Here is a 110,828-nt window from a genome sequence, read left to right on the forward strand (position 1 = left end):
ATCGGTTCAGCCGTTCTCGAGTTTTGCGCTTACCAACACTAAGCGATTCATTTTTATTATATAGAATGAAATAAGGTAGACAAGATCGCAATCCAAATTACTATGTATATTGTATATCCATATCCATTCTCTTTTCTATAAATTTGTTGATATCAATAGTCAATACACAATCAATTTTCTTTTTTGTATGATAAGATATAAGCAATAATAGGATATAATATATGGGAAAGACTATTATTATAAATAACATAGAATAATAAAATAAACCAAAACATATTTCAAATAATAAGGCTTTATTTCTTAAAATAGGAAGTACACAGCCACAATTGACATTGTAATTTGGACCTTAATTATATAGACGTACAGCATAAATACGCATTAATCCATATTAAAATTAAATCTATAATATTCTCAATACGCATAACGTTATATAATTGAACTACCTATAAAATTATTGAATAACATAACCATTTCACAAACCGCACAGAACCAAGTCCTGATAAAATGAAAACATTTTGTACTCACAGTACAATAACATTTAAATGCTCAAGCAATAAAAAACTGGCAGTTACAAATACTTTTATAAAAATATTCAATATTTTGCTCGTTTATTAATTATATTCTATTATTAGTTACAACAACAATACATTGTGATGTTTTATCATTGAACTAATATTTCTCTAGAATTTTCTAGACTACTGAAAAACTACATCACAAATTTACGAGTATCATTAACTAGTATTTGTACGAATTATTTATTTTACATATATTTTAACAACTCTATAATAAAACCTTTGTATAAAAATATGCTATCATCGAAATATATAATTATAAAACTATATAGCATTTCCATTTATGAAATTATTCTCAAAAACGTTAACTTATTATACTTAGAGGTTTCAATTGTTCAGAGCAATTAACTTAATTACAACTATATTAACAATAATACAAAATAAATACTAGCAATCACCCACAGCTTCTTTCGACCAAATCCTCTATCACGTTATATTTCAATTTTCCTTATATTATTATATCATAAATTTTGAAATAAAAATCATGCATTACTATTTTTTAATATAACAGATAAAGAGTATGATACTGAAAATATCAAAACATTTCAGGAAAATTAATTTATATTGGCCAAATGCCATCTTAATAAAAATATACTTATTAATTTTGTCTCTTTCCAACACCCAAAATTGTTCTTTGCTAGAGCGAGAAAGCCTATTTAAAGTCATCCCCGCTCGAGCAAAAAATCTCTTCAAAAAATAATGAAGTATAAATTATATATTTAAAATCTAGAATAATTTTTACGTCACTATCCAATCATTCACTATTTCTTTGAGATAGAGAGAGATGGCAATATTAATTAATGGTATTCCTTGGTTATACAAAATCAAAAAACCAAATGTTTTGAACATCTACAATTACAGTATTACTATGACATATCTTTGCTACTATTATTTAGTACGCAGTAGTATTAGAGCTGTGTAACAGAGATAGAACATTTTTTATATCTCCTTCTCTGTCACATAACCTTAAAACACATATTTATTCATATTTGAAAAATAACTGAATTACTTCAATATCCAGGTACAAAATCTTTCATCACAATTCACACACAAAAATTAAAGTTTCATTCATAATGAAATAATTTGTTTTTAAACTATTGTATGGTTTGTACCAAAAGAGAGTCAATGAGTTCCTGGAAGCTGGTAACGTACCAGGGCGATCTCTTCTTAACTTCCTCTCTTACTACGTTGCCGCCGAAACCTGGAAATTGATAAAACAATAAAGAATAATATTATTTACGGTAAGCCAGACTTTAATTCACCACATGTGTGGAACTTTATTTCTATAAATTTATAAAGAATAGATAAAATTCGATCACGAGGCGGGACTCGAACTCAGCCACTCGTGACTCGCCAGAGCAATCGAATTTATTCTATTCTTTCAGTTTTATGTATCTATTGAGATGATTAACAACCATCTCAACCAATATGAAACACTTTTCAGTGAATACAATATTGTGACGATGGAACACGTCCTTTTTTGTTCAGGGCCTTTTTTGGGCGGATGCCTGACCAACTCGGCCACCCGGGTTCGAGTCCCGCCTCGTGATCGAATTTTTTCTATTCTTTATTTTATAACTTTATTTCTGTTAAATCAGTTAACAAGTACCTATAACCTCCTACCTATAATTTAAAGGTGAAAATACCTTAACACTTTTAATGAATAGAAATGATCTTTGTTTTTCTGTAGGTAGGATTGGATTAATATAGTGTTCAATGTGTGAACTTGAGCTCAGTATAGTTTAAGAGCACTCTTTAAGTCAATACGGTTAAAAATTTGTGCATCGCCAGATCACTTTTTGAATAACCACTAGCATCAAACCTAGAATCTCTCACTTACTCGATACTCATTGTATAAAATAAACTATAATAATTATACCAACTCAATTCAACTTTTTTTATGTAAGAATAGGCAAACGAGCATGTGTCTCACCAGGTGGTAAATGATTCCACAGCCCATAGGCATTTATACAGATATTTCAGAAGACGTCTTGCATAGATTACGTCAAATCTATAAGAAAAGCCTATTATATATTACTTAAATGCAATTTTAATTATTAACTATAACTTACCAATAAAAGCATCAGCAGGCGGGCAAGCCTCCGCATCAGTTGCCCCATCACCAATCATCACCAGTCGCTGATAACCGTGCTGTTCCTTCAGTCTTCTGATCACCAGTGGCTTACCACCCGACCGGGAGGTGGGCTCGTTCTCGTCGAAACCTGCGTATTCACCTGGAAAGATGAAATTAATTTAATAAAAGCCATGACAGGAATTACATAAATCGTATTTAGGGGGAAAAACCTAAGATACTTTTCTTTTTGAAGTTAAATTCAAGTTTTTTCTTTTAAGATAATAAACTAAATATCTTGAATTACATAATTGTGTTTAATTCAACATATACCATCCATAACAACTACATATTATTTTTTGTTAATATTATATTTTCGACACTAGTCGAATCCTGTTTTATACTACTTGAAACAGTTGAATTAGTGTTCAGTATCTACCCACCAATTTTATGAAAATAATGCCCTTATTATTAATCTACCTACATGTTTACATAATTTCTACCCTCATAGTTGACATAGAAACTGATTTATTAATAGGAACCATACCATGTTTATTGATACCACTTTCCTTATCATGATGACGTCACAAACAACACTTGCGGTGTGACCGATTTATTACAATATATGTGTATCTAGACTATTTGTGATCAATTGAAGTACTTGAAAACTATTGATGTTCAGTTGTTCGTGATATAATTTAAGACCTAGTACAGTCGAGGTCAAAATAACAATGGCAAAGTATTATTATTTTCCGATTAGTTCTTGATTGTTCTGATATGGAAATAATGACTTGAGAACGTTTAAAAATATGTAGTTCAAAGTTGCTCTTGTCTCTTAGAAAGTAAAGATTGTTTAAATAGAAGAGTCCTCTTATTTTTACTTACAATAAAAACACTGCAAATATAAAACTCAAGAAGGCTTACAATCTGAACTATATACAATTCTAATCCATACTAATATTATAAATGCGAAAGTAACTCTGTCTGTCTGTCTGTTACTCAATCACGCCTAAACTACTGAACCAATTTGCATGGGTATGGAGATATGTATTTTGTTACCCGAGAAAGGACATGGCGAAAGGCGAAGCCGGGGCGGACCTCTAGTATATTATAATAAATATTCTAATTCTTTATCATGTGTTTTATCTAATCATAAACATATTTCTGACTAATACGATTACCTAAGAATTATTATTACCTTATAGATTACATTAATTTGCAAAATAGCAAATAACATGGCATGATATTTATGTTATTCAACTGATACCCTATCCATACAAGGTTTTATTATTGCTCCTTTACATAAAAACTACTGAACCTATTCTTCTGAAAACTAGTATACAGATAGATGAACACCACCTGAATCTGTCCTTAATATTATTGTCCTAGCTTTCGCATAACTAAGCAAGTATATATTAACCGAAAACGAAAGTACCTAATAAAGGAAGAATAAGATCATTCCAAAACTTCTAACTAAATCTGGAAGTCACTGGATATTAATATAATAATACCAGAGAAATACGTCAGCACATGCGATAATAGCAGAAAACGCCCCCTACCCCACGCGTCCGTCACGTGCAAAACAAAACAATTATATTGTATTGAAACAATTGCTACTCATGCCTAAAACAGTCCAATTTCTACTTTATGGGTAAGAGAATAAGGTTCAAATATGATAATAAACGTAAAGTAGGCACTTTCGGGAACTAATGTATATGCATAAGTGTGCTATGAGTAGAAACACTACCATATAAATTAAAGAATAAGGTTCAAATTTGATTATCAACTTTAATTACTTTCAGGAACTAAACCTAAAATGTAGATGCAGTATTTGTAAAAATGTATCTGTGACTTTACTTGTCACAAAGTTATGTAAAAAAATAATAATAAATCGTATTTCAATGCTATTTTAAACCTTAATGTATATTAGATAATAACATTCCGTCGTAGGATAATTTTGATATAATTTACATCATGCAATGTCAACACGCCCAGTGGGGGTCTGACGATATTTAATCATTAAATAATATGCCAATGATAAGCAGTTGTTTGTTTTTACTATAATTAACAAGTATTTACTATTTATAGTTATATACTTTCGTGGGGTGTTTGTTTCTGTTACGTTCATATGAGTAATAATGAGCTTGCCTATAGCGTACAAAATTTCTTACATCGACAATTCAAAAACCTTTCCGCAATAATTTGTGCAATAATTTAATTAATAAACGAAATGGGATTTAAGAGGAAAATATTATTATTTAATGCAAAATTAAAGGTAAAGTACCTTATATTTACTGAATATTTTCCTTATAAATTGTAGGAAAGCAGATGTTTTCCTCAAGAGGGACTTTTTCACAAAGTAACTAAGATATTAAACGTGTAAAGTTATTTAATACGAAGTGTGTTTTCCCCTAATATCTACCTACATAAACCTTATTTACTTTGCCTCCTAATTCTACAAAGATATTTGACATTATAACTAAACAGCCTTTTAAATCAGTGTATTGGCTTTATAAATGCCAATACACTGATTTTGCATCATAAAAAACTGAACACTGGACACATCTCAGGAGCTACTTAACTGATTTTAAACCCAACCGTAGAAAGAAAAGAAAGCTACATAACTGCTTAGTCTAATAGGCATTATTTTTTAGCTATATCCTCCGCACAGATAAGCCTATTCAGAAAAGAATCTAGACTATAGAATATTGCATTATAAGACATATTATTGCAGCTATAATACCCACCGTTTAAACAAGGCCACAGACAAAATAATTCAGAAAATCACCTAGAGTTTTGTGTTTTTGGATATATTATTCCATCTATAACACGGCCAAATTCCGAGAACTACCCATCCCAGGTCATTTTTTCACGATAACGGTGCATCACAAGTAGGGCATGCACCCGGGTTTACCCGGTTCCGAAAAACCCGGGTAAACCCGGGTTTTTTGATGATCTTGAGAACCGGGTCTGAATAGTATGAAACCCGGTTCTCCCGGTTCCGACCAAAATATTAAAATATAAAGTATTATTTATATTTTGCTGCATTATTTTAACAAATTTATTGTATCTGGCAACGTCAGACGTGGCTCCGATTGGTTGTCTAACCTTAGATGCTATAAGTTTCCTACGGTTGTATTACCAAAAAAAAATTAGGCTTCAAAAATGACAAAAATTAGGCTACAGATATATTTTTATAAGATTTCTCGTGAATTTGAAAAGCTGTTAATTTTACTGATTCATATTTAATGATCCAGTCATGTTTTTGTTTTTGGTATCAAGCTGAAATTTATATCGAATACTCAAGTCTTCGGTCCCTTTTATGTGAAAAAGTCGAACTCACAAGCCAACGCATCAAAAGATACAGCCGTAAATGCTGAAAATTTTCGAAAATTTCGACATTCGCATGGGACTCAAAACCTACAGCTGGGTACTTTTCATGTTTTTATGTGATATTATGATAACAAGAGCGCCGAGACAACCGTCAAAACGCTAAGGGATAGAATACGCTATCGATACAAATTGACATAAGCGTATGATGTTTTGCCTAAGGATTCGGTCACACTACCAACGACGACGACGACCACGAACAAAATTTTCATCCAGTCGAAATTAAATAAATTGTACAAAACACAATTAAAAAAATTTTTTCGAGAGCAATGGATAAAAAAATAGGTTTTTCGTAGAAACGGTAGCTCCTAGAAAAAAATGTATTTAACCTTTTTTATAGATAATTTTATGATGTACAATTTTGGTTCCAGGTGATTGTATGATAAACTTACCGTCTCGGCGAAAATCGCAAAAAAACTATTTATTTATTAATTGACCTCGAATTAATTTTTTTCCGAGTACCGTAATGACGGGAGATTTAAATATTTTATTTTGAATAAATTTTGGCAAGATTTGAATTTTGGTCGTGGTCGTCATCGTCGTTGGTAGTGTGACCGAACCATTACCAAAATATCATGAGCTTAATGCTTATGTCAATAATTAGCGTTAGCAATTTCTATTCCTCGGCGATACTGACGTTTGACTAAGGGCCAAGGTAACTTTTATAAGACTGATAAATAAAGAGAAGTATTGAAATTTTGTTTCTTTATTAATTTAATAAAATAAGACACAAGCCGCGTAAAATAAAGGCCTATCAGGTACTTTTACAGTTACTTTTGTTTAATTTCGTATTTTTTCCGAAGTATTATAAAAGAACCGGGTAACCCGGTTCTACCCGGTTCTGAGCTCGATTTGGAACCGGGTTTCAAAAACTTGGAACCGGATCCGGTTCTGCATGCCCTAATCACAAGTCCCCAGAGTTATCAGTGACCCAGCGTGGTTCAACACACGCTGATATATTATGATATTTATCCGTTTCGATATGTTAGTGTGTCGGGTTAAAGTGTATTTTATATGATGTGTACATCCTTTGCTCCAAATCTTTATTTTTGGCAAATTCACCCATTTGGAAAAAGAATTTTGCAAGACGATCTACGAGATCGAATATCTACGAAGTGTTAGTCTTATATTAAAGGTTTATTTGTCACTTCTCAGCTATATTAAATATTAATAGGCCCAGTTTTATTACTTGCCTGATAGCCCTTTTGACAATAAAATGGTACAATCCAGACCAATGGACTTGTTTAAAGAGCAACTAAAGTATCGTTAAAAAAATTCCTACATGCTCATTACTTAATTAGCTGCTAAAGCAGACTCAAAACCTAACTAAAAACTAGTCTTAAACAAAACAATAACGCAATTATCTTTAACACTTTTATATCTCTATCAGAATACAATTATCACCTTCACCATTATAAATATCAATTCTTTCACTATCTTAATCAAAGACAAGAAAACAATAACAAATCTATAAGGTTGAGGTTATTACACAATAAGGTCAAATAACTCACCATTGAAGAAAAACTTCAATCTATTAGCATATACATTGCTCCTTGGTATAGAGAGTTTGTCAGCAACTGGTTCTATTAGACTTCTGAAACCTCCGGACACGAGGTAGACCACCACACCTCTTTCTTGTAATAACTTTACTAATTCTCTGCAAAAAAAAAATCTTGTTTATAATAAGTAAGAAATTTGGAGGGTATAAAGGTGAAAGTTAATGATTGGAATTAAAAGAAGACGAGGTATATTGCGGGACATTCACCACTCAAATTGTACCGATTATAAATTCTTCTTTAGATGTTTGTTTTCTTTACATTAGAACAATTCTGGTACATTATAACTTATTGTGTGAATGTATCGCTTATTAAACCAACTCAGTGTTGTAGATATTCGGAATTACTTCACAGGATTCTTAACAACTGGGCTTCTTGCTTTTTGTCTTATTACCGAAATTTTCGCATATTTTTATCAAGCTAGGCCGGGCGAATTTTTTATTTCGTAGTGATTTTGGCAGGAATGGTAAAGGAAACTCATTAAATACTTTTCACGCGCACACAGATTATTAAATAATTCATTATTTTGCTTGCTAAGAAAGGGGATTTCTTCTTGTATAACCTTGAAACTGAGCAGTCGAGTAATTTAAAATTAATACCATATTTATTATCAACATGTATCTCTATGCCACGTTATCTATAATTCTATTTATAAATATTACAACATGAATGAAAGGCTTTCCTATGTTAAATTAATCGTCTTTACTCAATGAAAAGCTATGAAATCGTATGGAAATGTATGTTATAATTTAAGATATCATTGTTTTCGTTATTAATGGAGAAATTTGGCAATCAATGCTGTAATGAATTAAATATTTACACTATTGAGTCAGACGGGGTCGGGTCGCGGTGATAAAGTCACCTAAAGTGGTAATAACTGGATAGTTTCATGTGTCATGTATTTATGTAATGTATCAGTCAGTTTGTATTATGTCTCAATTCGTTATTTTAATGGGTATTTTATCATGAAACCACACATGTATGTTGAATTGTAGACGCACGTGCAAGTAATGCTCTTTCTTTTGAAGTGTTTTTCAGAATACATATATATTTTACACAATTTATGTGGATTTGTTAGTAGTTAACTAGTTAGTACTATTTTAAGAATGTAATATGTAGATTATTATGTTTATTATAATATACCTATGAGGTGCTTTTATATTGTATTCTTCTTTCTATACTGGTGTTTTCAAAACATTATTGCCACCTGTAAATTAAATAGGAAGGAAATGTAAAATATCCAAAAAACTTACGTGATCCCTGGTGTTAGTCGAATAGGGAATTCTTCTAGGTATTGTCTAATTTGACTGACAGTAGGTCTGATAATGTCTAGCCTCTTCTTAAGTGCCTCCTGGAAGGTCATGTTACCGCCCATGGCTTCAGCAGTTCTGTAAAAATAAAGAATACATTTTAGCACGGATAAGAACTCTATATAAAAGTATGTACTTTTATTTTTGGACTTCAAATTACGTTGTTAGGCCCTGCGCAGACGACAGACTATCCGTGACGCACTTTTTAGTCTGTGAAAATAGAACCTATGAAATTATATGCAGTAACGCACACGACGCGCAAAAAGTCCGGCGCACAAAAAATCCGTGTAATTCGGGCAGACCGCACCGCGCCGCGGCGCGCCGCTCCGCACAAAAAGTGTGTGAAAAGAATTGAACGTTTGCTTCAACGCGCGCTAACGCAGACGGCGCACACTTTAGTCGGCAATTTGGTCGGCAATCTGCATTTGCTAGGGGTGGACGTAACGCACGCGATCTATTATCATGGCGCCAGAGGTATAGGTAGAATGTAGTAACAATCATTTTATAAAATTTGAAAAAATTTGCCGGATGTTGTTTCAGAATTGAATGTTTATTATGGAACTGTCCCTTCAGTAATCTTTCCGAAAGTATAGGATGTACCCAAAATTCTCTATTTCTTTTTCTTTTTCTGTACTTCATGTACAAAATAATACTTCGCGATCTCTGCACGATTTCCATAGCGTCTACGTCCCTACAGCTCTGCCGACAAAATGATCGAAGATGTGCGTCGTGTGCGTTGAGTCTGTGAAAAATCCGCGACCGACTTTTTGCGCGCCATGCAGACTTTTTGTGCGCCGCAGACTCGATCGCACAAAAAGTGTGCCGTCTGCGCAGGGCCTTATATTGATTACAAAGGTTGCTATGTTTGTTATGATAAGATAGTTTTTGATTTTGTAATTCAACTGAAACATTTGTCGAATGCTATTACTATTAACAATGAACGTTATCGGATATAGGTAAGTAATAAAGAAGCAGTACAAGAAGCTATAAAACAAAATATAAAACTAAATTTATTCTATAGGGTTTTTGCAAAATTGCATATTAGGTACTATTAGGGCAGGTGATTATTGCGGTCAATCAAATCGATATTTATTTTACATTCTGGTATCGAAAACGCTTTCCTAAATAAGTCTGCCAGTTTCTTGTCCCTTCACAAGTCACCTTCAGGATGGTCAGGACCAGATTTTTGCCGAATTTAAGCCGGTTGTTTAAGGGCGATGACTTTTAAATTATTGGGTCTACTAAAAAACAAGTCTGCGGATATTTTAACCATATTTGCTTTGAGGCAGTTCAAGGTGATCGTGTGTAAATTATAAACAATTTATTAGATATTATCATATTATTTATTAAAATCAATACAATCTGTGACACGAGTGCGTAAAAGTGTTTATGCGATATATTGAAATGTTATGAAAACAATTACAATGGGCAACTGATTTAAAAACATGAACCCAAAACATATTTTATCATAAATAAATAATAACCATAACTTCAAGACAGGCTCAATGCTTGTTGTTTTCCTTGTATTCGGATAGTACCTACTACCACAGATTTTTGAATAATTACTACTACCATTGACTACTACCTACTATGTACTTTTAAAAATACACACGTCTCCAACTTTTTAATTGAACCGGATAATAATTGATATTTGCATCATTCCTGATGTGGCTGTTGACCGAGCTTGTTGACGTATCAAATAAAAATAACTTTTAATTAATCGGGCGGAATTTACCAAAGGCTTGTTTTGAAAGATATCACACAGCCTCGATAAAATTATGCGCATTACAAACGGAAAAACAAGTCAGGATTTCGTCCTTATCAATCTTATAGATTATTATTTTATTACCAAGATTATATTTAGAAATTGTATCTATCATCTTTTATTTTGTTACTAAGCAAATTACTATCTATTCACAAAATATATTACATAATATTCTGCTATTTGTAATCAATCTACCTATTATAGAGAGGATTTTTTGTAAAAATTTTACTCAAAAACTACTGTCGACTAAAAAATATTTTACTATTAAGTAGAAAGCCAAAAAAATTTTTACCGAGTTAAACGAAAGTCAAAAAGTGAATGATGATGAAATATTTTACTTATGAACTCATTCAAATCAAAAATCCAAATTCAATGAATAGGTAGGTACCTACTACCTACCTAGTTGTTAATATAGTTGTTAATATAGCTTTATTAAAAAGCCAGTCTGGATCTAATTATACTAATTTCATTATAATAAATCTTTAGACACTTCAACTTCAAGCTTTTATTTTCATTGAATTACTGCCATACCTTTTATTATTAGAATTTATAACATTTTTCGTATCATGTTTACTTTCGATTTTTATTTGAATTTTTATTGTATAGTATCGTGCTCGTTCCTACTTTATGGTACCTATGCAATGTATTTTTTATATCTAACTAAATTATTTAATATTTGAACAGCACTCAACAATTTCTGCTTCATAAAATCAACAAGAATGACACACCTTAAACTATAAACGGCGTGTTCAATAATCGGACATAAAATCAACAACAACGACACACCCTAAAATAGGTATACTATACAGGCTGTTCAATAATCGTATGTACTTACAGCCTTTTCACCTCGTCTCCTTTGCCGCAGAAATTTGCAAGCTCATCGATCCCCTCGTCCCGTATAACCGTGGAGTCCACATCGAAGCAGACACAGTCAGCTGTCCTGAACACCTCTTGAACACTCTGTTGAGGCGACATGACGCTTATGGAAACCAACGATAGCGTCTTTAGAGTCGCGAATTGGAGATTGTTTTTTAAACTGTAGAAAAAATAAATAAATAAATTGTTAGTTTACGTAGAGTCGCGTATTGCACATTTCTTTGAAATGTAAGTATATCAAAAAAAATATACATAGACTAGCTGTGATTAAACTAAGTAACTACTTAATTATTCTTTAAACGATGAATTAAGTTGTTTAATTATTTAAATTACAAGCTAGGTTAAATTTACCGGTATTAAATAGACTGAATTGGCATTAAAACAAACTGCTAACAACACTATTGTTATAATGAGGAATTAAACTAAATGTCTATTGTACTTATAATAGTTTTATGAAGCATGCGGTTAAATGGTCGTGGTTAAATATTTTTAAATTTTACGTTGACGTAGTTAATACAAAGGTTTCTATTCAAGTTTCCATTTTCCTTAACTAGGTAGTACCTTTTTCAATAACATGCTGTACTACGCAAATTGCAAGTAAGGAAATCAAGTAAATAAATGTTGTTTGCCCATGAACTAAATTACTTCATACATATTTACTGATAACAGTCATGACCGATATTCCATAATAATTAAAAATACACTTGAATCTCGATCATACTCCCGATTATTAGCAAGCTTCCCCTACCACGGTACTTTTTGGACAAAAAGTTTTTCGGGCGCTATAAGTAGTTACCTCTCTTCATTGTTTACAATTTTTAATATTTTAAAGAATGTTATTAAAAGTTTATAAGTATTAAACATGCATAAGTAGGTACGTGCAAAAATTTGTTTTCATCAAAAAATACCTGGTCAAAGCCATTTTCACTGTCTTCTTATAATCACAAAAGAAAATTCAATATAACCGCACGATTTGCGTGAACTTTCAATACTAATAAACTAATAAATGGAACCCACTTGACCGGAAACTGTCACGAACACGCCTCCGTCGAGTGTGATATCATATAGTACAGTGTCCTCCGTGCGCGTTATCGCCTTTTATTTACCAACCCCTACAAGATAACGCGATGATGCGAGCTACAACACTTTTCTCTGAGAGCTACGTACTATGAATGACGTCACGCGTCATCTGGCCCACAAGACGTGTGTAGACCGCTGTGATTACTGAAGTAGGGGCGACGATTCGACAGTCGTCTCGCTCACTCGCGATAGAAGAATATGGAATGTTTGTTGAAACGCTCATTTTGCCATTTGCGTCGGTCGAAAATCGCCTTATCTTACGACGTTAACGGGACTGATAATAACTTGTTTTGTAAAAACAAACCCATTTTTTAATTACATTAAAATTTCATAAGCAGGTATAGGCATAACTTACACTTTTTGCATGAAAAATGTGCAAAAAATATAGTAGGTACTTAAATAAAGACATTAAACGGTTGGAATACCAATGTTATTTACAGAAGATATTAATCAAAATTTTGAAATGGACATGTAGTTATCATGCCTAAAAATACTATTTTATAAAAAATTATATTCCAATCCATTAAAAAAAAATACACCATGTATCATAGAAATTTGATAATAATCAAATAATTTCCAAAAATAGCTGTTAATTTAATTTGTACCTACACCATTACCAGTATGTAGTATATCTATTATAAGATAATGAGCTTCTATACTAATAAACTAAAATATTTGAACCAAAGTTTACTAGGTCATGCTATAGTTTGCAGCTGCATAAATTTTGTGTTTTGTTCACAGATCACAAATTTTGTTATCTTTAATGTTACTTCATAACTATTATTGATTAAAATGTTGATTTTCATGATAACATTGTTAACAGGCAAACAGTACAATATTTTTTCTGAACACTTCAATTATATTTATTATCATTTTATAAGGTTATCATTTAGAGGTGATCATGCTACTGCTACCCCCCCACTTTTCCAAGCCCCCCCCACTTTTCCAAGCCTTGTCGCGGCGGGGGGGCTCAGTACCTGGGTTGCAAGCCAGCATCTTGGGGAAGCTAATATGGAATACACACGTGCCGCTCCCGATTCGTTTTTCATAAAACTATACGGGATGCGGCCTTGGAGTAGGCTCAGCCAGCAGGCAGGTGGTGGTGAACCACTGTTTCCGCTTGTCTGTATGAATGCGCCCGAACAAGATCACGGGTTGACGGAATGCCTATGGGCATTATTGAAGAGGGTCCTTAGAGACCAGCGGCTGAAATACAGCGATGGATGGCGGTTGGTGAACCGCGGCGCGGCGGGCCTAGCGGGAAGATGGCTCTTGCTGGGCATTGGGGCTTTTGCCCTCCGCCGGGCAAACTGTTACCTCTAACGTGTGACGTTGTCATGTCTAGCGGCACGTTAGAGACCAGGGGGCTTGCCTTAATCGGCTGGCCCAAGAGGAAGGTGACCTCAGAAAAAACCCCTCCAATTCGGCGTTGGGGCGCCCCACGGGGCCTAAGCACGGCGCCGAATTCCTGCCTCCCTGGGTGGCAGGTGGCTTGGCGAGTGGATCAAGTCGAAGTGGCCAACCCCCGGATACCGCCCGCCCTCCGGGGTGTAATAGGGTTACTCGGGAACAGGGGGCACCTCCCGGGTGGACCGCATATATCCCCCATGCTCGTGGGACTTTTACCTAGTACACTATGAAACCCCAACCCCAAAAATTAGAAGGAGGATTAGAATTAGAAGGAGGAACGCTGAGAGAATCGGCAGATAGAAGATGTAGTTCTGTGTTGGAACGCGCGATAGGCACTACTCCTACACCTACTACAGTTACTAATGTAACAGAAGCGGCCGCAGAGTCGGACTCTTCCAACTCTGTGGCAAGCATGAATTCTCGGGCTACTATGAGTCCCCTGGTCCGCCGGGAGGCTCTGTGCACTCCGAACAAGGAGACACGTTTTTGGCGGTGCCGAAAACGCTCACGGTTAGACGATGGAAGTTCGAGTGATACTTCTATCCCTTCGGAAAGGAAACCAAGAACTGGCTACCGCAAGGCGCATAGGGTAGAGAAGAATACCGAAGCACAAGTTGAACCAAGTTCACCAACTTCGGTGGATCCGGAGCCAAAATCTGCGCTCACACGCTCGACAGCTGCCATGCCTACCAATAGCATGAACACATCGACTGAAGATGTACGGAGGAGGATTGAGACACACCTGGCAACGGTTGAAAAGATCGCCAAAGTGTCCAATCACTTAAAGACCACCTTTGTGGCGGACCTGAGAAATGCCGCTAAGGCTATCAGGGAGGATACCGATTCCCTTGCGTTGAGAACGCTTACGGATGAAACGAGGGCGCTCCGTGCAGAAAATGAGAGGTTGCGCATACGACTGGATATTCTTCAAAACGATATGAGAGAAATGCGACTTCTCCTGCATCGGGGCCCGGCTGCCGCTGCAGAGACACCGCAGCTGTCAGAGGACTTCGAGGCCAGGATGGTACGTCAACTGGGAGAACTAATCGATGCACGGCTCCGAAACTTAGAGACTCGACCGAGTTCTCTGCAGCGACCGCGCCCCTCTATTGCAGTGGATGGGATAGGAAGCCGGGTTACTGCCATCAGACAGCAAAGTTGCTCCGAGGCCTCAGAGGATACGGGACCAAGGCCAAGAAAAACAAAGACCCTCTCCAAACAGACTCGGGACGTGACAGAAACCAAAGAAGGGAACGAGAAAAAGAAAGGACAGAAGAAGCAGAAGAAGAAAAAAGGAGCAGTAAATGAAGGGCAGGTGGTGGAACCTGCCCTTCATGTACCTCCTGAGGCGGCGGTTTCTTCGCATCCTGACGCGGAGTCTCCTGCGGTACCCACACCCATCTCTTCTGGCGAGGTCTGGTCAGTTGTGGGAAAGAAGGGTAGGGTGAATAAGGTTCAACAGACTGAGCGCAGTAAGCACACGACAGAACCGCAGAGGGTGTCTAAACCACCTAAGCCAACACAATCTAGGCTAAAGGCTCCGCGATCTGCAGCAGTGGTATTGACGATCCCTACAGAGGCCCGGGATAGCGGTGTAACCTACGCTGCGGTTATAAAGGAGGCAAGATCGAAAATAAACTTAAAAGATACGGGAATTGAATGCGTCAAATTCCGTCAGGCGGTCACGGGAGCCACTATAATCCAGGTCTCTGGACCCGGTAGTGGCGACAAAGCCGATCTGTTGTCAGCCCGGCTGATGACCCTATTCAAAGACAGAGGCGTAAAAGTATCCAGGCCCGTTAAAATGGCGGACTTACGCGTGTCAGGTCTGGACGCCTCTATCACAGAGAACGACCTGAAGGAAGCCGTAGCTGCAAAGGGAGAATGCGCAGCGGAACAAATAAGGGTGAGCCGAATGCAGCAGGACAGAACCGGATTGTTCGCAGCTTGGGTGAACTGCCCTGTAACAGCGGCCAAAAAGATCACTGAGGCACGCTTTCTCGTCGGATGGGTTGCAGCGAGGGTGACGATTCAAAAACCACGGGAGTTACGTTGCTTCCGCTGCCTCGAGGTTGGTCATGTTGCTAACCGTTGCACCGCGGAGTGTGACCGCAGCCAGCTCTGCTACCGCTGCGGGCAGCCTGACCACAAAGCTGCCAACTGCACTGCTAAGCCAAACTGCACTATCTGCACGGCTGCAGGCCGGAAAGCAGACCATCGCCTGGGTGGCAGTGGCTGTTCAGCCGACAAAGCGCCAAAAGGAAAGCCCAATAAACACGCGGGCCCCCAGGCAGGGGGAGCAGATATGGAGATAGCAGAAACCGCCAAAGTGTAAATGGAATTACGCTTTTTGCAATCAAACCTCAACCACTGTGCCAGGGCTCAGGATCTGCTGATCCAGAGCCTGGCACAGTGGTCGATCCATATCGCAATTTTATCCGAACCTTATGTTGTTCCCCATGGGCGAGAGAACTGGATCGGAGACCTCGACGAGCTCGCTGCTATAGTGGTTACGCAAGCGGAAGGATCACCTCCAATTCGTGCACAGGCAAAGGGACACGGCTGCGTAGCTGCTAGGTTCGAAGACACGGTTGTAATCGGAGTATACTTCTCACCGAATAAAACGCTTCCTGAGTTCGAAGCGTTTCTGGGAGAAGTATGCTCCTTGATTCAATGGGGCCACCCTCACCAAATCATCATTGCGGGAGACCTTAACGCAAAATCTGCAGCGTGGGGTTCTTCAGCATCAAATGCTCGTGGAGACGTCCTCTTAGAATGGCTCGCAGCCCAGAATTTGGTTCCACTCAACCTAGGCACCGAACACACATGCGTGCGCATGCAGGGGGGCTCGGTGGTGGACGTGACATTTGCGAGCCCCACTCTCGCCGGTCGGGTCCGAAACTGGCGGGTCCTGTCGGAGGTTGAGACCTTATCTGATCATAAGTATATCAGTTTCGAGGTTCATCCGATGACAGGACCTGCGAGGAATATATGCCTTGCACCTATGGAAAGATGCCCAAGATGGTCCCTAAAGAGCCTGGATAGCCACCTCTTAGAATTGGCGTCCCTAATCAAATCTTGGTGCCCGAAACCTGACGCCATAAACGTGGATGCCGAGGCGGAATGGTTTGGCGAGACAATGGCCGAAATATCAAATACCGCAATGACGAGGGTAAAAAGATCTCTCCCACGGAATAGGGTATACTGGTGGTCAGCGGATCTTGCGCGGCTCCGATCAGCCTGCGTTATTGCTAGACGCCAATACACCAAATACAGACGAAGAAGGAGGCGTGCAGACTACTCCATCGTGGAAGAGGCTGAACGCTACATCCTGTATCAGAATGCCAAAAAAGCTCTAAGAGACGCTATCGCAGCCGCAAAAGAAAGAGCCTGGGCTGAATTACTCAACACACTTAACCTGGATCCCTGGGGGCGCCCTTACATGCTCGTTATGAACAAGCTGCGTCCTTGGGCCCCTCCGATTACAGCAAGATTAGAGCCAGCACTGCTCAAAAAAGTAGTAACTACTTTATTTCCGAGCCGTAATACAACCAATTCTGTGGACCGACTTGGGCGTGACGATCAGGAGGAAATAGCCTGCGAGGAAACGATCCCGGACGTGACCTTAGCGGAACTGAAGGTGGCGGTAGACCGCCTGAAAAGGAAAACCACTTCCCCGGGCCCCGATGGCGTGCATGGCCGAGTGTGGTCCCTTGCCCTCTCATATGGACTTGACCAGCGATTCTGTGAGCTACTAACCGAATGCTTCAAGAGCGGGAGGTTCCCAGATCGCTGGAAGGTGGGACGCCTCGTACTATTAAGAAAGAGTGGCAAACCGGCCGACTCGCCATCAGCGTATAGGCCGATCGTCCTACTCGATGAAGCTGGTAAGCTGTTTGAACGTGTTATCTCCAGCCGCATACAAAATCATCTAGCACGGATAGGACCAGATCTCGACGATGCCCAGTATGGTTTTAGGCGAGGACGTTCAACGGTTGATGCCATAGCTCGCCTGCGTGACATTTCGGAAGGATGCGTTTCCCAAGGTGGGGTAGCACTGGCAATATCCTTGGATATTTCCAATGCATTTAACACCCTTCCTTGGGACAAAATCTTAGATGGCCTGACCCGACACCGTGTGCCGGAGTACCTTCACCGTATCATCTCTTCGTATCTTCGAGAGCGTCAAATTATCTTCCCAAAACAAGACGGCTTGACGGGTAGGCATAGGGTTGCGCGCGGTGTTCCACAGGGTTCTGTTCTGGGGCCTCTTCTGTGGAACATCGGGTACAATCACGTGCTGCAAGGACGGCTGCCGCAAGGAGTAAGCGCCATCTGCTACGCCGATGACACTCTAGTGGTGTCCACGGGCCGTGACTTTAGAGAGGCGCGACTCCGAGCCACGGCTGGAGTGGCACAGGTGGTTAACAGAATTAAGAACCTCGGGCTTAAAGTAGCCCTCGACAAATCGGAGGCTATATGCTTTCACGGCCATCGCAGAGCACCACCAACAGAAGAAGCAATCGTGGTTAGTGGAGTGCCCATCCGAATCGGGTCCAGACTGAAATACCTCGGTCTGGTGCTCGATCCGCGATGGACATTCCAAGCCCACTTCTCGACACTGGCTGTGAAGCTTACCACCACGGCAGCAGCTCTTAGCCGTATCATGCCGAACATTGGAGGACCAAGCGGGGCATGTCGTAAACTCTTTGCCAATGTTGTGCGCTCACAGGCGCTGTATGGATGCCCTATATGGGCCGACAAGCTATTAACGCGCAACACGATTGTGCTAAGGCGGTCGCAGCGGGTTATAGCTATCAGGGTCGCAAGGGCGTATCGCACCGTATCTTACGATGCGGTTTGCGTCATAGCGGGTACTGCACCCTGGCACCTCGAAGCGGCCGCCCTGGCGGAAGTCTATTGGCGCAGAGCGGAAGCAAGAGAGAGGGAGGAAGAGCTGCCTACCGAAACGCTCGAAGGTTGGAAGCGAGAGGCTCGCGACGTAGTGTTCCACAAATGGCGCCAGGAACTCGATTCATCTTGCGTAGGGGCCTGGACTCTCAGCGCGCTCAGCCCTGTGCTGAGAGAGTGGGCAGAGAGAAGGTGGGGGTCGCTAAGCTACCGGCTTGTGCAGGTCCTGTCGGGCCACGGATGCTTTGGCAGCTACCTGCACAGGATAGGTCGGGAACCGGCCCCCTCCTGCCATCACTGCGGCGACCAGCTGGACACGGCACAACACACACTGGCCGAGTGCCCGGCCTGGACGGTGGAGCGAAGGCCTCTTGAAGCCTTGCTGCGAGAGGAAGAGCTGACCCTGCAGGGTCTCGCAAAAATAATGGTCAGTGGGGACACTCATTGGAAGTCGGTCGTGGCCTTTTGCGAGGCTGTGATGAAAGCAAAGGAGGTTGCAGAGAGGGCCCGGGAGAATGACCCATCGGCGGATCCTCTGCGCCGACGCAGACCTGGCAGACGCAGGCGTCTTTATGCCCAGCATCAGCCCTAAAATACCATTGGACGAACTAGCGCAGGGGGAGGTTTACGTAGAAACGAGCATATTGTAGCTATGCTCGCTGTAAGTAAACCGGTCCCCCCTGCGACAGGAGGTGGATAGCCCGGCAATAGGGCGGCGCTATTTTATGATACCGACGTCTATTGCCACCTTATGGGCGCGGGCGAGTCGCCAAGCTGCGGCATTCATCACGTAGGCGGTGGGGGTACAAGGCCTGGCTGTTAACCCCTGCCGCCGAAGGTGATCGGTGGCCACCGTTGGGTTTTAGTGGGTATGGCTTTCGCGAGTCCCACATACCCCCTCACGCAGGAAAACCGCAGAGGGGGATGCGTAAATGCATTTCCCAACGTTAAAAAAAAAAAAAAAAAAAAAAAAAGAGGTGATCATGCTAATGATGCATGGACTAGTATATTTGCATTTTCATCATACTGTTAATCATATCACTGTCTTAAAATAAATATAGTAGACATGACTGGAAATTTTGGGTTTATTGTTATTAAATAATAGAAGTTGCCGCTTATGATCAGGCTCTAAATATAAAGCATAATTAATGATAGAATGTGTTCATATTTGGCATGTCTGTAGTTTTGCCTGTAAACTGCTTTCTATTGATAATGTACATATTATTATATTTATTTTATGCTTAATCGATAAACAGAAAGAAATATATACAGTTGCCGTCTGCTAGTTTTGCAAGGTTTTAGTACATACTTAACAACATTTAAAATTTATAACATTTTACCACCAGTTAAAAATACTGCAATAATTTTTAATAATAGTTAATATGATTTATTATTGTTCAGGTGCTAAATATTTCAACCAGGTTCTACTGGGACAAAAGTCTACTTTGTCATCCACATTATAAACATATTGATTTTAATAAGGAAGAAAATTTTACTTCATATGCACAATTACTTCACAAAATATCTCATTTAGTACTCTGTTAGTAGTTCATCACAAAACAGCAGTAATCAATAGGCTGGTTATCAAACAGCCAACATTCATTCCTTCCAGTTTGAACCAGACTGAGGCTGATAAATTTCTATAGTACTTTATTGTTAATAAAGATATTTTGTGGATGAATACGCTAATATAATAATTGTATAGTAACAAGTAACATGTCAGTAGTGTGGAATAACTTTATATGTAGTAACAATTTTCAATGTCAAAATATTTTGTTAAACTGTTAAATATAATTAAAATGTATTAAATAATTAACTGAAAGTAACATATTTGTAAATGATATAATAACTTACTTGCAAAATATGCAATCCCAGTATTAGAACAACTTTTTTTATTAAACAGAAAGTTGACGCGAGTACTATTAGCGGGATGTTTTATAACAGTTAATAAGTTGCCAACAATTGTGAAACACTATTTAACTATTGCTGATTCATGACAAATAGAAATTGGAATTAATTAAATTGTCTGTTCCAGTTAACCTTGCTAACGAATTGTACAAAACAACTTACCTGTAAACCGAATAAGAAAATCTCTTACATTAACGGCACCATGCTCTTGAGTCTTTACTTTTGTGGAGAAGGATAACTGTATATGTGTTTTCTGTTAAATTAAATTTGAATAGAATTGATTTTAGTAATATTATTATAAACAAACAAAACAACAATCAGCTGTAATTTTTATCAATGGATCAAAATGTCACTCTCAGTCTCAACTCTCAAGTCTCAAAATGCCTGTTAGAAAATTCGTCTAAAAACAGTATATTCTATGATAGCACTTTTTTTAAAAGATTTATTCAGCATAATTTTTTTTGTTTTATGGGTAATTCCAAGAATTACTAAGGTTAGATACAGATTTTCTGGTTACGAGTTACATATAAATTATAAATGTATAATTTTGGCGCAATACAGTACTCCTGTTATTCCAGATTCCAGAACGTAGTCACCAATGACGCGGGAAATATTTGAATTTTATTAGTAATAAATGAAATAGAATTTAGAACTTTTATTTAAAAAGTTTAATCGAACTTCTCGTAGTCAGGTGATTTCGAGAAACGATTTATAAGTTGTTGGAAATTGGACAATGAATGTTGTGAAAAGAGGCACCCTTAGTACTAGCTTTAAGCGCAAAGGAAAAAATGAGTTCGTTTTGAGAGATGATACAATGGGTAAGATTAGAAAATAAGAATCAAGTGAAATTATATCAAACTAATGTACCTCACCGTGCCTCACCTTGAAATTTGTATATTTTTGCAAGGCATTCGCGGGGCTATAACAAAATTACCCATTATGTCTGCTTCGTTACAAACATCAAGATCTTGTGCAAAAGGTCCTAGATATCAATTTAGTAAAAACAATGAAATAGAAAGAAAACGAAAATTATCCATGGGACCACCCGCAGGACTACCTCCAACGGTGAAAAGAAAGTAAGCATTAATAACTAGGTAAAAAATGTTGTTCGTGTAACGGTGTATACCTAATCATTAAAGTCCTATAGATGTAGGTACTATTGTATAATTTATTTAAATACACAATTAACGAACACAGACTAATAACATCAAGTTCTAAATTGGATTCGTCGTCAAGTTCTCGTATACCGCCCCGCGTTTTAGCGAGTGACTCTGCAGTTTTGGATTCATCTTTTTGCACGCCAAAGAACCGACCAGCTGCTATACGATATATTAGTAGCAGTAGCAGGGGTATGATGTATAATATTATAATTGATTTAGTGATTTGAATAACATTCATATCTAAGTTAATAACTTAGAGATAACTTTCAGGACCACACAGCGGAAATCGATCAGCACGATCGACAAACACAAGCTTTGTCGAAGCTAGTGTAATTTTAGGTAAGTACTTAAATACTTACTTTTTACTATATAATATCAAAGACAATGTTATCAATAAAAAATACTCTTCATAACTCATGAAAGTTTTGTATTCATTTCATCATTGTCTCAAAGATATCATTCGGTAATCTTTATTTATGCTTCTCACTAACATCATCATCAGCCCATATACGTTCCCACTGCTGGGACACGGGCCTCCTATGAGGGTACAGGCCATAATCCACGACGCTGGCCAAGTGCGTGTTGGCGGATGACACATGTCATCGAACTTTTTAATTCTTCGACATGTCGGTTTCCTCACGATGTTTTCCTTCACCGTTCGAGCAGTGGTGATGTTACAACATGCGCAGATAAATTGAAAAATCAATTTATTTCCTGCGCGCTCGCCTGGTCTCGAACCCCGGACTTATCGATTCGAAGTCCGAGTTCTCACCACTGAGCCACCACAGCTTACTAACATATTATACAAATACTTCTCACTAACATATTATACAAATAGTCCTTAGGTACCTAACTACTTTTCAGAACAAAAAACACTTAAATATAGTACCTAATATTTTAACAAGTTCCTACCTTCAGCTATTTCAGAAGGTCGCGGTATGGCCCGCGGAGAAATAGGAATGGCTGCTATAGACCTTCGGCATCCAAATTTAATCCTTTGCCAATTTAGCGACACGTTGCTATACACTCACACTATGACGAAGATAAACTTTTTCAACCCTGTTGAGGTGACTTTCAGCAAAATATAATCTTTAAATCATTGATAACCTTCCTTAATGGTATCTGTTTTGTAAGTGATAAAAATTTAAAAAGTATCTGTGACTTAATAATCTTTATATCTATTTTTATATAATCTAAGCAAAATGTTTGTGTTTGTGTTTGATTTCAAAATAACTGTTTTCTCAATAGGTAGTGCTTACTACAAACTATGTAACGTCGTTCTCTTTAAATTATAAGTGAAAAATAGAGGAGATGGCCATCATTTTCCTCTTGGTCATTATATTATAATAAGACGAGAGTGAAGTTATTAAAAGAAGACAAGTTATTAAATATATTTAATTGTCCGATGCACCGCCCTTTTTACCGGTTCCTACGCGAACGAAGTAGCAGGCTATGCTAGTCAAGTGGCATTTATCATTTCATTTGTAAATATAGACACGTGCAACAGTGCAGGATAAGATTATTCTGATTAAATAGATAATGGCTGGCATATCCTTAAAAATTCATGCGATATTTTTAGATAATTGTCCCGCATACATTCTGTGAAGGAATACAGCCCAGCCAATTGTACCAATTGATCAAAGATCAATATCCTCTGATCAATTTAACAGCTGTGCAAAGACGACATTTTAATGATGCGACTGGAAGACAGCAAATACAATCACTTTGTGCGCCACAATATAGCGCAGTCTACCTTCAAGTATTGCATAAGTAAATCGTCATATTCATCATCAATATACTAGTTACCTACTTATAGATTATTATCAATAATAGATATACCTATAATTCTTCGTGGTATTTAATTTAAATTTTTTAATTCATTCATATAACATTATCATACCTTTATCGCCTTTATCAATTTACTAGCTGTTCCGCGCGGTTTCAGGTCCGCATTGCTCCGCTCCTGTTGCTCTTAGCGTGATTATATTTATAGCCTATAGCCTTCCTCGATAAATGGGCTATCCAACACCCGAACAATTTTTTTAATTCGGACCAGTATTTCCTGAGATTAGCGCGTTCAAACAAACAAACAAACTCTTCAGCTTTATAATATTAGTATTATATTATAGACACGTATAGATTTCATTTATTGCGGTATTAAATTCGTTGCTATAGCAAACTCAAACTCAAACTCAAACATGACCATGTTTCAGATTTTACGCACTCACAGCTGCTGCAGCGGTGCTCAAATATGTTGAGTACATACAATGCATAGTTTTTGCCAGAGAATCTATTAAAATCGAATATCATTCATCTGAGAATACAATGATTATTGGTACCTAAAATCGATGTAACTTTTTCTACAGTTCTGAATTTAATGCACCCAATAAAAATGTCGTTTATTTACTCGTAGATGTAGGTACAGCAACACAATTAGAGCTTGTTCAGCCTTTAGTACCATCAGCAGGGCCAACTTGTTGTTTACTCGGTGTTCTTGGTCCAACTTACACTGTAGGTGGTATAAGAGCATTGAGAGCTGCGATACTCCAACCTTCTTGTAAAAAGGAATTTATAGAAGCTCGATTGGATGCAGTGCAAGAACTGATTGAAAATGATTCTGGGATTATGTCTGGGTTACAAGTATCAATGCGTTTTTATTCCTCAAATTCGTTTTTTTTTTCAAAGAAAACTTTGTTATTTCAATGGTTGATTGTGTCCTTCTACAAAAAGCTTCTATTTTTCTTAATCTAGGACACTATAAAGAAATTATCTGAAATAGACAAAATTCTCTTACTCTGCATAGAGACAAACCAACAAATGGATAAACATGGAGAAGCGCAGCTGAATCAAACACTTCTCTTGAAAACTACTATGGATATGGTCCCAAATTTGGTAGACGCTCTGAAACCAGCTGAGAGTGGTCGTCTTAGGAAAATTAAGATGGTACCGTTGCAAATCCTTGCGCGTTTCTGTTTTCCTTTCCCAATAAATTAGGAATATTTAATGAAATCTTATGTTATTAGGATTTTGAAAACCCACATTACAATGAAATAGCAGAACGTATACGGGGTGTTTTGTTGGATGATGCCCACCTAGAGAAAGGTGCTATGGGAAGTCTTCAGAGATGCTTTGCTGTGAAACCAGAAATCAATGGCCTTCTAGATGTAGCTAGAAGAACGTATTCTGAACTCATTGAAGATATCCAAAAGATCGTTGAACAACTTAGCGAGACTTATGATTTACCCATTCGATTGAATCAAAATGTTATGAAAGGATTTCATATTGTTTTACCTGTTGCTCCTAAAAACAGGAGAGATTTCAATGTTAACGATTTACCTGCAATTTTTATACAGGTTGATAATATATTGATCTACTTGCTCTATTAAAAATTATTTTGTCATCTATTTCAAGTAAATTAAGTATTTTGTAGGTACATTTTAATGGATCGTCTGTGACAATGACAACAGAAGAGCTAGTTGTACTTGACCACCAAGCGAAAGAAGCTCTTAATGAAATTCAGAAAATGAGTAATATGTATGGAAAATTGTTTTATTATAGTACCTTCTCAAAAAGACCTACATATCGAACATAAAATACCATGTCTTCATTTTCCCTTTTTAGTGTTATTTCTGCCCTACTGAAGGACTTGAGACCTTTTATGCCAAGTCTTTACAAGCTTTGTGAAAATGTCGCAGAGTTGGATATTCTGATAGCTTTAGCGCAAGTAATATTATTTGATTGTCTCTTAATTTTTTAACATTTGAAATTGTAAACGTCCAATTAATTTGTGTGTGTATTTTTTTTAAGATTAGTACAGTTGGCTCATACATTCGTCCAGACTTTAACGACTATATGGATATTAGGAATTCTGTGCATCCTCTTTTAGACTATAATAGTCAAGTTATGCCTATTCCTAATGATGTGGTAACAGTTTTTATTTCAAATTAAATATCTGTAGACATATTTCATTTTATTGATTTTATATTAATAGTGGTTGAAATGTTTCAGTTTGCAAGTCCTGAATATAATTTTACAATAATTACGGGGCCAAATATGGGAGGAAAGAGTATTTACATCAAGCAAATAGCTATCATGCAAGTTATGGCTCAGGTAAGCTTACTATTTGATCATTATTTCAATTACTTTAATAATTATTAGCTTTAATAAATTAACTTTTTTCCTTTCAGTTAGGTTGTTTCATTCCAGCCACAAATGCTGTTCTGCGACTTTGCGACCGTATTTTTTCCAGGATAGGTTTTAATGATAGCGTCGAGTTAAACGCTTCCACATACGTAATTGAGGTCTAAAAATTCTTAATTTTTTGTAATAAAACTGTATCCTAAAAATTTATGAGGATTATTTATCGTCATTTTCATTGTAGATGAAAGAAATCCAACACATATTGAAAGGGCTTACTCGATGTAGCTTGGTTATTATAGATGAGTTGTGTAGGTAAGACCATCATAAAATGCGTACCAAAATAAAATGTCTGATATGTAAGTATGTAAGTACAGGGTGTCTCATAAGTACCCAACGATTTCATGATGCAAAAAATTAAACTAATTATTGGTTTTAAAATATAATATTGACAAATTTAATAGAAAACAAAAGGAATTTTTATTTTTTGAAGATTACATCGTTGAGATGGCGTCCATTACGATGCCGACATTCTTCGAGTCTTTGGTGAAAGTTTCTGAAAACTTTCTGAAGAAGAGGTCTATCTACGGACGCAATTTTTTCTCTGATGTTGGTCTTCAAGTCGTTCAAAGTTTGCGAAGAATTATCATACACATTTGACTTAAGATACCCCCATAAAAAAAATCGGGTGGCGTCAAATCCGGGCTTCTGGGGGGCCATTCAATGTCACCCCTTCTTGAAATGACTTTTTCGGGAAACAATTGGTGTAGGGCTTCAGTTGAGTGGTTAGTTGTATAGGATGTGGCTACATCCTGTTGGAACCATGTCCTGAAATTATAATGCTCACATTCTTGAAGCTCTGGCTCGAAATAGTTGCGTAGCATGGCCACATAATTCTTATTTGAGGTTGACGTCGCACCGAACTTGCCACCAACTCAATGTTTTCATCCGTTCTTACACTTCTTGGGCGCCCAGATTTCTTGCTTCCTGTTGTTTTTCCGGTAGTGTTGAAACACCGAATCCATGAGAGTATGGTAGAGTTGCTGGGCGTTTCATCAATATGCCTCAATCGATAATTGAGACGATACGAATAAGCGATTTATTGTTTTGAAAATAGGCGCGAACGCAAAAACCGCGTTGCTCTCCCGTGAACGACATGGCGGCAACTAAAAATCCTTGGAACGCGCTAGCTAATGCCGCACTCACCGCTCCCATCTGTTGCGCCGGCTAGTCTAGACACGCTTTTGAAATCGTTGGGTACTTATGAGACACCCTGTATAAGGAAATGTTAAAAATTAACAAATAATATTCTAGAGGCACATCAGTCGAAGAAGGTACGACCATTGCATGGGCAATATGCGAAGAGCTAATAGCAAGCGAAGCATTCACATTTTTTACAACACATTTCATGTATCTTACTAGACTGGAAGACCTGTATTTCAACGTTGTTAAGTAAATGATGCTTAAAAACGCTTTTATTAAGTTTCATCGACATCGTATTGAATGAAACCTCGATAAAAACAAAAATTACATAAATTTTCAGCCGACATACAGCTGTTGCAGAAGAAGACACGGAAAACTCAGAAAAAAGGCTCATTTATCAACACAAAATCGAATCAGGAATATCCAAAATTGACAATTACGGCTTAGCCTTAGCGGCTAAAACTAATTTGCCTGAAGAAACCGTGAACCTGGCTAAGGAACTGGCTCAATTAATTGCAACAAGAAAAAAGGTTTGTTTAAAAATTTAACACAAATCCTCAGGTATAGTTAATTACAATCTATAATAGTACCTATATGATGTTAATGTATTGTTTCAGCCCCAACATTACCTAACAGACAATAGATGTGATGATCGTACTGTATATGGAATCAATGCTAAAATTGCACAAGAAAAAAGGCAGAATCCCAATATTAATCTGGAAAGTGCAGTTAAAAAATTCGCGTCAGAAAATACAGAATTAGTAGAAAAGCTAAGGATGCAAAGCAGCAATGATAAAACAATTTTAAACACGAAAAATACAACAGAAGGGTCGAGTGTTATTAATTCTGATAGTAATTCTGGCAATAATGAAGAAAGAGCGAAATATGATAAAAACGTGATGAATAGTAGTATAAGTAATAACAAGGAGGAAATTGTAATCGATAAAAACATGAATCCAACATCAGTAAAATTTTCAACAGAATTACTCAATACTTTTCTGAATACTACGGATACTCTTGATGCTAAAAACGATGATAGCTGTAAATCGCCGGTATGTAGAATAGATGAAAATGTAAGAAATCCAGGAGCTGAACTTGAATTACACTATTCCAATGAGTTAAGAGTGAGTAATAAAAGTATGAATTTTGATGATGACGATAAAATTTCCGGTAATCAGCAAGATTCGTCTAATAGAATAGACAACAGTAACAATTTGAACGTAAACGATGATATACTAGAATCACAATCAAATATGAATAATTACATAGAGTGTTATAATAAAGAATCTGAAATTGATTCAGATTTGGCTGAAGCTTTAACCCAAAGGATAGAAGAATGTAGTTCAAACTCAAAACAAAGCAGTGAAATTTTATCAAGCGATGAAGAACTGATGGAAGAAACCATTAATGAAATAATACATGAAATACACTTTGAAAATCTTGTGCTCACTCCACCACCTGCTTTTCGGGATATTATGTAGATTATAGTTAATTTTAATACAATATTTTAACAGCTATATACTATTTTCTTTTTTAACCGACTTCAAAAAAAAGGAGGAGGTTATCAATTCGGCCGGTATTTTTTTTATGTATTTACACCGATTACTCCGAGGTTTCTGAACCGATTTACGTGATTCTTTTTTTTCGATGCGGGATGGTGTCGAATTGGTCCCATAAAAATTGTATTCAGATAGGACCAGTAGTTTTTATTTTATGAGCATTTTTGTCTGTACTCGATGACTTAATTGAAATGTAGCAAGTAACTTTGATTCACTTCCCGGTATCCGATTGAGCTGAAATTTTGTATACGTATGTAAATTATTGGATAGCGATGAAACATTATCATGACATAGAGCTGATTTGATGATGAAATCGGAAGGTGGCCATAGGAACTCAGTAATATATTGACTCAACTCTATCGAGTTTGGGCTCGTTTGATTCGTGTTGAAAAATACACTAAAAATTATTAAAAAATAACTGCCTTAAAAACAACCGACTTCAACAACGGAAAAGTAAAAAATAAAAAAGATTTTATGTTATTAATTACTACATATTATTTAGATGTGCTATTTATTAAATAGGTTTGAAGAAGGTTTGAAGTCGGTGCCAAACACTGATGTCGGTTGTTTTTAACGCAGTTATTTTTAAGTATTTCCATTTTTTTTACTACCGTAGTCCACTATGGTATAAAAAATATCTCGATGCATAAAAATGATATAATGTAGAAATTACAAGCCATGAAATTTTCTGTGCATATCGAGTAGGTCTGAAATAGGAAAATACTATATTTTTATCCGCCTAAATGATAAGAGTAAGGCAGAATGAGATGCAACTTTACAAATACGTCGAATCACGAGTGGTAGGGATAAGAAAAATATGGCGCGTAAGAGCGTTTTCACATTATCCGATCCGATATCGGATATCGGACGCCGATAGCCGATATCCGATATCGGATACAATTTGCCCTTTCACATTGTCCGATAAAATCGTTCCGATATCATCATGAGTGATGCCAGAAATTTTTAGAGAAAACTAAACTAAATTGCCAGTTGATAAAAAAGGTATAATAAAAAAAATCAAATGTTATAAATCATAGTTGTAAATGTACATTAAAAATAACTACGATAAAGAAAAACAACTTCAAAAAAGAAAAGTAAAATGTAAAAAAATATTTGATATCACAAATATTATTTAGATGTGCTATTTACTAAATAGTTTTGATATCGGTCATTTGTATAACATAATACACTTTATATGTAATATAAAAATAAAATCGGTGTGAAATCTCCTCCTTTTTTTGAAGTCGGTTAAAAACAAAGCACTCAATGACAACAATACAATAAACAGCACAACCAACATCCGAGTAGGAGGAGGAGCGAGGCAGAATGAGATAAAATAAAGATGATAGACACTAATGTTTTCGAAGATAGATATTTGAATTTAAGAACGCAATATATTTTTGTTTACTTCAGTTCAGCCAATTGCCGTATATTTTAATACGGCAAATAAAAATACCTGCCGTATAAATCGTATTTTAAATGCCTATAAATACTTAAATGTGTGTTGTCTTAATAAAAAAAGGTTTCTTTTAATAGAAAGGGTTTTAGGTTAAAAGCAAAGAATTTTTTCAAAGATTGAGCGCCCTATAAGACTGAAAATACACAAACTCTAGTGCTTTTTTGCTGTTGGTATACTTGCCTTTTCGAAAATTGAGTTGGCAACACTGAAAATTATCGTCCGATAGCCACTGGGAATATCGGTATCGGCTCCGATATCCGATATCGGACCGGACAATGTGAAAGACAGGCACATATTTCATACATTTTACTTCCCTCCGATATCGGATATCGGCTATCGGCTTCCGATATCCGATATCGGATCGGATAATGTGAAAACGCTCTAACGGTTAACGGAAAAATGTCACGCGTAACTAAAAAATGTTGCACTAAATTTTCCAACCCCGATAAAAAAGTTTCACTTCAATAAATTTATTAATTTTAATATAAATTGTGCTAAACATTCAAAATGAATCATAGAAACAATAAAGAAAACCACAGAAAGTGAAGAAGAAGTTTAGAAATACCACAGAAATGAAACAGAAATACATACTTATTTTCTCTATGACTATCGATAAAATGGTAACCCTGGGAAAAACAAAGACAAAATGTTTTTTTTATGTCCATGCCAAAAATGCAAATGGCTGCGTTAAGCGTTTGTCGTTTGGCTTTTTGCGTTGAATTTTACCAGTGAAAACATGTGAAATTTACTTAATACAGTTTATTCAATGTTATTTATAACGATTGTTCAATAAACTTTATAAACTGTAGAGTAAAAGGCAAAGTGAGTTAACAAGTTTTATTTGTTGGTTGCCGGTCGTTGTATGAGGGATGAGCGTATAGTGTACCACGCGTTTTTGTTTATAGAAAGGTAGCAGCCATGTCGCTGCCGCCGTATTTGCTGGGTCCCAACCCCTGGGCCACAATGATGGCCCAGCAGCAGTTGGCGGCGGCTCAGCAAGCAGCATTGCAGGCGCATGCAGCCGCCGCTGCAGCTGCACCGCCAGTGCCCCCAAGTCAACCACCGAAGCCTCATCATATACCCGAGGAAAAGATAAAAGAAAAGAGTGAGCACCTTTCTTTCTATTTAAGCTAAGCTTGTTGAACTTTTTAGGTTATATATTTATGTTTGTATCGAAAAAAATAACACTTGTTTATCGTTCTGATTCTCTGCTAGTTTATAAAATGAATGATTATGTTAATGCTTATAAAATGAATGATTGTTTATACTAAAATCTTAAATGATCAATTTGTTATTTTTCTTATTTATTGAATTAGTTACGGATCACAAATACGCAAACTAGGTCATGCTAGGTTCTATGTGTTCACTATAAGCTGAATAACATTATAAAATTTATGTAGAATAGGTAACAGTCCTCTCAACTACTTTTTAATTAACATTGTACATTCATCTCCCTGCGAGTAAACAGGGAACAACATGGTGATTATAATTATCATGCAACTTTGAACTTTTATACATTCATACATATTAATATGTAGAATTTATCAAACACTAGACACCCTACTAAATATAAGCAATTATTAATTTGAAATTTCAATCACTACATATATATTAAAGTACAAAGCAAAGTCGCTATTTCCGTCCCTATGTCCCTTTGTATGCTTAAATCTTTAAAAGTATGCAACAGATTTGCGGGCTTTTTTGATAGATAGAGTGATTCAAGAGGAAGGTTTTAGTATATAATTTATTAGGTTTTATACAAAGCAGGCGAAGCCGCGGGCGGTAAGCTAGTATAGTATAAAGCAAATTCACTACCTGCTGTCTGTTTGTTGCATTTCTTCATTTCCACAATACATGAGGGTTTTTATTCGTGCAAAAGTTGTGTGTAAATTTTTCATTTAATGAACATTTTCTGTCTCTGAGCATCATAGACAGGGCAGTTAACAAGTTTGTAATCATCTTTCATAATCATATATCAATTTAATCTAAACACCCTTATAATAAAAGGGATTGAAAACAAACATAACAAATTTGCTAGTTATTAGTTATTATTTGCTTATTATTTCTTATTCCCATTTAAGGCACTAAGGTTTCTCAATTAAAGATTGTTGTTGAAACTATTTCCTGTGGGGTAAATTATTTGCAATGGATATTAGTTTTCCATTCTAGTATCAGTGGAAAGTGCTGTTGTTGCAAACATTTATTTTAATACTATTTAATTTATAAGTTTGTGTCACAGCCTGCCAGCTTAAGTTGTAAAAAAATTGGTTCTAATCAGTAAATTTTGGGACTACTGCACTACTTTTTTGAAGAATTTGTTTGTTTTAGTAATTGATATAGGAAGTTCATTTTATTTTCCTTCAACAGCTACGAAATGGCTCCAACTGCAGTCAAAACGTTTCGCCGAAAAGCGAAAGTTCGGTTTCGTCGACGCACAGAAGGAAGATATGCCACCTGAACACATTCGTAAAATTATTCGTGACCATGGTGACATGACTAGCCGAAAATACAGACATGACAAGCGTGTGTATCTTGGTGCGCTGAAATACATGCCACATGCTGTGATGAAGCTTCTTGAAAATATGCCCATGCCCTGGGAGCAAATCAGAGATGTTAAAGTTCTTTATCACATTACGGGAGCCATTACCTTTGTTAATGAAATTCCATGGGTCATAGAACCAGTGTATATAGCACAATGGGGTACAATGTGGATCATGATGCGTCGCGAGAAGCGAGATCGTAGACACTTCAAGAGAATGAGATTCCCCCCATTTGATGATGAGGAACCTCCACTGGACTATGCTGACAATATTTTAGATGTGGAACCTCTAGAGCCAATTCAAATAGAATTGGACCCGGATGAAGACGGCGCTGTTGCTTCATGGTTTTACGATCACAAACCACTACTGGGAACAGTTCATGTCAATGGTTCTACATACAGGAAATGGAATTTGACATTGCCGCAAATGGCGACATTGTATCGACTTGCAAATCAGTTGCTAACAGATTTAGTGGACGATAATTATTTCTATCTGTTTGATTCCAAGAGTTTCTTCACTGCAAAGGCTCTGAATATGGCTATACCTGGAGGACCTAAATTTGAACCTCTGGTAAAAGACAATTCTGCTGGAGATGAAGATTGGAATGAATTTAATGACATAAACAAGATCATCATTCGGCAACCAATTAGAACTGAATACAGAATTGCATTCCCATATTTGTATAATAATTTGCCACATTTTGTACAATTGTCATGGTGAGTATTTGTTTTACATATCATACAATCTTGGTCAAATTATAATTGAAAACTAGCATAACCTTTCTTTCTGTTACAGTGTTATAAATAAACTTCTTGTTAAACATTTCATCTCTTTGCAGGTATCATACACCAAATGTGGTATACATCAAAACAGAGGATCCAGATTTACCAGCTTTCTACTTTGATCCTCTTATCAATCCAATTTCGCACAGACACACTGTCAAATCCCTTGATCCTGTGCCTGATGAGGAAGAATTTGTTTTGCCAGAAGAAGTGACTCCCTTCTTGCAAGAGACTGCATTGTATACAGATAATACAGCAAATGGCATTGCTTTGTTATGGGCACCAAGGCCATTCAATATGAGATCAGGTAAGATACAATATCAAAATTTAAGTGAACATAACTACAAATTTCAATGTTTTGTTCATGTCCATTTCCAATAGTTTAAATACTTTGTAAACTGATTTAATTTCACATAGTGCACAATATGCCCGTTTTATTTTGTAGATTCTTCTTATACCAATTGATATTATTTTTTAACATAGGTCGTTGTCGCCGTGCTATCGATGTACCGCTTGTAAAGACCTGGTACAAGGAACACTGTCCACCAGGGCAACCTGTAAAAGTGCGAGTTTCGTATCAGAAATTACTGAAATATTACGTACTTAATGCGCTCAAACATCGCCCACCAAAGCCGCAGAAGAAGCGGTAAGTCTCTAGTTTTTATGTAAACATAATTTTTGGTAACCTATTAAAAACTCGAATTTCTATTACCCGAATCTTAAAACCCCGAAAACGGTTGTTAGAACTTTTAAAAGACAGATGTAATGAATGACAAATTTTTAAAATTCCTTTTTTAATTGCCCAGATGAATCAATTTCCAGATGCACCAAAACCAGATTTTTAAAAAGTTTTTTTTTTGTTTCCCGTATTCTCATAATCCAGATCTCAATATACCAGATTCTCAGAATACTTTTTTTTGTTTCCCATCGTACCATTTTCCAAATAAACTATTGCCAAATTTTCATAATCTTTTTATTTGGTTCCCATATAATCGTATAACAGATAAACTATTGCCAGATTTTCATAATCTTTTTATTTGATTTCCATACAATCGTGATTATACTATTACTATCGACTGAAAATAAACATTGTCAGTAAGTAAATTTATTGTTTTACTTGTCCATTACAGACCGGTTTTAGTGTCAAAGTCGACTCAGTAGGTTAGGTTTGAACTACGACCCCCACGCCAGAACCGACTCGCTATTGTTTTACTTGCCCATTACAGAAAGGTTTAAGTATCAAATTCGACTCAGTAGGTTAGGTTAGGTTTGAACTGTGACCCCCCATGCCAGAACCGACTCGCTATTGTTTTACTTGCCCATTACAGAAAGGTTAAAGTGTTAAAATCTATTCAGAAGGTTAGGTTAGGTTCGTGCTGCGTCCCACTGGAAGGATTACGTTTTGCTGGATATCGTTTATTGGAATTTCAAAAATCTGGACATTGTTTGTCTGGATATCAATTAACTGTATTTCAAAAATTTGTGTTTTAAAAATCTGGCTTTCGTGCATATGGATTACGGTCATCTGGATTATGTGCATTTAGATTTCGTATGTCTGTAATTCATTCGTCTGGATTGTAAAACGTCGTACAAATAAAGAAATGGGCAAATGAAATTCGGAGTTGCGATTATATGGCAAACAAAACTTCGAAATTTTAAAATTCGGGGTTATGAAAAAATGTCCAAACGTTTTCTGGATTATGATATTCGGAATATTAAAATTCGAGATTAAGATAGGTACTTAACCATAATTTTTTCATATGAAAATGACCCAAAATGGTAAATTAATATTTTTTTCTTTAACAGATACTTATTCCGCTCGTTCAAATCAACAAAATTCTTCCAAACGACAACACTGGACTGGGTGGAGGCTGGTCTCCAAGTGTGCAGACAAGGCTATAATATGCTGAACCTGCTCATTCACAGAAAGAACCTTAATTATCTCCATCTTGATTATAACTTCAACTTGAAGCCTGTCAAAACGCTCACTACTAAAGAGAGAAAGAAATCGCGGTTCGGAAATGGTAAGCTATAATATTATTGTCGATTATAAATTTTGCCTTTAAGATACACATATTTAGAATATTAAATGCTCCTTACTTTTGCTATTTTTCACAAAAATATGCTCTTGTTCTTATGAAAAGTTAAAAATTTTTTCAAATAAACTGTCAAATTGTCATAAATCATATAATTGTCTTTCAGCATTCCACTTGTGTCGTGAAATACTCCGACTTACGAAACTTATAGTGGACTCTCATGTACAATACCGACTTAACAATGTGGACTCATTCCAACTGGCCGATGGTCTGCAATACATATTTGCCCACGTCGGCCAGCTTACCGGCATGTATCGGTATAAATACAAGCTCATGAGACAGATCAGGATGTGCAAGGATTTGAAACATCTCATCTATTACAGATTCAATACTGTGAGTCTAAGTTTAATCTTTTTATAATTTTTAAATGCTCATGAATGATTTGAATGAATTTATTGATGCCTTAAATGCCAAACAGTCACAATTTAATTTTATAAATATTTTTTTAAATGCATTTATAACTTTAACAAACTTACGTCTTGTAATTTTGTTTATTGCGGCTATCTATTTTTAGACAGTATTTTTGTTTGTAAAGTACATACAATAATCTAAGATGTTGACTACAATATTGAAAATATTTATAGTATGTTAAATTTTCAATTAAATTCTTACTAGGGCCCAGTGTCGAAAGGTCCTGGATGTGGTTTCTGGGCGCCCGGTTGGCGAGTGTGGCTATTCTTTATGAGAGGCATTACGCCGCTATTGGAGAGATGGCTTGGCAACTTGCTATCGAGGCAGTTTGAGGGACGACACTCGAAAGGTAAGACTTGTAAAGTAAGCCTAAGATGATAATTATGAATAATTCTTTTTATGAAAACTATTGTTTGAATAATTTTTTTATCCGTTAAGGGCCGATTTTTTAATCCATGGTTAAAACTTATCCGCCTAATAAAGTATTACACTATTAAAATGTCACAAACTGTCCAAGATGGGCAAAGAATACATTTTTGAAATGGTAGGTTAAATAAAAGTATTGAAAATTATTTCTTCGTAATATTCTTTACCTCATATGTTTTTTTTACACAGGTGTCGCTAAAACGGTGACCAAGCAGCGCGTCGAGTCCCACTTCGACCTCGAGTTGCGCGCGTCCGTCATGCACGACATTGTGGACATGATGCCGGAAGGTATCAAGCAGAATAAGGCGAGGACTATCCTGCAGCATCTGTCTGAAGCCTGGAGGTGTTGGAAGGCGAATATTCCTTGGAAGGTTTGTAACTAAATATATATTATAATGATAGGAAAGGTATTTTCTGTCTAATGATGGAATGTTTGATTTTTTTTTCGGCCATGTAGCATGTTTACTAGCAAGCATGAAATATACAATGAAAACAGTTTAAATTTCATACGAAATCACTATTTGAAGTAGCTATTTTATTAGAAAATATCTGAAAAAAGTCTATTGAAAATAAGAAATAGAAGGAGCATATAAAAATTAAACAAAAATTCATATTAACCCATTGAGCCCCGAACGGCCAGATCCGACCGCGACACAATAGATTTTCTATTGTGTCTGTGATTCCGGGCCTGATGGATTAAACTTTGTGTTCATTGGCTGCCTGACTTCTATTTCTAACTCAATACATGATTTATTCCATATAAGTATGATGTATCCTAAAGTAAATTTCAAACACCCAGGTACCCGGCCTACCAACGCCCATAGAGAACATGATCCTCCGCTACGTCAAAATGAAGGCAGATTGGTGGACGAACACAGCGCATTACAACCGCGAGAGAATACGACGAGGTGCGACGGTAGATAAGACTGTGTGTAAGAAGAACCTCGGTAGACTGACACGGTTGTACTTGAAGGCTGAACAGGAGCGACAACATAACTATCTAAAGGTTTGTTATATACAATTTTGATGATAGGAAAAATTTACGTTATTTTCAGGATTATTTGACATCTCTTATGTTTGAAAGAAAAGACAAGGAAATATTATTTCAAATTATAAGAATTCAGCAATTATGCAATGAAATTATAACTCTATTCATTCATTTCATTGTGAAATATTTATGAGTACTTATTTTGCACTTTTTACAAGGATAAGCTGTTACTTATTTTTCTTATTGTTCAGGATGGTCCCTACATCTCGCCAGAGGAGGCCGTAGCTATCTACACAACAACAGTCCACTGGTTGGAGTCTCGCCGTTTCGCGCCCATACCGTTCCCCCCACTCTCATACAAACACGATACAAAATTACTTATTCTGGCGCTTGAGAGATTGAAAGAAGCTTACAGTGTGAAGTCGCGGCTTAACCAGAGTCAAAGGGAGGAGCTGGGGCTGATTGAACAGGCGTACGATAATCCGCACGAAGCATTGTCGAGAATTAAGCGTCACTTGCTCACGCAGAGAACTTTTAGAGAGGTAGGGTCATTCCCATAAGCTATATCTTACATCGAAATTTTCTTGTGAAACATAATCCATATAATATTCTTGCAGAGTATCACGTTTATAATATAAGTAGTATAACTATTTATTATTGTGTTGAATAATTTTATGGTGAGAGAATGTGAAAGTTACACACTCAGTAAATAATAGTTAAAGTGCATATTGTATAAATAATAATAATATTATTAAAATAGATTTGTCATTATCCATACTAATATTATAAATGCGAAAGTAACTCTGTCTGTCTGTCTGTTACTCAATCACGACTAAACTACTGAACCAATTTGCATGAAATTTGGTATGGAGATATTTTGATACCCGAGAAAGGACATAGGCTACCTTTTATTGCGAAATATGTACCACGGGCGAAGCTGGGGTGGACCTCTAGTAAAATATAAAATTATCATGCTCCTATCAGCATTGTTACATTCCATATCTAATTAGCACACAATTCACAGGTGGGCATAGAATTCATGGACCTCTACTCGCACCTGGTCCCCGTGTACGACGTGGAGCCGCTCGAGAAGATAACGGACGCGTATCTGGACCAGTATCTCTGGTACGAGGCTGATAAGCGTCGCCTGTTGCCGCCCTGGGTGAAACCCGCGGACACTGAGCCCTCGCCGCTGCTCGTGTATAAGTGGTGTCAAGGTATGTGTATTGTTATTTTGAAGTGAAAACTTCTTTAGCGGCGTTGGGTATAAAATCTTAAACTCGCGTCAGGACACGTGGCCTGATCTAAAAAGCGTAAGACAGATGTTTTCTTTTTTTTAGCCCTTATATTCCATGCGTAAGACGGATACCATTCCAAAATATCAAATATGCTGAACGTTAATAATCAAGTTTTCACTTCTGCCGGCACTCCCGGAGTGCAACCCGTCTTTTTTTAATAATGTGTTTGACATTGTCTGTTACCTCCACGAGGAATACGGACATGAAGTATGACTAGAAACAGGTTTTGTGGTGTATATTGTTGTTTATTTTTTAAAAAAGGGGTAGATGTGTATGCTACATGCTAGTATCGTAGTTTATAGAAAATGTTAAGTGTGTCATGGGTGAAGCCGGCGACCACAGAGCCCTCGCTGTTTATAATTTTGTTATCATGGAATTAATGGTCGCTTTCACAACATTTTTACACGCTTTATATTAGCTTCACCTGTATGTTTGTTTGTTTGTAACCGACTTCTTTGGGCGCGATTTTGACCCACTTTAAACGGCCAGATTTCGTTCAAACTTTGTAGATTTATTGAGGACCGATGACAATACACTAATTTGATAAAATTTTCTATTTTTTAGTTCGGTTTTCTATAAAAAGCGTGTTTTTTAGTTTTTTTTAACTATTATTATTTATAATGATTTTGCAAAATATGAAGATGTTAGAACAAGAAGAAAGAAGAAACCAATGTGATTGCCCATTGTGTGCGTTGTGGCATGGAGATTCGTGTAGAAATATCATCCCCTTGTTACAAACCTCACCTTGGTTGATCACCTGCACTTGGCTTTATGTTAATACAATGTTTGTGTCACAGCTATATTGTATGTTTTTATGACGTATTTTTTTATTTTTCGCAATTTTTCCTCTACCTGTGCTATAATAGCGCATCTACACATGCTGGCTTTACCGGCGGCTGCCACTCTCATCCACAAATGCGTCGGCAACCAAAAGCCGCATGTGTGGATGCGCCATAAAACTTTATTTCGTTCCAAATTTCAAGATTCTGTGTTCTCTTGAAGCACTCTGTAGTTTTTGATTCACTTGCGAATGTCGAAAATTTATAAGATGAAAACCAAATACAATACTACCTACAATCTTATTCCTACCAGATTGTCCACACCATCCTAAAGAAACAGTTTTGATATAAATTAGTACCAAACGGCAAACAATACTAATTTTAATCCATATTATGTTCATTATACAGGTATAAACAACCTGCAAGATGTATGGGAGGTCGGTGAAGGCGAATGCAATGTGCTACTAGAGTCGCGCTTCGAGAAGTTATACGAGAAGATAGATCTTACGCTGCTCAATAGATTGCTTAGATTGATTGTCGATCATAACATCGCTGATTATATGACCGCTAAGAACAACGTCGTAATCAATTATAAGGTATGTACTTATTATATTTTTCTGTGTTAAAATATAGTAAAGTTATGTTCAAAATTAACTTCTAATTTTCAAAATCTTACTATGCCGCAAACTATTTTTGCAATTTCTTTTTAATTATTATTTTACTGTATCATTTTAGTAGACAGTTGTTATTGAAATACTAAAATCTTCCTCGAGAATCACACTATTAAGAAAAACAGCATCAAATTCCGTTGCGTATTTTTAAAGATTTACTTTTACGATTTAAGGGACAGTAAAAGCGACTTTGTTTTATGCTATGTAGTAAAGTTGCTTCGCCCGAGTTAAGCAGAGATATAAAGAGAAAAAAAAGCAAGACTCACCATTATTAAGTATATTACTGTCGATAAATGTAACTTGCAAAACGAATGAAGTGATGAACCGCGTAGGGGTCCTGAAACCAGAGAGTCCCTGTGCTCTGGGGGCGGGTGTCGCCCGCGGCCGCGCTGATCGCATCGAGCCAACGGGGCACTCGTCTGATAATACGCTATCTGATCAGTCCAAAACAAGTCATATATTGCTAGTTCATACTTAATAATAATAACATGACTGCTAATTATCATAGTAACTTACACAGATTAAACAAAAATTTGCTTCTTTTTCAGTTTGTGGTTGAATTTTGTTTAATCATGCAATTAATATGGATTATATCCAACACTTGTGTGTAAAGAACACAAATTTTTTTCATCATTGCCTTTAATACAAACAGATTTAATTGAATAAAACACACTAAGTGGAGTTAACTAAAGCGATCTATTGAAGGGCCGGATTAGTGTGAATATGTTGTATTTATATAAAAAAATTACAAATCTCTACTCTTTTTACCAACAGGACATGAACCACACAAACTCGTACGGCATCATCCGTGGTCTACAATTCGCGTCCTTCATAGTCCAGTACTACGGCTTAGTACTCGACCTGCTAGTGCTCGGTCTGCAACGGGCCAGTGAGATGGCCGGCCCGCCGCAGTTGCCGAACGACTTCCTCGCGTACCAAGATAGAAACGTGGAGACTGCGCATCCCATACGATTGTATTGCAGATATGTGGACCGGATTCATATATTCTTTAGGTGAGTACTAACAGGACACGAACCATACAAGTTCTAGACTTGTTAGCGCTAGTTTGCCGTTCGAGTGTAAAACTGTAGGTATTCATTCGCAGATATGATCAACTGTATAACAACTTTACCAAAAAAGCTGTTGAATGCATTGAGATAGATCTCTATTAGAATAGTAATTTTTTTTTGTGTGGTGTCTCTCAATGTTAGCCAGAAGGGCTTTTACATTTTAACGCGGACGCGGGGGTGAACTGAAGGTTCACCCTGGTAGCGACATGCGCAAGGGCGTCCCCCCACCACGGGGATCGGGACTAGTAAATTTATAAAATACTTCATTGATTTTATTTGCCTTGCAAATTAATAGTAGTGAGTGATAACTTTGGGAGCAAAGGGATTTTCATATTGGTTATTTCACATTTCAAAATTGAAATCTCTAGTTCTCTCTAAATAAATAATTTTTATATATTATGGAGTTAAAAATATATTATTGTCACTACAGATTCACGGCAGAAGAGGCGCGTGATCTAATCCAACGCTACCTCACAGAGCACCCGGATCCCAACAACGAGAACATTGTCGGCTACAACAATAAGAAGTGCTGGCCGCGTGACGCTAGGATGCGACTTATGAAACATGACGTTAATTTGTGAGTATTTTGTGATTGAAAATAATGTTATATGTTAGGAGATAATAGGTATTGAATAAAAAAAAACAACTACATAATTTAGAAATTGCATAATTGGAATATTAAAATTTTGACAAAATATTTTTTTCCTGTTAATCAATCAAAATGTGGTAAAGCAAGCTCAGTAGTTAATATGTTGTTTAACATTGTTTAACTTGAGTACGACTTCTCAATTTAAACAATTTAAATTTTATTAATTAATCTTATTTAATTTTTTTTTAATATGAAGATTATGCGAAATATATTTACAACTATGCTATCTTCAAGACAAAAGTAAAAATGTTTCACTATATTTAGGGGTCGAGCAGTATTCTGGGATATAAAGAACCGTCTGCCGCGCTCTGTGACCACAATACAGTGGGAGAATAGCTTTGTCTCTGTTTACTCCAAGGACAATCCCAATTTGCTCTTCAATATGGCCGGATTTGAGTGCAGGATTCTACCTAAGGTATGTCACCTAATTTAAAATAATTTTAATTGAAGCTAGAGTAATAAATAACAAAGGATACTTGTGTCAAACTTATTTTTATGCATATACCTATATTTGCGAGATTTAAAAGAGAAATTTAAATAATAAATACACAGAAGTACGCAATTTCGAAAGACATTTGTGACGATTGTTTTAACATTGACTTGTTCACAGTGTCGCAGTCAAAACGAAGAACTATCCCACCGTGACGGTGTATGGAACTTACAAAACGAAGTGACAAAGGAAAGAACAGCACAATGCTATCTGCGAGTAGATGATGAGTCGCTAGCGAGATTCCATAACCGCGTGCGGCAGATTCTCATGGCGTCCGGTTCTACTACATTCACCAAGATTGTTAATAAGTGGAATACCGCGCTTATAGGTAGGTCCAAGAAGCTTATATCTAATACACTGGAGATTTCAGTATGAACATTAACTTGTAACAGTCTCAAAAAATCAAATCAATCTTGGGTAGGTCCTATAAGTGTTGACTTTAGATTACATATTGATTACAGCAGTCTGTACTTACCGCCTCCTTGGTACAGTGGTTGACGCGTGAGTGTAGCACCGACTGGTCCTGGGTTCGATTACCGGTGGAGACGAAGAAAAAAAATGTCTCGGTCTGGTAGGACACAGAAGGCTGATCACCTACTTGTCCCTAAAGAAAATCGATCAGTGAAACAGATGTATAATGCATCTGCCCCTTACCCCACTAGGGGACAAGGGTCTTCACTTTTTAGTCTGTACTTATATTAAAAAAAATTCATTGGTTGCAAACCCGATTTTTACCCATAGTAAATGAAAATATTGTTAGACCTAGACGACATAGGGCAGGTACCTATTTGACCTATTTTTCTATAAGCTCACTCAGTGAATGCATAAGTATTTATGAGCAGTTTCATATTCAAAGGTATTTTAGGCTTTTTGTCTTGAATTCAAAATGTTTGCAGGCCTGATGACATACTTCCGTGAAGCGGTCGTCAACACGCAAGAGCTACTAGACCTGCTCGTAAAGTGCGAGAACAAGATACAGACTCGTATCAAGATCGGTCTCAACTCCAAAATGCCCTCGCGTTTCCCGCCCGTGGTGTTCTACACGCCCAAAGAGTTGGGCGGCTTGGGAATGTTGTCTATGGGACATGTGCTCATTCCACAGGTAATTTTAATACATATGAAATGTCAATATACAAGTCTGTATAATTGTCATGAAAATAATTTTACACATTGGGTAACTGAAATATTATAAAAATAATGGAAAGTAAATATAGAACTTAAATATTAAAATAAAGTACTGGTTAATTATTTTGTTGTAATAATTCGTTTATTGGTTTAACAACCATTGTCTAGCATGTTTGTTATCCAAAAAGAGCATTTTCAGTATAATAATATAATAGATAACATCTAAGCTGTATAATTTAAAATGAAAACAAATCGGTAATTCTGTTCAAGTATATCAATTATAATCTTATTTTTTCTAGTCGGACTTGCGCTGGTCTAAACAAACGGACGTCGGCATCACTCATTTCCGTTCAGGAATGTCGCACGACGAAGATCAGCTCATTCCCAACTTGTACCGCTATATTCAACCATGGGAGGCTGAATTTGTGGACTCTCAGAGAGTGTGGGCGGAATATGCGCTTAAGAGGCAGGAGGCTAATGCACAGAACAGGTATTGTTTGATTTATTGTTTTGGAAATTTCATAATTTTGCAGTGCTTATGGACAAACTCATACCCGTAATTACCTGATCCGTTAACCAGTTCAGTAACAGCATAAAACTATCTAATGAAGTTTTTAATTAATACAAGAAAATGCATAGTTGCATTTGTTATTTGTTCATGAATTGCATTTCCATTTTTTCTTGCAAAAAAATCAAATGCAATCACCAAAACATTATATGTATTTTTATGAATATATTTTTGTAGAATTAGTATTCTAAACATGATGAATCGCGTAGGGGTCCTGAAACCAGAGAATCCCTGTGCTCTGGGGATGGTCGTGTGCTACAAAATTGTCGATCGCAATGTTTGTAGGCACGTCTGTCTGAAACTACGCTATCTGATTATAAGAATAATAAATACTATATTTATTATAATTTAAAGTGTACAAATATTGATAAATATTGTGTTTTGTAGGCGTTTAACACTTGAAGACTTGGAAGATTCGTGGGATAGAGGTATTCCAAGAATAAACACGCTCTTCCAAAAGGACAGACACACGCTTGCCTACGATAAGGGATGGAGGATTCGTACTGAATTCAAACAGTATCAGGTAAAATATTATATGTAAAATTTTAATTTTTTAATGTTCATGTTGGCATTGTTGGCATAAAATAATTTACGTGGACAGGAATCCCATATTTCATACCTCTATGTTCAAATAGATATTTATAATACTAATTGACATTTCTATATGTCTTATTTACTTTATATCATATTTCAATTCTTATTTCATATTTCAATTACACAATACCGAAGAAATACACACATATATCATTGTCTAGCAAATATTACAATTATAATTATAATATATTTAAAATCCTACATTTCTCCTAACATAACTATTTCTTCCAGGTCCTAAAACAAAACCCGTTCTGGTGGACGCACCAGCGCCACGACGGCAAGTTGTGGAACTTGAACAACTACAGGACGGACATGATACAAGCGCTCGGCGGTGTTGAGGGCATTCTGGAACATACGCTCTTTAAGGGCACGTACTTCCCCACGTGGGAGGGTCTGTTCTGGTGAGTTTTGCGTTCTGATCCGTGTGTTTTGGTCTGGCGTAAAAGTGAGATGTGACACTGTTATGATTTTGTTTGAAGAATGAAATTCGATGCTTTTTTATGCCCTTTTGAATTGCCCTGCAAATACATGATGAAAAATAATTTTCATTTTATGAAGGACATGGTAGTAACTAATAAGATGAAATAAAGACAAAAAGGTGCACTATTTTCATGCGCAAAACCAATTTGAAAGAATATAGTAGAAAATGTTTTAAAAGAGATTTTAGAATAATGAATAATGTTTGCATTCATATAATTTTTTTAAATAATAATGTATCAGCTTAACAAAAACAAAGTCATAATATTGATGAAATTTATTGGCATCATCACTTAGAATGACCATGTTTCACTTATATTTACTAAAACTTCAACACACAGGGAGAAAGCGTCAGGTTTCGAAGAGTCGATGAAGTACAAGAAGCTGACGAACGCTCAGCGATCCGGTTTGAACCAGATCCCCAACCGACGGTTCACACTATGGTGGTCGCCCACTATCAACAGAGCCAATGTATATGTTGGTTTCCAGGTAAGATAAATTATTTTTTTACTAGCTTTCCGCCCGCGGCTTCGCCCGCTTTGTCTAAAACCTCATAAATTATATACTTAAACCTTCCTCTTGAATCACTCAATCTATTAAAAAATTGCATCAAAATCCTTTGCGTAGTTTTAAAGCGACTTTGCTTTATACTATGTAGTGATAAATTGTTCAATTTTAAATTAAATTTTGCTTTGTACAATAATTCTGACAAAAAAAATGTCTCGTTAGGAAGATTATACAGTATACACGCTTCATCATGTTCAAAAGCACCTGTAAAAGCTCCCTAACGTGTTAAAGCACCTGTAAAAGCTCCCTGACGTGTTAAAGCACCTGTAAAAGCTCCCGGACCGGTTAAATCTCCCGGACCGGTTAAATTACCTGTTACAGCTCTCTGACTTGTTAAAGCAATTGTAAAAGCTCCCTGACCTGATTAAACACCTGTAAAAGCTCCCTGACCTGTTTAAGCACCTGTTAAAGCTCCCGGCCCTGTTAAAGCACCTGTAAAAGCTCCCTGACCTGTTTAAGCACCTGTTAAAGCTCAAGGCCCTGTTAAAGCACCTGTAAAAGCTCCCTGACCTGTTTAAGCACCTGTTAAAGCTCCCTGGCCTGTTAAAACATCTGTTACAGCTCCCTGACCTGTTTAAGCAAGTGTAAAAGCTCCCTGACGTGTTAAAGCAGCTGTTTAAGCTCCCGGACCTGTTAAAGCACTTGTAAAAGCTCCCTGACGTGTTAAAGCACGTGTAAAAGCTCCCTGACCTGTTTAAGCACCTGTTAAAGCTCCCTGACCTGTTAAAGCACCTTTAAAAGCTCCCGGACCTGTTAAAACATCTGTTACAGCTTCCTGACCTGTTAAAGCACGTGTAAAAGCTCCCTGACCTTTTTAAGCACCTGTTAAAGCTCCCTGGCCTGTTAAAACATCTGTTACAGCTCCCTGACCTGTTAAAGCACTTTTAAAAGCTCCCTGACCTGTTTAAGCACCTGTTAAAGCTCCCGAACCTGTTTAAGCACGTGTAAAAGCTCCCTGATGTGTTAAAGCACCTGTAAAAGCTCCTGGACCTGTTAAAGCACTTGTAAAAGCTCCCTGACCTGTTTAAGCACGTGTAAAAGCTCCCTGACGTGAAAGCAGCTGTTAAAGCTCCCGGACCTGTTAAAGCATTTGTAAAAGCTCCCTGACCTGTTTAAGCACGTGTAAAAGCTCCCTGATGTGTTAAAGCACCTGTAAAAGCTCCCTGACCGGTTTAAGCACTTGTTAAAGCTCCCTGACCTGTTAAAACATCTGTTACAGCTCCCTGGCGTGTAAAAGCTCCCTGACCTGTTACAGCTCCCGGACCTGTTAAAGCACCGGTAAAAGCTCCCTGACATGTTAAAGCACCACTTACAGCTCTTTGACCTGTTAAAGCATCTGCTATAGCTCCCTGACCTGTTAAAACACCTGTAAAAGCTCCCTGACGTGTTAAAGCACCTCTTAAATCTCCCTGACCTGTTTAAGCACCTGTTTCAGCTCCCGGACCTGTCAAAGCATCTGTAAAAGCTCCCGGACCTGTTAAAGTTCCATGACCTGATTAAGCACCTGTAAAAGCTCCCTGACCTGTAAAAGCTCCCTGACCTGTAAAGCTCCCGGACCTGTTAAAGCACCTGTAAAAGCTCCCTGACCTGTAAAAGCTCCCGGACCTGATTAAGCACCTTTTAAAGCTCCTTGACCTGTTAAAGCACCTGTAAAAGCTCCCTGACCTGTAAAAGCTCCCTGACCTGTAAAAGCTTCTTGACCTGTTAAAGTACCTGTAAAAGCTCCCTGACCTGTAAAAGCTCCCGGACCTGTAAAAGCTCCCGGACCTGTTAAAGCACCTGTAAAAGCTCCCTGACCTGTAAAAGCTCCCGGAACTGTTAAAGCTCCCGGACCTGTTAAAGCACCTGTAAAAGCTCCCTGAACTGTAAAAGCTCCCTGACCTGTAAAAGCTCCCGGACCTGTTAAAGCACCTGTAAAAGCTCCCTGACCTGTAAAAGCTCCCGGACCTGTTAAAGCACCTGTAAAAGCTCCCTGACCTGTAAAAGCCCCCGGACCTGTTAAAGCACCTGTAAAAGCTCCCTGACCTGAAAAAGTGACTAAATAGTGTGTGTCATGTGCAGAAAACAATACTAAATATTGTATTGGATATTAGAATAATTTATGTGTCATTACTCATTACTAACTAAATTATTAGAATTATCTTGTGTGTGCGTGAAGTACAGGTATCTAGAATCTAAATCATTATAATAATATTCTTAGGGATTTTAAATTCAACCAATAAAGTTTTATTCCTTACAAAATGATTTTATATGTCTACCTTCAACAATAAAATAATGATCGACTCAAAATAATAATTAACACAACTAAACACAACCAAAACGACCGTAACGTCCGAGAGCCAAACACAAATTGTGTTAAATCCGCTGTTCAACTCATTTTTATAACCTCCCACTCTGTTCGGGTTGCCAGTTGGGGATTTATATCTAACAATATCTATCTATATTGAATTTGATAGTTTGGTTTTATGGCATTCAAAAGCATTATAAACATAATTTTTACAGAAGCGAAAATATTCTATTACGAAACGGGATTTCAACCCGCGTCTCTACGCCAAGATCTATGTTTCTATTTATTAACCGACTTCAAAAAAAACGAGGAGGTTATCAATTCGGCCGGTATATTTTTTTTTTATGTATGTACACCGATTACTCCTAGGTTTCTTAACCGATTTACGTGATTATTTTTTTGTTCGATGCGGAATGGTGTCGAATTGGTCCCATAAAAATTTTATTTGGATAGGCCCAGTAGTTTTTATTTTATGAGCATTTTTGTCTGTACTCGATGACTTAATTGAAATGTAGCAAGTAACTTTGATTCACTTCCCGGTAACCGATTGAGCTGAAATTTTGTATAAGTATGTAAATTGGATAGCGATGAAACATTATCATGACATAGAGCTGATTTGATGATGGAATCGGAAGGTGGCCATAGGAACTCAGTAATATATTAAATCAATTTTATCGAGATTAGGCTCGTTTGCTTCGTGTTGAAAAATACACTAAAAAGTATTAAATAAAAATAACTGCGTTAAAAACAACCGACTTCACAAACAGAAAATTAAAAAATAAAAAAGATTTGATATTATTAATTACTAGCGACCCGCCCCGGCTTCGCACGGGTGCAATGGCGGCCGACCGATACCGCTGCAAACGCTACGTCCCGCAATTTTAAATCTCTAATATCTTCGAAAATATTCACTTAAATCATACGGTGTAAAGGGCCATATAGATCTATATTAAATGAACAATGTATTCAAGGTACATATTTAATTCGTTAAGGATTAATGCTGTATTGGTTAAAATCGCTTCGAAAATTAACCATTATTTGTCGTAAAAAGTAAATGACAAAAAAAGTTATTGTGGGTTATCCATAAGAGATAGACATATACCATCGCGGACTTTTCTGTAGACCTTTTCAATGTGTACAATACTTACTACATTATTTTGATAAAACTCGTAGGGCAGCCTGCGTTTGCAATGTAAGCGGAAAAAATGTAATTATTTACGACATCACATTAGAAACCTCAAAAATAACAGTACTTCTCCACTATTTAATGGATGTTATTATACATATAAACCTTCCTCTTGAATTACTCTATCTATTAAAAAAAACCGCATCAAAATCCGTTGCGTAGTTTCAAAGATTTAAGCGTACAAAGGGACATAGGGACAGAGAAAGCGACTTTGTTTTATACTATGTAGTGATAACTAGGTTTTACCCGCTTGCCGATTGCTCCGCTCCTGTTGTTCTTAGCGTCCTTCTCGATAAGTGGGTTATCTAACACCAAAAGAATTTTTCAAATCGGACCAGTAGTTCATGAGATTAGCGCGTTTAAACAAACAAACTCCTCAGCTTTATAATATTCAAAAAGTATAGATAGTAAAAAAAATTGCCTTGATGTTCGTAAAATATTATTTGGTAAGATTACTCAAAGGGGTGGTGGTAAATGGTAGGTTAAAAATGATATATGTAAAAAAAATAGGGTGTCTGTAACAATAAAAAAAAAAAAAACAGATTGACAATTATTGACCAATGAAGAAAACAAGAAATGTAAAGATAATAATATGAGAAAATGTGTCCCTCTCAAAATTTCACTAAGTACATGTGAATTCAGTTTTTAAGTGTATCTTTTCTTTTCTTCTAGGTACAATTAGATTTGACGGGCATTTTCATGCACGGCAAGATTCCAACACTGAAGATTTCGCTCATCCAAATATTCAGAGCTCACTTGTGGCAGAAGGTCCACGAGTCTATTGTTATGGACTTGTGTCAAGTAAGTTTTATTTGAAATATATTATTAGCACTTTTGTATTATTTTGTAAAAATAAAGTAAGTATAGTTGTGAATGATTTTTTAATTTACCACAAAATCTTAAAAACTGCCTGAATTTCTATGTCTCATAAAACTCAACATAATTAAATTAAATATTTCAAAATAACAAGGAATCTTTATATATTTTTTTTACAATACACAAGTGAAAAGCATAATTTGTCAATATTTATCTAATTTCGATACTTGGATAACATCAAATAAAATGAGTTATTTATTTGTTTCAAATAGGTGTTTGACCAAGAGCTAGACGCGCTAGAGATCGAAACGGTACAAAAAGAAACCATTCACCCGCGTAAGTCGTACAAAATGAACTCGTCGTGCGCCGATATTCTGCTGTTCTCTGCCTACAAGTGGAATGTGTCTCGGCCTTCACTGCTGGCCGATACAAAGTGAGTATTTTATAGTAAATATTGTATGTTTAGATTGTGAAAATGATAAATTAAAAATGGAAACAGCATTGTAATCTGATGCATCAAACTATTTTTTTTTTTGCTTATTCCCGCTTCTGATTACATAATGATTTCTGTTTAATTATTATTGAGAAATAAAGTATAGTTTTAAGTTGAAACCAAGTCTATTCTATCTGTAATTTTTACGAAATAAGAAGTCTATACTAGTATTGATCAAACAAACAAATTCTCTTCTTAGACCGGGAGATACTGACACAAAATTTCGAGTCATTTGTAACAGGATGGCGGTTCTACAGGGGTCTTAGTACGGAATGACAAAAAGAAAAATGATGGTGTGAACGCTGGTACCGGTGGGTTAGTCGCGTGGGCGTTAGTCGAACTCGTCGGAAAAATAGCGAAAGTCAAACGATTTGTAACACAAAAATTTTAGAATTTACCGATAGCCCATAAAAAAGAAGTAGGCGGTAGTGTCATGCCATACTTTTCCGGTATGACTTACAGCCCGCCATACCGACGCGAATGTGTTGATTTAAAAAAAACAATTATTCAACCATTTGTACCAAGCTAACTTTTGCACAGGTAACCATCGTCGTGCAGCCATTTACGAAAATCGCCATGCCATACTTTTCGGATGATTCCAAATGGTCGCCATACCGCCGAAAATCTGCAATTTTTTTTTATTTCGCCTATCTTTTTGTACCAGTATTGCATTTGGCTTTTTGGAGAGTATTTGATAAAATGTGACCATTATTATATTTGCCATACTTCTAGTAGGGGGAAAAAGTGCTGTCATACTTGAAAAATAAATTTATTATTAATTTATATTAGTGAAGATTTCCAACACCTAGATCTTTGAAATTTTGTATTTATATTCGTTGATCCTCAAACTTACAGGAAAAATAAGTGCCATACTGTTACAAATCGTTTGACTTTCGCTATTTTCCGACGAGTTCGACTAACGCCCACGCGACTAAGCCGCCAGTACCAGCGTTCACACCATCATTTTTCTTTTTGTCATTGCGTACTAAGAACCCTGTAGAACCGCCATCCTGTTACAAATGACTCGAAATTTTGTGTCAGTATCTCCCGGTCTATCTTATGTATCCACTCATTCTTGAATTAATCCTTGCTTTAAAAAAAAATCTTAAATAAATTAACAATTATTTACTCGCCAGAGACACAATGGACAACACAACCACACAGAAGTACTGGCTCGACATCCAATTACGTTGGGGAGACTACGACTCGCACGACATTGAACGATACGCGAGGGCCAAGTTCCTGGACTATACGACGGATAACATGTCGATATACCCCTCGCCCACGGGACTGCTCATTGCTATCGATTTGGCGTATAACTTGCACAGGTAAAGTTATTTGTTTTTGGTATGAACACAGAAGTACTGGCTCGATATACAACTGTAGTGGGGAGACTACTAGTTACGACTCGCACGAAATCATCGGTCATACATACCTACGCGTATACGTCTGTTTATTAATAATTAAAACTTTTTATCTTTTTTATCCATTTACTTTCTTTTTATTTTAATGAGATAACTATGAAAAAACATCCATGCGCTACTCACTTATACAAAAGAAATATAATAAAATATTACAATAATAAAAGATTTACAACTAACTTTTTCTGTTTATCGTTTTATATATACATAGATAGATGTATAATTAAAACGATATATATCTATATCAACAGTGCATACGGCAACTGGTTCCCCGGTTGCAAGCCGCTCATCCAGCAAGCGATGGCCAAGATAATGAAGGCGAACCCAGCTCTATATGTGCTTCGAGAGAGAATACGTAAAGCGCTGCAATTGTACTCGTCAGAACCGACTGAACCTTACCTGTCCAGTCAGAACTATGGGGAGCTGTTCTCTAATCAGATTATTTGGTAAGTGACGTATTTATATATTGGATAAATTATTTTTGCTTATTAATATCAAATGATAATGTTCAAAGAATAATTACAACAAACTGTGTGCTGTTGTCATTGTTCTTGCTAAATAAAAGTGCGTTTCGGACTCGCGACACATAGGGTTCCGTAAAAAGAAGCTATAGAGCAATTGCAAATAAATAAATTGAAGTCTTAGTAATAAGGTTCTTGGATATTATGGTACCCTGAGTAAATCTTTTGTTTCACGCGCAGGACTGTGGTGAAATTTCTCTTTCACTTTCGAGTCGGTTACATAGAAACAACGTGTTAAAAAAAGGAAGAAAGATAGAAAGAGATAAATGATACCTTTATAAAGGAATATTATTGACTTTTCCACTTATATCACCATAAAATATGTAAATTCATTCAATTCTTTTTTTTTTCCACACAGGTTCGTAGACGACACTAACGTGTACCGTGTGACAATCCACAAAACGTTTGAGGGCAATCTAACAACGAAGCCGATTAACGGCGCCATCTTTATATTCAACCCGCGCACGGGACAACTGTTCTTGAAGATTATTCATACGAGCGTGTGGGCCGGACAGAAACGTTTGGGACAGGTAATATAAAGAAAAAAGAACGTGTATACCGAACACACGTGTCTGAAGTGAAACTTTTTTGGCAAGATTCAAAGATACCAAAGCTAAAGAAGTTTCGCTTCAAAAAAGCACTGTAAATTTGCATATACTTCAATTATTAGCATGAAATTGTTGATGAATGAAATGAATCATAATATCCGAAGTATAATTTACGGGTAAAGTCCGGTTTTAACTTTTAAGATTGCTTTACGAACTTCTTTCGAGATCGATTTTGTATTAGCTTGTGTAAATGACAACTTTTAAACCTATGTTTGTATTTATTTATGAACTGACTCAAAAAAATAGTAGAAACTGCATATAATGCTTTCTAACTAAATTTATTTTCTACGGATATAATAGCTTGCAAAATGGAAAACGGCTGAAGAAGTGGCGGCGTTGATTCGATCGCTACCAGTGGAAGAACAGCCCAAACAGATTATTGTCACTAGAAAGGGAATGTTGGATCCACTTGAGGTAAAATATTTTCATTTCCAAACAAAATAAGGACACTAAACCATAAGAAAGTTACAGAATCAATAGTAAAATAGTCCGCTTTGTTAGATTATTTTTTGTTGGTGTAAAAATCAATTGATGGTCAATTTGGTATAATCAAATTATTCTGCAATCTAGACACATTATCATAAATAATGTAGCTTTCTGATTAAAATTGTTAGATTTTGTTTAACGTCCTTTTTGTACCTAATTAATTTAACGTTTACAAATTGAAATCTTGTATATTAATCGTAACTATTATATCCCAGGTGCATCTACTCGACTTCCCGAACATCGTGATCAAGGGTTCAGAATTACAACTGCCGTTCCAAGCGTGCCTCAAAGTGGAGAAATTTGGTGACCTCATCCTGAAGGCGACGGAACCACAGATGGTGCTGTTCAATTTGTATGACGATTGGTTGAAGACTATTTCGTCGTATACTGTAAGTGTTATCGTTAAACATAATAGTTATGTATGTATAAGTTAAATATTAGCCCTGTAGAAGTAGTTACAGGTAATTAAAAAGTACGATATTAAGCTCTGAATTTATCCTCACTCAAATTTAAAATGCATCTAAACAAAGTTTAGTACAATTAATAAATGTTTGAGTAAATTAAAATTTAAAAGTTATTATTCATCACGGATTTGAAGAAAGTTTTTATTTGAAGACTTTGTACCTCCCTAAGCGCACTGTGCGGTTTGCGGTAGCCGCATCGCAGTGCGCATAGAAATGAATATTACGTACATAATTGTGCTTGCGGTCAGCCGGACGGCTACCCGCAATGCGGCTACCCGCATAGTGCGTATACGCTCTAAAAGGCCAACAACTATATAAATATGATTATTTTGGGCGACGCCAATTTTATCGCATATAGTCCGGTGACGCGCCAGCTCGTGTGCTTGTGGTCTAAGATCCGGGATAAGAGAAATATACCCTCATCTGTTATTTAGATGAAACAATTGCAGCAGGCTTATAATGAAAGAGGTTGTTTTTATAAGTTCATGATATTGAAATCAGCTTATAAAAAATTGTTTCATTTAAATAACAGATGAGGTTATATTTATCTATTCCCGGATCTTAGACTATTGCTGTTACATTAAAACACAGGGTCGTATTTCCAAATCCAACAACTAATTTTTTATATTTTCTACGAATACAGGCGTTCAGTCGTCTAATCCTAATACTCCGCGCGTTACACGTGAACACGGAGCGCACCAAAGTGCTGCTGAAGCCGGACAAGACGACGCTCACAGAGCCGCACCACATCTGGCCGACGCTCACCGACGACGACTGGATCAAGGTGGAGGTGCAGCTCAAGGATTTGATACTTGCCGACTATGGCAAGAAGAACAAGTGAGTGTTTTGTTCGGTTTTAGGTTTGGTGGTTCGATGGAGACAGATCCATTGAAAGAAAGAAAGAAAGAAAAGACACATTGCACGTATTGTCATACCTTGAAAGAACACTTAAATGCGTACAAGTAGACAAACATGTTTAGATAAACAGTTGATAGATTGAAATATTTGCATAACTTGTTAAGCTTTGAAAATATATAATTTTCCGCACTGAGAACACAAAGTGCTGTGAATAATCTCTTTAAGCATTAACTACTCAATATTTCAATAACTACAATCTATAAAACCATATATTTATAACTATTATTTCTTATCCAGCGTCAACGTGGCCTCTCTCACGCAATCGGAAATCCGTGACATCATCCTCGGTATGGAGATATCCGCACCGTCAGCGCAAAGACAGCAAATCGCAGAAATAGAGAAACAGAGCAAAGAGCAGAGTCAGTTGACAGCGACCACCACCCGCACGGTCAACAAGCATGGTGACGAGATTATCACGTCAACTACGAGTAACTACGAGTCGCAGACTTTCAGGTTAGTTTCCTAATATTACTATTGGTGTAAAGATATTATCAGCATAAAGAAAGCAGATAGCGAAAATAGAGAAACAGAGCAAAGAGTAGAGTCAACTGACGAGATTATCACCTCCACCATTAGTAAACTTATTTCGAAAGAATAGTAAGAAATGTAATGAAATTCATATATTAAATCTTTTTCTCGTTGTATCATTACAGTTCCAAAACGGAATGGCGAGTGCGTGCTATATCCGCGACGAATCTGCATCTGCGTACAAACCACATATACGTCAGCTCGGATGACATCAAGGAGAGTGGATACACATACATTTTACCGAAGAATCTACTCAAGAAGTTCGTTACAATCTCCGATTTGAGAGCACAGGTAATTTCATTTTGCAACTATTTGAAATGATGGATGTGGTACAAAATATTTTCCTGTATTTTCCTGTTTCGTTTCTTCCTATGTGAAGATGTGTTCGTTTGTTCGTCTTTTCGAAAATCGCAAAGCAGCAATTTTATGATATGATCTTTTGTGTCCAGTAAGGCGGCTAGATGGTGACATAGGATACATCTGATTTTTTTTAACTGTACGATAGGGAAGCGCTTGATTACGTAGCCAAAACCGCCAATACATAATAATTAATATCTTGGCCCAATTATTTGTCTCCATTATGTTGATATGTCATCTTAGAGCTAGCGCGCAAGAGCAACTTTTCTCTCCGCAACTATTTTGTCTCTCCCATTAATTGTATGGGGAGTTGCGTCGCTACGTGCGCGCACTTTCTTACTAGCCCATAGGTGGGAGAGACAAAATAGTTGCGGAGACAAAATAGTTTCGGAAACAAAGTTGGTCGTGCGCGCTAGCTCTAAAAGTAGTACTTTTGTATGTATACAGATCGCGTGCTACCTGTACGGCACGTCGCCGGCGGACAACCCGCAGGTGCGCGAGGTGCACTGCGCCGTGCTGCCGCCGCAGTGGGGCACGCACCAGAGCGTGCACCTGCCGCGCCACCTGCCCAAGCACCCCGCGCTCGCGCACCTGCAGCCGCTCGGCTGGATGCACACGCAGCCCAACGAGCTGCCGCAGCTCTCGCCGCAGGTGCGTACACTGACACGTGCTGGAACACACGCACCAGAGCGTGCACCTGCCGCGCCACCTGCCCAAGCACCCCGCGCTCGCGCACCTGCAGCCGCTCGGCTGGATGCACACGCAGCCCAACGAGCTGCCGCAGCTCTCGCCGCAGGTGCGTACACTGACACGTGCTGGAACACACGCACCAGAGCGTGCACCTGCCGCGCCACCTGCCCAAGCACCCCGCGCTCGCGCACCTGCAGCCGCTCGGCTGGATGCACACGCAGCCCAACGAGCTGCCGCAGCTCTCGCCGCAGGTGCGTACACTGACACGTGCTGGAACACACGCACCAGAGCGTGCACCTGCCGCGCCACCTGCCCAAGCACCCCGCGCTCGCGCACCTGCAGCCGCTCGGCTGGATGCACACGCAGCCCAACGAGCTGCCGCAGCTCTCGCCGCAGGTGCGTACACTGACACGTGCTGGAACACACGCACCAGAGCGTGCACCTGCCGCGGCACCTGCCCAAGCACCCCGCGCTCGCGCACCTGCAGCCGCTCGGCTGGATGCACACGCAGCCCAACGAGCTGCCGCAGCTCTCGCCGCAGGTGCGTACACTGACACGTGCTGGAACACACGCACCAGAGCGTGCACCTGCCGCGGCACCTGCCCAAGCACCCCGCGCTCGCGCACCTGCAGCCGCTCGGCTGGATGCACACGCAGCCCAACGAGCTGCCGCAGCTCTCGCCGCAGGTGCGGACACTGACACGTGCTGACACACACGCGCGCAATACTGACACGTGCTAACACAAACGCACGCAATACCTACACGTGCTAACGCACGCACGCAATACTGACACGCGCTAACACGCACCCACTACGTACACGTATACAAGCTCGAGACTACACGCAGGCGTTTTCGTGTGCTCGCATGCACACATACACACAAAAGAAGCCGTAGAGGCACACACGCCTGCAAGTGAAACTAATCATTGATATTTTCAACTATTTATACATATTTTTTTCGTAGTTTTCAATTCTAATGAGACCATTGGTTTTGTTCAGACATATTTTTGACTTTTTATTCTCACTTGTTAGCATGATATAGATTATTTTATAGAGAAAATTGTATTTGATTCTAAAAAATGCGAAATAAAGCATATTTTTTTCTATTTCTACACAGGACATTACAGCACACGCGAAGATAATGGCCGACAACCCGTCCTGGGACGGAGAGAAGACAATCATAATCACTTGTTCCTTCACGCCCGGTTCCTGCTCGCTCACGGCGTACAAACTCACCCCCAGTGGTTACGAGTGGGGGGTTAAGAATACCGACAGGGGAAACAACCCCAAGGGTTATTTACCCAGTCATTATGAGAAGGTCCAAATGTTGCTGTCAGATCGATTCCTTGGCTACTTCATGGTGCCGTCGCAGGGCAGTTGGAATTACAACTTTATGGGTACGTATAAAAAATAAGAAGTCTTTTTGTTTTGAGATATGCCTTCTTTTGTCATTTATAATGTTTGAGCTCAATGTAATATAACTTGTAATTTTCTATTATAGTCTCTCAAAATAGTAAATCATACATACATACTACTAGTTTAGTTAATTAATTCAATTTCGCAAGTGTCAACATAGAAATTGAAAGCTATTTTCATATATTAAAGTTTTCATAAAAGTAATCGATTGGATTTTAATAAAAAATTTATTTCCCAGGTGTCCGGCACGACCCGAACATGAAGTACGGCGTGCAACTGGGCAACCCGCGCGAGTTCTACCACGAGGTGCATAGACCGGCGCATTTCATGAACTTTGCGGCTATGGAGGACGCTACAACACCTGCTATAGCGGCTGATAGAGAGGATGTGTATGCTTAGGAGTAGGGTCATCTGTTAAAATGGTCGATGACAAGAAGCTTACATCTAATACACTGGAGATTGCACTATGACCATTAACTTGTAACAAGAAAATATGACGTTGAATGACGCCTGTATGTTTTTTTATTACCCTAACCAAACTTGGCAAGTTGGTGTGAAAGGGATAAAAAAACATACAGGCGTCATTCAACGTCATATTTTCTTGTTACAAGTTAATGGTCATAGTGCAATCTCCAGTGTATTAGATATAAGCTTCCTGGTCGATAAGAAAGAAAGATAGGACAATATCACTTTCTAAGGGTGCTTTTACATCAGAGACGTGCGAGGATGCGTTGCGAGGGATATATTTTTAAAGGACCAATAGTATCGCTTCTAGTAGAGCTGTGCTGACCGAGGCGAGGTAAATAAAGCGACAGGATTGGCTCTGTAATAACTCAGGCCCCGGAATCACAGACACAATAGAAAATCTAATGTGTCGTGGACCGATCGGGCCGTTCGGGACTCAATGGGTTAAAAAGACATCCCTCGTTACGGATCCTCACGCATCTTTGGTGGAAACGCAGCCTTATGCTGATATAGAGGATAACTACCAAGATTGTCAGTCGACTATTGTTCTGTCTTTTCTTCCGGCGGATAGAGGACGGATGTGGAGGAGTACTAATAGGGTTGTCAGTTTTCCGTTTTGTTTAGGGTCGTTAAACGAAGATATGGTATACGCGTAGATACATGTTCAAAACCTCGTATAATAGTTAAGGCTACAGTGTCTAATATACATTTGTGATAGAATTAAAAGTTACAGAAATTGTAAGTTCACATTAATTGTGTTATTGTTAATAAATAGTAACACAGCATCTCTACAAATCTAGTAATAGCATTAAATCACAAGAGTAAATAAATAGTACAGAGACGAAGGTTCTTACAACCACAACCTGTTAATTTACCATAAAATACTGGAACAAATTTGATATCAAGGCAGGTTATAAATAAAAATATTTACCAAAACTTTTGGTTAATTTGTGACATCCCTACCAAAATAGGTATGAAATTTGCATGTTCCTATGAAGCTTTGTCTCTGTTTAATTTATCTACTCATCTGGTAAAAATACAGGGCTTTGAAGATTATTATAGCCCTTTGTTCAATAGCTAGATTGGTAAGAAAATATTGTATCTTCTTTTGACGACAACTATGATTGTTTGATATAATTTGAATTGAAAACTGTATATAATATAAGAATAAATAAACTTTCATATATTGTGCTTTTGTCTTTTATTTACCATCAATATTATTACTGGAATTTCCATTAATAGACATAATATCTCTTTACTCCAAATGCTTATAGCCTTAAGCGCGGCAAACCATCGAACATAGGCGCGCGCGGCGGCCGCGCACTATTTAGACGGGATTGCCGCGCGCGGCGACCCGAACATTGCCGCGCTCGAACGTGCCGCGGGGCGATCCGCTCACTGTCGGTTTTTGAGACCGCATCAAAGGAACTTCAGGCGTTCGCTCGCGCGCCGTGTGGACGGTTTGTAGTTTTGGTGATTCGGCTCGCGCGGCGTATACGTAAAAATGGACAACGAAAAGTGCCGTTTACTAATACAATTGTATGGCGCTAATGAATTTTTATAGAACAGCAAATCCTCCCAATACCACAATAAATCGCTGAGGTATGATGCGTGGGTAGAAATCAGTAAGAAAATGGATATACCTATTCCTGACTTGAAAAAGAAAATTCTACACTTTTGGCATCCTACAGAAGAGATGTTCGTGATGGATCGCCTGCCGCGCGCGGCAACTACGTTCAACTTAAAATATATCTACATATTGGCTCGCGCAGCAAATGAACGTCAACTCTGGTCGAACATTGGCTCGCGCGGCTGCCGCGCTTAATTTATACGCACCTTTAGATTACAAGCTTATAGTTATTAAACATAATGCTAAACTGTAAATTTGTTTGTCTGTCTGTTTGTGCAGACATGACCGAAGTGCCTGAAGCTTTTTAAAAATTTATGGAATTTCACTTGTATCTATACAAGGTATAGGACCACTAGGACAAAATTCACAAACGAATTCGAGGGCACCACACGCTGTAAAGTGTTCGATTTTCGAGTTAAAATAATATCCTACTACATATAAGAAAATAAATGCGAGTTTGTGAGGATGGATAGATATTTGCTTAGGATATTTGTTACTTTTTTATGCAAATACTACTGTACCGTTTACAGTGACATTTGATGTGTGGGTAGATGAAGACCCAGACTAATACCTGTGCTAATAGGCTATTGATTGTGTATTTGTTTCCACATGAACGAATGTAAATGCTCGCGTAAAAGTAAAAAATAATAAAAAGACGGGTTGCACTCCGGGAGTGCCGGCAAAAGTGAAAACTTGATTATTAACATTCAGCATGTTTGATATTTTGGAATGGTATCCGTCTTACGCATGGAATATAAGGGCAAAAAAAAAAAAATCCGTCTTACGGTTTTTCGATCAGGCCACGTGTCCTGACGCGAGTTTAAGATTATATACCCAACGCCGCTAAAGAAGTTTTCACTTCAAAATTAATATAATATAGCAACATGTAGTATTATTATTAGTCTGTGGCCACATCATTATAAAATACTCAGAGCAATAAACCTAGGTTTATTGCTCTGAGATAAAATAGTAATATATTCTGTGACGAAAAGTGACATTTGGTGACATCTGACACTTCAATATTTCATTGACATTCGATTGAAATCGAATTGAATGCCGGTATTTGAATTTCAACGCAAATAAAACAGCCGATATATTTTGTGCAAAACTATTCAGTTTTTGTGTTCTCTTATTTATTTTTGATATTAACAATGGATCACGATGATTTTGAGGACAGTGAATTCCCCGACAACGACGAGTATGTACCGTATGTGAGAACCACAACACTTGATTCTAAGTCAAAAGGCGCGAAAGTTAGCTTGTGGGGAAAAGTTACAAAGGTATCTGCAAATGATGGATTCTATGTGAAAACTGGTAATGACCAAGAGATCTTAATAAAATTGAGCAAGCCGTTGAGTGAACCGCTTGAAGGTTGGTACGAAATTAATGGTGTTTATCAAGGGAACTGTATCTTGTGCGACGAATACATACACTTTTCTGAAGAAATGACCAAAAATATCGATGTTGAGGGTTATACGAATTTGGCTTCTCTATTGATGGCTCTTGATGATCCATGGAACTTAGGGGAAGGAGGAATGGATGGTGTAAAACCAATGGAATAAACAAGTGCCTTTTTTATATAGTATTAAATTAAATAAAACGTATTTTTCTGTTCTTTAGTTCATTTTATTTATTATTATATTATAAGTTACAAGTATACAAACATATACTCTTATATTATTATTCCTAATCATCCAATTAGATTTATTACAGTATAAAATAGTATCAAAATTAAATTATAAATAGTTAGTTACATTTTGCTGGTACAGATTTTATAATATTTTACCAACAATTCACACGAGGGTATGATCGCACAACTCCAATTTCTTTATTTCTTTTCTTCTCTAATTGTAGCTGCTTCTCGTGTATAACTGCATTTGATAATGCTCCTTCAATACATGTTACTGGACGGTTTCTGTAAAAAATTGTGCAATTTAATAATATTATATAAATACAAACAATATAAGACTAAGTATATATCAATAAACATATATCAGCTATAATTAGTGATGCCTTTTTTACATTAATGCATAATATGAAGTTTTAGATGTATAACTAGTGGAGCGTCTCGCTTTGTTTTACTGTTATGTGTGTCAATTCACGAAGTAACATCTTGTTCCAAGAGTATAATAATAGTTATCTCAAATCACTTATACTTGACATACCTACCTAATTTTTTATTGAATATGAATTTGATAAACTATGGATTATATTATTAAATCATAAATTTAATTCATTTAATTAAAAAAAAAAACATATTAAATTGTTGTATCAAAATACTTACATTTTTGGCACAAATTCATTTGTTTCTGAGGGTAGTTTGGTGGTATGTGGCCTCATCTTTCCATCATTTAGGGCTAAGTCTGTGAGATATTTCTTGATGTACTGCTTTAATTGAATATTTTCCTTGGCAAGTTTGTTTTTTTCAGTTCTGAGACAAATAGTCTGGACTCTGGCTCTATTTACTTTCAACAGGAACTTATCCATTTTACTGTACTCCTTGCATTCATTCTAGAAAGTGATGGAATTAAAGGCATATGTATTGATATTAGATGATGATGTTGTTTATTCAGGTTTAACCAAATTTACTAAATTTATCCAAATCAGTTCATCTGTTTTTCAGTGACTGAAGAACAAACTTGTTCTTAGAAATGTGATGCCCTATTAAAAGGATTGTAATCATCAAATTACATTATTTTTACATACTTTATAGATGACCACTTGAACTATAAACTATGTTAATGAAAATAGGGAGGAAAATAAATTTTTTGAAATAAAAATAATGAGTGACCATCATTTTATCATCAGGCAACTTAAAAAAATATAGGTATTTTAAATTTTAGAGAAGTAACGGCATTTTCGAGGTAGGTATCTTACGATCATAGCAGCGTCAAGGTTTTCGAAGTCTTGTGGAAGTTCATCATCCTCCATTTCTTTCAGTATTTTATCATTATCATGTTCGTATTTGCTACATATTTGAGCCATCTGATTTATCTTTTGCAATTTCGTAAGCATATTTTCTAGATACTGAAATAAATAACATTATTTTTGCATTAATTAATATTAAAATGACTAGATCATAATCTATACTAATATTATAAAGCTGAAGAGTTTGTTTGTTTGTTTATTTGAAAAATTCTTTCGGTGTTAGATAGCCCATTTATCGAGGAAGGTTATCATTACGCTAATACCAACAGGAGCGCCGGAGCCACGCGAGTGAAACCGTGAAGCGCAGCTATTTATAGATAAGGCCTAAGAAAGTCCACTAAGCAGTAAAATCTTGGTTTTCACATGTAAAAAGCACCACACCTTTTTAGCGCCTTGACTAGCGTCAACCATTACAGCTAAGTCCTCATCTTCTCTTCGTCTATTCGACTTACTGTCTTTCTTCATTTGCCAGTATCTCTTAGCTAAGTCTTCTTTGTGACTGTTCATACGTTTTATTTTATAGTTCATCAGATTTGTCATCTTCATCCATTCCTTTTGTAATGTTATTAACATTTCCTGTTAATTTAAATAAATAGTAAAACGAAATCAACTGGTTTTAGAATGTAAACTAAAAATATAGATATTATCATTGAGCTGGGACTTTGTTGTTCAACTTTTGAATTAACTGAGTTGTTGTGTTGATCAAATTAGCCGTCGTTCAATAGTTGGCGCATGAGAGCAAAACCTAGAGGTCATTAATTGTTTGATTCTTATTAGAAAGCAATAAGATGCATAGCATTTTGCTAGTATACCTACCTACTTAGATATATTTTTTCAGTTTAGGAACATGGCCAAATAATCAGTATTGCGTAGTTTACAAATTTTACATTTAATTACCGAAGCCTGTTGTATTTGCATGTCATTTCTCGCGATATCTCGCTGATAGAAGTCATCTTTTTCCTGCAGAGACTGATAGTGGCTCATTATAGGATTGTGCTGTTCCAAATAATTGTTGTACACGTCACGAAGTTTTCCCCAATACATATCTATCTCAAGTTGTTGTGGCCGACAGAGTTGGCGCATTTCATCTTCATGCTAGAAGAAAATGCCTTTTTTAGTCACCTAACTAAGTAATAATATCATTTAGAAAAGTAGGTATCCCAGTTTCCATAAAGCTTGGTGAAAAAAAACTTCATTCCTGAATAAAATATGTAGTTACCTATCTAGTTACTTATATATTTTATCCCATCATATTATAACATGCTTTTTATACAGAGCCCGCCTTTAAACGTTATAGCAACGATTATAAAATATGTTATAGCAAAGAAAGACCCAATTAACTATATACCTATTTATATATGAGATACAGGTATTACAAATACGATGTAAGTACATAGGATTGTGACCCAAAACAGGTAGATACCAAATGTATCCATTTTCAATTAGTTTCACGTAAAACTTCCTGTGATTAGTGCGTCAGAAGTTTCCGCCGCATCAGCTATCTGACAGCTATCGTATTCAGACCATGTTTAACATAAGTATATGCCTAGTATTCTTTCGATTGTTAGCTATTGATAAATGTGATTAAAGTTAATTTGAGAGAAAAAGAAAAATCATTGAAAAATTGAAAATGGTTGTCATTTTTGTTTTGGACCTATCCTTTATGAGACCAATCCAAATGCAGTTATAATTTCCTACTGTACCATGAGTATTTGCTTGATTGAGATCTTGTCTTACATATCCAAACATGATAACTACAGGGTGTCACACTTTCGGTATACCTACTAAGCGCAAAGGGACTTGTAGTTTTGCATACGCTGAGTACGTAAAAAATACTTATAAAATTCCAGACGCATTTTTTTTTTCAAATAGAGGAGTTCTTAAAATTCCATGTGTACACCCCTAAAAAGCAACCCGCCCAACTTGGCCACCCGCACGTGAGCTATCGTTTAAGATTATGTTTTCATAGACAAAATGCTCATATTAGCAAAGCGATATATGCCGGCTGCGCGAAGCTAGAGAAGAATACATGGATTTTAAGGAAAAATTTGGCGAAAAATTTTTCACGTAATTTTGTTATTTGAGTATTTTTTACGTGATCAGTGTATGCAAAACTACAAGTCCCTTCGCGCTTAGTATACCGAAAGTGTGACACCCTGTATAACTACTTATGTTAGGTAACATGTTTGGTGTTATAAAAATGGAATTAAGTGTAAATATACTTCTTCCATCACTCTTGTAGTTAGTCTATTATCGTCCTAATATTCTAAAATAATTATAGGCCTTAATTTATTAAAATGGTTCTCCATTTATAATCAGACTAGCTTTCCGCCCGCGGCTTCGCCCGCGTTTTCAAAGAAAAACCTGTTCCCGTAGGATTTCCGGGATAAAACCTATCCTATATCCTTTCTCGGGTATCAAAATATCTCTATACCAAATTTCATGCAAATTGGTTCAGTAGTTAAGGCGTGATTGAGTAACAGACAGACAGACAGAGTTACTTTCGCATTTATAATATTAGTATGGACATGGACTAATAGAATGGTATGGATTACATTACCTAATCATAATCAATTTAATTTTTGGTTAAAATCAAGGCATAACGAATAGCGTTTAAATAGACGTCCATCCCGGGGTATTGAAGCATGAACTTCATACATATGCCTATCATATAAATAGGATAGTCCTCGTTTGCCCTTGTCATTAGATTTGTTTCCATTGAAGCAACAATATGTTTTCGAAAAAAATAATTTTATTCATAAGTTTGATCATCCTGGAATCTCATGTGAGTAGCATTTCGATATTTTTAAAATTACTATTAAAAACAATTAATTAATTTGACTTAAATAAATAGGCGCTAAACTGCCGATCAGAAGGCAGCTTAAAAAGCGACGAACTAAAGAAAATCTATAACAACTGCTTAAACCAACATGATAATAGGAACTCCAGCAATTCCAAAAGAATTTCTTCTGGATTCGACTGGAGAGACCAAGAAGATCGAACTTATTCAGGGAACGATTGGTCAGACTCCGATACTAATAGAATGGGGAATAGAAAAAATAAAAAAGATAGAGATGAGGAAAGAAATTGGATGAATGGAAGAGTAGATAGAATGGAATATGAACAAAGTGACCATGACCAAATGGATAGGCGTAAATCAATGAATGATGGACGAAACCAATACAGTGAATACGACAGACATGACGGGAACGGGAGAATGAGCGAACGGGATCAAGGAATAAGGAACCGTAATAGAAATAACAATGGTAAAAGTTATCAGAATGACCATTCTGATGAACGGAGCGGTTATTACCCAAATGACGATTACGGTGGACATGTAAGATTTTGAATTATCCATTATTTTAATAGTTTAAGAATCACGTTTTACATTCAATTTTAGGTAATGACACAATGGTGTGTATTGAACATAATGCTCTGTACGTACAAGTGTTTATGGACGGTGGTGACCACTAAGCATGCCCCTTTGGTTGCTCTGGCGTATTATTTATATAAAGTCGACTCTAAACTCTAGTTACATAACTAGGTCTCTAGTTCGTACTGGCGAGACGAGGAAATAATAAATAATAAATAAATAAACTTCTTTTAAATTTAACATCTTCGTTACCTTCGTAAGAATAATAAATGTTAATGTCTGTTTAGGAATCCCAAACACAAAGCATGTACCCAAATTCAAATAGACGGTATAAACGAGAGCGTTCTAAGAACTCCGGCCAGAGAAGCCAATACAATCCCAACATGCAGCGATCTTCAGATAACCATAATGATAATAGGAATTCAAGTGACAACAGGGAAAGTGGAAAAGCGTGTGCTATGCATTGCTTTCTAGAGAACTTACAGATGGTTAGTAATAATTTTAAATAAATTCAGTTGCTATTTTTAACTGTACGCATTTCACCCCTTATCCATAAACCTAATTTAAGATATGTATTGTAATTGTTTTTTTTATATAGACAGGAGACAATGGAATGCCAGATCGGTATTACGTTACCAACGTGCTTACAAAAGATGTAAAAAATGAGGACTTGAGGGACTTCCTGCAAGAATCAATTGAAGAATGTTTTCAAATTCTTGATAATGGTGGGTTTTGATTAATTCTTCCTCCGGATTATATTCTTTCTAAGTAGGTATTACTAGTTATACAGGTATTCCTACTACAAACAAAAATGCGTTCATGATGATTTCAGCGTTTTTTTTGTATTAATAATTAATATATTTGCCGAACTTGAAAATTATCAAATTATGTCTTTTTTATTCCAGAAAACACGGAAGATAAGTGCGAATTTTCAAAAAACTTATTGTTTTGTTTATCAGAAAAGGGACGTTCGAACTGTGACGACTGGAGGGATGATATACAATTTACATAGAAATAATGATACGGTTTTCTGATGATATTTTTGTTTGTTTTGTATTTATTAAATTAAGCGCAGTATTTAAATTCGGTAAATAAAGAAATTCTTCGGGATGATACCAAATTTAAAAAATTGTTTTATTTCCTTAAAATCATTAGTAAATTTAAATTTATCAAATTTCATCAAAACTATTATTAATTTAGGTACCTACCTCTAGCCTTGCGTCATTTTTGTTTGTAGCTCTTTGATTTTCAATTTGTTTTTTATATAATTTAAAGTCTCGATCTTGTATAAATGTAATAAGGGTTAGTTTGAACTCGGCTCTATCCTGATTATCGGATATGTCCATCTCCTCTTTATCCCAAGTCTCGAGAAAACAATTCTTTTGGTGTTCGTATAAAGATTGTAGCTTGTCTAGACGCTGTGATCCTATTCCTGAAAATAAACAAAATTTTATGAAACAGAAGAATAATAAAAAAGAAGTAAATATTATGGTCTGAAATAAAACATACTTTTGCTAAATTTGTAACACCAAGAAGAAAAATTTAATGGGCTTCGTTTTTATTCGGTTATCATTCAATCAATGTGTGTTAGACATCTATATGGAATGTTATGAAAAATATGAAGATTTTCTGATTTTCGTAGTTTTTAAATATTATAAATAAGTTCTATGTTATTTTATTATTATAATGTAGAGACTCATTTTTGTTTCTTACTCAAGAAATAGCTCAAATTCTCCGTATGTGCTTGAAAAGCTCGTCGATGCTGTTCGTCTGAATCTTCCACAGCCCTCGTCAACGAAGCAATCAGACGATTCTTCCTCTCCATCAGAAAGTTGAAACTCAACATCATACCCTGAATTTATATTGTTGTAGATAAACTGAACATAATCTATAAACTATAAGTAGTCCATAACCTTCCCTTAACCTTCTACCATTTTAATTACCTATTAACGAGAAAGTTTGTGGAGCTGGATGTTTCTACTCTTAAGTGTGAAAGAGTTTTTGGTTATTATGAACAGTTGTCTTCATGCATATTTTTTCAAGACTAGGGAAGACACTAAAAAATTGAACAGGAGATATTGGGAAGATGTTTTTACCTGAATCTCCAAGTCCATCTGCTGACATTTTATTCTTCGTAAAATGTACCGCCATTCTTGATTTATTTTCGCTGTATTTATTTTGCTGAAAGCTTCTTCTTTGTCTAGTTTATTCTGCAAAAAAATTAAGTTTTAGCTTAGATTCCTTTTTTTGACTGACCGGATGGCTTGGTTGGTAGTGACCCTGCAAGCCAGTGGTCGTGGGTTCGATTCCCACCCAGGGCAAAGATTTGTGTGATGAAAATAGATGTTTGCTCTGTGTCTGGGTGTTAATTATCTATCTTTAATATATATACATCTCGTGTCACAATGTTTGTCCTCAATGGACTCCTAAACCACTTAACCGATTATAATAAAATTCGTACACCATGTGTAGTTCGATCCAACTTGAGAGATAGGATAGTTTAAACATGTAGGTACCACGGGCGAAGCCGGGGCGGACCGCTAGTATAAGTATATATTTAAAATTATATTAGGTATATATATTTATGTTTATTAGCCATCTGGTTTCCATAACACAAGCGAAAGCTTAGTATTGGATCAGATCGTGCTGTGTGTGAAAATTGTCCTAGAATATTTATTTATTTATTCTAAGTAACATCAAAACGTAGTTTATGAAGCACATAGAGTTCGTAGATTGAAAAATTATGTGTGAGAACTGACTTCTCTCAGTCGCTGGATATCGAAATGGATAGCTGTTTATTTTTTTTGGTAAAAGTGATCAATTCAAAAAGACAGATTTAAAGACAGTTCAGCTTAAAAAAATGTATTATAATAAACAAGAGCAGTATTTTCAGACCTACACTTTTATCTTTTAAATAAATTAATATACCTTGATAAATCTGGCCACTAGCTCCCGCTTTCTTCTCCTTGCTTCTTCCTCCACATCTGCGCGGTGTTGCAAGTACCTGGCTCGTTCCTCATCTGACATACGAGCCAGTTTGTTTACTTTACTTTTCTTTGGCATTTTGTTTCCTTAATTTTATCGTGAGAGTTTTGTAAAATAGTGTAGTGCTTGCTAAACTTTGGTTTGTATCGAACAAACATACGAAGTTTTGGTTACATAGCAACTATTGCTTATCGTTATGGTTTTGTACGAATTGGTAATTGATGTTGAACTTACTTTCATGTTTTGAAGTAATGAATATTTCTTTATATAATTTAAAGATTACCTATGTAATATAATATGTACCTAGGTATCTACATATTAAGAGAATGAAAAAATAATAATACATTCCATCCATTGAATCAATTAGGCATATCTCCTTTATCCAATCCTACTTATCCAATAATTGATCAAGATTGCATATATTAATATACCTAACATACAATACTATTACTTACTAGCTGAAATGTAGTTTATCAATAAATTATTACCTACCGAAAATGGAAAATAAAACTTAGCGCGTTCCAGCCTTACCTATGACCATAATGCATAATATTTACTAGTGATTGGTTCACGACTGATTCATATATGTATTTACCAAAATATATGAGTTTAATTAAAGTAGGTACCTTATAGCACCTTATAGTTAGTTAGGAGCACAGTTAGGAGGAAGTGTAGGTATTTTTTTTGTTTTTAATAATTTCAATTCTATTTTAATCTTAATCAGTAACCATAGCAACTGAATTGTTAATAAGTCAAAGGACGATAAACACGAGAACACAAACAGAGAACTGTAATTTATTTTCCGTTATTTAATAATAAGTTATGGACACCCTATCATCTGGGACTCTACAATCGTCCACATTCTCTGAGAGCTCCAGAACTGGCAGTAGTAGGTCTCAAAGGAGTGCGAAAGATGAACCAGATTTTACTAAAGATAATGGTGTGTTTTGATCTATACAACTTCTGTCGTACGGGTACAAATGTAGCAGGTAGAGCAAGGATAGAGCATTCTTAAAAATATTGGCTACTTGCCTATATTTGCTTCTATTTAGCTACATATACTAGTATTTTTATCTAATGTAGAGTCTTTTAATTATTCAGTTCATACTTACTTCGTCAGTTCATACTTTGAATCTAAGCACCCATAAAATTTAGACTTGAGAGGAAATAAAACCTGCACTATTTATCAGGCAGGACGTAGAATAGATGTAAAATACATCTGCCTAATACCAAACATTTCTTTTCTATTTAATTTCGAACTAATGATAATAATCTTTTATCAGCCGCATCGCCAATCGATCTGGAATGCCACATCCAAGCGGAACGAATCACGAAGATTCTGGACGAAGCAATCTATAAAACCAAGCTTGCTATTTGCCTTCCTAACCTGGTGCAGGAATATCGCACCCTCAATTCAATATTATCATCTCAGCATATGGAAGATTTGATTTTCATATTTGAACAGTATGATAATCCCTTGTTTTCCACTAGTCTCTTAAATATGGCGGCTATGGAAGATATTAAAGCGGTAAGTAAATCATAATGAGTAGGTAGAGGTAGAGGTACTTGTATTTTTTGCATGATTTAATTCGAAAAATCGGGAATATTTACTAGCAAATTAGCTTTTCTCATGTTCATGTTCATGTTATTTTTCTCCTAAGTGTCTTTTTGTCAGAGGTACATGTATAAATTCTTTGTAATTTTTGTAACCACTTTAGAAATAATTTTATTTCATAGCGAAATAAATGGCAAACAATATTTCTATGTTTTCAGGGCGATGTCTCATTGAAAAACAGATTGAATCCGGAACTAGGACACCTCATGTACATTTTAAATAGTTACCCACAACTGCGACCAAAAGTGATTGAAATGGTTGAAGAGGTTGATAAAATTAATTATTAATATAATTTAAACTTTAACTACCTACTTACCTATAACTATTAATTAGATGGCATTTTTATTCTATGATTTTGATTACAGATGAAACAAGAATATGCGGAATATGTGGAAGTAAGATATTACACAGTTTTTATTTATTAATAGTCTTAATTTTTGTAAAACGGAAGGAATAGAATTATTTCGACCCAGAATTTTTATCATACAATTTTAATTAGTAGGTACTTAAGTTTGAATGATTAAAATTTCTTCGTTTAATAAATTTTATAGACGCGGCGAAGAGTGCCAGGTTTAGAATATTTACTGACCTTTGAGAAGTTTCGCGACTTGATGGTACAACAGATGGAAACAACCGCGGCAGAGGAACTTGCTGCAAAATTGAATACAAGGAAGTTGGAAGGCTCCAACCAGAAGCTTATTGAAAAAATTAATGGTTTGTAATTTTGTAGGTATATAATTATAATACTTCAGAATTGTACATTCTGAAGTACAATCAGAATTAATATTCTTGGATACTGTATGAACTCTCGTCCCAAACTAAAAAGAGAGCGTTGAGACAGTTGTATTGTAAGTCTTCATTTTATTTTTCACACCAATGTTATATTATTTTGTCAAATGCTAGGTATTTTCATACTTATTGTTATTGCTGTTGCTGTAAGTTTATAATTCATTTTAATTAAATTGATGTTGTTTAGAATACACGCAGTCATTGAAAGAAGAAAACGATAGTTTTGTGGAAACGATGAAGCTAAAATCGGAGATTATTGCCAAGTTGGAACATGAGCTCGCTATTCTTAACCGAGATGCTGATCTGAAGCTGAAGAAAAAAATGTAATTTAGAGATCCTTTTTAATATTTTATTGCGTTCATAATTCAGCTCATTTCATCATAAGATTTTCTTTATAGACAAGGTGTAAAAATTTTGATGTTTATGATATATTTTATAACCTACTAGAGGTCCGCCCCGGCTTCGCCCGTGGTACATATTTCGCAATAAAAGGTAGCCTATGTCCTTTCTCGGGTATCAAAATATCTCCATACCAAATTTCATGCAAATTGGTTCAGTAGTTTAGGCGTGATTGAGTAACAGACAGACAGACAGAGTTACTTTCGCATTTATAATACATATTAGTATGGATTAGTACCTAATTAGTCTGTAAACGACTAATTATTTATCTTATTCCTTTGTTTAGTATCTTCTAGTGTAGAAGCTATTGTATTATCTGTGGTAACTACTAACAAGGTAAAAAATTTAACTACCCTAAACCTTACGGCTTACACTAATACTTATGAAAAATATCCTTAATAGTTTAGATTCAGACCGCCAGATGGTGCTAGCGACACGGGCGCACCTGGTCAAAAACGAAATGCTCAAGGAGGAGGAGGCAGAGTCCCGGGAGCTTTATGAGAATGTTCTCAGGAAGAACCTCATTGATGAGAAGAACCAGAGGGCTCGACGGTAAAATATCATCACACTGTCTATTTGGACCTTATATTTGGACAGTGACCGGCCGCGTTGTACTGTGGGACTTGGGAGCTATCTGAATAGAGGTCGATTGATATTACTGGAAACATAACAGAGAGTTAATTCAAAGTTAATAGTCTTAATTATTAGAATAGGACCATTTTATCAAGATGTCTTCTTCACTTGATCAAAATATTTTAAGGAAGGAACTTAAAATCTTTTCCTAACCTTCAAATGGAAAGCGAAGGCGGTGTTTGGTATAATAATAATTATTATTAGAATAAGTAGGAAGCTCATCAGCATCCATCGCCCATTTTTGCACTTGATTACTATCAAGCTAATTTTCCGTGAGTAGCTTTATTTTGATGAGACGCCCAATAATTTCCTGTACGAAACTGTCGATTGTGGTAGCTTACAGAGGTAACAAGGATAAAATGTTTTAATACTCACGGAAAATTAGCTTGATAGTAATCACGTGCGAAAATGGGCGAAGATTAGTTTTATACAAGGTACAAGTAGGGCTTACCGCTTTTGGAAGATTTCCCCACTATAAAAAAAAAAAAAAAAAAAAAGGGCTTACCGCTTACAGGTAGTACGGTAGCTTTAATTATAAATATGCTAGATGGCGCCACAGACGAAACCATACGTATAGTACTTACCACAAGATACTCACAAATGCATCCGACAGATGTCACCACTGTTTATCAGACACTTTTTACAACTCGCTTTAGTTATTTTTTTTCCGAGTCGTAAATAATCTCGATTGCCCCGGTACGGTATCGCTTCTCGGCCTTTTGGCTAAGATCAAAGTGTAGTATCTGTTCTTTTCAGCTTAATATCTGAAAGTTCCCGCACAGCGGGACCAGTATATTAAACTGATTTTTGAAATCCGACGGGATGTTCGGGGCTCGCTCCACTCCCGTCACGGGTCGGCCCGGCATTGCAGTGCCGCCGGGATCGGCCCACATAATTAATTGCATATTGATACAAATTTCAAAGAAATCAAAGACCAAAGTTGGCGTGCTGTGTGAGAGTCCTAGGACCTAGACTCATAGGTTCTCGTTCTTATTAGTCTATTAGTTAATTCAATCAGTTATGTTGGATTCTTTAGAAATTTATTATTTCTCTATAATAAATTTCTTCCATATAATATTCTCTATATTTCATTAATTAAAATAAAAATAATTTTAAATTTCAAATTATCAGTCGACTAAAAAACTTATTTCTACTTATACGACATTTTTTTTTCTTTTTTTTTTATAATTTTAGCATTTCGGTTTTCGGTCATTACTCCATGGTATTGTTTTGATTTTTTCAATTAATTACATATTAATTTTATTAACAACTAGATTTCCGCCCGCGGCTTCGCCCGCGTTTTCAAAGGAAAACCCGCATAGTTCCCGTTCCCGTGGGATTTCCGGGATAGAACCTATCCTATGTGTTAATCCAAGTTACCCTTTATATGTGTGCTAAATTTCATTGTAATCGGTTCAGTAGTTTTTACGTGAAAGAGTAACAAACATCCATACATCCATACATCCAAACAAACTTTCGCCTTTTTAATAGTATTAAGATTAAGATAAGATTAAGATATTAAGATTTTGTGTCGTTACTTTGATAACTAAAGTGTTGTTATAGATTCAAGGTGGAGACGCAGCTGTTGTCATGGCTACAAAAATATGACTTGGAGATGGGAGACAAGCAAGTGGAGCTGGACGAGTTCACGGAGAAATATGAGGAGGAGCTTCAGAAGTGTGAAGAACTTGAGGTTGGAGTCGTTTTTGCAAAACATGTCTGATAGTTTTAATCTTGTTTACAATAGAAATTGTCGGTGTTTCAAATCAAAGTTGAATAGCACGGACAATTATTATTATCAATAATTAATATTGTAATTATAGTTCATTTAAATTCGGATAAATTTATCTCTTTATGGTATGATATTATGTTGCGTTGATTTCGTTTTCGAGAAACAATGCAAGAAGTGAATCTACCACTTCTTGCATTGATTTCTGTTTCATTTTAAATTTTAATATACTTAGGTACTTAATGGTTTAATTTAGCTTAATTACTTGTGTATTTGCACCGTTGTATCAAAATCGGACGAACAGCTAAGATGAATCACCTATCTACTGATCCTGACAAAACAATAAAATATTGAGCCTTGTTTTGATTAATAAAACAATCTGTTATTTTCACTTGACATAGATAAATTAATAAATTATGATTGCAGATAAAATTAGCGGAACAAGACAAAGAATACATTCCACTGATGGAGGAAAGGGAGGCGGAATATCACCAGGAGATGACGGAGAAGATGAACAAGTTCCTTTTGGAACATGCGGCGAGGGTTATACAGTGTGCCTGGAGGGACGTGCTTGCTAACCGGGCCGAGAAGAAACGGGTAAGAATATACCTATTATATAGATTAAATTATAATGAATGTACCTACTAGATGGATAAACGTTATTGAGGAAAATTGTACATATTACGCAATTTTATCTTGCATCTTGATATGATTTGTTTAATATTGTGCAAGTTAATAACATTACATTTTTATTTTGTCCTATTCTAATCATATATCAAGCATTATTTAAATAAAACATACATTTTTTTATAACATATAAAGCTTTTCGATACTGTATTTTAGTGAATCTCATTTATCAAAATTGTCTTTATAATTTCTTCAATAGCTCAAGGGAAAAGGCAAAAAAGGAAAAAAGAAGACGTAAATCCTACCTTGTCAATAAGATAAATCCCAACTATCCTTGTTTCCCTCAAACCTACCCTAATTTTCATTTTCAGTTGAAAAAATTACAAAAGAAGATGCAAGCCGCCGCAGCAGCTGCAGAGAAAAAAGGCGGGAAAAAATGACACAACATTTTATTTTTATTTTCTATTATATATTGTATACATGGCATAGACAATACTTGTTTATTATGGTCATTAAAATATTTTCGATTGCAAGCTGCCTTTTATTTATTACATTTGTCAAATAAAATTGTAAATTCATGAAAATTAAGTACTCTTTTAAGTAGGTATAAATTATAAAAGCTGTCCTTATTTAAATAAAATAAGTATGTACAATAATTATTGTAAATTTTTAAAATGTTACTATAATAAATTATGTTCAATCTTTAGCATTTCATTCATTGGACACAAATATAATAATTAATTAGTAATAATTAAATTAGTATATTTACATACAATATAAAACCTGATAAAGAAGAATTTAATAACAATCACTTTAAAGTAAACAATATAGTCAATATAAATTATAGATTCAAATAAAAAATACAATATAAAACCATATAAAACATGTATCCTATCACTTAAGGAAAATGATCATGGTTAACTTCACGATTATTCGGTATATTTGTATGAAAGAATAATTATTAACTTATACGCAAATTATTAGATTTTACCAATCCTAAATAATAATCTTTATAAACTTAAAACAATGTATGTTTACAATGTAAAATAAATAAAAACGAACATGTGTTCCCAATATTTTCGTTGAATAAAAAATGCATATTTCAAAACAATAACTCTGTTTCATAAAAAATAACTTAATTTATAAGCCAATTTAATCACAATTCATTCATATCCCTACAACACCAACACTTGTAGAAATCGTAATGATTCTTTTTGCAACAATCTATTTTTAAAGCTAGTTGGCTTACAAAATTCTGCCTATAAATATTTTTCTACAAAATAGCATTATAACTGACGAAAAAGGTTTACAAATTTTCATTATCATCTAGAACTTTAAGGTGCCTAATAGCTCTAACATCAATGAGGGTATCTGAAGAACTTTTAGTGGTCGGAACGAATGATATGGCTCTGCGTGCTCGTTCCCCGTTGCGGAGTACTGGAGTCAGATCCTGGTAATAAATGTTTTATAAAAGATTTTTGAACTGATGTAAAATAGGCGGTGATCTAGATAGAGAAAGTATTAGGAGATTTCTGTCAATATGTTGCCCTTCTAAGATTACTCCGAATACTTGCTTTACGATGAATTCAATTACAAATATTTTTATATTTTAAGAGTGGAATATTATGATCATCAGTTAATCATCTCAGTTTAATGTCTAACCCATACTATGTTTACAACCAGGACGAAAAAAGACCTAATGTTACTAGGAAAATTTTATAACCTCAATATTTTCTGAATTATTAGGTACAATTTAATCTATACTAATATTATAAAGCTGAAGAGTTTGTTTGTTTGAACGCGCTAATCTCGGGAACTACTGGTCCGAGTTGAAAAATTCTTTCGGTGTTAGATAGCCCATTTATCGAGGAAGGGTATAGGCTATATATCATCACCCTAAGACCAACAGGAGCAGAGCCACGCGAGTGAAACCGCGCGGCACAGCTAGTATGCTAATATAATCTTACCCGTAATTGAACATGGAGAGCATTAGCATTGTGTTCAGTCTTCTGTATCTTCTCCTGAGCCGCCCGCAACTCGGAGTCCAACTTCTGTTTCTCTTGTTCTAGTTCCTTGAGACGTCGTTCCGCTTCTGACAATTTGTTAATATTTAAGGTTAGAATTGAACTCTAAGTTATCTAAATTTGGTAATTTTGAAAGTATATGCATTAGATCAATTTTTCATGTTGGGAGCCTAAGGTTACATTAAATTTGTAAAATGTTGATTATGTTCAAATAAATAATTTATGAGTTATAATTTTACTACTGCAATTTGATTGCAATTTGCAAAAACTAATTAAAGAAAAGTTTGTATGGCTAATGTTACTATGTACTATGTTATTGAAGCATACCTCTGTACTGTGCTTCTTTTTCAGCTTGTAATAACTCAAACTGCTTTCTTTTAAGTCTTTCTTCTTCTAGCATTCTGTTTTGTTCTTCTTGAAGCCTTTCTAATTCTTCCCTTCGTTCCCACTCTTCTGCTAGTACTCTACAAATATTTAAACATTTACCATTATACATTTTAGCATCGTGGCAATTGATTATTTTATACACTGCCATTTAAAAGAATCGCCTTACAAAGGTGTCCCTTCGTCCAGCATACTCACCATGGAATCCTGATATTTCATGAATGTCAAAAAACTGTTCTGAAATAGTGCTAAATAGTGCCCAAAGGAAAAAAATAGTGCTCTTGTACTTGCGAAGTTATAGCCATAGTTCGATGAGTATGCTGGACGAAGGTTTCGCCCAGCATACTCACCTCCGTCCGGAGAATCTGTATACGCTTCAAACATAATTCATACTTCAAAAAATAGTTCCTAAATAGTGCCAAACGGTGCCCAAAAAGAAAAAACAGTGCTCGAATAACTTCGGAGTTACAGGCTTCGTTCAGTGAGTGTAGTGGGCGTAGGTTCTACGCCCAGCATACTCACCTCAGTGCGCGAATATCGAACGAGCTATAGGAACAATTTACGTCTCAAAAAATTGTGCTTGAAATAGTGCCCAATATCAGTCCAATTTTTGCTTGACTTTTGACCTAGAAAACCATTAAATTTGATTGTAAACTTCTACATACATTACATTGAGTACAGTCGAATACAATATTATTAACTTTCTTTCTAACAATTTTTGTCTTGTGTAAATTATTTGTTTTGTTATATTGTCTATGTAAGGGAGTATTTACTTTAGAATCGCAATATTATTAATTACACATTATTTTAATAATACTTTATAATAATATGATTAAGCCTTCGCGCGTCGCATGGGACCCCGGTAGCTAGGAACAATGATTTTATATATTTGTCTAGATCACGGCGCTTGAAGGATTAAGATATCAAATGAAGTAAATCATGCATGAAAAATAAAGTTGCTGTTATTAATGCTTACATTACAAGTGACAAAATTATTCAAAATAATCATTTTCCGGATCAAGGACGGTACCACAACGTTTACGGAATTGACCTGTATTCCTCATGTGATAAAGTTCAATATAGTGTGGCAGTAATGGATGCACGTACGGTCAATAGGTATGGGGCTTACGACGCGCGGCGCCCGCGACGCTAAACATTTTTTTATATGTATATTATATACAATATTAAAACTACAATTTTTTCTATTTACATTGATTATATTATGAATGTTAACAAAAGCTGTGAACTAGTTAACTAGAATTCTGATTACTTTGGCCCTTTAAATAGTAATAAATAACGTAAGTAATTAAAAATGTTTTTTATTGCTAAACCTTTCATTGATGAAACTATTGGAAAGAGTTTTAAAAATTTGTATAACTATGTCACAGTACTAGTTTTGACTGGTTATAAGTTTTGCCTGCAACATATATACAAAAAGAAACTGTATAATTTCCTTTTTACAATTTTTCAAGATATTAATTTTATTGGCTGCAAATGACTGTTTTTATTCAGACAAACACACAATGCAATGAAGTAATAGACTTCATTTACGCTTAAAGTTTCATTCATTTATTATTATTTATAAAATAGGTATATAATAATGCATTTAATCGAAAGTTTTTGACATGTGAGAAAATACCATAATTATTTCCAATAACATGAAGTCTACAATTAGAAAGTTTAATATTTTTGTCCAAAAACATGTGTCGACGACTGTACCCCATTTTACGTTAGTATGTAGAAGTTTACATTAAAATTTAATGGTTTTCTAAGTCAAAAGTCAAGCAAAAATTGGACTGATATTGGGCACTATTTCAAGTACAATTTTTTGAGACGTAAATTATACCTATAGCTCGTTCGATATTCGCGCACTGAGGTGAGTATGCTGGGCGTAGAACCTACGCCCAGCATACTCACTGAACGAAGCCTGTAACTCCGAAGTTATTCGAGCACTGTTTTTTCTTTTTGGGCACCGTTTGGCACTATTTGGGAACTATTTTTTGAAGTATGAATTATGTTTGAAGCGTATACAGATTCTCCGGACGGAGGTGAGTATGCTGGGCGAAACCTTCGTCCAGCATACTCATCGAACTATGGCTATAACTTCGCAAGTACAAGAGCACTATTTTTTTCCTTTGGGCACTATTTAGCACTATTTCAGAACAGTTTTTTGACATTCATGAAATATCAGGATTCCATGGTGAGTTGTGGTGAGTATGCTGGACGAAGGGACACTTACAAAGACCGAACAAAAGTCAATAATATTTTCTGTATTTTCTGATGAATTTTCCTCAAATATATTTTGGTTGAAAATAACTTTATTTTATTATAAGTTGGGATTTAAAGATTTCTTTTATTTACCTGGCTTGCAACGCCCTAACAATTTCTTCATCCCTTTTAGCTTGAGTCTCTTCTTGCAATAGCCGTTCAAGTTCAGTCTGCGCATGCTTCAGTTCTTCTAACTTTTTGTTGTCTTGTTGTGCTAATTCTGCTAATTCCTGGAAAAAAATATAATACTTTATGGCAGGTATTGGACAAAAAAAATCTTAATATAATAACGATAACATACATAAATTCTGATGCATTAATCGTGTTAGGCTTATGTGTTTGGTAATACAGTCTCATTTCGAAACAGTTTAATTTCCACATTAATTTTCAATATTGTATCCCGTTGTCATGGCAACAATTCGGTCGCAACGCAATCCCTGTGCCTCCACAGGAAGTCGCGGACACTACGGCCACATGGCTCATCGCTAACCATTGGAGACGAGTCCTTGGGTACAGTTACCTATGTAAGTACCTGTGCCTGCGCCTCCGCGGCGAGTCTCGCGCGCACCTCGTGCTGCAGCCGCGCCCTGGTGTCGCGCACCTCCTGCTCGCGCCGCGCCCCCGCGCCCCGCCGCCCCGCGCGCGCCCGCCGCTGGTACCCCTCCGCGCCCCCCGACACTGCGGCCGCTTGCCGCAACGCGGATACCCATTGGAGACGGCTCCTTGGAGAAATTATAGCAAAATACTAGTTAATAAAAGCGTTTATATAACGTTATTTTGTATACAGACGCTACTACAGCTGTGTATTTGAAGATTGTATTTTTTAAATATTGTGAGATCGTAACAATTGCTATTTTTAAATCATCGTGGGCAAAATTGGACATTTTTTTAGATTAATTTTTAAAAAGTAACTATGTTCAAACTCATCTGATTTCAAATTGATATTTTACTATTTATAATTTATATAAACGAGTTATGCGATGTTTATTATAATCGACTTACTTATGATCCTGTGTTCCAAACTCGAAAGTTCTTTCCGGAGTGATCAATTGAAATTTCTGTATCTTGCCATCTCCCACAGCAGCTTCAACAGAGCAGTACTCGTCAATATTAATTCTGCCACATTGGTCCTTTTGTGAAGAGCTTTTGTAATATGTTAGGGCACAGGGCTGCAGGACACACCAGTATTCCCGCATCGTTGGAAGGAGGTAACCGCGTTTGAAGAGGTAGCCCTGGAAGTTTTGAACCATTAATATGAAACGGTTGTTTAAAAAAAGGAGTTTAAAAGATACCCAGTTTTAAGCTGCTAAGAATCTATTATTCCATGGATAGAAAATAAGGAAAAATAGAGAAAAAAAAGCATAGAAGAGGGCTATTGGAACATTGTGTTGAGCTCAATCGAATGCAATAAAACTGTTCTTATTGACTCTGCTTTCAGCAAACTGTACCTAAATAATTACCTTTTTAATAATATCTTCTATAAACACGTCATATATTTCAGCGACCGCTTCGACCAGGGCTTCAGAATGTAACTGCTGGTCACAGCAATACTTTGCTTCAAGAACCGCCAAGAAGGCTGCCCATTTGAAATGGCCTATAGAAGAGCCTAAAGCTTCCCAGTCGGCTGCATCCCATCGTAAGCCAAGGCAGTGAACCAGCTGCTCAGCCACTAGACCTGCTTCTGATGGCTGCAAAACTACCTATAAAATGAAAAATATATGCAGTTACAATATATTTCTGAGTCTGTTGTAGGTGCAGATGCTAACGATCAATCTAAATTTAATTATAGATACAATATTTAAATATTTTTTAATAATTGTTTACTGTTAACATTTGGTAAATGGACGAAGGACATCTTTTGCTAGTGCAAGTTGTATCAGGTTTACCAGAATTCCTTTTTCCTGCTTGGTTTTATCATTATCGACCAAAAGTAAAAGTACAAAAATAAATGAAAGTAGACACAATGTTCATTGTTATATTTATGAGGCTATGCTGACAATAAAAAGTTCGAACGACACTTTAAAGATCATATCATAATAGGAATAAACTCATGAAGGTTAAGTCGGTGTATATGACCGCAGATTCTTATTTTCACGGTTACTTATAACCACCAAGGTTTAAATCTGCACGTATACTCGTTACTTACATCGATTATTTTTAAGTAAAATTATGCGTAAGTACTTGAAAGTTGATAAATAAAATTTAATCCTTTTCATTTTAAAAGACGACCAACAAAAATTTGTCGAATTTCGTTTTGTTAATAGATACGTCTAGTAAGTACTTAGTAGTTATTAATTCTTTCTCTTTAATCTACTATAACGACTCTTTTACTCTATTGAACAATCCTTATTTTTGTTCAGTGAGTAAGATCGTAGGTACGATGCTTTTATATTGTGTTACTGTTGTGTATAGTTTTGCAGTCGAGCCAGTTGGTGTGTCATCTCTGCTTTTAAGGTATTCCTAATTTGGAGCAACATTTTTTTGCATATTTTTTTAAGTAATTAGTAAGAAATAATGTTTGGGAAAGTAATAGATATTGCAACAAATTTACAGATTTCTTCAAGTTTTATAACCTCTCCACTGTAGTTCTGCCCAAATAAATATTGGATAATAATTATGCTATTGTGTCATATCATCAATTACCACGAATTGTAATTAGGACAATAAAAATTCTACGGAGCGGAGATGTGAATGACCGGAGTTGTGGATTAAAAACATGTGGCTTGCAAGTGGGAGTCATGGCTAATTAGCGTATATTATATTACGCTATGACGTCTTCAGAGTTGTATTGTTATTGTAATGAGTGTGATGCCTCTAGCGATACTTTTGCGTAGGCACTAACCGTTAGTCAATCTGTGACTATGCATTTAGTATATGGTTTATATTATATAGCAGTAGAATTACATTGTTTTTCCCACAAAATAAGAAAAGAAGATTTTTTTCTTTAAATTTTTTGTAATTCTCATTTATACAATTATGGCATTCAAATGGAAGCTTAAGGCGGTATTTGGGTCGCATATTGCATACCTACTGCATAGCTTTTACCTCAGACTTTGGGCGCGGCGACCGAATGTAAAAATTCCGTAACGAAAAAACCTAACACCCCCCACTCCAACCGGCACAGCGATGCGATGCTATGCAATAGCTTTACCGCGGCAGTCCTCGAGTGCCACACGTATTTTTTTCTTTTGTAAATTATATCATATTAATAACTAGGTACTTATAAGTTTTTCTATATTCTATCAAACCTGATAAAAAAATGACCAACCAATTCACATAACATCAATACATTTCTGTACAAAATAAAAAGGAACAGACCTCCGTCCTCCACATCGCGTGCCAACTTGCTCTTACAATAACGGTCAATAAATTAACCTCAGATAAAGTAGGTACTTACAACATAACGGTTCGTATCATCAGCGTCTTGCACCAGATCCGCGAGGAGGCAGAATATCCTGAAGAGTTTGAACACGGAGTCATCGTTGAAGATCGGCTTGTCGCGGGTTAGCAGATTCTTTCGGCACACGAACCAGCATACCTGAGAAAAAGTTTTAGAGTTCCAAGTTTTGTCAGCGAAATCCATCGAAGCTTTTGTGGCATTGATAGAAAAAATCTAAACACATTTTTATGTTAAAGGGACAGAAAATCGTAGCTTCATGTCATAGGGTGTGTCGCAAATGTGTGCGTTATAAAGAAATCGATCTACGAACCAATAGATGCGTCTTGGCACTGATCCTCGGAGATATACTTTTGGTAGATATTTAATTGATTATAAAGAAGTTATAACTCAAAACATTGCAGCAAAAATTCCTAAATTGTAGGTATATAATATACTTAATTGTGGTTTGTATGATAGCAGGAAATGCGGGCGATAAAGGACAACAACGATCTAATTTATTGCATCAAGTCTGTCATGTAGGTACCTAAAATACATTCAAGTTCTTTTCAATCTTGGTGTATTGTGTACTCTGACGATATACCTATGCCAATATAGTATATAACAAAACTTCTTTTATTATAGGAAAATATCTTTATGTCAAGACTCAAATTCGTTGCAAGGTCTCAGGGTGATTTCATTCAATCAAGTGTTTGACGTCACGTTATATGGATAATCTATGTAACGACTATTTTTAAATGCTAGTCTTTATACTTCTACATTACATCATCATCATTCCAGCCTTTCAGGACGTCCACTGCAGGACATAGGCCTCCCATCACCAGTGCAGCGGCCTGACTCCAGCGGCTCCCCGCCACTTTGATTACATTACATAAATATTACAAATTCAAGAATGGGGTATTAGGTATATATAATTTCAAACTACCTACTACCGATTATTTATTCATACATTTGCCGTTCTCATTAATCATTACAAAATCCCCTAAAATTAAAATCATGTCAATAAATCCATCTATAAAAAGTACCTCACTAATTTTCTTCTCAAATTCCCGAGCAACAGGCAAAGTGACGGTCTTCGGCAGTGAGCTGAACACCTCATGCTGGAGGTAGTAGCGGAACTCGTCGAAGGTCAGCTCTTGTGATGACCTGAAGTGGTCTAGACCTTTCTCCACTCCGTATAAGTCTAGAAGCGTGCCGATGTTTGCTGTTAGAACCTGCGGGATTGGAATTTAAAACATTTTTGTTTTATGTTTCTTATATGCAGCTACTTTTTGTAAGTGTGCTCTGCAGTCTTCATCTATCTTACACTCGAAAAATATACCATTTTATATTTATATTGTTTTCTATTGTTTACATAAAAGTAAGTTTTTAATTCTGGATCTTAAATTGAGGCTCAAATATTAGAAAAAAAAAATTTCATAAGTTCATCTAAATATTACAAGTACTGAAGATATGTATCTACAAACCTACCTAATTGTTACTAATCTTTGAAAGCTATTTGGGAGCAAAAAATTAATTAAAAGTTGTACCGTCTAGAATCTAGATACCTACATTATAAAGCTCTAAGTCACAGAACATCTATTAGATACAAGTTATAGGTAATTATATCTAACTGGTATCGTATAATCAAAGCATTGTTTAGCAATACACTATATAAATAAAAAACTTCGCGCCAATCCCAACTATCATTGCATTTTACACCGCAAGGCGGATGTAACACAAGAAATAAGTAATCCATTAAGAATCTTTATTCTTTACGAGTGGACTCGGCCAAGCTGCATGTATCATGTATGTCAAGGCTTGAAGGCCGGTTCCTGGTAACTGACTTATCAATATAAATTACGACCGCCATTTTATTTGTAAGCCAGACGCATTTTATTTTCATGTGAGATATTGGTTACTTTGGCGTATAATTTACAACTACCCGGTCGATTTATTGAGTTCAGATTTCCCCATTGTTTTAATTTACAATTTAACCCATTGACCACCGTAAGGCCCGATCGGGGCGCGACACAATAGATTTTCTATTGTGTCTGTGATTCCGAGGACTGATGGATTAAATAATAATGTTGTAACTAGACTGTTTGCTTTTGAATTGATACGTAAGATATGTTATAAATATAGTAACGTAGGAAATAACGTACCTAGCATAATCTATACTAATATTATAAAGCTGAAGAGTTTGTTTGTTTGAACGCGCTAATCTCGGGAACTACTGGTCCGATTTGAAAAATTCGGTGTTAGATAGCTCATTTATCGAGGAAGGCTATAGGCTATATACCATCACGCTACGACCAACAGGAGAGGAGCCACGGGGGTGAAACCGCGCGGAGCGGCTAGTTTATTATATAAAAGATCAAATATTACACTAAACGGAGCTAGTCGGTAGCTCATTCTAAAAATGTGGAAAAGTTGTCAAAGCTATGCCATATAACAAGAAATATGAATTAAGTTTGTGCATAAGACGTCACTTTTGGCGACTCTCCCAGTATTAATTTTCCTGCATGGCCAAGTAGGTCATAGGTTGCCGACCGTTCAAGGCTTCTGGTTGAGTTTTATGCCTCCAGACTCCAGTGATAATGGGACCAGATATAATACTACTCTAAAGCTAAGTATGGATTTCTAGATCTAAGTTGAATATTAAATTAGTACCTAGTTACTTTTGTGTGAATCTGTGATTATTGATGAATTATAATTTACTAGATTTCCGCCCGCGGCTTCGCCCGCGTTTGCAAAGGAAAACCCGCATAGTTCCCGTTCCCGAGGGATTTCCGGGATAAAAATTATCCTATGTGTTAATCCAAGTTACCCTCTATATGTGTGCTAAATTTCATTGTAATCGGTTCAGTAGTTTTTACGTGAAAGAGTAACAAACATCCATACATCCATACATCCTTACAAACTTTCGCCTTTATAATATATATATTATATATTATATATTATAATTTATAGGTAACTAGGTACCTACTTACTTACTTTGTAGTAAAAATCGTTATATGTATAATTAGTAGCTTGTTTTCGTAATTTTTACAATAAACATATTCACGTTCAGTTTTAGACAAACATAGTAAATAAATACAGTTCTAAGTAGTAGCTTTTTAATATTTTTTATGTGTAAATTATTTAAGTAAAGGGATAGGATAAAGGGATGATAGTTTTAGTTTATACATTACTTTTGTTCAACCTAAGATGAACATTCACAATAAGAGTACATAGTACCTAAGTATGTCATACGTATATTAGAAAAACAATTTCCTAAACTATGTCAACACGTGTTATAAAGGTCGATGGAGTAATAAAGCTAATGAGAGTGCTGTCCATTTTCGCTTATCAGTTATCACTTATCACTATGAACAACTGAGAAACATTACCTACTGAAGGAATAATTAGGTAGATGACTGATTATGTGTTTTTGTAGTCATAGTTCGAGGAAAATGATCCATCTTCACGTAATAATACTAACAGAGCTATTACGTTGTTTTTCTTTCCTTTTATGGTTGTTATGTTAATGTATTACGAATTTGATACCTGCGAAGAATGTTTGTATTTTTTAACTGATGTAGTTTTGCGTAGCTACTATAGCTTACCACTTAATTTTGGCACATTTAGGCATGAAATATGGCTAGACACTTAGACAGCAGTGGTTTTCAATAAATAAAAATATCCTAGATTTGAATGGAATAAATTTTATTGTAGTTAAATTAAATATTGTAAACCAAGAAGCCCTATTTTGTTTTCCAAATATACATGCTGCTTTCGTCATAATCTGTTTGTTACCTTTTAAACTACCTAAATATAGGTAGGTACTTAATAATATAGCTATAGATTGCTATTCGAAAAGCGGTTTAGGTACTAGGTACGCAATAGAACTTCGCACTTAGATGATTCATCAATTGATGTTTTGTAATGTTTGCTACAACAATCGATTAAAAGCATAAAAGGATTACCATTTAGCAGCTAAATTGCCTAAACTTATAATGCAACTAAAAGCTGTTAATAATTATTTGATGCAACATTATTTTTGTTTATCGGTAGGTAACATTTCGGTTTTTAGTTTTTGGGTTAATTAATAATGGAACGATGTATAATTAAAATAATTATTGTATTTGTATGTATTTTCGTGGACATTTTATTTGCATTTACAATTCAATACAACATTCAATTAATTACATTACGTAGTCTCACTAGTCCATAAGTACCTACTTAGATGATTTATAACGCAATTTAAGCATACGTAAATTAGATTCAATAAATGCAATTTACACTTATACCTACTAACGTTTTGTGATGCGTATTTACTATGTAAGTAAGTGACTACTGACTACTTAATAAAACTACATATTTTAAAATGCACAGCTTTATCCGGTTTACGTGCATGCAAATTTTATTGAACAAACATGATTTATAGTAGATAGGTAGTTAGTAACTAGTAGTTTAGTTTAATTAGCAAATATACGAGTTAGCTTGTGAGTTTGTGACTATCTAGATAAGAGTAATAATTCTACATTTTGTAGATTTCTTATTCTTTTAAAATCTGCACTATAATATTTTTAAAGTCAACGTTAGGCCCGTTTACCATGATGTCCTAAAGCAGTATTATTTTCTGCGTGGCAAAATGTTAGCTCTCTGTAAAGGTCGTTTTGCGCCATCACTTACTCACATTGGAAATAATACTGCTTTTAGATATCTGGGTAATCCACTTGGTAATTGTTAAATGTGAAAGAGGAGCATTTTTAAATTACTCAACAGATATCATATAATAATTAATAACTTTCAGGAGATTGAAATAACGAAGTCTATCCCTACTTATATTATAAATGCGAAAGTAACTCTATCTGTCTGTCTGTCTGTTACGCTTTCCCGCTTAAACCTCTCAACCGATTTTGATGAAATTTGGCACAGACAATCTTTAGACCCTGAGAAAGAACATAGGCTACCTTTTATTGCGAAAAAACACCACGCGGGCGAAGCCGCGAGCGGAAGCTAGTACTCTATAATTTTACTCTACGTCTTTTATGCAGGACTTAGGGTAGAGTTAAACTTTGGCAGCTACATATTTATATACTAAGTTAAATTTAATGTAGGCACATCTTACAAAATAGGCTAAACATAATTTTCGATTTTACCTAATTACAAACATTGAAACTATTGCTATATGGAATAACGTTACGGTAGATTTTATGGAGAGAGTTCGTAAAAGGTTTGCCCCGGTACATAATGTAATCGCACTTGTTAATGAAGGTAATTAACTTCATTAACAGCAATAGCCGAGATGCTTTTAAGGAAATTAACAATTTACATACCTACTTCTTTTAAAAATGTTATAGGTAGGTACATTTCCGTGATTGCATTCACTGAAACCTTTTCTGTATCTTAACTTTGTGAGATGTTATTGGTCAGTTGGTTAAATGGTGAGTCAGCATTGTAAAGGTCAAGGGTTCGATTTCGCGCAAAAATATTTTTTAATAAAATGACCCATTCCCTTCCTTTCCTCCTCCTATCCTATCCACTTTCCTCTATTTGTCCTATCCTTTTCCCATCCATATCCCATCCCCCTCCCATCCTTCTAACCTATCCACTCCCAATCCCTATTATTAGTTCATTCGAAATAATGGCAGCGGTTTTATCAGGTAGAATACCCCAGGAGGGTACCAGCATGCACAATGCAGGAGAATCCCTCCCCCAACCTTCACGTTGGGGCAGCCCGTCGTATTCTGGGGCGGGCATAAATCCGCACCCAAGCACTCCACAAAGAAACACCAGACAGAATAGACCTTTACCATCTTCGCAAGTCACGCATTCCGTGGACTTTTGTAACATAAGAGGGCTTCACTCTAACCTCAATGCCGTACATCACCACCTCGAGACGGCCAAGCCTGCCCTGTTGTTTCTCACAGAAACCCAGATTTCCACCCCATCGGACACGTCATACCTCACATATCCTGGCTTTAATCTAGAACACTCGTTTGTTCCACATGCCGGCGTATGCGTGTACGTAAGGGAGAACATTTGCTGTCGACGTCTAACAACTTCTGGGATTATTGGTCTCTCTATTATATGGCTACATGTTGATTTTAAAGACCGCCCTCGTATATATGCATGTCTTTACAGACCCCACAGTGGAAACAATGGGATTGATCAGCTCTTTGAGCACGTCCAATCAATGGCTGATGAGGTATTGCATCAGTTTTCCTCTGCAGAGCTCATTTTATTAGGTGATTTCAATGCTCACCACGCAGATTGGCTCGGATCACGGACAACCGACTACGCAGGGAGAACTGTGTGCAATCTTGCCTTAGCCTACGGTCTGACACAGCTGGTCTCCTCGCCCACGCGATTACCGGATGTGGATGGCCAATTACCCTCTCTGCTGGACCTACTACTAACTACACACCCTGATAATTATCAGGTAACGGTCACCGCCCCAATCGGGTCCTCTGACCACTGCTTGATTAGAAGTGTGGTGCCACTCGAACGTGCAAAACGGCCGGAACAGGCAACCTGCCGCCGAGTCTGGCATTATAAGTCGGCAGATTGGGAGGGAATGCGACTTTTCTATGCCTCCTACCCATGGGGTGGTGTTTGCTTCTCACACGATGATCCCAGTACCTGTGCAGACGCTGTCACTGATGTGTTGCTGCAGGGTATGGAACTTTTCATTCCATCCTCTGTAGTACCCGTCGGTGGCAAGTCCAAGCCCTGGTTTGACCGTTCTTGCATTATGGCGTCACGCCGCAAGCAAGAACAGTTCGAAGCCTGGGCTAAAGCACTGGCTACTCGTGATCCGAACGTAGCAACTTATAAAAAGAAATATAACTCCGCCTCTAGGGCCTACAAAAAAGAAATCTCCGCAGCGAAGGCTGCCTACATAGAAAGGTTAGGTCACAGACTTGCACAACTCCCATCTGGATCTCGAGCATTCTGGTCACTGTCCAAGGCAATCCAAGGCAACTTCAGTCAGTCATCATTTCCACCTTTACGCAGGGGTGACAACACTCTGGCTCACTCTGCCAAAGATAAAGCCGATCTCCTGGGCGCAATCTTTGCGAGTAACTCAACTTTGGATGATGGGGGAAAAACGCCGCCTTCGATTCCACGTCAACTAAACTCAATGCCGGAAATTCGGTTTTCACAACGAGCTGTTCGTAAGGCACTCTGTAACCTAGACACATCCAAGTCGAGTGGGCCGGATGCAATCCCTGCTGTAGTGCTCAAAACGTGTGCTCCTGAGCTTACACCAGTGTTAACGCGCCTATTTCGACATTCCTACACAAAAGCAGTAGTGCCGAAATCATGGAAAATCGCTTTTGTTCACCCGATTCCTAAGAGGGGCGATAGATCAGATCCGACAAACTACAGACCCATTGCCATAACCTCCTTACTCTCAAAAATAATGGAAGGCATTATCAACAGCCAGCTCTTGGGTTATCTAGAGAAAGACCAGCTATTGAGTGATCGCCAATATGGTTTTCGCCACGGTCGTTCAGCCAGCGATCTCTTGATCTATTTAACCCATAAATGGGCGGAGGCTGTCGAGAGTAAGGGGGAGGCCTTGGCTGTAAGTTTGGATGTCGCCAAAGCTTTTGATCGGGTCTGGCACAAGGCGCTCATCGCCAAGCTCCCCTCCTACGGACTTCCTTCGGGACTTTGTAAATGGGTTACCAGCTTCCTCTCAGGCAGAAGAATTGAGGTCGTTATCGACGGTTTTCGCTCTGCTTCTTTGCCTCTCAATGCCGGTGTCCCTCAAGGCTGTGTGCTATCCCCCACGCTGTTCCTCCTGCACATTAACGACATGCTGCAAATATGCAACATACACTGTTATGCGGACGACAGTACGGGGGATGCCTGTTACTCTGGCCATTCACAAGTCTCTAGGGCATTCGTGGGGGAATGTCGAAATAAACTTGTGAATACTATCGAAACTTCTTTAGATCAAGTTTCTGAATGGGGAAGGCTCAATTTAGTTGAGTTTAATCCCAAAAAAACACAAGTCTGCGTATTTTCAACTAAAAAGTCCCCATTTCTTGTTTCCCCTCGGTTTCAGAACACTCCCCTTAATATCTCACCGAGCATTGGAATCCTAGGCGTCCAAATATCGAGCGACGTTCAATTTCGAGGTCATTTAGAAGACAAAGCCAAACTAGCTTCTAAAAAGTTGGGTGTGCTCAGCAGATCGAGGAAATATTTCAAACCAGCTCATCTACTCCTTTTGTATAAGGCACAGGTTCGTCCACACCTGGAATATTGCTCCCATCTGTTTGCTGGCGCCCCACAATACCAACTTCTTCCTCTGGACCGTATTGAACGTCGGGCAACTCGTATTATTAACGATCCTAAAATCTCCGACAAGCTCGATCCCCTCTCGCTCAGAAGGGACTTAGCATCACTTTGTGTCTTCTACCGTATTTATAATGGGGAGTGTTCTGAGGAACTGTTCAGTCTTATACCACCGGCGCAATTTCACTATCGCACTTCCCGCCTGAAAAATAAGTTCCATCCTCACCATCTCGACTGCTGGCGGAGTTCCACAGTGCGATTTACGCGAAACTTTCTGCCACGAACTGTAAAGCTTTGGAACGACCTTCCACCAGCGGTATTCCCGAACTCTTATAACATGGAATCCTTTAAAAAGTGTACCTTTAAGTATCTGAAAAACCGGCAGCAAGCCAAGGCTAATTAATTCCTACGATATCCCTCTCTTTCCTTTATATATGGACAGCAACGCATCCATTTCCCAGTGGAGTGGATGTTTATGGGCGGCGTGTATCGCTTAACACCAGGCGACACGTCTGCTCGTTTGCTATCTGATAACATATAAATATAATAAAATGTATGTAAGTATGTAAATGTATGTATTATTTTTACTACCTATCAGAGGCGGCTCGCCCTAAGGAGCGCTGGTGCAGTGAACTCCCATAAATAATTATAATAAAATCATACTCCTTAATTTAATTATTAACATTAATTATTACTATTTAATCGTAATCTTTAAAACTACTGTTAATACCAATGAATATATCCATCATTCCATCATCCCATACACCTGTATAATACCTACTGTATTAATGTAACGCGCGAAGCGGTGCGCTCACGATTGCGATCCAATGAAAAAAGATTTAGTACATTTCCTAATACGAAATCCAATAGGAGTGAAAGAGAGGGTTTTGCCAAAGCCCTGCGCGTGAAACAAAAGATTTTCTATGGAAAAGTAGCAAAATTCGGAGCGGCGCACCCGCAAACGTTGCCGGTTCGTTTTTACCGCCCGGCAGGACAGCGATAGCGCGCGCGGCGCGGTGCGACGTTGCCAGTTACCACTTCTATTAATATAAACAAACACTCGAGTCAACTTCAATGCTCGCGCGCGATTCATGCAATTTTCTAATTAAAATTATAAAATACGTGTTGAAATAGCCTGTAGTTATCAGTATTACTTGTGAGTGTTAAAATGAACAATAATTATAATGTGGCGTTCATTAAAAAGTGTGATAAAACGTTACAAATTCGGCTTGAATTGAAAGCAGGGACTGCCACGGCCTGAACTTGACCTTTCGCAAAAATGTACGACAAAAACGAAAACATATAGTTACGCGTGTGTTTAAATCCGAACAATATTATGTGAAAACACCATGGTTGTGTAGGTACGTAAAGCTGGCGATGAAAAATTAGCGAAATTAAAAAAAAACAACACCAGAATTTGTTGCTTATTTGTTGCTAATTAGTTGCTATAATGACGATTTTGTTGCTCAACCCGTTCGCTGAAAATCAGCAACAGTTCTAGCTTAACGTTAAGGTAGCGTGAAGAAATCGGAAAAAGGGATGGATCGTTGCAAAAATGCAGGTGAATTTGTTGCTAATTTGTTGCTGCATAAAAACAGTGAAAATTTTGAATTTTTTTCATTGGCGCCAAAAATAACACAGGCCACGTCAACTTAATTGTCGATTTTCGGTAGTGAAACATAAAAAAAAATTTGTTGCTCCTCACATCGTTCACTGGCACAGTGTACAGAGCCAGCAACAAAATATAAACCGGAAGTAGAGTTAATTTTGAAACCGGTTTGCTAGAAAATCGTCCACGCCAGCTTAACTGTCGATTTTCGGTAGTGAAACATAAAAAAAAAATTTGTTGCTCCTCACATCGTTCACTGGCACAGTGTACAGAGCCAGCAACAAAATAGAAACCGGAAGTAGAGTTAATTTTGAAACCGGTTTGCTAGAAAATCGTCCACGCCAGCTTAACTGTCGATTTTCGGTAGTGAAACATAAAAAAAAATTTGTTGCTCCTCACATCGTTCACTGGCACAGTGTACAGAGCCAGCAACAAAATATAAACCGGAAGTAGAGTTAATTTTGAAACCGGTTTGCTAGAAAATCGTCCACGCCAGCTTAACTGTCGATTTTCGGTAGTGAAACATAAAAAAAAATTTGTTGCTCCTCACATCGTTCACTGTCACAGTGTACAGAGCCAGCAACAAAATAGAAACCGGAAGTAGAGTTAATTTTGAAACCGGTTTGCTAGAAAATCGTCCACGCCAGTTTAACTGTCGATTTTCGGTAGTGAAACATAAAAAAAAAATTTGTTGCTCCTCACACCATTCACTGGCACAGTGACCAGAGCCAGCAACAAAATAGAAACCGGAAGTAGAGTTAATTTTGAAACCGGTTTGCTAGAAATTCGTCCACGCCAGCTTAACTGTCGATTTTCGGTAGTGAAACATAAAAAAAAATTTGTTGCTCCTCACATCGTTCACTGGCAAAGTGTACAGAGCCAGCAACAAAATAGAAACCGGAAGTAGAGTTGATTTTGAAACCGTTTTGCTAGAATATCGTCAACGCCAGCTTAACTGTCGATTTTCGGTAGTGAAACATAAAAAAAAATTTGTTGCTCCTCACATCGTTCACTGGCACAGTGTTCAGAGCCAGCAACAAAATAGAAACCGGAAGTAGAGTTAATTTTGAAACCGGTTTGCTAGAATATCGTCCACGCCAGCTTAACTGTCGATTGTCGATTTTCGGTAGTGAAACATAAAAAAAAAATTGTTGCTCCTCATATCGTTCACTGGCACAGTGTACAGAGCCAGCAACAAAATAGAAACCGGAAGTAGAGTTAATTTTGAAACCGGTTTGCTAGAAAATCGTCCACGCCAGCTTAACTGTCGATTTTCGGTAGTGAAACATAAAAAAAAATTTGTTGCTCCTCACATCGTTCACTGGCACAGTGTACAGAGCCAGCAACAAAATATAAACCGGAAGAAGAGTTAATTTTGAAACCGGTTTGCTAGAAAATCGTCCACGCCAGCTTAACTGTCGATTTTCGGTAGTGAAACATTAAAAAAAAAATTTGTTGCTCCTCACATCGTTCACTGGCACAGTGTACAGAGCCAGCGACAAAATAGAAACCGGAAGTAGAGTTAATTTTGAAACCGGTTTGCTAGAAATTCGTCAATTTATTAACTCTACTTCCGGTTTCTATTTTGTTGCTGGCTCTGAAGACTGTGTCAGTGAACGATGTGAGGAGCAACAAATTTTTTTTTATGTTTCACTACCGAAAATCGACAGTTAAGCTGGCGTGGACGATTTTCTAGCAAACCGGTTTCAAAATTAAATCTACTTCCGGTTTCTATTTTGTTGCTGGCTCTGTACACTGTGCCAGTGAACGATGTGAGGAGCAACAAAATTTTTTTTATGTTTCACTACCGAAAATCGACAGTTAAGCTGGCGTGGACGATATTCTAGCAAACCGGTTTCAAAATTAACTCTACTTCCGGTTTATACTTTGTTGCTGGCTCTGTACACTGTGCCGGTGAACGATGTGAGGAGCAACAATTTTTTTTTATGTTTCACTACCGAAAATCGACAGTTAAGCTGGCGTGGACGATTTTCCAGCAAACCGGTTTCAAAATTAACTCTACTTCCGGTTTCTATTTTGTTGCTGGCTCTGTACACTGTGCCGGTGAACGATGTGAGGAGCAACAAATTTTTTTTTTATGTTTCACTACCGAAAATCGACAGTTAAGCTGGCGTGGACGATTTTCTAGCAAACCGGTTTCAAAATTAACTCTACTTCCGGTTTCTATTTTGTTGCTGGCTCTGTACACTGTGCCAGTGAACGATGTGAGGAGCAACAAATTTTTTTTTTATGTTTCACTACCGAAAATCGACAGTTAAGCTGGCGTGGACGATTTTCTAGCAAACCGGTTTCAAAATTAACTCTACTTCCGGTTTCTATTTTGTTGCTGGCTCTGTACACTGTGCCAGTGAACGATGTGAGGAGCAACAAATTTTTTTTAATGTTTCACTACCGAAAATCGACAATTAAGTTGACGTGGCCTGTGTTATTTTTGGCGCCAATGAAAAAAATTCAAAATTTTCACTGTTTTTATGCAGCAACAAATTAGCAACAAATTCACCTGCATTTTTGCAACGATCCATCCCTTTTTCCGATTTCTTCACGCTACCTTAACGTTAAGCTAGAACTGTTGCTGATTTTCAGCGAACGGGTTGAGCAACAAAATCGTCATTATAGCAACTAATTAGCAACAAATAAGCAACAAATTCTGGTGTTGTTTTTTTTTAATTTCGCTAATTTTTCATCGCCAGCTTTACGTACCTTGGTTGTGTGGTTGTGATGAAAGCAACAACAGACATTTACGAATGTCTTGTCGCTTTAAGTTATAGATATTTTTGCACACCAAAAAGAAAGACGTATGTATTTCCTTTATAAGTAATTTTTTTAATAAATGTACTGCTTTACACCATGTATTTTCAGTGTTTTATTTCAAGTGAACACCCATAAAATTTTGTCACGAGCCGCCTCTGCTACCTATTGGTGTACCTTTTAATTGGCGTAGCTTAGTATTTATTCATCTCAAAAATTGTATCACTAGCTGTAAGGTACCTTATCATAAATAAATAAATAATAAATAAATAAATAAGTACTTAGGTACCAACAGAGTTAGTTAAATGTTTTAAAAATGTTTTTTTTTTATACAGTTTGGAAGCTAATTGAATAATTTGAATCGAAAGCGATTCGATATTTATATTTAAGTTAAATAAATAAAAAATAAAATACATGAGAAAAATAGTATTTGACGAACATAAAAAATATGCATACCTATTCATTTTTAGCCAGAAGGAAATGAAATACTAACCACGTGGGATTGATAGGTCACGCTTTGCTTAATAGTAATCCGGATTAGTCTAGCCTAGGTGCGGATATTTTAGGGTTGTCAACAATTGGTTTTTATATCCAATATCTACCGAAAGAAATGATTTTTTTATACTTATACTATACGCCTATTTATTAAAATAGCTTGATTATGTGTAGAAATATTGACAAATAATAATTGTTAGAGGAACATAGAATGATGTCGTCTCTTCACGTTATGATTTTTTGTTTTGGTCTGCATTCATTTGACTTGTTAATTGAGAAATTGAATTCTTTTTTAAAATATTGAACTATAACGTATATAAAATAACTATAAAATATTGAACTATATTAAGAAAAATTGGAGTAAGTTTACTGTTTATAAAAAGAATGATCGGTTGTTCTAGATCCATTAAATCGGCAGCCCTAGTGGGAATAGCTGTCTACTAACAATACATTTCTAGGAAATCAATATGAAAAATTCAATAAAGATTGCATGTGCAAAATCAATATTAAAATTTATACAGATAGTTCAGCAACCACATAATATATTTTTTCTGAACAGTTATTAAGAATTTATGGAGTTATCTAAAATAATATTAATCTACTAAAAGTATGGAATGTCTTCCTTTTTCAAAATAAGTACTTCATTTTCAATTTACTTCCATTTCAATTAACAAAGTCGAATAGAAATAGAGTAAATGGTATAACAAAGTTTATGAATTAAAAAGGAGTAAAATTCTTGCAAGGAGAGCACTCCTATTGTTGGCTGAGGGGTGCATCCAGGTCAATGGGTGTGACGTCACTTTTGTCATCATTTTTATGGCATAGCTGTAGAATATGTACATAGAATACACGTATTACAATGTATTTCGTCTGTATAATAAAATGTTGTAAAAAATATTAGGTACCTATTAGGTGTTTTCAAGCAGAAGCTCGTCGTTTTTGTTTTCAGTTTTTTAAGGGCATGATGATTTTAGTAGGTACCTACCTACCTACTAGGGCTAGGCAATTAAAGCATTCTAAATAAATGTCTCGAATCAAATTAAAAGAGTTATGAAATATTCCTGGATATGACACAGTTCCAAACGTAATTAACAGCTTGAACCTAAAAAGTAAAAACTGAAAAATTGCCATTTGTTTTTATTTTGTAGATATAGTGTGTGATAAAGTTGCTTATACTCAATTATTATCACAGTTGACCGATAAGATAAAAACATTTGGAGATTTAATTACCATAAATTTTTGTAATATTATGTAGGTACTTACTTTAATTTTAGGGCTTTATAAGAAGGAATTTAGTGTATCGCGGGATGGGTGTCTCCATTTATAAGTTAATATTTTTCTTTATATAACCTGCTTGCCTAATTGAATTGCGATTCTTTAATCGTAATGAACTGATAAAATACGGGAATGATGAGTGATGAGTGACACTAATTTTTGTAATACCTAGTACTCACGTTTCGCAAATACAAAGCTAATTAGCCAAGGGTTGGCCGTTGGTCTTAGTCATTTATGATTGGAGAGTTAATTCTGAACAATATAGTATTGAAAAAGACAATTAATCATTGCTATTTCTTCCCTCTGGTATCTTGGTGTATCTTGGTCGCCCGTCTGACCGGCGCCTTCGGATTTGCAAGGAGGGTGACACCCCTGGATCGTAATGTTATGTCAGATCGTAAAATGGCGGGAAATTAATTTGACGTTTGTACTTGTATAGAAGGGGAAGATATAGGTAATCATGGGCGTAGCCACGGTGGGGCAGGGTGGGGCACTTGCCCCACCCTGGCTCTGGCCTGGAAAGTACCTAACCAAATCTTAAAAAATTAAATTAAATTATCCAAGTACCTACTGACTACAAAAATTAGTATCCGTAAGAAAATTCACTCTCGAAAGTCGTCACACAAAAAATGCGATCTAAACAAATAACTTGCGCACGATTGACCCCATGCGTAAGCAAACGTAATCCTTTTATTTTTCGTTTGTGTGTTTTTGGCCGATATCTCGGAAACTATCCACTTAAAGGCAAAAGTTATTATGACTTTTTTGTAAAATTATAAAGGAGAATGGGCAAATTGGGCCTGAAACTAAAGGCCTAAGACCAATACACACGAAATATTGTTTTTGTGATAGATCATTACACATACCTAACGAAAAAAATAAAATAAAAAAATAAATCGACCGGGTTCTTGTACAGTCAAGGCAAAAAGTTTTATTTATTTTGCGCACAATAACGGTGTTTTTAATTCGAGTGAAGTAAATATAAACCTAAATGTCATTGGAGTGACTAAGTTTAACCATAAAAAACGTCTAACTACGTTGAAATATTATAATAAACACGGTATAGGTACCTGTTACAAAACATAATATTAGTGTATTTTGGTTATTAGAAGGCTTCAGATTCTTCGTCTTTGTGGGTGAAAGTGAATAGGAGTAACATAAAGATATTGTCATTGTCTTGCAACAGTTATTAATTGCAAAAAATAGTATACACAAAGTAATAAAACTTGATGTGACTGTACAAAAACCCGGTTGATTATTTTTATATATATATTTTTCCCGTTATGTATGTGTTATGATCTATTATAAAATCAATATCTCATGTGTATTGGTCCAACTCAAGTGTTCAGGCCCAACTTCCATAGTAAAATGCCCATATTCTCCTTTCGCATCTATTATTCCTTGTAAACTTTTTTTGTAAAACGTATAGTTTACTATATATGGCCCATTTAATGAAACGTTTTATCGTTTTTGGCTAATAACTCTTAAAATATTGGATTAATCAATAAAATACATCTATCCATTTTTTAAGATTTTTCTACACTCTATTCTCTACAACTTTTGTTTTTTGTTTTTTTTTCAGGGTTCCGAACTTTAAAAGGAAAAAACGGAACCCTTATAGGATCACTATGTTGTCCGTCTGTCTGTCTGACTGTCAACATCCTTTTTCTCAAGAAAGCGTGCACGTATCAAGCTGAAATATTTTATATCGAATACTCAAGTCTACGGTCCCTTGAAGCTGTGAAAGCCAACGCAATCAAAAGATACAGCCGTTTTATGCTGCAAATTATCGCAAATTTCGACATTCGCAAGGGAATCAAAACCTACACTGTAGTTCCCGTGAACACAGTCTTGAATTTGGTAAAAAGCAATGTCTTATAGCACAGAGAAAGGAAAAATTGCTAAAACATACATTTTAGAGTTACAACATAATAAAAAGTAGGTTTGTTCGGAGCCCTCGGCCTCGGTGCGCGAGTCAGACTCGCAATTGGCCGGTTTTATTTCTAATGCCCACAATTTTTGAGTTATTTAATGACGTTCAATGTTGAATTACCGGGCTTAAAATGGAGAATTTCAAGGTATGCATACCATATAATGCTACAAATTCAACAAAAATGATGTCCTGTAGTACTTCAAAATTAATAGTTTATTTCCTCAACTGCAATAGTAGTTAATAGACTTTTTAAATATTTCATTTTATTATATTTCGTACAACTAAATAATATTGAGTATATTATTTTATATTCTGATGCAAAAATAAAATAGAATAAACGAAAAGAGTATATTTTTTTGAAAAATGTGTGAAAAAAATCATTTTTCTATAAAAAAATATCTAAATTTTATCAAAAATCCACTTGCATTGGATATATCTCTTCTTCGTCTTCATCACATCCTTAAAAAAAACTTTAAGGCTCCCGCGTCACCCGCCGAGCGCCGACATTTCTACATTAAACGGATTACAACTCAAAAACTACGGGCACTATGGCACTAAAAAATGAGTAAATAGATGTATTTTGTTGATTAATCCAATATTTTAAGAGTTATTAACCAAAAATGATAAACCGGTTCATTAAATGGGCCATAAATTAAAGTAATAATATAAGGCCATAAGTTAAAATTAAGTAAACAGTAAGTTTTACAAAAAAGTTTATGCGGTGTAAAATATGCGAAATTTTACTTTCTATAAAAAAGTCGAAATAACTTTTGCTCTAAAGTGGATAGTTTTCGAGATATCGGCCAAAAACTTTTCTTTAAGAATGCAAGCGAAACTCCACCTGGATCTGTCAGCTTTAATTTGTGTTTTTATGGTCAGTAAGTGACCCTAAACTTCCCGTGAACCCAGAATCTCGAAATTTTGTATTAAGTAACGTCTTATAGCGCAGATAAAGGAAAAATTGCGAACCCTTTAGGTTTTGATTCCCTTTCAAATGTCGAAATGTGTAAAAATTTGCAACACAAACGGCTGTATCTTTTTTATTGCGTTGGTTTATAACTATGATTTTTTCACAGCTTCAAGAGTTCGTTTTTTTCCTTTTAAGGTTCGAAGCCCCAAAAATTAACCGGGACTAGACTTAGGATAAAGTTGCTAGTAACAGATTTTTTTATATTTTTGCCCCACCCTGAGCCCATGGCTAGCTACGCCCATGTAGGTAATAAATTATAGGTAAACACTTGGGTTGTTGAGGAAGTGATTATGAGGAAGAGGAGGAGGAAGAGGAATTTTCACACACGAATTTAGAGGATGCGGATGAGGAAGAGGATATTTTTTTGAGGAAGAGGATGCGGATGAGGAAGCAGAAGAGGAAGCGGATGAGGATGAGGATGATAGGAAATTATAATCAAAATTAAAAAAAAAACTTTTAAAATTAAAACAAAAGCCATTCTCCTGTCTCTACATATTGATGTTTAAGGTTAGGGGAGGTTAGCTCGCCCGATCGCGAATTTACAAAGCCTGTAAGTACTATTTGAGCTTTTGTTTATACATATTACTCGAAAAAACCGAATCTATATCAGTGCCAGAAGCGACACTAGGCGATTTCCACAAAAAAAAACTAACTGGTAGATATTATTATGTAAGCTTAAACAACTTGTTTGTTTTTTTAATTTAAAATGACTTTTGACAAACATTATTTGGTAAAATATGTTTCTTCTAAGTATGAGAGAAAATGTTATATTATTATGTTTAGAGATAAGTGTTAGGCGCAGACATAAATATTGCGGTAAGACTCTACTCTTGTTCGTTATTAGAGTCCGACTCGTAACTCAAATACATAGTTTAAATTAAATAGGCTTTGTAAATTCGCCGCCCGATCGGATCAGCATCCTCATAAATTTCCTCTAAATTTTGAGGAAGCGATAGCGGAAGAGGATTTTTTTATTTTCATTTTTGAGGATGCGGTAAAGGAAGAGGAACCCAAAATATTGCGGAACTTCCGCATTATGAGGAAGCGGAAGAGGAATCCTCAACAACCCTAGTAAACACTATACTATAGGATACTATATTAATTATATGCTTGTAAGGAGTTATATGAATAGATGAATGAACAATAATTAGTGTAAGTAATACAAAATACATGTGGCTTATCTAATAGATGAAATTTTTTATCAATGGAGAAAATTATGTAACTTTTACTACCTAGTAACTAAGTATCTATTATAATGAAAAATTTTTGTTTGAAAAAAAATAACCTCGTCTTCACAACTGTCCTCGAAATTAATTAGTATTGGTACACCGCCAGCTAAGCATGGTTCTTGAAAACATTTATAAGGCCAGCAAGGGTTAAACAATAACATTTAAGTAAGTCACCAATCACCATTCATGATTCACTGCGAACAATCACAAAGGAAACGAGCAAGCTGTGATTTATTAGGCTTCGAAAATAAGGTGTTGTATAAACTCATTAACCTATTGAGTATTGAGTACCTATGAGTTATTACCTATGTATACTATTAAGCTATAGATAATAGATTTAGAGAGAAGGAAAAGAGACTGTGTTTGCGCGCATATTACAATACTAGCCGCTCCGCGCGGTTTCACCCCCGTGGCTCCTCTCCTATTGGTCGTAGCGTGATGGTATATAGCCTATAGCCTTCCTCGATAAATGAGCTATCTAACACCGAAAGAATTTTTCAAATCGGACCAGTAGTTCCCGAGATTAGCGTGTTCAAACAAACAAACAAACAAACTCTTCAGCTTATTAATATTACTATATTAGCTGGTAGACCTCACAGGTTTCTTACTTAACGCTCAAAAAATTCCTTTGCATTTTTAATACTAATCAGTTAATCACTGTAATATTATGGTATTGTTTTGAAGATAAGGCTATTTACATTACGCCTAACACCTGACCAATCGATATTTTACCTAGAATCTGAAGGACAAGACGTGTGGTCAAGCACGAGTCGCATGCGTATTGAGAAATAATAAATTTTATTTTACCATTGAGATAATATTAATAATGGAGCAGACACCACGAACAAAATCTGTGCGCCAAGATGGCGGCGCGGGGCGCGCGAATGACGGCTAGACAGTCATAGATTATGCGATGTCACTGACTCACCGCTATAGAGGCGACACTTTGTTTCTTTCTGTCTATTTTATTGGGTGCCACTCCTTACATGCACGTTGACTTGAAATTTTCTTTGTATTTACTTAATATTTATTTTAGATATAAACTGACTTTACTACGCGGGGCTAACAATATCTGGCATATAATATAGGATGAGGAGGTTCAATATGGGCTATGGGAAGTTTCATTCCTTACAAATTGAGCCTTTTTTAGAAAAAAAATAAAAGCCGTGTAAAAATTGTGTTTATTTATATTTAGTTCATCATCCTCAGAACATGTTCCTGGCTCAGAAATTGCTTGTATTGTTCCAGTACTATTGTAGCACACCTTCGGCTAAAATAAATATAATAATAATAATGTTAGTGATGGCTAAAATAATATTTTATTTGTTATACAAATCCGTAAAATTTTATTATTATTACTAACATCAATACAAGCAACAGCAGACTTCTTTAGAATACGCCTTCCCGCTTTTGTGGTATATTTATCCTCATCGCGAAAATGCAATGAACAGACGCTAGTTCTATCGGATGGTAACCAGGTTTCTTCACTGCGGTTGTTTTGGATAAATTTTACCCATTTTTCCCTTTCTTCACGACCCAGACATGGAAACCTTGAATAGAAAAAATATTAATCTCTGAACTAGCGGTCCGCCCCGGCTTCGCCCGTGGTACATATTTCGCAATAAAAAGTAGCCTATGTTTTTTCTCAGGGTCTAAAGATTGTCTGTGCCAAATTTAATCAAAATCGGTCCAATAGTTTATGAGCCTATTTATTACAATCAAACAAACAAACAAAGTTTTCCTCTTTATAATATTAGTGCAGATAAATAAATAATAATTCAATTATACGTTCAAGTCAGTAGCTTATACAATATCAATTAAAATTGATTAAAATCAATTAACAAAAAAAAAAAAATTGGTGATTAAGTAATTGATTTTCATATTTCATGATTTCACCTTTTTTCAATTAACAACCAGTCTATGCTTTTCTAAATATGTTAAATTATTATTTTATACTATAAAAATATACGCCAGCAAATATTACTAACAACACTTATTTCATGCCCAATGTCATATCTTAAATTTTTAATCTATGACAAATGACGCAAAATGTCGCCCGCCAAAAATTTTGTTCTAACTAAGTTTTAAAAATTATTATCTAGTTACTTACTGATTGAAAAGTTATTCCTTTGCACTTTTCCGTATTATTTGTATTATTTGTGCAATATCGTAACACACACGTAGGCATATTTGATGCGTTTCACTTTAAAACAAATAAAAAATGAGCGTGACGTTCGCGCCAATGACCGAGCAAGCGACTGAGTGCAGTTACGCCACATGACGTATGTTGAGTGGAACATAAGTGGTGTAGGCGGTATCGACTCCATATTAATATTATCTCAATGTATTTTACCTTTTAATTAATGTGTTGATCCCGCGACTTTTAAAATGTAAAACCGTCACTTGTTTTGGGCAACTCGATTATTAAGTAACCTGGACACAAATTAACTTAAAATCAACTGGGCATTTTAATTATATTTTAATAAATAAGTACCTACCTAACTATAATAAAAGTTGTAATTTAAAGCGAAATACTAATAAACTTTTACATTCATCATAACTTATTTCCACCTATAAACCGCAACAATTAACTTTTAGATTTATTATAATAGTTGTTAGAAAACTGAAAAGGAAGCAATAAGAATATAAAACAATAAAATAATACCCTAATACCTAATAAAATAATAATTAATTACCACCAAAACTAAAGAACAACACATTAATCTAAACAAAAAGTTTAAATAAAATTTTGGCGAAAACCACTTTTGGCGGAATAAAAATAAAATAACTTTACCTTTAACTTTGATTTATGAACAACTTCATTATTTTGTAATGATTCGAAGGCATGCCATATACAGTTAGTGACATTTTTTAGCACAGCTGACATTTCGTACACTGGCCACTATTTTACACAAAAAAAAACAATTCGCACAGACGCGACCAAAGTGCGCGCGTTCGAAATTCAAACTGACATTCTGCGATATCAAAAGGAAGTAGGCGAAGCGGAACGAGATAAGGGCAAGTATACATTACTTTGGTTCGAATTGAGAAAGTACAAAATTGCAAAAAAATTTATATGAGCTTGATTTTTATGATATAAAAGTTTCGTCTTGTGCGGTCAGCGGCAACAGTTGCAAATAAGCTAATATTTATTTGACTATAAACTATAAATAAAAAATTTATTTATTTATTTAAAAGGATATATTTCTTGCAAAATCAGCTTTAATTTTATAGACATAAAATCACTATTCGTTTTAAGATAAAAACGGCGACTGCCTTCAAGATCATAATTACATTACTCATCAAAACAACGAGACGTCCTCTGTATTAACCATATCCGTTCGCTGACTCACCAAGTTATTTATTGCTATGTCCAAAATATGTATTAAATACGTTATTATAAATATCTTATAATAAGTTCTATATATAGAAATAAGACCTCCGGAAACCGTTTTAACTCCAATGCAGGTATATCCGCTTTCCGGCGCTATAATTTAATAAAGAAGACAATTGAATTATTTATACGCATTTTATAGAAATACTATAGACTAGCTGTCCCGGCAAACGTTGTTCTGCCTTACTATCATTACTCTTATCACATGCAATTATCACATAAGGGAATGAAAAATAGATGTTGGTCGATTCTCAGACCTACCCGATATGCACATAATATTAGTCCAGCCGTTTTGGAGGAGTATGGTATCTAACATTGTGACACGGTAATTAATATAATATAAGGTAGATAATAATGAATTCATCAAGTATATGGCGTATCATATTTTAGTCCTCGGCTCTACGCTTTCTTCGCGTTAACCTCTGTACTGCCTCATTAGGGATATTTTGTATTGTAAGAATGTCTAAAATATATTCGTACAATACATAATATCCCTAGACTTTGTTGATGTGTGTATTTCGTGGCCATATCGTAGATTTGCTCATTTCATGATATGATCGATCATTTCACGAAATGTTCGCATTTCATGAAATGGCCAACATAGTTTGATCAGATCGTTAAATCGTCAATGTTTCACGATTTGGTCATCCACATTTGGCCAGATCGTATAAAATATAGAGTCCATAAAATATTTAAAACATTCAGAATATTTTAAGAACTTGTTTATTGTCATTTAAGTTAATGCCGCGGCAGCTGCCGGCGAATGCCAGAAGCGAATTGTTTTTGCAATAGAAAACAGTTAGGTTAGGTTAGGTTAGACTTTAATAAACAATGCCAGAAGCGAATCGCTTTTTAAAAAAGAAAAAATTATAATAATATAGTAGGATTTATAAATATAGTTATGTATAGGGTTTTAGACGTATTTTTTCTTCAATATAAGATATCCGCATTTTCCATACTACTCGAACCTCTTCGTCGTAAATACTTTGCTATGACTTTCTTCATATTGTAATTAAACGAATTATGAAGTTTTTAACTGCGAATAATTAAATTAAGTTTTTAACTGCGAATAATTAAATTTTCGCCAGCAGCCGCCATCTTATCACATAAACACAGCGCTTGCAGCGCCTCTACCAATAATTAATGTAACTATTTTACAACATGATCAAATAATTTTGATCATTTCATGAAAAAACCTCGCGTTTATTTGGTCATATTGAGAAACGATTTCTTATCATTGATCTGCTCAAACCACATCATGATGTGGCCAATAGACATTCAACCATTTCATGAAATGCGACCATTTCACGAAATGATCGATCATATCATGAAATGAGCAAATCTACGATAGGTATGGCCACGACATATATAAGCATACAAGCGAAGGTTCTTGTATTGTCAGGTATCCAGATATTTGAGAAATAGCTCTTTTTCCAACTTCTAATATTATTTTAATTATTTAGACTAGACACGCAAATACATATAAATTTTTCAATAAAAATAAATCCTATTGTAACTAGCTACTTATTTTTTAACGATGACGAATAATCGATTGAAATTTGAAATAGGTATGTGTGGGTTCATACACCTACACAGAACTTTCTTATATCCTTCTATAGGTGTGTTACAAATAAATTATGTAGATAATCCAAAATGAGAAGTATTATGTAGTACCTAGTTATTATTTTATGACTGCTTTTTATATAAAATGGATGATACCTACTGGGTCGGATTTCGTAGTACGACATGAAGAAGGTAGGTAGGTACTGTAAGATAGAAAATTAAACTCAGTCTACTATTTTTGAAAAGAAATATACCTACCTACCTAACTGAATTTCGGGAATCGAACCGAGTTAAATCTGGTAAAATTACACGATGTAGTTTTATTGGATCGATCTTCAGGGTCAATTATTATAAGGATTAAACATGTTTCTCTATTAAACTATCTCCATCGATAAATCGAATGGAAGGTATATAGACATTTTAATGGCTTAAATTCTTCTAAAACTAAGAATACATAATATATTATATTATAATTATACCTAGTTTATTTTAGATTTTAATATGTATTCTAAGTTCTAAAATAGGTAAACTATTTCATACGCCACGACCATAGTCCAAAAAACGATCAACAATTGAAACTGCGTGCATCGTGATGACACATAGAATTCTGTAAATCTACATTGTAATACAATAACTCATAAGAATGATGTATGTATGGATGTATGTAAGATAACTTATAGGTATTATGTGGCCCGTGGGAGAGGAGGGAACACGATTGTACGCAGTTCGCACATATATACGCACAAGACCCATTACCCTATATAAAAGATATCGTTATTTTAAAATTTAATTGAATACAACCATGATACAACGAAATGTTTTGAGCACATAAAATCCGATCAGCTGTTAAACTGGCAACCCTGAACCTTAATTTATAAATCGTGTACTTTTTTAATTGAATGGAACGCGGCAAAATCGCCCTCTGTGGAGGCCAATCGAGACTCGAGATCACTCCCTTATAAGTGCAGGTCATGCAAATGAATTCTATCGGAAGTGAACGAAGGTTCTTCCATATTTGCTGGCGGATATTTCAAACGGCCGTATTGTAAAATATAGCGCGAATTGATGCGTGTTTTGGTATGAAGTGAGATCGTGTGTGACGGAATGATCTTCTATTTGTTTGTAAAGCGCTGTGAATAAGTTATCGAAAACGCACATCACTTGAGTTTATTATTAAATTAAATGAAGGCCACTTTAGATTCAAAATAAAATTATATGAAGGGATATACCTAGGTAATTAATCTTTGTATCAAAGACGATTTATTGAACAAATTTAGCAACCACAAATTAGAAAGCTTTTGGGTTATGGCACTTTAGAAGTTTCAATAATAATAAAAAATAATCACTAGGCATTTATTAGCTAACTGTTTGGATATTGGGAAATATGCTGATTTTATTTTTACAATTTACTTCAATTTAATCAACCAAAAGCCAGTTTACCAGTTACCTCCATAACGTGTGCATATCTTTTATAGATATGTCTGACCCTCACCCTAGACAAAAACCTGAGTAAAGGCCGGCATTCCTTTTCAGGATATTTTTCCTTCTTAATTGTCGTTTCGAAAAATGATGAAAGGTTCTCAAATACTAAATAGTATTATCGAGAACATGGTAACTATTTATGAGAAAAAATCCGGGATGAATTGCTAATTGAAATACAAATGCTTTCTTTTTATACTAACAACTCTATGTTGAAACGACGCAGTTATTAGTTGAACGAATTACGTAACTATAGGTATTAAAAAATAAACTTCTTTATGTGTTGTATTAAAAAAGTCATTTATTATGCAACCATTAGATACCTTAACTTTATCCTTTAGGTATAAATACGTGTAATCAGTGACCATAATTAATTGAACTCAGCCTAATTTCTTAGTCCATTAGGCACTATATCACCAAAATCTCTACTTATAAGCTATGTTAGCGATATGAAGCGGTCCACACCCTTTGATGTTGGAACTTTGTACCTATAATGTGGGTATTGATCGCGGAATGTCTAGACCCCAATCTACTGGATAATATGTAGGTGCACTGTTAGATAAAAGTATACCATTTATAGTACTTTTCTCTTGATAACAATTGTCTAATGTCTATTGTTTTTATACTCGACGATCGACCGGTTTACGAGTTGTTTGTATGTCTGCTCTTAATGGTGTGGTGCTCACAATATGATTTAACAAATCAATTAACAAGTTAATAATAATAAACAAATCAAGTATTTCTTCAGCTCATGTGTTATTCTGATTTATAACCTAATATAATAGGATAATATAATAGGTTATATTATGTGATGTAAAGTTTTATCTAGATGAAAAACGGCAACCGTGGTTTTTTAGAACCTTATGTAATTTGCCGTGATGTAGACTATAAAATATAACAAATGAATGGAATTTTTTTCCGAAAAATCGAAGTGAAAAAATTTAATTAACTAAACATGCTTGCGGCCAAATTTTGACTGGAAATCTAGTCGACATAATATATCCTCCCAATTATAAATATGTATACATAAAATTTTGGTTTCACCAAAAAAACTATGAACGAAGTAATCCTGCAGTGGGATCTTAGACTAAGTATGTTAGTCGTTTGAAGGAATTAGTTAAGAATAAATATTTCGACCTTGTTGACCAATTCAGGAGTCTTGCCCAAATATTCGTAATATGTACGGGTTCACATTTTTATCGATTTGGTTATAAGGTAGATTTAATCATGCTCTAGAGTCTAGACTATAACTCTTGAACTTGGGGTCCTTTGACGTAGCCGTTTGCCACTAACAATGCAATGCTACTTGCAGACATACTCTGATACTCATAATATTATGTACCTATATGCAAAAATGTGAATTGCCTATATATTGAATGTATATTTTTGGTTTTATGGCATTCAAATGCTTTATATAATTATAAATATAAATTTATAAATGGCGCGGTGTGTCCCTTCAGACACATAAAACTGAAAGAATAGAATAAATTTGATCGCTCTGGCGGGTCACGAGTGGCTGAGTTGGTCAGGCATCCGCCCCGGAATGGCGCGAAAGGATGCGGGTTCGAGTCCCGCCTCGTGATCGAATTTTTTCTATTCTTTATAAATTTATGCCTATATAATATTACTAAATACATAGAACAATGTTGTTCTTGCCCATACTCATAGTGTTAAAATACCTGTATTAAAACTGTAACTGAAAAGGATTCTTAAATAAAACACCATTATCTTTGGTTAAATTTATTTCCATATCTAATACATAGAGATAACATTACGAAACTGACAATTACCGAATACATAAACGATACATTAACATTATTAGTTAAATAGCCACATATTAATTCATTAACTACACTACTTCTAACTACTTGAACAAGAGTTATGCGAGTAAAGTCCCGTGTCCCCTAGTGGGGTAAGGGGCAGATGCATTATGCATACATCTGTTTCCCTGATCGATTTATTTTAGGGACAAGTAGGTGATCAGCCTTCTGTGTCCTGCCAGACGGAGACATTTTTTCTTCATCGTCTCTAACGGGAATTGAACCCAGGACTCATTGGTTTTACGACCATACGTCAACTACTGCACCAAGGAGGCGGGCACTTATAAATAATGTCTTTAATTTTAAGATAGTTAGGTATCCATAGTACGGTTGTAGTGCATTTAGTAGTTCATTTATTCAATCACAGATGTCAGCGTCAAAATGACTGTATGTAAATGTCTTTTTGGTAGGTAGAGTAAGTTCTTTCTTCTCAGTGGTTTGAATTGTCAATTATAAATGTGATATCAGGACATCTGAACGTGGTTGAATTTACACGCAGCCGCAATACATATAGGGTATTTGTGTCAGCGTGTAAATACCACAACCGCCTTCAGATAATGGATTGAAACCAGAACCAGCTGTAAATCGATAAAAACTGCATTTAGAGACTTTTAGTACTTCTAATTTTTAGGTCTTCCACTTGGAAAATCTGGTACCTAGGTATCATTATCATAATCCGTG

General features: G+C 36.1%; 8 protein-coding genes and 1 non-coding gene across 13 annotated transcripts; 6 read left to right on the forward strand and 3 right to left on the reverse strand.

Annotated features, from left to right (window-relative positions):
- Positions 1-272: 272 nt before the first annotated feature.
- Positions 273-21,169, reverse strand: aay (phosphoserine phosphatase). 4 transcript variants are annotated; one of them, XM_090108606.1, is made up of 6 exons: positions 21,012-21,169; positions 11,500-11,700; positions 8,843-8,977; positions 7,545-7,690; positions 2,645-2,806; positions 273-1,773 (listed from the first exon to the last, which is right to left on the reverse strand). In XM_090108606.1, the coding sequence occupies exons 2-6, from the start codon at positions 11,637-11,639 to the stop codon at positions 1,667-1,669; spliced, it is 690 nt and encodes a 229-aa protein (XP_089964732.1). In that variant the 5' UTR covers positions 11,640-11,700; positions 21,012-21,169; the 3' UTR covers positions 273-1,666. The 4 variants fall into 4 exon arrangements, with proteins under 4 accessions (XP_089964732.1, XP_089964734.1, XP_089964731.1 ...); XM_090108608.1 differs by lacking the exon at positions 21,012-21,169 and adding an exon at positions 20,796-20,915; XM_090108605.1 differs by lacking the exon at positions 21,012-21,169 and adding an exon at positions 12,449-12,802.
- A 3,711-nt stretch (positions 21,170-24,880) lies between these two features.
- Positions 24,881-28,830, forward strand: LOC149903572 (mutS protein homolog 4-like). Its single transcript, XM_090108928.1, has 11 exons — positions 24,881-24,952; positions 25,033-25,362; positions 25,440-25,543; positions 25,631-25,733; positions 25,817-25,933; positions 26,018-26,119; positions 26,197-26,310; positions 26,391-26,461; positions 27,461-27,598; positions 27,690-27,879; positions 27,967-28,830. The coding sequence occupies exons 1-11, from the start codon at positions 24,881-24,883 to the stop codon at positions 28,828-28,830; spliced, it is 2,205 nt and encodes a 734-aa protein (XP_089965054.1).
- A 2,228-nt stretch (positions 28,831-31,058) lies between these two features.
- Prp8 (pre-mRNA processing factor 8) lies at positions 31,059-59,744 on the forward strand. Its single transcript, XM_090108670.1, has 35 exons — positions 31,059-31,189; positions 31,273-31,472; positions 32,735-33,623; positions 33,746-33,996; positions 34,173-34,335; positions 35,496-35,713; positions 35,892-36,118; positions 36,401-36,545; positions 36,812-36,993; positions 37,422-37,628; positions 37,862-38,152; positions 38,635-38,827; positions 40,096-40,283; positions 41,133-41,371; positions 41,859-42,005; positions 42,342-42,492; positions 42,688-42,895; positions 43,464-43,669; positions 43,992-44,182; positions 44,648-44,783; positions 45,086-45,255; positions 45,673-45,820; positions 50,044-50,172; positions 50,460-50,620; positions 51,817-52,008; positions 52,353-52,547; positions 52,981-53,152; positions 53,531-53,644; positions 53,932-54,105; positions 54,824-55,017; positions 55,336-55,551; positions 55,752-55,917; positions 56,431-56,634; positions 57,790-58,069; positions 58,327-59,744. Exons 2-35 carry the CDS (start codon positions 31,286-31,288, stop codon positions 58,485-58,487), a joined length of 7,095 nt encoding a protein of 2,364 aa, XP_089964796.1. The 5' UTR covers positions 31,059-31,189; positions 31,273-31,285; the 3' UTR covers positions 58,488-59,744.
- Positions 59,745-61,232: 1,488 nt separating this feature from the next.
- Positions 61,233-61,797, forward strand: LOC149903574 (uncharacterized). The gene has a single exon (XM_090108968.1). It carries the CDS (start codon positions 61,335-61,337, stop codon positions 61,743-61,745), a length of 411 nt encoding a protein of 136 aa, XP_089965094.1. The 5' UTR covers positions 61,233-61,334; the 3' UTR covers positions 61,746-61,797.
- A 151-nt stretch (positions 61,798-61,948) lies between these two features.
- Positions 61,949-69,547, reverse strand: LOC149903575 (dynein regulatory complex subunit 2-like). Its single transcript, XM_090108671.1, has 9 exons — positions 69,413-69,547; positions 68,581-68,694; positions 68,198-68,336; positions 67,693-67,916; positions 64,009-64,206; positions 63,493-63,687; positions 63,061-63,210; positions 62,468-62,694; positions 61,949-62,098 (listed from the first exon to the last, which is right to left on the reverse strand). Exons 1-9 carry the CDS (start codon positions 69,545-69,547, stop codon positions 61,966-61,968), a joined length of 1,515 nt encoding a protein of 504 aa, XP_089964797.1. The 3' UTR covers positions 61,949-61,965.
- Positions 65,752-67,519, forward strand: LOC149903576 (uncharacterized). The gene is made up of 5 exons (XM_090108672.1): positions 65,752-65,896; positions 65,966-66,448; positions 66,772-66,972; positions 67,083-67,209; positions 67,390-67,519. The coding sequence occupies exons 1-5, from the start codon at positions 65,843-65,845 to the stop codon at positions 67,494-67,496; spliced, it is 972 nt and encodes a 323-aa protein (XP_089964798.1). The 5' UTR covers positions 65,752-65,842; the 3' UTR covers positions 67,497-67,519.
- A 744-nt stretch (positions 69,548-70,291) lies between the features above and the next one.
- Positions 70,292-75,863, forward strand: LOC149903577 (dynein regulatory complex subunit 10-like). 2 transcript variants are annotated; one of them, XM_090108674.1, is made up of 10 exons: positions 70,292-70,409; positions 70,753-70,997; positions 71,243-71,350; positions 71,450-71,479; positions 71,636-71,798; positions 72,061-72,196; positions 72,675-72,824; positions 74,469-74,598; positions 75,061-75,231; positions 75,521-75,863. In XM_090108674.1, the coding sequence occupies exons 1-10, from the start codon at positions 70,292-70,294 to the stop codon at positions 75,557-75,559; spliced, it is 1,290 nt and encodes a 429-aa protein (XP_089964800.1). In that variant the 3' UTR covers positions 75,560-75,863. The 2 variants fall into 2 exon arrangements, with proteins under 2 accessions (XP_089964800.1, XP_089964799.1); XM_090108673.1 differs by having other exon boundaries at positions 75,633-75,863.
- LOC149903578 (U2 spliceosomal RNA) lies at positions 73,609-73,801 on the forward strand. The gene has a single exon (XR_016457433.1). It is a non-coding gene; the product is annotated as a U2 spliceosomal RNA (small nuclear RNA).
- A 435-nt stretch (positions 75,864-76,298) lies between the features above and the next one.
- LOC149903579 (switch-associated protein 70-like) lies at positions 76,299-104,846 on the reverse strand. Its single transcript, XM_090108675.1, has 10 exons — positions 104,686-104,846; positions 84,360-84,548; positions 83,335-83,475; positions 81,398-81,637; positions 80,940-81,169; positions 80,470-80,659; positions 80,031-80,167; positions 77,613-77,749; positions 77,229-77,353; positions 76,299-76,711 (listed from the first exon to the last, which is right to left on the reverse strand). Exons 1-10 carry the CDS (start codon positions 104,776-104,778, stop codon positions 76,568-76,570), a joined length of 1,626 nt encoding a protein of 541 aa, XP_089964801.1. The 5' UTR covers positions 104,779-104,846; the 3' UTR covers positions 76,299-76,567.
- Between the last annotated feature and the right edge of the window lie 5,982 nt (positions 104,847-110,828).

This window comes from Colias eurytheme, chromosome 13 (genome assembly GCF_061535395.1).
Source record: "Colias eurytheme isolate Ceu_HAF_F1 chromosome 13, ilColEury1 Martin Lab GWU primary, whole genome shotgun sequence".
Classification (NCBI taxonomy): Eukaryota; Metazoa; Arthropoda; class Insecta; order Lepidoptera; family Pieridae; genus Colias; species Colias eurytheme.

Bases quoted from the DNA above. Each gene is read 5' to 3' on its own strand.
- Prp8 (XM_090108670.1), top strand. From the start codon at position 31,286: ATGTCGCTGCCGCCGTATTTGCTGGGTCCCAACCCCTGGGCCACAATG. The intron at 37,629-37,861 runs GTTTGTTATATA...CTTATTGTTCAG, and splicing joins GACAACATAACTATCTAAAG to GATGGTCCCTACATCTCGCC. The intron at 44,784-45,085 runs GTAAAATATTAT...TATTTCTTCCAG, and splicing joins CTGAATTCAAACAGTATCAG to GTCCTAAAACAAAACCCGTT.
- LOC149903575 (XM_090108671.1), bottom strand. From the start codon at position 69,547: ATGCCAAAGAAAAGTAAAGTAAACAAACTGGCTCGTATGTCAGATGAG. The intron at 63,688-64,008 runs GTAATTAAATGT...TTAAATTAACAG, and splicing joins TGCAAATACAACAGGCTTCG to GAAATGTTAATAACATTACA. The intron at 62,695-63,060 runs GTAAGATACCTA...ATCACTTTCTAG, and splicing joins ACCTTGACGCTGCTATGATC to AATGAATGCAAGGAGTACAG.
- aay (XM_090108605.1), bottom strand. The intron at 8,978-11,499 runs GTAAGTACATAC...TTATTTTTACAG, and splicing joins GGAGACGAGGTGAAAAGGCT to AACTGCTGAAGCCATGGGCG. The intron at 2,807-7,544 runs GTGAGTTATTTG...TCATCTTTCCAG, and splicing joins ATTGAAGTTTTTCTTCAATG to GTGAATACGCAGGTTTCGAC.
- LOC149903579 (XM_090108675.1), bottom strand. From the start codon at position 104,778: ATGTCAGCTGTGCTAAAAAATGTCACTAACTGTATATGGCATGCCTTC. The intron at 80,660-80,939 runs GTAAGTCGATTA...AATTTCTCCAAG, and splicing joins TTTGGAACACAGGATCATAA to GAGCCGTCTCCAATGGGTAT. The intron at 76,712-77,228 runs GTAAGATTATAT...ATTTATTACCAG, and splicing joins CTCTCCATGTTCAATTACGG to GATCTGACTCCAGTACTCCG.
- LOC149903572 (XM_090108928.1), top strand. From the start codon at position 24,881: ATGGATATGGTCCCAAATTTGGTAGACGCTCTGAAACCAGCTGAGAGT. The intron at 25,363-25,439 runs GTTGATAATATA...AGTATTTTGTAG, and splicing joins TACCTGCAATTTTTATACAG to GTACATTTTAATGGATCGTC. The intron at 26,311-26,390 runs GTCTAAAAATTC...TTTTCATTGTAG, and splicing joins CTTCCACATACGTAATTGAG to ATGAAAGAAATCCAACACAT.
- LOC149903574 (XM_090108968.1), top strand. From the start codon at position 61,335: ATGGATCACGATGATTTTGAGGACAGTGAATTCCCCGACAACGACGAG.
- LOC149903576 (XM_090108672.1), top strand. From the start codon at position 65,843: ATGTTTTCGAAAAAAATAATTTTATTCATAAGTTTGATCATCCTGGAA. The intron at 66,449-66,771 runs GTAAGATTTTGA...ATGTCTGTTTAG, and splicing joins ATGACGATTACGGTGGACAT to GAATCCCAAACACAAAGCAT. The intron at 66,973-67,082 runs GTTAGTAATAAT...TTTTTTATATAG, and splicing joins TTCTAGAGAACTTACAGATG to ACAGGAGACAATGGAATGCC.
- LOC149903577 (XM_090108673.1), top strand. From the start codon at position 70,292: ATGGACACCCTATCATCTGGGACTCTACAATCGTCCACATTCTCTGAG. The intron at 70,998-71,242 runs GTAAGTAAATCA...CTATGTTTTCAG, and splicing joins CTATGGAAGATATTAAAGCG to GGCGATGTCTCATTGAAAAA. The intron at 72,197-72,674 runs GTAATTTAGAGA...TATCCTTAATAG, and splicing joins CTGAAGCTGAAGAAAAAAAT to TTTAGATTCAGACCGCCAGA.